This window comes from Taudactylus pleione, unplaced genomic scaffold, assembly GCF_031769625.1.
Source record: "Taudactylus pleione unplaced genomic scaffold, aTauple2 ptg000027l, whole genome shotgun sequence".
Taxonomy (NCBI): domain Eukaryota; kingdom Metazoa; phylum Chordata; class Amphibia; order Anura; family Myobatrachidae; genus Taudactylus; species Taudactylus pleione.
Genome location: NW_028284429.1, coordinates 1,691,585 through 1,835,763, shown reverse-complemented (window position 1 = coordinate 1,835,763; position 144,179 = coordinate 1,691,585). Strand labels below are relative to the sequence as shown.

The 144,179-nt window shown below is 47.4% G+C and overlaps 3 protein-coding genes across 5 annotated transcripts; 1 reads left to right on the top strand and 2 right to left on the bottom strand.

Moving 5' to 3' along the window:
* The first annotated feature begins 24,222 nt into the window (after window positions 1–24,222).
* On the top strand, window positions 24,223–37,509 carry LOC148539136 (L-lactate dehydrogenase A chain). 2 transcript variants are annotated; one of them, XM_088451788.1, is made up of 8 exons: window positions 24,223–24,329; window positions 27,864–27,995; window positions 31,273–31,390; window positions 32,129–32,302; window positions 33,553–33,726; window positions 34,617–34,734; window positions 35,539–35,662; window positions 36,616–37,509. In XM_088451788.1, exons 2-8 carry the CDS (start codon window positions 27,870–27,872, stop codon window positions 36,778–36,780), a joined length of 999 nt encoding a protein of 332 aa, XP_088307914.1. In that variant the 5' UTR covers window positions 24,223–24,329; window positions 27,864–27,869; the 3' UTR covers window positions 36,781–37,509. The 2 variants fall into 2 exon arrangements, with proteins under 2 accessions (XP_088307914.1, XP_088307915.1); XM_088451789.1 differs by having other exon boundaries at window positions 24,231–24,329; window positions 27,861–27,995.
* Window positions 37,510–44,621: 7,112 nt separating this feature from the next.
* On the bottom strand, window positions 44,622–86,910 carry TSG101 (tumor susceptibility 101). Its single transcript, XM_088451787.1, has 10 exons — window positions 86,765–86,910; window positions 85,002–85,086; window positions 75,331–75,396; window positions 74,694–74,857; window positions 71,672–71,795; window positions 56,087–56,147; window positions 55,383–55,486; window positions 49,729–49,931; window positions 48,519–48,758; window positions 44,622–45,359 (listed from the first exon to the last, which is right to left on the bottom strand). The coding sequence occupies exons 1-10, from the start codon at window positions 86,804–86,806 to the stop codon at window positions 45,270–45,272; spliced, it is 1,179 nt and encodes a 392-aa protein (XP_088307913.1). The 5' UTR covers window positions 86,807–86,910; the 3' UTR covers window positions 44,622–45,269.
* A 9,100-nt stretch (window positions 86,911–96,010) lies between these two features.
* UEVLD (UEV and lactate/malate dehyrogenase domains) lies at window positions 96,011–138,651 on the bottom strand. 2 transcript variants are annotated; one of them, XM_088451785.1, is made up of 13 exons: window positions 138,600–138,651; window positions 138,340–138,384; window positions 135,218–135,302; window positions 134,742–134,807; window positions 130,812–130,975; window positions 128,888–129,023; window positions 128,504–128,604; window positions 126,914–127,022; window positions 108,928–109,098; window positions 105,578–105,751; window positions 104,918–105,008; window positions 102,203–102,326; window positions 96,011–99,425 (listed from the first exon to the last, which is right to left on the bottom strand). In XM_088451785.1, exons 2-13 carry the CDS (start codon window positions 138,382–138,384, stop codon window positions 99,258–99,260), a joined length of 1,434 nt encoding a protein of 477 aa, XP_088307911.1. In that variant the 5' UTR covers window positions 138,600–138,651; the 3' UTR covers window positions 96,011–99,257. The 2 variants fall into 2 exon arrangements, with proteins under 2 accessions (XP_088307911.1, XP_088307912.1); XM_088451786.1 differs by lacking the exons at window positions 135,218–135,302; window positions 138,340–138,384; window positions 138,600–138,651 and adding an exon at window positions 134,908–134,986.
* Between the last annotated feature and the right edge of the window lie 5,528 nt (window positions 138,652–144,179).

Sequence of the window (144,179 nt, the reverse complement as noted above, 5' to 3'; positions counted from 1 at the left end):
AGGCACTAGGGGGGAGGTTATGGTTAGGCACTAGAGGGGGAGGTTAGGGTTAGGCACTAGATGGGGAGGTTAGAGTTAGGCACTAGAGGGGGAGGTTAGGGTTAGGCACTAGGGGGGAAGTTAGGGTTAGGCACCCCTAAGGGAGGGTTGGGGGGGGCAGGGTTAGCAGTACTTACCAAAAACCCCTGTCAGGATCTACACCCCTGCATAACTTCTCGCTGTGGGATTTGATCCGATTTACATAGCAGGGGTGCAATGCACTGATCTACCCGACTCCAACCTTCTGCCAGTGCGAAATCTGAGCGTCCCAAATTCTGCCATCTTGGTATTTGCATACTTTGGCTGCGTGCGAACGCATCTAGCGAGCGGGTCTGAATCAGGCCCTCAGTACTGCAGGTATGCGCAGCTCTGTGACTAAGGGGCTGTGCAATTAATCCATCTAAAATGCAGATGCAGCAGGAGGTGTCATTAGGAAACAGACCCTTCCTTGTTGCATCAGCAATCCCAGCGCTGCAACCGAGTTCACAGCATGTGACCACAATCGCGACCTTTGGCTAGGCTGAAGCTTACCGCAGCCTCACCCAGTCCTGGCAGCTTGCGAGGGCAGAACCTGGCCTGGTCCCTCCTGAAAAACATGGCTTTTAGTTGGACGGTAATGGTTCCCTGTGGCTATGCCATAGCATCCATCTCTGAATGAGGCCCAATGTACGATAATTATCTTGTTTACAGCACAACGCAGATTTCACCACAGGCCCAGAGCACTAAGAAATAGTTATTAATAGGATTACAATGGTCAGTGCTCAGTAGGGGATGAAAGCGCAGTAGTAATAATAATAGTAATAAGGAGACACTATGAATAGCCTGTGCTAAAGGTGCATTTCCCAGGGTAAGGGACTGTCACTTTAAAGGTTACATAAGTGATATCTTGGCAAAGTGTCTCCGTCCTCAGTCCAGCCGGGAAGGAATTCTGGGTATGTCAGTTGTATTTTTATAACTGACCTACAGTATAGTCTGTTTCACAGATGCATCCAGGTCCCAGAGTGACGGGCGGCTGCGTTACATGGGACATTGACCTGACAGCAATACTTACACTCAGACTGTGACTGTGGAATGAGCCCTGCAGTCAGGACAGGGGAAAAGCATTTACACCTTGTAGCAGTCGCCCGTACACTGCGGAAGCAGCCATTTTGTTGGCTAAACCATTGTTCATGGGGATGCAGCTTCTCAATTCAATAATATTAATCCCAACCTGTTGAAAAGGAAAATAAGCTCTAACCGCGATACGTCTACGACACCCACCTAGTAGTGGACTGATCCGCTGAACCCTCACGGACATTGGCTATATGCTCATGGTGTCCACATTCAAAAGCATGGTCTGAATGTTAACATGTAGAATTTCAACATAGATAGAATGTCGACATTCAACATGTCATCGATATTCACAATGCCGACACTGACAGAATGTTGAAAGAATAAGATTATTTGAAAAGTCAATGGAAAAAGACGCATAGTCAACATGCTGACATCCTGGGCTTGATTTTGAGTCGCACACTGAAGCGCACGTAACAGTGCCTATTGGCGGACGCTAGTCTGCGAGCTTATGCAAATGGCGTTACAGAGGCCGAATGTGCAAGGACTGAGATGCCTACTTTTAGCGCCAATGCGCGTTGTAATACTGATAGGTGCGTCCTTATACTCCACCATCAGTCGCATCATTAAAACTAGCACCACTCCTATGGCGGGGGCAGTGCGTCCATCTGGTAACGCAGCCGGTTGTACTGACATGCCCGCGACACTCCCATAACACTCTCGCTGAATGGACCATTTTGCGCCCACTAGTATCCACCTCCCAGTCACTGCCCAGGAACGCCCATCAATTTATCGAAACCTTTCTGATATCGCCTGACCCAATCACAGCAGCTACTTGCGCTGTAGGAGATGTGAGAATTGTGCACACATGCGCAATTGCAAACAATCGCTCATTTACGTGAACATCGTCATTGCCTATGAAATGCGTGCAGTTCTGAATCAAGCCCTATGTCAGGGTCGTTATTCTGAATGTCGACATATTGAGATACTGTCCATAAAAACATTCAGATTGTCAACATTTTATACCACAGCAGGATGTTGGGTAAGCACACATTTTATACTGGGTAAGCACACATTTTATACTGGGTAAGCACACATTTTATACTGGGTAAGCACACATTTTATACTGGGTAAGCACACATTTTATACTGGGTAAGCACACATTTTATACTGGGTAAGCACACATTTTATACTGGATAAGCACACATTTTATACTGGGTAAGCACACATTTTATACTGGGTAAGCACACATTTTATACTGGGTAAGCACACATTTTATACTGGATAAGCACACATTTTATACTGGGTAAGCACACATTTTATACTGGGTAAGCACACATTTTATACTGGGTAAGCACACATATTATACTGGATAAGCACACATTTTATACTGGATAAGCACACATTTTATACTGGGTAAGCACACATATTATACTGGATAAGCACACATTTTATACTGGGTAAGCACACATATTATACTGGATAAGCACACATTTTATACTGGATAAGCACACATTTTATACTGGGTAAGCACACATTTTATACTGGATAAGCACACATTTTATACTGGATAAGCACACATTTTATACTGGGTTACTGGGTAAGCACACATATTATACTGGATAAGCACACATTTTATACTGGATAAGCACACATTTTATACTGGGTAAGCACACATTTCATACAGGGTAAGCACACATATTATACTGGGTAAGCACACATATTATACTGGATAAGCACACATTTTATACTGGGTAAGCACACATATTATACTGGATAAGCACACATTTTATACTGGGTAAGCACACATTTCATTCTGGGTAAGCACACATATTATACTGGATAAGCACACATTTTATACTGGATAAGCACACATTTTATACTGGGTAAGCACACATATTATACTGGGTAAGCACACATTTTATACTGGGTAAGCACACATATTATACTGGATAAGCACACATTTTATACTGGATAAGCACACATTTTATACTGGGTAAGCACACATATTATACTGGATAAGCACACATTTTATACTGGGTAAGCACACATATTATACTGGATAAGCACACATTTTATACTGGGTAAGCACACATTTCATTCTGGGTAAGCACACATTTTATACTGGGTAAGCACACATTTCATTCTGGGTAAGCACACATTTTATACTGGGTAAGCACACATTTTATACTGGTTAAGCACACATTTTATACTGGGTAAGCACACATTTTATACTGGGTAAGCACACATGTTATACTGGGTAAGCACATAATGGATAAGCACACACTTTATACTGGGTAACCACACATTTTATACTGGATAAGCACACATTTTATACTGGTTAAGCACACATTTCATACTGGGTAAGCACACATTTCGTACTGGGTAAGCACACATTTCATACAGGGTAAGCACACATTTTATACTGGGTAAGCACACATTTTATACTGGTTAAGCACACATTTTATACTGGGTAAGCACACATTTCGTATTGGGTAAGCACACATTTTATACTGGGTAAGCACACATTTTATACTGGTTAAGCACACATTTTATACTGGGTAAGCACACATTTTATACTGGGTAAGCACACATTTCATACAGGGTAAGCACACATTTTATACTGGGTAAGCACACATTTTATACTGGGTAAGCACACATTTCGTACTGGGTAAGCACACATTTCATACAGGGTAAGCACACATTTCATACTGGGTAAGCACACATTTCGTACTGGGTAAGCACACATTTCGTACTGGGTAAGCACACATTTTATACTGGGCAAGCACACATTTTATACTGGGTAAGCACACATTTTATACTGGGTAAGCACACATTTTATACTGGATAAGCACACATTTTATACTGGGTAAGCACACATTTTATACTGTGTAAGCACACATGTTATACTGGGTAAACACACAATGGGTAAGCACACATTTTATACTGGGTAATCACACATTTTATACTGGGTAAGAACACATTTTATACTGGATAAGCACACATTATATATTGGGTAAGCACACATTATATACTGGTTAAGCACACATTTTATACTGGGTAAGCACACATTTCATACTGGGTAAGCACACATTTTATACTGGGTAAGCACACATTTTATACTGTATAAGCACACGTTATACTGGGTAAGCACACATTTTATACTGTACAAGCACACATGTTATACTGGGTAAGCACACAATGGGTAAGCACACATTTTATACTGGGTAATCACACATTTTATACTGGGTAAGCACACATTTTATACTGGATAAGCACACATTATATATTGGGTAAGCACACATTATATACTGGTTAAGCACACATATTATACTGGATAAGCACACATTTTATACTGGGTAAGCACACATTTCGTACTGGGTAAGCACACATTTCATACTGGGTAAGCACACATTTTATACTGGATAAGCACACTTTTTATACTGGGTAAGCACACATTTTATACTGTGTAAGCACACATGTTATACTGGGTAAGCACACAATGGGTAAGCACACATTTTATACTGGGTAATCACACATTTTATACTGGGTAAGCACACATTTTATACTGGGTAAGCACACAATGGGTAAGCACACATTTTATACTGGGTAATCACACATTATGTACTGGGCAAGCACACATTATGTACTGGGCAAGCACACATTTTATACTGGGTAAGCACATATTTTATACTGGGTAAGCACACACTTTATATTGGTTAAGCACACGCTTTATACTGGGTAAGCACACACTTTTTATTGGTTAAGCACACATTTTATACTGGGTAAGCACACATTTTATATTGGGTAAGCACACATTATATACTGGGTAAGCACACATTTTATACTGGGTAAGCACACATTTTATACTGGGTAAGCGCACACTTTATATTGGGTAAGCGCACATTTTAAACTGGGTAAGCACACACTTTATATTGGGTAAGCACATGTTTTATACTGGGTAAGCACACATTTTATACTGGGTAAGCGCACACTTTATATTGGGTAAGCACACATTTTATACTGGGTAAGCACACACTTTATATTGGGTAAGCACACATTTTATACTGGGTAAGCGCACACTTTATATTGGGTAAGCACACATTTTATACTGGGTAAGCACACATTTTATATTGGGTAAGCACACATTTTATTCTGGGTAAGCACACATTTTATACTGGGTAAGCACACATTTTATACTGGGTAAGCGCACACTTTATATTGGGTAAGCGCACATTTTAAACTGGGTAAGCACACATTTTATACTGGGTAAGCACACATTTTATATTGGGTAAGCACACATTATATACTAGGTAAGCACACATTTTATACTGGGTAAGCACACATTTTATATTGGGTAAGCGCACATTTTAAACTGGGTAAGCACACACTTTATATTGGGTAAGCACATGTTTTATACTGGGTAAGCACACATTTTATACTGGGTAAGCGCACACTTTATATTGGGTAAGCACACATATTATACTGGGTAAGCACACACTTTATATTGGGTAAGCACACATTTTATACTGGGTAAGCACACACTTTATATTGGGTAAGCACACATTTTATACTGGGTAAGCGCACACTTTATATTGGGTAAGCACACATTTTATACTGGGTAAGCACACACTTTATATTGGGTAAGCACACATTTTATACTGGGTAAGCGCACACTTTATATTGGGTAAGCACACATTTTATACTGGGTAAGCACACACTTTATACTGGGTAAGCACACAAATAGCTGCATTTACTGTGAGGATATTACAGGAAAACTAGAATAATGAGATGTGACACCAAGCACCTCAGGCTGAGTAGCACATACACCTATTTATCACTGCGAATGCTACGGAACCAAGCGGTGCAGCGTCATATACGTATCCATCACATCTCCACTTGCAAATGATGGGGCATAATTGGCCTCTGCAGGGGCATATTGATGTACTTGTGGCTATACAGAGTTGTATTAGCAGAATATTGCTACATCCTCCTGCAGAGCCGTAACTAGACTTTTTGGTGCCCTGTGCCAGAAAGAGCATTAGCGCCCCCCTCATTTTTCAAAGGGACATAATGCACCCAAAAAAGGGGAATGGCCTCATGGGGAAGGGCCAGGGAAGAGATAGGGGAGGCCAGGAGATGCTCGGGATGAAATAAGAGGAAGCTACAAGTGAGAATGATAATAAACAGACATTTGACAGGCCTGAACAGCGCCCCCTGAGCTGTGGTGCCCTGTGCGATAGCACTGGCCGCACTACCCTATCTACGGCCCTGTCCTCCTGCACGTGACGCTCCTGCACCCTATCTCTCCCGCAAACTATTAGCAGGGTGTGTTAGCAGAGTAGCGTTGTGATGTAATACGTAGCAGTGTGTGTGACCGATTGTTTGTCCCAGCTAGCTTGGTAACCAGGCTGGTGATACACTTGGCCAGTGTTTGTGATGGGGTCAGATGCTGGTGGCGATTGGTTCACACGTGATATAACTTAACCAATTCTTAGGTTTATTGAACCTGGTAGAAACAGCAGGAAGCAAATAACTCAGGGATACAGCTGTGATACAGTAGAAGCAGTTTCAAGCTCTTTGGATTATTGCTGGACCTTTTCGTGTGTCTCAGGCATCTAGGTGTACACCAGTGGGTTGTAGCGGTAATGCCCCTAATATACTGGTGGTAATATAGTGTATTTGCAACAGCCCAAAATGCTGATACTGCTAGGAACCACAGGGAGGCTCAGCCACTCAGAAAAGATGCCAGGGCAAAAGAAGCACAGGAACGTTGCACATTTCGGTGGTAGGGCCTCCTGACTGTGCTCTCGCAGGTCCTAGAGACAGCCGGATCAGCCTGTCTGCTTACCTATGGACTGAGGCAGTGCCAGAGTGCACCTCATCCAACAAGTTGGATATAAGCGCCAATATGTTTCCAGGTGTTTAATTTACATGAAGTATAGGCTGTTTCCCTGATGATGATGATTATTAAACTATACATACAGATGTTCAAACTCCAAGTTAAATCCTGTATCCAATCGATAATATGGCTGGGGGAGGGGCCACACCACAGGCAGTAAGCTGCACAGAAAGAGAGCTAATAGAGGCATGCCTCTGACTATGGGGGCATGCCTTGAGCACTGATGGACACCCTGGATGTGTGATGTGATCAGGAAGTGCACTGCAGTGATTAGAGATCAGAGTAGCAAGAGAAGACACAGGACACTGAAGCTTAGTGTAGTGAGGGGAGAGTTACAGTGAGTAAGGGGTGAGACAGGCTCTGAGCACACAGACCTATCTCCATGTGTGCCTCCCCATCCATTGACCTCACCACACATCACTGGCTCCCAGAGTGCTAAAAATGGGGGTTGCAAGGCCACACACCCTTTTCGAGCATGCGCAGGATCTTGTATTTCAGCTTCAAAATATGGGTAGGTATGGATATGTCAAACTCAAAATTGCCAATGTGGCGACACAGGTGTACAGATGCATCTTTACTCGTGCACAAACGGGTCATCTTTATGCTCAACTCAAAATCATACAGCTGCTCCAGCCGGGACAGGGCACCAATATTTCTATAGAGAAGCACATTGAATGGGTGGAGAAGTCTTTGCAAAACTGGAGTACGTAAGTTCAGATTCCAGGTCAAGGAAAGGATAAACTCCTTCAGCGAGAGCTAAAAGTGCTGCATGGAGGTACAGCAGCCAGTCAGTGACATTTCTCATTTGGCACCAGAGCCTCCCGTATAACCTTGAGTGTCTGACCTTCCTGAGGCCACCAGCCGTACAGCACCCTCATTCCAGTTTAGAGACATGAGCTGGAGTGAGCAGATTATAGTTTGTACCCAAAGCACAACCATTCATACTGACAATGTCTCCATAGCAGGACACTGTTCACATTAGTTCCGTGCTTTGCTCTGCGTTTAGTCATATTCCAGAACCACAAATAATGTTTGACTAAAGTTGGATTATTTCCCTTTATCTTACAGTACAGTATGAAATCAGGCGGTATACAGTAGTGTGATCTCAGGCAGTATACAGTAGTGTGATCTCAGGCAGTATACAGTAGTGTGATCTCAGGCAGTATACAGTAGTATGATCTCAGGCAGTATACAGTAGTGTGATCTCTGGCGGTACAGTAGTGTGATCTCAGGCGGTATACAGTAGTGTGATCTCTGGCGGTACAGTAGTGTGATCTCAGGCGGTATACAGTAGTGTGATCTCAGGCGGTATACAGTAGTATGATCTCAGGCGGTATACAGTAGTGTGAGCTCAGGCGGTATACAGTAGTGTGATCTCAGGCAGTACAGCAGTGTGATCTCATGCAGTATACAGTAGTATGATCTCAGGCAGTATACAGTAGTATGATCTCAGGCGGTATACAATAGTGTGATCTCAGGCGGTATACAGTAGTGTGACCTCAGGCGGCATACAGTAGTATGATCTCAGGCAGTATACAGTAGTATGATCTCAGGCGGTATACAGTAGTGTGATCTCAGGCGGTATACAGTAGTGTGACCTCAGGCGGTATACAGTAGTGTGATCTCTCAGGCCGTATACAGTAGTGTGACCTCAGGCGGTATACAGTAGTGTGATCTCAGGCGGTATACAGTAGTGTGACCTCAGGCGGTATACAGTAGTGTGATCTCTCAGGCGGTATACAGTAGTGTGATCTCTCAGGCGGTATACAGTAGTGTGACCTCAGGCGGTATACAGTAGTGTGACCTCAGCCGGTATACAGTAGTGTGACCTCAGGCAGTATACAGTAGTGTGATCTCAGGCAGTATACAGTAGTATGAGCTCAGGCAGTATACAATAGTGTGATCTCATGCAGTATACAGCAGTGTGATCTCAGGCAGTATACAGTAGTGTGATCTCAGGCAGTATACAGTAGTGTGATCTCAGGCGGTATATTATCTCAGGCAGTATATAGCAGTGCGGTATACAGTAGTATGAGCTCAGGCAGTATACAGTAGTGTGATCTCAGGCGGTATACAGTAGTGTGACCTCAGGCGGTATACAGTAGTGTGACCTCAGGCGGTATACAGTAGTGTGATCTCTCAGGCGGTATACAGTATTGTGACCTCAGGCGGTATACAGTAGTGTGACCTCAGCCGGTATACAGTAGTGTGACCTCAGGCAGTATACAGTAGTGTGATCTCAGGCAGTATACAGTAGTATGAGCTCAGGCAGTATACAGTAGTGTGATCTCAGGCAGTATACAGTAGTGTGATCTCAGGCAGTATACAGTAGTGTGATCTCAGGCGGTATACAGTAGTGTGACCTCAGGCGGTATACAGTAGTATGACCTCAGGCGGTATACAGTAGTGTGACCTCAGGCGGTATACAGTAGTGTGATCTCAGGCGGTATACAGTAGTGTGACCTCAGGCGGTATACAGTAGTGTGATCTCAGGCGGTATACAGTAGTGTGACCTCAGGCGGTATACAGTAGTGTGACCTCAGGCGGTATACAGTAGTATGACCTCAGGCGGTATACAGTAGTGTGACCTCAGGCGGTATACAGTAGTGTGATCTCAGGCGGTATACAGTAGTGTGACCTCAGGCGGTATACAGTAGTGTGACCTCAGGCGGTATACAGTAGTGTGACCTCAGGCAGTGTACAGTAGTGTGACCTCAGGCAGTGTTCAGTAGTGTGATCTCAGGCAGTATACAGTAGTGTGATCTCAGGCAGTATACAGTAGTGTGACCTCAGGCAGTATACAGCCGCGTGATCTCAGGCAGTATACAGTAGTGTGACCTCAGGCAGTATACAGTAGTGTGATCTCAGGCAGTATACAGTAGTGTGATCTCAGGCGGTATACAGTAGTGTGATCTCAGGCGGTATACAGTAGTGTGACCTCAGGCGGTATACAGCAGCGTGACCTCAGGCAGTGTACAGCAGTGTGATCTCAGGCAGTATACAGCAGCATAATCTCAGGCAGTATACAGTAGTGTGATCTCACTGCAGAACATTCACTGCCGCACACTCACTGCAGCACACTCACTGCCGCACACTCACTGCCGCACATTCACTACAGAACACTCACTGCAGCACACTCACTGCAGCACACTCACTGCTGCACACTCACTGCCGCACGCTCACTGCCGCACGCTCACTGCCGCATTCACTGCAGCACATTCACTGCAGCACACTCACTGCAGCACACTCACTGCCGCACACTCACTGCAGCACACTCACTGCCGCACACTCACTACAGAACATTTACTGCAGCACACTCACTGCCGCACACTCACTGCAGCACACTCACTGCCGCACATTCACTGCAGCACACTCACTGCAACACGCTCACTGCCGCACGCTCACTGCCGCACGCTCACTGCAGAACACTAAATGAATCATTAAGGCTGACGTCCTGTTGTGGGAACATAAAGAGGATCTGTCTGAATGTTACTTAGTGATATACAGGATTACAGCTAAGAGAATAGTGTAATAATCTCGCAGTGGGGGTGTGAACACTTATGTTATTATTCACCCGTACGGAATTTACAACAACCACATGAGTATAATGTATAGATTTATGACGACAGAACTTACTTTTCATTCATTTCCTTTCAAGTCAAAATAATAATGAAAGAAAATAATTTTTATTTTATTTATGGAATGAATAACATGTGACACTGAGATGCGGGCAGGTGTTAGTGTACTTCCTGTTATTATTTTACTTCCTATAGAAAATGTGTAGGATTAATGTATAGATAGTGACATTTGTGACTGTGATTTGGTAAATGAAAGAAGTGATTTCTGTGAAAGTGCTGAGGGGTTGGAGAGTGATACGATGGAGGTAATGTGCTTAATTATTTTCTAATTGGTATAACTGCTTGTGGACATTAAAGGAAGCCGTATGCGGATAAAGGTCGACTATGAATAGGTTGACAGTCAATTGGTCGACATCAGATGGTCAAAATGCTATGGGTCGGCAGGGACGTGAGGTCGACTGACAAAAAATCGACTGCAGAAGGTCGACAGGTTTAAATGGGCGACAGACAAATGATCAACACATTTCTTTTAATGTTTTTTTTTTTACATTTTAAGATTAAGGTTAAGGTGAGGGTTAGGCTGCCGGAGGGGACGATTAGGGTTGGGCACTTGGGGAGGGCTAGGGTTAGGCTAAGGCACTAGTGGGAGGGTTAATATTAGGGTTAAATAAAAAAAAATTTGTTGATCATTTGTGTATCGACCACTTAAACCAATCAACCTTTTGTCCTTGTCAATCTTTTATATCACCCTCCAAGGGGAACGGCGAGTACAGAGATCAGAGAGGTTGGAGGGGACCAGCGGTGAAGGAGACAGTGGGCAAAAAGAATAGTTTCATATATATATATATATATATATATATATATATATATAGATAGATGTATATATATATAGATATATTATAGTTATATACTGATTTCCACATCAGGATCCATAGGGTATCCACTTGGGGTATAGGTGATGACGTCAGGCATCGGGCACCATAGAGTTAAGTTTTCAGCCTCCCAGGATGCATCAGGGTCCCCCTCCTATACCCCGCCCCCGAGCCAAGGCATCTCAATTTCGTTGGTGCCCGGCTCAGAGTCGGAGCACATGTTTAGACAGGGGGCTAAAATTAGCCCCTGAAGTTTTCTTTCAAGGCAGCTGTGACTGCACATCTGGGAGTACAGCATGGACAGTCACTGCTGACGTCCATGCCGTCTCCCCTACACCCCGCCGGTACTAGAACGCCGGTACTGATCTGGGGATGCTGGTAAGCATCTGGGGTCACGGCTTAGCGGTGACCCCAGATGCTTCGGACCATGGCCGGATTCAAGGGGAGTAGGTAAGCAGCGGGGGTCCCGCGGTGGGTCCCCGCTGAGAACATGGTCCACAGTCCCCAGACAGGGGGCTCCCTGGGTACTGGCTGCAGCGTGGAGCCAGGTAACTAACCTGCGCTTCCACTATACCCCTGGGACAGCGGGCCGCAGCTGAGCGACAAGCGCTGCGGTGTCCCGGGGGTTAATTGCATGCCAGGGGAGCGCGCCTTCCCTGTATACAGCTGGCACCTCCCCTGCCGCACACAGCCCTCTCTGCACCTGCCGATTGGTCCTGTGGCAGCACTCCTCCCCCAGGCCGGCCTCCTCTCTGCTCCTCGGTGGCCATCTTTGTGAAGCATGGTGAACGCTGCTGACGGTGGCATCGCGGTCTAGGTCCCCCGGCATACCTCTCCTCCGTTTGGCTAAAGGTCAGTGTGTGCAGCGCTGTGTCCTACCAGGCTCTGTGTCTGTGTAGTTGAGAAACAGCGCTGATAGTGCAGGGATTAATTTCTTCTGCTTTGTATGTGACTTCTGCTAGCGCTGCTGCCTGTACTTTCACTTTCTACTGTCGGCCATTTTACTGTCCCTGCTATTACTCTGCTAACGTATCAGTGAGAGGGGTCACATACTTTCCATCAGTGATTTTCCTCTCCAGCTTATGTGTACTAAGTGCAGTGCACCAATAGCGGAGGGGGATGGTAACGCGGAGGGGCTATGTCGGCAGTGTTATTTATTGGCGCGACCAATTACTGTCACAGCTCCGGTACAGGAACCTCCCTGGGCTTGTTTCGCCAAGGTGCTCACAACCCTAGTGGGCCAGCTAGCTCCGCCACCTGCGTTTACCCAGATGGGATTGTCCCAGCAGTCAGTGGTGTCGTCACCCATGTAGGGGTTCCCGAGACAGCTGATGGTACCCCACAGTCTCCCTATTTCCCCTCCCCAGGTTTCACATGAGCCTGCGTGGGTTAATTCTCTGACAAATTCGGTACAGCATTTGTCGGATGTTTTACAGGGGGAGTCTGTGTTGCGGCCACATAAGCGGCCAGTTGCGTCTCTGTCTGCTCCTTATGAGGATGACGACGTGACGTCCGATGATGGGGAGATTCTGGATCTATCTGACCAAGAACCTCTCCGTACTAAAGAGTCGGAGGCTAAGTCCAAGGTATATATTCCTGGTCTTATTCGGGCAGTCCGCACGGCTTTAGTTATTGAGGATGATGATCCTCCGGTGGCCAAATCCAAATATGCCTTTTTCAAGGATATTAAGGGTGACACCACAGTGTTTCCTCTTCCTGGTCAGTTAGTAGATTATTTAGAGGAGGCGTGGAAACATCCCGGAAAACGGTATCAGCCTCAGAGGCGCTTAGCCGTAGCTTATCCGTTTGCAGACAATTATTTTTCTAAGTGGGAATCCCCTCCGCAGGTGGATTCTCATGTGACACGCCTAGTCAGAAGTGCCACTTTGCCCATGCCTTCCATGTCCTCCTTGAAGGATGCTATGGACTGCAAGGTGGAAATCTGCCTTAAGTGCATTTATTCCCTTGCGGGGGGGGGGGGGGGCGTCCAGACCGGCTATGGCCGTGTGTTGGGTAGCCAGAGCTATGGAGCGCTGGGCTGATAGTTTGGAGGCGTCTTTGGACTCTGACTGTTCGACAGAACAGGCCGAGTTGGTGGGCAATCTCCGGGACTCGGCCACTTACATCAATGAAGCGGCCTTGGATATCAGTATCCTCACCTCTAGGATATCTTCTGCAGTGGTTGCTGCTCGTCGCACCTTATGGTTACGATCTTGGAAAGCGGGTGCTGATTCCAAACAGGGCCTAGAATGTTTGCCTTTTAATGGAGAAGTCCTATTTGGTCCGGATCTGGACAAAATAGTAGCTATGCTGGCAGCAGCCAAATCTACATGTCTCCCGTCTGCTACGGTCCCTTCAGGTTCTGGTATGTCATCCTTTCGGCCTTACAGGGCTCAGGGTAGGCCTAAAGCACAGTCTTTTCCACAACAGGCTGGGCCCAAGAAATCGGCCAAGCCCAGGAAACAGGCCTGGAATACCAGACGTCCGGCCTCTAAGTCAGATGACAAACCTGCGGCCTGACGGTCCGGGCCTCCCTTTGGGGGATCCCAAAGTGGGAGGCCGCCTGCTTCAGATCGCCCAGTGTTGGTCGATAACTACGAAGGACACTTGGGTTCACAAGGTGGTTTCTCACGGGTATGCCCTCTCCTTTCGGCACAGGGCCCCATCCTGGTTCTTCATCACAGGCCTTCCATTAGACCGGAACAAAGCCTTAGATCTGCGGAAGGTTTTGCACACTATGCTCCAGGCTGGAGTTATAGTGCCTGTTCCATTCTCCCAGAGGGGCCAGGGTTTCTATTCCAATCTATTTTTGGTGCAGTAACCCAAATCGTCTTACCGTCCAATACTCAACCTCAAGGCCCTCAACAAGTCCTTGAGGGTGCCCCGGTTTCGAATGGAAACCCTACGGTCCATTATTCTGGCGCTGGAACTTGGGGATTACATGGTGTCATTGGACATCCAGGACACTTACCTGCATTTCCCTATTTTTTTGTGCCATCAGCAGTTCCTCAGGTTTGCAATCCGCAACGAACATTTCCAGTTCCGGGCGTTGCCTTTTGGCCTGGCGACAGCACCACGAGTGTTCACCAAGGTCATGGCGCCTCACCTGCAGACGCAGGGAGTCCGCCTGTTATAATATCTGGATGACATTCTGTTGTTGGCAGGGTCTCCAGAGCTCCTTCTAAGCCATCTGGAACTGACAATTGCAGTACTGCAGCATCATGGCTGGTTGATAAACTGGCAAAAGTCCACCCTGACCCCGTCTCAGAGGATCCTGCACCTCGGGGCCTTGTTGGACTCCCGGCAGCAGCGGATCTTTGTGACGGAGGAAAAGATCTCTGCTTTGCAGTTGAGAGTGCGCAGTTGTCTGCAGGGTCGCCGAGTGTCTGTGCACTCGGCAATGCGGTTACTGGGCTCCATGGTGTCAGTATTCGACATGGTGGAATATGCCCAGTTTCACTCCAGACCTCTGCAGCAATTGATCCTGTCCAAATGGAATGGACTGCCTCAGAGTCTAAAGTCCCAGACGATGGTGCTCACTCCGGAGGTTCGCCTGTCTCTAGGCTGGTGGTTGCAGACGACCCACCGCACCAAGGGTCGCCCATTTTGGGTGGCGAACTGGGTCCTGTTAACAAGACGCCAGTCTCCGGGGCTGGAGAGCTGTCATGGGTCCACACTTGTTCCAGGGCAGGTGGATTCAGCCAGAAACGGAGCTTCCAATAAACATTTTGGAACTCCGAGCGGTGTTCAATGCTCTCCAGCAGGCACATCAGGTTTTCCAAGGTCACCCTGTGCAGGTCCAGTCGGACAACGCCACCAACGTGGCCTACCTAAATCGACAAGGAGGAACCCGAAGTCGGGCAGCACTCGCAGAAGTGTCCCGCATCCTGGTCTGGGCGGAGCGCGATCTCCCGGCTATATCAGCGGTGTTCATCCTGGGAGTCCTCAACTGGAAAGCGGATTTTCTCAGCCGGCAGGACGTGCATCCTGGAGAGAATGGTCTTTGCACCAGGACGTCTTTGAACTTCTGGTGGACACGTGGGGTCTTCCAGAGATAGACCTCATGGCGTCCCGGCACAACAACAAGATGCCGGTGTACGAAAAGGCGTCTCTAGTAGATGCTCTGTCCGTCCAGTGGACGTTCCAGTTTGCCTACCTCTTCCCTCCGTTTTCCCTTCTTCCGCGGGTAATCTGGAAATTTAAACAGGAAGGAGGTACGCTCCTGTTGATAGCTCCCGAGTGGCCCAGATGGCACTGGTCCTCGAACCTCCAAAGTCTATCATTAGACATTCCTCTGAGGTTACCACTACGGCTGGACCTGCTGTCACAGGGTCCTTGTCTTCACCCGGACCTGACTCGGCCGTCTTTGACGGCGTGGCTGTTGAGACGGCCATGTTAAGGTCCAGGGGGTTTTCCGGCTCTGTGGTGCAAACCATGCTAAGAGCTCGGAAGCCATCCTCTGCAAGAATCTACCATCGCGTGTGGCATACATTCTTCCAGTGGTGTCGACCTAGAGGTTATGCTTCTCGGGATTTCCACTTGTCTAGAGTGTTGGCTTTCCTACAGGCTGGCCTAGACCATGGGCTTCGCTTTGCTTCCCTGAAGGTGCAGGTGTCTGCCCTGTCAGTCTGGTTTCATCGTAAAATTGCTGCGCTCCCTGATGTACGCACCTTTATGCAAGGTGTTCTGCGCATTCAGCCCCCTTTTGTTCCACCGGTGGCTCCTTGGGATTTGGCTGTGGTCCTGAGAGCTCTCCAGGGACCACCGTTTGAACCACTGGGCTCAGTGGACCTTAAATGGCTTACAGCTAAAACGATATTCCTTCTGGCCATTGCTTCGGCCTGACGTGTTTCTGACTTAGGGGCTCTCTCCTGTAGACCCCCTTTTCTGATTTTTCATAGGAACAGGGCGGTGCTTCGCACTCGTCCTGGATTCCTTCCTAAAGTGGTATCAAGTTTCCACATCAACAAGGAAATCGTTGTGCCGGCATTTAATTCACCTGATCTTTCTTAAGGATTTATGTTGACTGCACTTTTTCGTTTAGGAAGTCGGACGCCTTGTTTGTCCTCTATGGCTTCCGTAAAAAGGGTCGGCCTGCTTCAAAGCAAACTTTGGCAGGTTGGATTCGTATGGCAATTTCAGAAGCTTATCTTCATGAAGGCCTTCCGGTTCCATCCTCTGTGAGGGCTCATTCTACTAGGTCTGTGGGTCCTTCGTGGGCAGCTCGACGTGGTGCCTCTGCAGTCCAGATCTGCAAGGCGCCACGTGGTCCTCTGTCCATACCTTTGTGAGGTATTACGCTTTTGGCACCTTTGCCTCTCAGGATGCTTCTTTCGGGTGGCGGATTCTCCTTTCAGCACAGGAGTGTCCCCACCCTTAAAGGATGCTGCTTTGGGACATCCCCAAGGTATCCTGTGGATACCCTATGGACCCTGATGTAGAAAATATGACATATGGTAAGAACTTACCTTTGTTATTTCTATTTCTACGAAGTCCATAGGTTTCCACAGGTCTCCTGCCCTGTCGCACCTGTGCTGCAGATGGGCTTTACTCTGGTCACCGGTTTTTCCGTCTCCCTCTGGTGAGAATGTGATTCTTGTGTGTGTCCAGATCTTTCTTCTCTCTCTTCTTCTCCTCCTCCGACCTATGGCTTGGTACGTAACTGAGATGCCTTGGCTCAGGGGCGGGGTATAGTAGGGGGACCCTGATGCATCCTGGGAGGCTGAAAACTTAACTCTATGGTGCCCGATGCCTGACGTCATCACCTATACCCCAAGGTATCCTGTGGAACCCTATGGACTTTGTAGAAATAGAGATAACAAAGGTAAGTTCTTACCATATCTCATATTTTTTATGTCTTTATTATAACCTCATCTAGATAACACTCGTACATTCAGGATTGCACCTTGTATTCCCGGGCTCACTGTTACTGATCCTGCCCATAGCTTCATTACTGTATCACATAATCCTGGATGATGAAACAGGCTTTGCTGTGGCTGTAACTATAGGAAATGATGAAGCACATTGTTAGTTATGGAGTTTCTACACTGTCACTTCCTCACTTACAGTAATAACAGAATGAGCCTTACAGCGTCTTATATACACATGAGCTAGTATGAAACAAAAGAAACAGACTTCCATTTGTGCATGCAGTAAGTGACCTAGGGCTTGTCTTATATTGTATATACTGCATTGCATGGTATCCTGACCTGGAACCTCACCTCACACAGAGCCCGATTCAGCAAGGAACACAGATGCGAAAGCAATAGCAATTACGATCGCAATGCCGCCGCTGCAGTACATAAGGACGCCCACATTACCTTACACACATCCGTAATGTTTCGCAAGACTGCGAAAACATCGGTACAATCTAGCACCATCGCAGCCTCAAGCACAGTTGTACAAGCTCTGGAATTACTAACTTCATCGCACGCCATGAGGCCTCAGGCTGCGTATGGCACCGCAGTGGATAATTTATGCGCACCTCTGCAATGGCGTTCAAATGCACGGGCACGTCTGTGTTTCGCCGACAACACCCCGTCACCACCCACAAACGGCACTTCCTGTCAATCACTCTGCGATGGGTCTGCGTAGTCACTGCGATCACAGTGGCAGGTTAGCGCACTGTGATGCATACGGATGCGCAGTAATCGACAGATTGCGTGCATATTAGCAACTTCGTTCCTTGCTGAATCAGGCCCACACTCCTCTCTTCATTAGGGATGGACATTGGAATTCGATGGTTAGCAACCATCTATGTTCCTGCACCCATAGAAATACTTTTTCTAGCAAATTGTGGTTTCCGATGGTTACCAGCTATCAGGTGCAACTTTCCGATGCCCATGCGATGGCTGACAGGATAGTACAGTGCATCTGGAAAGTATTCACTACGCTTCACTTTTTCCACATTTTGTTATGTTACAGCCTTATTCCAAAATGGAATAAATTCATTTTTCTCCTCAAAATTCTACACACAATACCCCATAATGATAACGTGTAAAAAGTTTTTTGCAAATTTAATAAAAAATAAATAAATAAGAAATCACATGTACATAAGTATTCACAGCCTTTGCACAATACAACAAAGTATTGTGCAAAGGCTGTGAATACTTATGTACATGTGGATGCACCTTTGGCAGCAATTACAGCCTCAAGTCTTTTTGAATATGATGCCACAAGCTTGGCACACCTATCTTTGGGCAGTTTCGCCCATTCCGCTTTGCAGCACCTCTCAAACTCCATCAGTTTGGATGGGAAGCATTGGTGCACGGCCATTTTCAGATCTCTCCAGAGATGTTCAATCTGATTCAAGTCTGGGCTCTGGCTGGGCCACTCAAGGACATTCACAGAGTTGTCCTGAATCCACTCCTTTGATATCTTGGCTGTTTACGTAGGGTCATTGTCCTGCTGAAAGATGAACCATCGCCTCAGGTCAAGAGCGCTCTGGAGCAGGTTTTCATCCAGGATGTCTCTGTACATTGCTGCATTCATCTTTCCCTCTATCCTGACTAGTCTCCCAGTTCCTGCCACTGAAAAACATCCCCACAGCATGATGCTGCTAACACCATGCTTCACTGTAAGGATGTTATTGGCCTGGTGATGAGCGGTGCCTGGTTTCCTCCAAACATAACGCCTGGCATTCACGCCAAAGAGTTCAAGCTTTGTCTCATCATGGTCTGAGAGTCCTTCAGGTGCATTTTGCCAAACTCCAGGCGGGCTGCCATGTGCTTTTTACTAAGGAGTGGCTTCCGTCTGGCCACTCTACCATACAGGCCTGATTGGTGGATTGCTGCAGAGATGGTTGTCCTTCTGGAAGGTTCTCCTCTCTCCACAGAGGAATACTGTAGCTCTGACAGAGTGACTATTGGGTTCTTGGTCACCTCCCTGACTAGGGCCCTTCTCCACTGATCGCTCAGTTTACACGGCCAGCCAACTCTAGGAAGAGTCCTGGTGGTTCCGAACTTCTTCCATTTACGGATGATGGAGGCTACTGTGCTCATTGGGACCTTCAAAGCAGCAGATATTTTTCTGTACCCTTCCCCAGATTTGTGCCTCAAGACAATCCTGTCTCGGAGGTCTACAGACAGTTCCTTGGACTTCATGCTTGGTTTGTGCTCTGACATGCACTGTCAAGTGTGGGACCTTATATAGACAGGTGTATGCCTTTCAAAATCATGTCCAATTAACTGAATTTACCACAGGTGGACTCCAATTAAGCTGTAGGGACATCTCAAGGATGATCAGTGGAAACAGGATACACTTGAGCTCAATTTTGAGCTTCATGGCAAAGGCAGTGAATACTTATGTACATGTTATTTCTAAAGGTGCGTACACACACGATTTTTTGAAAAATTTAACTATAACGACGTCGTTATTGTTCAATCGTTCCAAAAATCATTCATTGTAAAACGATAACCGATGAATGATTATCGTTCATGCGCGTTCACGTTTGTCGATTGTAGTTTAGTCAGGCTGGCCAACTGAACGATTTTCATTAGAAGTTGCAACATTTTTCCTTCAACACACAGAAAATCGTTTATTATGTAAAGTAAAACCAACTACTTTGTAAAATGATTTTCATTCACTTTTTCAAGTGAAAAACTGAACAAAAATCGTTCATTACTTACATCGTTGTGTGTGTACGCACCTTTATGCTGCATACACACACGATGCGCACATCCATCGACTCACTTGCGAGTGGGTCTGAATGAGACCCTTTGTGCGTAGAGTTTTGAGGAGAAAAATGAATTTATTCCATTTTGGAATAAGGCTGTAACATAACAAAATGTGGAAAAAGTGAAGCGTAGTGAATACTTTCCCGGATGCACTGTATGCAGCTGCGGGAACCCAAAAGTGTGTCTGCAGCTCAGCTTATTTGTGAAGCTCCAGCTGCTTCTGCGCATGCGCACATAGTAACCATCGATGGCTATACTGCTAAATGGCTTTGATGTGACAGCTAATAGCCATCGCATCACTTGATTTGATGTCGGAGGCCAGGCAACCATTCGGTCCCGAGCCTCCCGTCCTACTTTTCATTCAGTGGGGGACTTTCACAATCGGCCTGATTCAGGGGTGCACTCTATTGCTGCCGTGATTGCGTCATTTGCTACAGCACGACTGCGCCTGTATGCTAATGCAGCAGCCGATGGTATTCGTACAGAGACGCCCGCTGCCCATACGAGTCGCACTGTGGCAGTGTCTCCAGATGGTTACCATCGGGAGACGTAAACTGAATATGGACGCCAGAGCTGGGGATTTCCGTGGGCGTTCCTGGGAGGTAATAAGGGGGTGGCTAGCCAAACACGGGCGTGTCGTGATCAGCGACAGCCTCTAAAGACGCAGTTGAACTGACACCGGCAGCCATGTCCTGCTGTATAATCTCCATAAGGCTTGTGCAATACTCAATGGGCGTCGGATGGAGCAACTGATGGTACATCTTAATATGCACAGCGGTGGATTAGCATAAAGTCGCATTCACTCTGCGGAAAAGGACGCAGTTGCAGTTGTATTATCTAAAATACTGATTGGTGCGTTTTTAGATGGGAATGTACACCGGCCTATGGCAGGAGCAGTTCTCCATCCGAGGAATGGCCTTCTTTCCCCGAAACGCCCGCAACACTCCCATAACATGCACTAAGATGGACTATCTTGGTGCGTGCGCTAATTCTGGGTACACATCGTATGATATATCGGACAGAGCATCTGTGGGTGCGTACACACCATGTATCTGTGAACAACGTTGTTGTGGCCAGACATACCTAGCGGCCGATTGTTAAGTGTCTATGCTCACCAAATGGGGCTCGGTCAGCGGGACAGTCGGCCAGCCAGTGCCTCGCTGCAGTGTGTACCCCGCATAAGACACCTCCCAGTAACCACCCAGGAACTCCGGTAGTTCTCCAAGACATCCCTGATATTGTCTGAATTTGAGGGATTTTCACCCTTGCGTACTACCAAATATTAGCTCAACTGTGACCGTCAGCATTGCGTGCAGCTCCAAATAAGGCCCTTCGAGGTAGCACTGTGCACCTTGTTATTAAACCTGTCCCACCACCCCGGCCAATAGTGAAGTGTTTCTCCCATAAATGGAACCCTAGATTTCTGCACCTGAGCCCCAATTTCTGAACCTGAGCCTGAGGACTGAAATCTGGGGACAGACCATCACTTTGGCCGCTGCCTGCTGGCTATGAAGATGGGCCAGTCCAGGTTGCACCATTTTACTGATGTCACTGTGTCTGAAAGATCCAGCATGAATGGATTTATGTGACGGTCTCCACCTTCAGCATTCGGTCCTGCAGATAGGTCCCATATAACTGCTATCAGTGGGAAGGACACCAGGGGGTATATTTACTATAGTTCGATTTTGTTTTCTGTTCAATTTTTTATGAAGGGATATACTAAAGGCCAAATCGAACAGAAAAAGGATCCCCGGCCTGGGCTGACTAGCGGTCAGGAGTAATGTTTCGGCTGGGGAACCCGGTGATAGGGTTTACCTGGCTGTGACATTACCACCCCGCTAGAAAGTGTCCTGTTCTGGTTGTGGAAATTACAGGGGAACCCTACGCATTTTTTCCCCTGTAATTCCAGAACCAGGACCGGATCAGAGCCTGGTGCTGGTTGTGCTAAGTACAGGGGAGCCATACGCAATTTTTTCCCTGTACTTACACAACCAGGACTAGCTATGAAAAGTCAGGGACTGGTTCTGTTTTAAGAGGGGACCCCATGTAATTTTTTTTTAAAACATTAACTCTTTACAAGCTTTTTACAGTACGATACATGCATGCATCTCACTGATGTATGCATGTATCTGTGTGAAATCAAACTGATCATGCTGAAAACTAATGCGTGAAGTACTTCTATTCATTTAGGGATTTGCAGTTCGCGTTTGAGTTAGTTTTTCATTCGATTTACAGTTAGTAAATGAAGGGATCCTAATGTCCTCTATGTGAAAACTTCAATGCTTTTCAGAAATTCGATTTTATTTCAAATTCCTATTTCTGTTCGATTTGACCTTTAGTAAATCCCTTCATAAAAAATCTAACCAAAATCATATGGAACACAAAATCGAACCATAGTAAATATACCCCCAGATTAGGATGACCATCAATGGTCAACCCTCCGGTGGCAAAACCTATGCCAGATACGGAATAGGAAGGTACAAGATATATAAGATACAGATATTGTTTAAAAATGAATTTGGTCTGCATAATGTGCCTGTAATACTGCAGCTGTATCTCCTACTGCCAGACATTACATAAAGCCTTTCGTATTTAGAGAAACAGGCTGATGCCACAACATGAAATATTCATAAAGGTTATTGCAATGTATGTAGAAGGTAGAACAGGTTTCATTGTGTGGCTGAGTCTCAATGCAGTGGGTTAGCTTCAAGTCGCCAGACAGTATATTAACAGCTCAATGCCCCCTGATATTATCAGCACAGAAGCCCCTCGTGTTGTCAGCTCAGAGACCCCTCGTGTTATCAGCTCAGAGACCCCTCGTGTTATCAGCTCAGAGACCCCCTTATATTGTCAGCTCAGAGACCCCCTCATATTGTCAGCTCAGAGACCCCCTCATGTTGTCAGCTCAGAGACCCCTCATGTTGTCAACACAGAGACCCCTCGTGTTATCAGCTCAGAGACCCCTCGTGTTATCAGCTCAGAGACCCCTCGTGTTATCAGCTCAGAGACCCCTCGTGTTATCAGCTCAGAGACCCCTCGTGTTATCAGCTCAAAGACTCCCTTGTGTTATCAGCTCAGAGACCCCCCCTAATATTATCAGCTCAGAGACCCCTCGTGTTATCAGCTCAAAAACCCCCTCGTGTTTTCAGCTCAGAGACCCCCTCGTGTTATCAGCTCAGAGACCCCCTCGTGTTATCAGCTCAGAGACCCCTCATATTATCAGCTCAGAGACCCCCTTATATTGTCAGCTCAGAGACCCCCTCATATTGTCAGCTCAGAGACCCCCTCATGTTGTCAGCTCAGAGACCCCTCATGTTATCAACACAGAGACCCCTCGTGTTATCAGCTCAGAGACCCCTCGTGTTATCAGCTCAGAGACCCCTTGTGTTATCAGCTCAGAGACCCCTCGTGTTATCAGCTCAGAGACCCCTCGTGTTATCAGCTCAAAGACTCCCTTGTGTTATCAGCTCAGAGACCCCCTCATATTATCAGCTCAGAGACCCCCCCTAATATTACCAGCTCAGAGACCCCTCGTGTTATCAGCTCAAAAACCCCCTCGTGTTTTCAGCTCAGAGACCCCCTCGTGTTATCAGCTCAGAGACCCCCTCGTGTTATCAGCTCAGAGACCCCTCATATTATCAGCTCAGAGACCCCTCATATTATCAGCTCAGAGACCCCTCATATGTTAAGCTCAGAGACCCCTCGTGTTATCAGCTCAGGGACCCCTCGTGTTATCAGCTCAGAGACCCCTCATGTTAAGCTCAGAGACCCCTCAGATTGTCAGCTCAGAGACCACCTCATATTATCAGCTCAGAGACCCCTCATATTATCAGCTCAGGGACCCCCTCATATTATCAGGTGAGACCACCTGACACTATCAGGTGACACATATTCTCTGTATCCAGTATTTATCTGCACCCCTGGATACTAGTGTCCCCATAAGAGACTCTCTTTGCCCCATATATGATGAGTGAGTGAGCAGCACAGTAACAGTCCCGTCCTCTCCCCAGAGAGTCCCCAGCCCGGCCGATTCCCTCATTATGAGATTCATCCGCCACCGCAGCGCCTGCTCCCGGGCACGTCCGCCGCTCTATGCTAATGAGGCAGTGACGTAGATGACAGGGTGATATATAAGTAGTCTCCCTCCCGGGGCTCCTGCGCGCACGGGTTATTATTGCAGCATCGGAGAACGGGCCGGGCACCAGAGATACAGGTAAAAGCAACGCTGCCACCCGGGGGCACCCTGTGCACACCCCATTCACCCCTCAGTGCTGAGCCCTGCACCTGTAGCGGCATTATACATTCATTACTTATGCATGTTACCATGTATTCTACAGCTGCAGTAACCTATTACTAGTAATTTAGGGGCAGCACTTCTATATATAATGGAGCTGGATAGTATATTGGAACAGTCCATCAATTAAACTCCATTCAGAAACTCATGTTTGCTCAGCCATATTACATGTGTGTGTGTGTACCCCTGGTATGTGCCATGTTACATGTGTGTGTGTGTACCCCTGGTATGTGCTATGTTACATGTGTGTGTGCCCCTGGTATGTGCCATGTTACATGTGTGTGTGCCCCTGGTATGTGCCATGTTATATGTGTGTGTGCCCCTGGTATGTGCCATGTTACATGTGTGTGTGCCCCTGGTATGTGCCATGTTACATGTGTGTGTGCCCCTGGTATGTGCCATGTTACATGTGTGTGTGCCCCTGGTATGTGCCATGTTACATGTGTGTGTGCCCCTGGTATGTGCCATGTTACATGTGTGTGTGCCCCTGGTATGTGCCATGATGCTGGTATGTGCCATGTGTGTGTCTGCCCCTGGTATGTGCCATGTGTGTGTCTGCCCCTGGTATGTGACATGCGTGTCTGCCCCTGGTATGTGACATGCTGGTATGTGCCATGTGTGTGTCTGCCCCTGGTATGTGCCATGCAGGGTGTGTCATTTGTGTATCTGTCCCAGGTATGTGCCCTGTGTGTAACTGCCCCTGGCATGTGCCTCGTGTGTGACCTGAGTGATTGTTTAATTATAACTTGGCTTTAATGTGTTGAAGTGTCAGTGATGGAAAGTAACATGTGAGAGCCCCTCACCCTGCTGCATCCTGAGCACCCCCAGCAGTGGGAGATGAGCCAGGGAGGGCAGGAGAGCCAGGGTGGGGCTGTAATCTAATGTGTAAACCAATGTATATTGATGGAACTACAAGTCTCAGCATGGCCTGAGCCATAGGTTGCCTAATCCGAGTTTGCTGAAAGGAGGATGGGGATGCAATGCCATATAAACCTATGTTTTGACAGAGGGCAGATTACACCATTTAATATCACCATTTGGTGAACTAAGGCCTAAGCCCCCCTGAGCTGATTATCAATTACTGATTGGCTTTAAATGGAGAAACCATAGGATGGAGAAATGCAAGTGTTGCTCTACAGCAGAAATATTCTAATGTCCTAATAATGTAGCCTGCGTCCTGCATCCGGCGCACACCAAGGTCATGCCGTCTGACCTCTGCGTGGTACAGACCATCGTTTGCAGCGTGAGATGTGACCTGTACTGAAGTGATTGATTTTGCTCCAGATTTGCCATAAACCTCATACAGATGACAGCTGGCTCCATTTTATAGTCCTGCTGGCTCATCTGTCACACTCAATATCCACAAACTGGAGGTGGAGAGATGCATTTTAGTGTCTCCATCACTTAGTCCTTCAGTGCAAACTGTACCAGCCCCCGTCCCCCCATCCTTCCTGCACACGGATTATGTCATCACTCAACACGGAAACGCAATCAGACTTTTAATGTATTAAGTGCCAGCGTCAGGTTATCATTGCTTACGTGAAATCACTTGTGCCCGGTCATTGCTTTTGGTATAATATATAAATACAAACATAGTATATTTAAAGTAACATTTATATGCACAATTTTGATTTATTTTTTTTTTATTTTTTTAAATTGTACATTGTTGGTTGTTGTAATTGCAGGAACAAACCATCCTCCATTCCCGGAGGTGATAATACTGTAATCCTCGGTGGTTATTTGGCTGAGATGGCCGCACGGTGTCATGACATGCAGAGTTATTTCTGAGATATTACGTTATTTAGCGATAGAAGTCTGTCGCTGCAAAGCCGCCCATTCATGAGGAACGGAAAGTGCTGGAAGCGAGCGTTCTTGTGTAGCTCGGTTATACAGGCCACGCATACGAAGCTTTATATGGAGAATTATGACTGTGTGGGTAGATCTAATCATCTAGAGATATATAAATAGAATTAAAATAGACTTCTGTATCAAAAAAGGAGTCTGCCCCATGAATCTATTATTTTATATTGCTTGGAATAATGTATCTCCTTGGGCTTTCCTGTCCCCCTCCCTGGTTACCAAAGCAACCGCAGCCAGGATTTGGCCTAGCGGATGTACTGATGCCTATTTTTGTATGCTGACTTGCTGGCGTCCCTCCCATTTCAAAATACACCGTCCCACAGAGTCCTAATGTGCTGGCATAAAGTATTATTTATCTCGCACTGGATGGTTTATGGCCTCGGTTCAGCCAGGACACAGATATAGAGCACTGCCTTGCCGTCTAGGCACTGTGCCATGTAAAGGCTTGTGTACATACGTGCTTATCTGCTGGCTGACCTGTGCTTCCTCCTGCCTCTTCTGTTGCATACATTAGTGTTTGGAGAGGTGCCACAGTGCCGGGTAATGGCTGCTGCAGGAAGCCCCAGGCCCGTATCTCGGGGTGCACGCTATGTGCAAATAGATCCACCAGCAGATAAGGTTGCTGTGCCCACAACAAAGCCGCCATATCGCTTTATGGCAGGATGTATACGTATGCATATATGTAGATTATATCCCCAACAGAACTATTATAACTTTCCTTTCTGACTCGTGGGATGTTGGCCTCAGAATGTCGGCACCAAAATGTCGACATGTTCTGGATGATATGGACATTAGGTCGACAGAGCAAAATGTTGACAGAATTTTTTTTGACATGTTCATAATGTCAACACCAATGTCGACAGCCTTTATACTTGTCTATTTTAGCCTGACCTAAAAATAACACCACTAGTACTGTCTCCTTTGTGACTGTATACCGTTCCAGGATGAGATTCAGTACAGCCACATATGTTCCTAAATGAAAATATCAACCAACTTAAAATACTTTAACGCCTGCAACCTTTAATTGGCATAACGAGAGGTTTATACCCATGCACCGAGCAGCACTCCCGTCCTATACCACTGTCTGGAGGCCTGTCCTGTCCTCTAAATGCAGTATTATCCAAAGGCCGCACACGAGTTTTATGTTGCAAAATCTCTGGCTTAATGTATAGGGGAATAATGATTTTGTGACTGACACTTGTATGCATCTGTGAAATGTTCATCTCCTAGTCAGTGACCAGTTGGGGTGTAGATCGTGTACATGATTTTGGAAGCTGTTGGGTGTTATGTATTCAGTAATATAGATAATAAAATACAGTGAAGGGACAATAGAGGAGGAACTATAAAATACTTTCTCTAAAAAGAAAACCATTTAACTGAAGACTCCTAGAGACGCTAATGTAGTACAGTACAGAGCTCATTATCTGCAGGGCACAAGTCACGTGATGAGGTCCAGTGTTAGATTGTGCCACAACTAAGGACGTTAAGCAGACCTGTACAGTGCTGGGTTACAGATACAGGACAGGGGGCTAATGTACACATTGCTGTACGCTTTAGCACAGCCATGCAGTCACTTTGTGCTTCTTCCAGCAGAGCAAGATGGCGAGCACGAAAGAGAAGCTGATCAAAAATGTGCTGGGCGAGGCGCCCGCTTCTCAGAACAAGGTCACCATAGTCGGCGTTGGGGCAGTTGGCATGGCATGTGCCATCAGCGTCCTGCAGAAGGTGAGGTTATCTATCTTTTTTTTAATTTTTTTTTTAGACAATGTTTCGAAATTTTACAGATTTTTTTTTTTTAATATTTTTTTTATTTCGTAAAATTAAAAAAGTGTCTTTTGTGCAAGACCACTATTATCATAGAAGGTTGTTTTACAGTTTGTGAATATTAGTCATTTCTTATCATATAATGGCCTTTAATATCGCCCCAGTTATTCTAATCCAGATTAAGAGCACATGGGACCCTACACAGGGTTAAGGTGGCCATACATCAGAGGCAGGTTTTTCCAATCCGGCGTTTCCGTGTGGAAACGGTGACCTTCCACCATCGATGTTCTGCGATCTGTCGCCGGATCGCAGACATTACCCATGTTAAATGTCGGCGATTTGACGATCGTGATCATTTTTTGATCGCGATCGTCAAATTGGCAAAATCCAACATGTTGGATTTCTGCTATGCCGGGTTGCAGCATTGCGTGATTGCGGCAATCCATTGCTGATGGATGAGCCCCATTAGATTTGGGGCCTCCAAGCGATACAATCCTAGCGTTCATTCTAGCACCATGCACCTGTCTCAGCCCGTGCAGTTCCTCTCTCCTGCCTGGGGTGTCACTCTGCTCTGGTGCTTCTAGCACACTCTGGTCTGTATCTCAGCTGTTTACATCAGCTGAGTGTGCTAGAAGCACCAGAGCAGAGTGACACCCCAGGCAGGAAAGAGGAACTGCACGGGCTGTGACAGGTGCAGGGTGCTAGAATGGAGTCTAAATCCTCTCCCATCTTATATCTGCCCTCGCATTGCCCTTGCGCTGAGTTGCACGCGCTGCCCATCTGCTGATATCTGACGCAGTGAAGCAACTTAAATAAATAAATATATATATAATATTCCAAACTACGTATGCGAGAGAACGCCAGAAGACCATTACCGTGTATGTGTTACCATGAGTGCGCGCACAAAGGTGCTCTTGCGATTGGGTCAGACGTAATCTGAAATGGAGCGGCCGACTGATGCGCCATCCTGGGACTGGGAGGTGGCTGGAAGTGAATGCAAAATATTGTCCATCTCATGGGCGTGTATTGCGGGACTGCCGGTGACAGCGGCTGCGTTCTCAGATGCACTGCTGCCGCCAGACAATGTTCAGACGGGGAAGCTGCAGTGATTTGCGCAATGGTGGCAAATCACCAATCATCGGCAGTGTTGATGGCGTATAGAGACGCTGAAAGTGGGCGTGTCAGCGCTTGCACATTCAGACGCAGGCTACTGTACCAGGGGAAAGCCTAAATGAACATTTGCGCATTATCGCTCCTGCGACGCAGCGGAACAGCCTTGCCTCCGAATCAGGCCCATTGGTTCCAACGCGTAAGGGATACAACTGAATTGTGTTATTTGCAATATAGAGATGAATACAGAGGGGAATAATTATACTGACAAAGCAGATTGTCTTAAGATCCAACTAGAGCATCTAAGGGTGGGTACACACTTGCACGGTATTGGTCCGATTGGGCAAACTCCATGTGTCACATGCAATATATTGTGATTGGCCAATTACACAATGTCTCATGCAGGGCTGCGTAGTTTAATAAAGAATGAAACGAGTGATTGTTCCGTCGCCCATTAAATCTTCCTAGTGTGTACCGGCAATCTTGCAAGGTCCAGGGCGAAGGGTAATTGCTCTGACCATCGTTCTAGTGTGTACCCACCCTAAGGGTCATCATTCAGCATGCAACAATGAGATCCATATGAAACTAATGTAGCTCTTATGTGGAGACTTATCAATTCTTTGCAACATAGTTGACAGTGCGTGAAACTCTCCAATTGTGTGACCATTTACTATTACTAATGGGAAATACAGACCATCTAATTACTAATCATTACTTCTGAAACGGTTGTCAGTACTTCCTAAGAATCCTGGGGCAGATGTATTAAGCTGTGGGAAGTGATAAATGACCAACAAATCAGCTCCTAACTGTCATTTTTCAAATACAGCCTGTGACATGAGTTAGGAGCTGAATGGCTGGTAGTTTATCACTCTCCAATTTATCACTTTCCAGAGCTTAATACATCTGCGCCCCTATTACATCACTATCTGCACCTCTAGGCGCCATATGTACCCTGATTAATTCATCTGTGACAATGGGCAGAAAAAATTAGTAATTCTTGTATAATGGTGGGTACACACTACAGATCTATCTGCAGATGATGGTGGTTCGTACACACTGAACTACTATCATCTGTGTCTGCCCGCAGGTCCCGGTGACCGGGGGCGTGTCCCACCCCTCTCCTTGCAGCTGCTGCTGTGTGCGTATGGGTGGTCTGCAGACATCTGTCCATTGGCTGTGCAGCACAGCCAATGCGATATGTCGTTGAACCCTGACGTTCACCGACATATCGTGGGTACACACTGCCTGACGGGCAGCAGATACATTGGCCAATCAATTGATCAGCCAATGTATCTCAGTGTGTACCCAGCTTAAGTTTCACATTGGCTGAGCATTTACCAGACCCCACTCAAAGGCACAATAACAATAATCAGGTTATATCACTCGGCGCATAAACATACTTATGGGAAAAGATCTATAGAATTGGGACTGACTGCCACCGAGAGGCCACTTGGCCAATGCACACCATTTGTGACAACTGGAAACTTTTTTTTAAATCTATATATTGTAGTGTAAATAACTTTGTGCTCATAGTTTAATTTATCACCGTCACATCTTTGCTATATTTTTTCGCTGTGTCGTACAGGAGTTTATTTTTTTTTGTTGCAGCTTCAGCAACAACGGGGTTTATTTATTAAATTCATGCCGTAGGCAAATTAAATTGGATGATGGCGTTCCTTTTTAACATGTCTAAAGCTGAGATATGCCACGGATTTGACAATTCCGGTAATGTGGTTTTGACATAATCTGAAACGTCCAATGATGTCAACCACCACACAAACGGGCGGTGTGGTGGTCCTCAGCTGCTGCGGGTTAGTGACATGCTGGGAAATGAGCCCCACCTTTGTTCTGATTGGCTGTTGCTAGGAGACAGGCACTAGGCCAAGCCACTGCTCTGTGTGAGAACTGGAGCCCGGTATAAGCCCAGCAGAGGGGAGGCCGCTGGGCTGCTGCACGTTGTGTATAACACTCTCAGGCTGGGGATTTAGTGTCTGGTAATGGGCTCCGCAGGGGGGGTGCGAGTCAGTTTGTTAGGAGCACATAAGTATGTCAGGATATAATTGCCCCAGATATATGGTGATGGCACCCATCAGTTTCTCCCATAGCCTTAGTCTCTCTTCCCCTCCAGGACCTGGCCGATGAGCTTGCTCTGGTTGATGTAATTGAAGACAAGTTGAAGGGAGAAATGATGGATCTTCAACATGGCAGCCTCTTCCTGCGTACCCCAAAGATTGTCTCTGGGAAAGGTGTGTGTGTGTGTACATTGTGTGTATTCTGAAACAAGGTTATTTTCTCTCTCCAGCCAGTCAGGAACTGTGGAAAATTGTATTTAAATTGGCACCAGATGGGGGACTTATTTTATCTACAGATTTTTTTTAAAGTCCATGCTTGGTCCATGTAGGAGCAGTGCCACCAACAAAGCAGATTCTTCTGCAGCTTGTAACACAGAATGGGTTATGGGACTGAGAGTCACTGACTTGGAGACCCGTAGACCATAGTATTGCTGTGTATAGTGTAATGGAGCGTGTCCAAGGATGTCCCTGCGAGTTTGGATGGGAATAATGGACATGCTTTGAAACGTGAGATCTATCCTATATCTGCATTAATTTCCTCCTGGTCTTAAGCTGGCCCCTCACACTGCACGATCACTGGAAAGTACAGGCCCAGTGTAGCAGTGTGCTCCTTCTAAAGATCCTATCAAATTGTAATCTTTTTATTGGGTGATAGGATCATTATTGGACATAGTGGAAAATGCGGAGGGAAGTTGTCTGGTTGCACTAACTGGCCGGCAGCGACCTAGCCCTCAGCCTAATGATCGTCCCAATCTCGTGTGACTTGTTGCCTCTATGTATGTGGCTGGCCCATGTCTGACCAAGGTGCCTGGACTATGTAAGGTTCTGGCGGTCATGTGAGTGGTGGGCAGTGACTGTATCTGTGTCTGATGAAGGGGTAAAAGTATATTTTTAGTCCTGTTTCTATTACAGATTACAGTGTCACAGCCAACTCCAAGCTGGTGGTTGTGACGGCCGGTGCCCGTCAGCAGGAGGGTGAGAGCCGCCTGAACCTGGTGCAACGCAATGTCAACATCTTCAAATTTATCATTCCCAATATTGTGAAGTACAGTCCTAACTGCATACTGCTGATCGTCTCCAACCCCGGTGAGTGCTGGTCCCAATAAAGCCGCAGCTACACTATTAGGATGGACCTCTATTAATGGAATGTCAGGGACTTGGTTACTACTGAGAAGAACGCAGCCGTTAATGAGAACCTGTTTCCCTAAAGGTTTTGCACTGTGTTCTGTGTTCAGTTCTAGGCCTTCCTGAACCTGTGGAATGGGAGACCTATTTCAGATTATAAATCACAGATAGAAAAGTAATCCTGTTTCCTGATTGGCTGTATAGATAAATATATTGTCATCAAAACAACTATTTCATATAAAGGATTCTGATCATTTTATGGGTTATTATTTTCTATTGGTGATATTTACACTCTTTGGACTGTGGTATATAGAGAGCGCCTGACTTTTGGTATAACATTATATTTAATTTGTGTCACTTGGGTATTTGGATATTTACCTTTTTTGCACTGATTGTGGTATTTTCTGCACATATTTGTCTATCAGTTTTATTGTTCCATGACTGAGATAGTGACACCTTTTTGCTTGTTCAATGGGCACAAAATGATTCAAAATAAAGTATATAATTACCTTCAGGCTTTGTGTATATAAAACCTAAATGCATTCTGTGATTAGATTTGGGTCCCATTCCCAAGATATCTCATTATGGTATGCACATAATCCAAAATACGGAATGTTCCGATATCCAAATTCCCCATGTCAAGTATTTTGGATATGGGGGACTCAACCTGTAATGAACATGAATGAGCATTAATGCCAGCTGCAACATCAGGCATTACCTTCACACAAAACTTACATGTGTTCTTTCTGCACTCACACATCCCACTAATAAAACGGGGGACAAATGCATTCATTGTACAGTGCTGGAAGTAATTAAACAGTAGCCTTTAGGGAAAATGTATTTGCTGTAGTAAAACCTTTCAGGGTGGTGATATAAGGCTATCACGTTGTTTGTAGGCCTAATGTGCTTTTTATATGTCTGACTTTAGAATTCAGTATTCTATTGCCAGCTCGGCTATTTAACTGGACTCAGATTAGTTACAGAAGCCCATCTGAATTATGTTATGTGCATTCTGAGCTGTATTCCAAAGCGCACCACAACAATACAGTATAAATTGTAACCGTGTGAGCTTGTGCCGCACATTTATCCTGCAAAACCTTTCCCCATTGCTTCATTCTGTGGATCTGATTACCTGACACGGTTCAGGCTGTCGCTAACGTAGATGTTTAGTTACAAGTTACTAATGCAGGTTTTTTTTTTTGTTCCTCCAGTTGATGTCTTGACGTACGTAGCCTGGAAAATCAGCGGCTTCCCCAAGCACCGCGTCATCGGCAGCGGCTGCAACCTTGACTCTGCTCGCTTCCGTTATCTCATGGGGGAGAAGCTGGGCATTCACGCCCTGAGCTGTCACGGCTGGGTCATCGGGGAACATGGAGACTCCAGTGGTGAGATTCTAGTAGTCAGCTGCAGCTGTGAAAAGGATCTGAAGACAGAACCTCTGTAACCTTAGATAGGATCTATATTTATCTGTTTGGAAAGGTCACCAATGTAACACAAGTAGGTCAGACATTGTGGCCTTCACCCCAAAAGGGCACAGAAAGGGCAGCGTGTGTGAGACGGCCAAGTTCTGCTCCGACAGAGCAACTAAGCTTTTGTACACCGCATTCTGTTAAAGCATCTATTTGGGGTATAAAATTGTTTTAAAAAAAAAAATTAAAAAATCAGGTTTTCTGTCATCAGACGGGAAAATTTCCGGCTTCCTTAATGTGGCGCATTATTCAGTAAAAAATAAACTGGGGAAAACTACTACATTATAGTTCAGCTAATAGCGATGTTTTACTGCATTGTGAAGTAAGCCCCTCCCACTTATTTTGCTCATTAACATACGTGGAAAAATAACGACTACATAACCTTGTATAATATGGCGCAGAGTGACTATTCTGAAAACTCATTACAGCAAAGTGCCCTCATTTTTAGGATAACTAACTACATGTTAGTAAATATATTGTTTTATTTATAGAAACATGGCAGCGGGGTATCCTTATTATTCCCAAACCACAAAGTAAAAAAAATAAAATAAAATAAAGGTTGTTACTCCCAGCGTCAGCTGTACCTATCGCTGTGGTCTGTTATAAGGTCACATGACCTATAGGATCCTTGTTGGGCTGCAATCTAGCACGTGAGGAATGATGGGATAGTTGATGGGTAACTTGCCCGATATCTATTACTGTACATCGGGCATCCTTCAGCTGTGGGCTGCAGTGTGACCTCTGACCTCGGAGTAGTCTACAGCCTGTCCCGTCTCCTGGTCACTAATCCTCTCGCCCTCTTTCAGTGCCGGTCTGGAGTGGGGTTAATGTAGCCGGAGTCTCTCTGAAGACCCTGAATCCTGACATGGGAACAGAAGCGGATAAAGAGAACTGGAAGGAGGTCCACAAGCAGGTAGTGGACAGGTATGTGCCCCATTGTCCACCCCCCTCCAGGGAAGCTTTTATCCAGTAAGGAGCACTGGCCCCATGTTCCTGTAATAATGGTTCCCTTCACTGCTGCCTGCGTAGCGGCACAGCACCGCCTTTCCCGTCACACCAGAGGTGCTCTGTCACCTATTAAAATTATTTTATGTAACTTTAACAAATAATGTAGAAATCCAACTTCACCTAGTGCAGTGACAGGAAAGTGCCCATCTATGCAGACATCATGGCGTATAAAGAGCCCGCACTGCGTACTTATACTATACATCTGCTTGTGAGAGTTGCCGCCATGTTTGTGCCAACCCTATCCTGGGTGCAAAGCTCCATCTGGTGTAGCAGGATCATTGCGTACAGTATGCTTACCTCTGCAGACTCTACGCCCACGGCAATGGGTCTGGCTCCTGAGGTGCACGCTATTGCAGCCGCGACTGCGTCTTTATGCGAATGCTGTGGCCGTGGCTCTAATTTACCTCCTGTGTATTTAAGACGCACCATTGTAGATTTCACCAGCCTTTTGGGGGTGCAAAATCTATGGCCGCTGTTGTCAGTGCAACTGTGGCAAAAGATGTTAGTCGCTGACTGTGACACGCCCGCATCCCACCCCCTTGCCACCCAGAAGCACCCACTGAAAATGCCTCACTCTGCAGTTTTTGCTGGTAATCATCGGGACGCATGCTGCATGAAAACAGCTGCTGGTTTCAGTTTGCGCATACACTTGTGAATGAGGCCCAATTTCTCCCCATACGTCCTGTTACTGATCATTAGTGTCTTTCCTATTCCTCGCAGCGCCTATGAAGTCATCAAGCTGAAGGGCTACACCTCCTGGGCTATCGGCCTCTCTGTGGCAGATCTGGCTGAGACTATCCTCAAGAACCTCAGACGTGTTCACCCAATCTCTACGATGGTCAAGGTAAACGCTCCTCAAGTGTCACAAGGTTTCCTCCCATAGCGATGGATGGTCTTCTTCCCTCATGAGCAACAGTGAAATGACAAATCCACTGTTGGTTAAGCCCTTGCCAACCACTTTCCGGTTGCTGGCTTCCGGTCATGTGACGCTTTGCCGTATATGTCCCAGCAGCCTCGGGGTACAACACTGCACCTTGGGAACCATTTAATGTGGGTAATGTGCTCCCAATGACTAACATACTTGAATTTGCACTGGAAAACATTGCTCAGATAACTATCTCCTACCCTTCATTAGCAACAGATGCTCTTGCCGGGAGTGCTCTAAGCTTGCGTGGAGCAGGGGAGATTGATGCCCGCAGAAATGGCCGCTAAACCGGGGTAAAAAAAAAAAAATCCGGCATTAAACACTCCACTGCTGCTTCAGTACAGTAATATACTGCATATCCATGTCTGATGCTGCTGTAAGGTCTCACTCCCTTCTCTCCCTGGTATTAGTCTATGGGCACTGTAATAGAACCACAATGGTGGGCAGTGCCTGCAGTCTGTGTTAGGCGGAGGGTTGGCTGTAGTTTGCCATCTTCATAGCTAGCTGCGGTTTCTTTAGTTTTGTTCTCCAATATATGAAAGTATAAATGTTCATAGACCGGTCCCCGATTCAATTTTGTGAGCGTACGCAGCATCAATCTGACCTGTTGTAATTAGGAACCCGTTTTCAAAACTGACACCACAATCTTCTGTGGATTGGCTACACACTGGCCAGGACCCTCCCACTCCAGACCTTTCTACACATATATGCAGGGGTTACGATGCTGAAAATGGCGACCAGCGGTTATAACCCTGCGCACCTCCCCTCCTGCGTGTTTGTCCCCTCTTCTGAAGCATAACTATGTCGCAACATAACTTTTAAAACGAGATTATCCATATACTACCACTCACGGATGTATTCCTGTCTTTCAGGGGCTGCACGGTGTGAAAGATGAAGTCTTCCTCAGTATCCCATCTGTTCTGGGGAACCAGGGCATCACGGATGTGGTACAGATGACCCTTAAGGCTGATGAAGAGGAGCGTTTGAGGAAGAGCGCAGACACCCTCTGGGCCATCCAAAAGGAACTACAGTTTTAGGCCTTTCTGTAACAGTCACGTGTCCATTGTCGTCTTAATGTGTTTTTACGTTGCACTTTTCAAGTAGGTCAAATACCTTGTATGTTAGCCCTCTGTATCCTTAGTACTGCGCTGGCAGCTGTCGTATGGCAGCTGCTTGGATGCAGAAAGGGTTAAATGGATAGTTATTGCAGAAATTCTTAGCATTTGTGATTCTCATATTTGTGTCCACCAAACACAAGGTCACAGCCTGACCGAACGAACTGACCTTCCAGTGTGTAATGACCTATACAGTAACGACCAAGCATGAGAATCTGTCCGATTGCTTTGCATCTGCGGCACAGCGGTCTCACTTTTCCATCCGCTCGACTGCATTTTTACAAATGTTGGTCCACAAATTTGAAGGCGTTAATTCTGTAATGGCCTCTGTCCATAGACCGATCTGGAACATGGCAAACGCAAGACATTAGTAGAACTAAATTGGAAAGGCTTGTGTTAGTCTGTGAATACAGCCGGAAAGCCGGAGAGGCTTCAAATTGTTCTAAAAGTGAAAAATGTAAGGGCAAAATAAGACCCACTTCCAAAGAGAGCATATCAGTCTATATGGAGAATAATCTATATTTCAGTGTCTTGTCCAATGTTGTCTATTCCATGGAGGAAAGGGGTTCATGTGATTACAGCTTACACTGCATCATGTGCTGTATACTGAGGCAACAAGACTGACGCTAATAAAAAAAAATATATATATTATCCTGACGTTTTGCCTGTCCAAGTTCCTGCTCTGTGAATTGCACTGTTGTATTAAGGGAACAAATTACATTCCAACATGAGTTTTTTTTTTTTTTTTTTTTTTTTTTTTTGTTTGGTTTTTTTACAAATTCTTTTTTTTTTTCTGTTTTTTTTTTTTTTTTTTACAGAAAAATTTAAGTTCATTGTAATTCAAATCAAATAGGTTTTAAGTCTAATATTCATGTACAAAACTGCTAATACTTCACTATCATATCTAACATAGGCTATTCAAATCAGATTTGACAGTGAAGAAACTATTACCAAATAAGTAAGTAACTGAGAAATAAAATATGGGTAGACAAAACAAGACAACACAAGGGGAATGAGGGAAGGGAAAACTGAGCATATGTTTTAGAATATTAAAATGAGTAAAGATTGGGCCAAGGTTAAAGCCCCTCTCAGAGACGGGATGAATCTTGTAGAGAGGTAGGATTGCTGATATGAAGATCTTATTGTATTGGGACCGATGCTTTATATTCAGGTGATGTTTTGAAATCTATCCAAACAGACCATGTGGTAGCAAAGTCTGAGTGTTACTCTATACTCTTAGGAAAAATATCCTCCATGGTCATGTAAAAATCAACTCTTACACCATTCCCAATTCGGTAGGGGGTTGCAGCTGAACGCCAGTGTACAGGTATCGCTGCCCTTGCAGTGTCAGCTAGATGTTTGAGGAGAGTATTTTTTTTATTTTTTTTGTATCTTGAAATCGGGACGGTAGAGTGAGAAGCCAAAAGTCCGGTCCTCTGGGAACCTGGTGCCCCAAAACTCGTGCTGACAAATCAACACTTTCCCCCCCCCCCCCCCCCCCCAGTAAGGTGTCATTAGGGGACAATCCCACCAAATGTGTATTATAGTGCCCATATCATTACCACATCGCCAGCACATAGGGGCTACTGAAGGGAAACTCTGTACCATCTAGTTAGCAACTTATACTGAGTCGCCAGAACACACTGACATAGTTTGACATGCCATATCCCAATTTATTTGGATATTATGATGTGCTAGGTCACTCTCACAAGCTGTACAGAAGGAGGGAGTATCTAAGAATCGCCCTTGTAGTAAAATTGTATAACTTGCCCACTATTCCCTGTATTCAATTCCAAAGTAGGCTAAATCGGGTACCGGTGAAACATTGATCTGGGAAAAATTACGTGAATTTTTTTAAATAATTGTAGGACCCCTCTAAAGATGTCCAGACCGGGGGATCACTATGGGTACCCCCGTCTCTGCCTGCAGAAGAAAGTCGGGTTTTTAAATGGCTGTGGCAGGTTTTTTTTTTAATCTTGACATTGAAGAAGTGATGCAGAAGAGCACTTAGCTTTTTTTTTCCGTTTTTAAAAGTGGTCCCATCAAATTTGGAGTACATGAAAATGGGGGTAAGCATATTTTTAAGTCCCTAAACTAGTTTTTTTTTTTAAAATGCTGCCAAAAAGCACCTGCCGCATACTTACAGAATACCCCTGAACCTATTCTGCTATTTTTAAACACTGTTCCCCTATTTTTTTTCATCCCAAATTTTTACTTTTTGTGGGGTGTCCCAATTTTTTTTTTCAACACCACTTATTTTTAGGGACCATTCCCATGGGTGCAGGCTTTTTTTTTTAAGCCTGCACCCCTAAACCCCATTCTGCACTTTTTTTGCCTGCTAAAGGCAAGCGAAAAATTATCCGTTTTTTTACATTCACTTTTTGCACAATCTACGGAAAAAAACCCTGACATTTTTCGGAAATGTGCCTGGGACCACCCTAAAGATGTCTAGACATGGGGATCACTATGGGTACCCCCATTTTTGCCTGCTGAAGGAAGTCAGGGTTTGTAATAGCTGTGGCAGGTGCATATTTGCGGATATGAAGAAGTGGTGAAGAATAGCACATAGGAATAGTTTAAATTTTTTTTTTTTTAAAAAAAATCGATCAAATTTGGGGTACATGAAAATGGGGGTAAGCATATTTTTAAGTCCCTAAAGTGCATTTTGAAAATTCTTCAAAAATGCAACTGCTGCTACCACCTGCATTCTTTTAAACCCCTGCTGCATACTTGGGAAACCCCCCTGAATTAATTTTGTAATTTAAAAATGTATTCCCCATATTTTAATTTTGGGGTTAAAAAAAAATTATTTTTTTGGGGTGTCTTTTTTATTTTTTACACACCAGTTTCAGGGGCTATTTTTTTTTTTTAAGCCTGCACCGCTAAACCCCAAGTCTGCACTTTTTTTTTTTTTTTTTTGGCCATGTAAAACATGGTGAAAAGTTATCTCTGGTTTTTTTTTTCTTCGCACCGGTGAAAAGTCTTTGAAATTGAATACGGTGATAATTGAAACAAATGTGAAAATGATGTCATCGGCGATAATTTATCGCTGATTCCAAGTTTTCACCGCCTAATTGAATACCCCACAATAGTATGTGTAGGGTCAGACGGGTGACAGCACATATGTTCAAATGTTATAAGGTCTCTATTTATCATGGGTATTTTGCTATACAATGTTTGCTATGTATAATTTTAATTAAAAGAATATAAAGGTTATATTTTATTTGGTCAGTGTGCCATCTATAGGCTCTGCCATGTATTTTGATTATATATATATATTTTTTTTCATATTCTAATCTATGTATCTTCAGGGTCCATAGGGCTCCACAGGGAGACAATGGGGTGTAGGTGGAGGACCAGACACCAACAGCAAAGCTTTTTTAAATCCCAGGATGCTACAGTCCTTCCCACCTATACCCTGCCCACAGCCTGAAGATAACTGTTTCGGTGGTGTCTGACAGGAGCTCTATCACCGTTAGAACAGTGGGGCTGCTATTAATCAGGCCAAGCTTTATTTTTTTTCAGAATAGAGCAAGCAGCGCTAGACAGTCCTCTGGACATCTGCACTGCTCTATCACCCTTCCGTGGCGCCGCGACTCCAGCCCTGGGCTAGGTACTCTCCGTGGGGCTCCTCGGATGCCAGACTGCAGCCGGGTCTCAATGGGACAGGTAAGGCGGGTCCCTGTGTCTATGCACAGTCTTACCTCCGGTCTCAGGAGACAGACCAGAGGTGCTGATGTGGACATAGGTTTGTCCTGGACTCAGACCACCAGGGTATAATATACTGGTGCAGGGGACAGCTAAGGCCAGGGACTGGGTGGTTGTCAGCATAGGGGAGAAGGGGCTCTCCCTGCAGCCCCTCCCCCAGCTCAGGGTGCCATTCCACTGCTGTCTTGCTGCTCTTCCACCCCCTCAGAGACCCACGGCAGCCATTTTCTGCATCAGCCTCAGGTCTCCCTGTAGACCTCACCCAGGAGCCAGGTTATACAGCGCTATTTCCTACCAGCCACTGCAGTCTGTGTAGTTGAATTTAGTGCCCACTGCAGTTATATTGTGTGCTCTGCATTGTATGTGACTTGTGCTAGCGCTACGGTCTGTTCATTTATTTTTCTACAACTGTCAGCTTATACCTTTCCCTTTCTTTCATTATAACACTGGTATCCTGAGGAATAGGGTGTTCATTATACCTCACATCTACCTATATTTGTGAGGGCTATCGCATACTGTATCTCTGGGTTGCTCACTTCACTGTGCCAGATTGTGTGCTACAATTATCTTTGCAGCTATGTCTAGCAACGGCAAGAATAACAAGGAGCCTGCTGCTCTCCCAATCTGGTGCCTCCAGCCCCAGCAGTTCTCCCCTCTCCCCCTCCTCTTGATGGCAGCCCGCAGAGGACATCCCGGCTCTGTGCTGGTGCGGCCCGCAGAGGACGTCCTGGCTCTGTGCTGGTGCGGCCCGCAGAGGACGTCCCGGCTCTGTGCTGGTGCGGCCCGCAGAGGACGTCCCGGCTCTGTGCTGGTCAGGCCCGCAGAGGACGTCCCGGCTCTGTGCTGGTCAGGAGCTGCAGTACACTATACGGCCACCTGAACATTGCACACACACGTGCTTGTGAAACATATCCCAAATGATTAATATGGTGTTGTTCCCCACCTGTGCTACCATAACAGCCATCACTCTCCCTGCTAGATTTGGAAGCAATCCTCATACAAGCGCATTAATGTGTTCAGGTCTGATGGTGGGGGCTCGCAGTTGGCGGTCCAATTCACTGTGTCAGGGAAATGTGTTTTTTTTTTTTTTATGACCTCTGTGCACCAATGATACCAAAAGGGTCCTCCTCCCCCCCCCCCCCCCCCTCCCCTCTCCTCCCACCCAAAGAAATAACAATTCTCTATAATGTCATTGTATGCTGCAGCATGAGATTTCCCTACACCGGAGCCCTGATAAAGACCGCTACTCCTCCTACACCACCAAACTTTACAGTTGGCATTCAGGCAGGAATCGTTCTGCTGGCATCTGCCAAACCCAGGTTTGTCCATTCTGGCAGATGGTGATGCGTGAATTGTCACTTCACAGCTCCAAGACCGCCGGTAATGCGCTCTACCCCGTTCACCGTTTCTCCTGAAGAATCTCACTAGCAACTAAGAACATAACTCTTACGCGCAGCAGCACTCGGTGGCCTTCACCCGTGAGCTCTGATAGGTTACTGCTCCCAGACGTTTCCACGTCACAATAACAGCACTTACGCTTGGACCCATTCTGCTCATCACTTATCTGGCTCCTGCATATGAAATGTTGATTTTTCTATTGCCAAATTTTATTTAATGAACTTGGGAGATAAAAGAAAAATAAGTAGACGGTGGCTACAAAGAACCAGATACAAATCATTTCACGTTTCTTTACTTGGCAAACCCTCTGCTGCGCCCTTATACTCACACCTGTATCAGATTAGTCTTTGTACCTGCTGAATATAAATGATAAATCGTTACAGAATTAAACATTTTGCAGTAATTGTCCTCTGGCACCATACACCGCTCCAACAGTGCCGCACATCTGATGGTGATAATGTCAGGAGTACAGGGTAAGAGGCCACAGGCCCAGGCATGTATCATACTATTACTCCACGCCAGGTGACCACAGCCAGACGATTCAGACAGAGGCTGCATATTTTCCTATATGATGTATCTCAGACTTTCCTATGGGATAGTCCCAGTTTCTTCTACACCAATGGTTCTGAGTCTGTGCTCTACACAATTCATAGGGGACACAGGCATAGACCATGGGTATAGGTGGTGCAGGAGGAGTCCGGGCACCAAATAGCCACGTTTCTTCTCCCAGCGGCCGCGGCTCTCCCCCCTCCCACATCCTATAGGAAGCCCAAAGTGTCACTCCACCGACCCCCTGCACTGGCGGTCACAGCACTAGCGAGCGGTTCAGTGACCTCGGACGGTACCCCAGCACAGTAAGAGGGCTCCGTTTCCAGCAGTTACCGCCAGTGTGGGAGACCACCGGCGGTGCTGACAGCGGTTGCCCAGGCCACCTGGCGCCTTTGCTAGACCACCAGGGCACAGGCAATGGGGCACTTCATTAGAAGTAGCCATTGCCCTGGGGTATCTAGTTCAACTAGAGTAGGGGTGGGCAATGAGCATCCCGCCAGCTGTTGAAAAACTACAAATCCCGCACCTCAGCTTAGTTTTCTATTGGAACGAGCTGCGTCAGGTGAGAACATCTAAGTGTGGCCTCTTATATAGAAGAGGCAACAATAACTACTGGTGTCCAGACTTCAGCATCCTTGGTGGCTGTTAAGGGAACTTTCTGGCTTAATTTCTGGCGTGCTGACTCAGACTTTAGGAAAGCCATAGGGGCTCTTCTGCTTATTATCCTGTTTTGGACAGGATGGTAACCACAATGACTGCGTCCAGGACGACCTTCCTCCCTTCTGTGACTTAGGCTGCGATCTTCTAATTTTCGCTCCTTACCAGGGCGGGAAGGACCAAGGGCCAACCTTTCTTAGGGCTCCGGATTACCCAGGTCTACCAGTTATCCTACCTCCAGGCCTACTGACAGGCTTGCGCTTCACTAGGCAGACCTCCACCTAGGGTAACATTTGCCGTTTCCATCACCTGGACGGCGACAGCATAGGATACCAGAGGGTGAGGTTTTCAGTCGTCGCCATTTGAGTCCTTGGGCTCTGCTGACATTTGTTGGCTTACATGGATGACCGCTTTCCTGCTCCTGGCGAGTGTTCTCTGGGGCGCGTTGTCCTGTCCCTCCCCAGGGTTTTTTTTTTTTTTCTCTGGGACCAGGCTGTCCTTCGAATTTGCTTTGCCTACCTTCCTTCGGTAGTCCCTCAGTTTCTCGTCACCAGGACTGTTTGGTTCCTGTGCTCAGGCACCTACTGTATTCTGCTACGAAGGAGGCCTCTTTGGATTGTGCCGACCCTCCGGATCTTTGTGGTTCAGACTTGGGTTCTCTGTGGAAGGACCCACTTTAATCCTATACGAATTTCGTAAATGGCACTGGCCAAATTCCACACGGGACTTAGCCAGTTGGCTCCGTTTAATTTTTCCGGCACGCTTCAGCGCGGAGGAGCCGGGGCCGCTGGGAGAAGCTTAATTATTTGGTGCCCGCACTCCTCCTGCTCCACCTGTATGGTCTAAGCCTGTGTTCCCCTATGGAGTTCGAAGAAAAGTTCTTATCCAGGTAAGACATAAGTCCTCTTTTTGTGTGTCTTTTGCACTATTGGCCAAATGAACAGCACAATTCCTGCTACTTTGTATACCGACCTCTACTCACTGACCCTTCTTATTCTTATTCCCTGGGCTTTACAGTTTCACACCTATGTGCATCAATGCTAGATGTACAAAACACTGTATTTACCAATCCCTCTGCAGAGGGCAGTAACCTCCAGACATCAGCTGTGGTGTACTGTTCTGCGCAGAGCGGACACCGCAGGACTGACCCGGCACTATACAGATATATATAGATTATAGTGGCGTATTATGAAGGATTGCATGTTACAATATACATGATGGGACTATATCCAGCCATTAGTGGAAGCTGCTCAGTACGGCCTGCAGTCTATAGATATGAGGCACTGTAAACACGTCTCTGTGCGCCAGTAACCAGTTACACAGCGATACTGGGAATAACACCATGGGTCATCATCGCGTCTGTACAAATAAGAGGACTCATGCTGTCCCGACCAGCCCAGAATTCGCCATCGCATATTTAGCGTCCTCAAATGATGAAAACAACAAACGAGAAAGAATTAGTATTTATTTAATACATATTATTAAAATTATTCACATACAGGTGGAGTTAATTGCTGTGGCGGCACAGCAGGAAGTCTCAGGTACACTGTACAGGTGTTACACATACAAATATAGACATGGGAAATGCTCAGAGTACAGGCAGATTAAAGTCAAAGTACAGCCTGAAAAGCCAGCGTTTAACAAAGAGAAAAGAAAGAGAATAAATCTGTACAAAGCGGGCCTTTCGCTTTATTTGGCCCTCTCGCTGGTTACTAGAAAATCTAGTGAACTATACAGAATAAACCAACATTATTGCACCCACTTCTGCCCCGCCGTGCAAGCTCCTCCCCTTTGTACAAGAGGCCGCACCAGCCGCAGCGCTAATCACAGCTTACCCCAAGGAGCAGGCTGCAAAATTCTCTGCTGCTGTCCTGGTTCCCCCTCTTTACAGGTATAATCCAAACCAAAGACAAAGTGCATCAAGCAGAAGCCTCTTAACCGGAAAACAAACGTAGATATTTTATTATTATTTTCATTTTTTTTTTTTTTTTTTTACAATAATAACTTAACTGAAATCTCTAGTGATCTGCAGGATTGAAAAAAAATAAAAAATAAAAATAGGTCATGTGTAAAAATGAAATAAATGAGGATGTTGGCCGTTAGTACAGGTCGCTCAGTCCTGCCGTCTTCCGGGCTTTCTGCATCAACGCTCGGAGCTGGAACTGCTTGCGGGACAAGAGGCGCACGTGCTGGAAAATAAAACGGGCTTTGGTAACCACAAGACCCAACAAAAATACACCATAAACGGCAAAACCATAAAACTCCACACCACAGACACACCAGAGACACACTGATGGATCCATCTGACAGGTCAAATATCATCCAGACAATAGAGGTTCACAAGATAGACCCTGGGCATCCTAGCTGACAGCGGCCACAGAACTGGGCACACTCTAGACCAGTGATTCCCAACCTCGGTCCTCAAGGCACACTAACAGTCCTAGTTTTAGTGATATCCATGATTGTGCATAGATGGTTTAATCAAAATAACTGAGGCACTAATTAAGTCACCTGTGCTCAAGTATGGCTATCCCTAAAACCTGGACTGTTAGTGGGCCTTGAGGACCATGGTTGGGAATCACTGCACTAGAGAATATGTCGTCCGATCCTGCAGATTGTATCCGATAATTCACTCCATAGTCTAATGATATGCGCGCTCCCGCGAGTGGCTAGAGAAATAGCCCGTCACTTGTGTAGTGTGTACCCAGCATTAGAGAGGGACTCGCCATTAGGACAAGGAAAGCTTTCGTGGCCTAGAAAACACAGCTGTCTCTATGTACTAGGCCAGTGTTGGCTAACCTTGACACTCCAGCTGTTATGGAACTACATAACCCAGCATGCACTGCTATAGTTTTGCTATTAGGGCATACTAAAACTGTGGCAGGGCATGCTGGGATATATAGTTCCACAACAGCTGGAGTGTCAAGGTTAGCCAACACTGTACTAGGCTGTGTGATGTTCTCTGTGTACTAGGCTGCGTGATGTTCTCTGTGTACTAGGCTGCGTGATGTTCTCTGTGTACTAGGCTGCGTGATGTTCTCTAGGTACTAGGCTGCGTGATGTTCTCTAGGTACTAGGCTGCGTGATGTTCTCTAGGTACTAGGCTGCGTGATGTTCTCCGTGTACTAGGCTGCGTGATGTTCTCCGTGTACTAGGCTGCGTGATGTTCTCCGTGTACTAGGCTGCGTGATGTTCTCCGTGTACTAGGCTGCGTGATGTTCTCCGTGTACTAGGCTGCGTGATGTTCTCCGTGTACTTGGCTGCGTGATGCTCTCCGTGTACTAGGCTGCGTGATGCTCTCCGTGTACTAGGCTGCGTGATGCTCTCCGTGTACTAGGCTGCGTGATGCTCTCCGTGTACTAGGCTGCGTGATGCTCTCCGTGTACTAGGCTGCGTGATGCTCTCCGTGTACTAGGCTGCGTGATGCTCTCCGTGTACTAGGCTGCGTGATGCTCTCCGTGTACTAGGCTGCGTGATGCTCTCCGTGTACTAGGCTGCGTGATGCTCTCCGTGTACTAGGCTGCGTGATGCTCTCCGTGTACTAGGCTGCGTGATGCTCTCCGTGTACTAGGCTGCGTGATGCTCTCCGTGTACTAGGCTGCGTGATGCTCTCCGTGTACTAGGCTGCGTGATGCTCTCCGTGTACTAGGCTGCGTGATGCTCTCCGTGTACTAGGCTGCGTGATGCTCTCCGTGTACTAGGCTGCGTGATGCTCTCCGTGTACTAGGCTGCGTGATGCTCTCCGTGTACTAGGCTGCGTGATGCTCTCCGTGTACTAGGCTGCGTGATGCTCCCTGTGTACTAGGCTGTGTGATGTTCTCTGTGTACTAGGCTGCGTGATGTTCTCCGTGTACTCGCCTGTGTGATGTTCTCCGTGTACTAGGCTGCGTGATGTTCTCGGTGTACTTGGCTGTGTGATGTTCTCTGTGTGATGTTCTCCGTGTGATGTTCTCTGTGTACTAGGCTGTGTGATGTTCTGTGTAGTAGGCTGTTTGATGTTCTCTGTGTACTTGGCTGTGCGCAGAAATTCAGTGCGAGTACACACATCATTGTGACAGCCTATTAGTCTTCAGTTTGTAGCTGGTTTGACCTAACGCAGAGTGTATTATGGGAATATAGTGCAGACTGAGGGCCGCATTCAGAGATGGATAGAATTGCAGAGCAGCACACAAGCAGCTGTGCAAATCCATCTAACTTAGATGAAAATGCAGAAGATGTTAGACACCTCCTTGCAGCATTTGCAATTCCAGCGATTCCACTGACACTGCAGGCTGGGATCGCCATCGCGACCGATGGGTGCTCCTTTGGGCAGGGTGTGGGAGCTGAAGCCCAATCCCAGGAACGGTTACCAGGCACGCCCTCAATCCCGGGAACAGTTACCAGGCACGCCCCCAATCCCAGGAACAGTTACCAGGCACGCCCCCAATCCCAGGAACAGTTACCAGGCACGCCCCCAATCCCGGGAACAATTACCAGGCACGCCCCCAATACCAGATCCCAGGAACGGTTACCAGGCACGCCCCCAATCCCGGGAACAGTTACCAGGCACGCCCCCAATCCCAGGAACAGTTACCAGGCACGCCCCCCAATCCCAGGAACGGTTACCAGGCACGCCCCCCAATCCCAGGAACGGTTACCAGGCACGCCCTCCAATCCCAGGAACAGTTACCAGGCACGCCCCCAATCCCAGGAACAGTTGCCAGGCACGCCCCCAATCCCAGGAACAGTTGCCAGGCACGCCCCCAATCCCAGGAACGGTTACCAGGCACGCCCCCCAATCCCAGGAACAGTTACCAGGCACACCCCCCAATCCCAGGAAGTTACCAGGCACGCCCCCCAATCCCAGGAACAGTTACCAGGCACGCCCCCCAATCCCAGGAACAGTTACCAGGCACGCCCCCCAATCCCAGGAACAGTTACCAGGCACGTCCCCAATCCCAGGAACAGATACCAGGCACGCACCCCAATCCCAGGAACAGTTACCAGGCACGTCCCCAATCCCAGGAACAGATACCAGGCACGCCCCCAATCCCGGGAACAATTACCAGGCACGCCCCCCAATCCCAGGAACAGATACCAGGCACGCCCCCGCTCCACCCCCTCTAAGACACTGGCCAACTGGTCAAGCAGAGGGAATTGGGAGAGCAGGACAATAATCTGGCAATCCAGTAAATGGTGAGCTCGGCAAAGTAGCCTAAGTAATAGCGCAATAGAAATTGAATACATGGGACTAGGATATTATTATACATATGGAGGAGGACACGTATGTGAATTAGGATGCGAGTGTCTGTTCCCTGCAGCACCGGTTATCTATCCTGCCGGCCACAGCCTGTTAATGAGTCGCGCACCTTTAGAAAGACGTCCAAGTCTATAACGCCACGCCTGAGGGCTTCTCCCAGATAAAAGATGGTGTCCTCGATAGCGTTCTCTTCGGCGTACAGGTTCAGGATCTGCTTGTACAGAGGGGCGGTTGGCACGATGACCTCATCAATGTCTCTGTATTCTGATTGGCTCTCCATTTTCTCCACCACTGCTCCCAATTCCTCATCTTTGTTCCTCAGGGTCTCTATGTTTTTGTCCACCTCCGTCTAAGAGGAATCACAAGAACAAACGTATTAATCCAATAGGGATATGGGAATTACCACCTGGAAATGCTGGGAACGTGGAGCCGCTAATTACACTGATAAATAACCATTCGCTCTCATCTTCATTACATCGTTTAGCTCCTCACAGTGACAGGTCAGGTCTGTGCGTCTGACCAAACAGCTGCAATCACTTACTTTCTGGTTAAGGGGTTTCCAGATACGGCAACTGTAAGGATGGGTACACGCTAGACGGAAAATTGGACAAATTGTCGTTTTGAGCCCAATTGGAGAAACAAATCATCCACATTGCCTAATGTGTGCGCAGTATTGCGCTCCCGTGCGTCGTTCCTCGCGTCTTCAGATTTGCTGTACACGTACGGCAGATGAGATTTTGTGCAAATCATTTATTGTGTACGCCCAACCGAACGACCAGGCGGTATGTTAACGTTAGATCTTAACTGTCTAACAACCAAACTATGCAATTTCCTTTGTTTGAAGGATTGCACAGTGTGTACGCACCGTACCGTTTGTTCTGGGCATGAAGGAAAATTGGGCCGATCATTGCGCCGTTTATAATAGATGTTTAATGGAGGGTACACGCGGTCAGATTTTCTGGACGATATGAACGATAACTATTGTAAAAAGCGTTACATCGTTCATATCGTTGACATGTTTGACATGCATCGACGACTTATGCGCGTTCCCGCATGTCAGATAGCCACCAGCCTGGTCAGGCCTCAGTGACGTCACTGGTCCCTAGTACGTTAAGTCTACAGTCTGACCAACATGGCTGCTTCCACTGTGTACAGCAGGCCTGGCCAATCGATGGCTCTCCAGCTGTTGTACAACTAATAGTCCCAGCATGCTTTGCCAGCTGATCGGTGGGAGGGTCTCCTGGGACTTGTAGTTTCACAACGGCTGGAGAGCCACAGGTTGGCCAGGCCTGGTGTATAGCTTGAACAAGGTGCATTACCACTTCCTGATCTAGCCGAGTGACCATCTCCTCCAGCTTCTGGTGACCTTTCTTTAGGTCCTCTTCCGTGCGCTTCAAGGCGTTCAGCTCCGCCTGCGCACGGTCCATTTCTTCCTTCATCCTCCATCTTAACTTGTCGCTCACAGCGGAAATAAGAGAGGCCCGAATCGTGTCCTCGCCGATGGTGCCATCTCTGGCTGGACCTGCAGGATCACATCATGGGAAATGTGCCATAAAGATTTATTATAATAATTTGTGTATAACACAATACACACACAGCATAACAGTGACCCACGATAGTATGACCACATATATAGGTTATGAAGCCCGGGGAGAAACGTACAGTTAGGGCCGATGAGCTTTTGGGGTCACTGCACTAAAGATACAAGTTGTCTCATGTACAAAACCTACTAATAATAGCCAGAAGTATACATGGGAGAGAGGCAGCAGATTATCACAACCAATGAGATCACAGATTACTTGTGATCTAGGACAGTGGTTCCCAAACTGTGCGCCGTGGCACCCTGGGGTGCCTTCAGACACTTGCAGGCGTGCCTCAGGTTGGTGGTCTAGCATCAAATCAAACTATTTAGTCAATGTAATATAAATATATGGACAAACAGAAGGGCAAACCTGTCCCCAACACATAACTGACCCTAAGGATGACAGATCAGCACATCCCTGTCCCCAACACATAACTGACCCTAAGGATGACAGGTCAGCACATCCCTGTCCTCACCACATAACTGACCCTAAGGATGACAGATCAGCACATCCCTGTCCTCACCACATAACTGACCCTAAGGATGACAGGTCAGCACATCCCTGTCCTCACCACATAACTGACCCTAAGGATGACAGGTCAGCACATCCCTGTCCTCACCACATAACTGACCCTAAGGGTGACAGATCAGCACATCCCTGTCCCCAACACATAACTGACCCTAAGGGTGACAGGTCAGCACATCCCTGTCCTCACCACATAACTGACCCTAAGGATGACAGGTCAGCACATCCCTGTCCCCACCACATAACTGACCCTAAGGATGACAGGTCAGCACATCCCTGTCCTCACCACATAACTGACCCTAAGGATGACAGGTCAGCACATCCCTGTCCCCACCACATAACTGAGCCTAAGGATGACAGGTCAGCACATCCCTGTCCCCACCACATAACTGACCCTAAGGATGACAGGTAAGCACATCCCTGTCCTCACCACATAACTGACCCTAAGGGTGACAGCTCAGCACATCCCTGTCCCCACCACATAACTGACCCTAAGGATGACAGGTCAGCACATCCCTGTCCTCACCACATAACTGACCCTAAGGATGACAGGTCAGCACATCCCTGTCCTCACCACATAACAGAACCTAAGGATGACAGGTCAGCACATCCCTGTCCTCACCACATAACAGAACCTAAGGATGACAGGTCAGCACATCCCTGTCCTCACCACATAACTGACCCTAAGGATGACAGGTCAGCACATCCCTGTCCTCACCACATAACTGACCCTAAGGATGACAGGTCAGCACATCCCTGTCCTCACCACATAACTGACCCTAAGGATGACAGGTCAGCACATCCCTGTCCCCACCACATAACTGACCCTAAGGATGACAGGTCAGCACATCCCTGTCCCCAACACATAACTGACCCTAAGGGTGACAGATCAGCACATCCCTGTCCCCAACACATAACTGACCCTAAGGGTGACAGGTCAGCACATCCCTGTCCTCACCACATAACTGACCCTAAGGATGACAGGTCAGCACATCCCTGTCCTCACCACATAACTGACCCTGAGGATGACAGGTAGCACATCCCTGTCCTCACCACATAACTGACCCTAAGGATGACAGGTCAGCACATCCCTGTCCCCACCACATAACTGAGCCTAAGGATGACAGGTCAGCACATCCCTGTCCCCACCACATAACTGACCCTAAGGATGACAGGTAAGCACATCCCTGTCCTCACCACATAACTGACCCTAAGGGTGACAGCTCAGCACATCCCTGTCCCCACCACATAACTGACCCTAAGGATGACAGGTCAGCACATCCCTGTCCTCACCACATAACTGACCCTAAGGATGACAGGTCAGCACATCCCTGTCCTCACCACATAACAGAACCTAAGGATGACAGGTCAGCACATCCCTGTCCTCACCACATAACAGAACCTAAGGATGACAGGTCAGCACATCCCTGTCCTCACCACATAACTGACCCTAAGGATGACAGGTCAGCACATCCCTGTCCTCACCACATAACTGACCCTAAGGATGACAGGTCAGCACATCCCTGTCCTCACCACATAACTGACCCTAAGGATGACAGGTCAGCACATCCCTGTCCCCACCACATAACTGACCCTAAGGATGACAGGTCAGCACATCCCTGTCCCCACCACATAACTGACCCTAAGGATGACAGGTCAGCACATCCCTATCCTCACCACATAACTGACCCTAAGGATGACAGGTCAGCACATCCCTGTCCTCACCACATAACTGACCCTAAGGGTGACAGGTCAGCACATCCCTGTCCTCACCACATAACTGACCCTAAGGATGACAGGTCAGCACATCCCTGTCCTCACCACATAACTGACCGTAAGGATGACAGGTCAGCACATCCCTGTCCCCACCACATAACTGACCCTAAGGATGACAGGTCAGCACATCCCTGTCCCCACCACATAACTGACCCTAAGGATGACAGGTCAGCACATCCCTGTCCTCACCACATAACTGACCCTAAGGATGACAGATCAGCACATCCCTGTCCCCACCACATAACTGACCGTAAGGATGACAGGTCAGCACATCCCTGTCCTCACCACATAACTGACCCTAAGGATGACAGGACAGCACATCCCTGTCCCCCACCACATAACTGACCCTAAGGATGACAGGTCAGCACATCCCTGTCCTCACCACATAACTGACCCTAAGGATGACAGGTCAGCACATCCCTGTCCCCACCACATAACTGACCCTAAGGGTGGCAGGTCAGCACATCCCTGTCCCCACCACATAACTGACCCTAAGGGTGACAGGTCAGCACATCCCTGTCCCCACCACATAACTGACCCTAAGGATGACAGGTCAGCACATCCCTGTCCCCACCACATAACTGACCCTAAGGATGACAGGTCAGCACATCCCTGTCCCCCACCACATAACTGACCCTAAGGATGACAGGTCAGCACATCCCTGTCCTCACCACATAATTGACCCTAAGGATGACAGGTCAGCACATCCCTGTCCTCACCACATAACTGACCCTAAGGATGACAGGTCAGCACATCCCTGTCCCCACCACATAACTGATCCTAAGGGTGACAGGTCAGCACATCCCTGTCCCCACCACATAACTGACCCTAAGGATGACAGGTCAGCACATCCCTGTCCCCACCACATAACTGACCCTAAGGATGACAGGTCAGCACATCCCTGTCCCCACCACATAACTGACCCTAAGGATGACAGGTCAGCACATCCCTGTCCCCACCACATAACTGACCCTAAGGATGACAGGTCAGCACATCCCTGTCCTCACCACATAACTGACCCTAAGGATGACAGGTCAGCACATCCCTGTCCTCACCACATAACTGACCCTAAGGGTGACAGGTCAGCACATCCCTGTCCCCACCACATAACTGACCCTAAGGATGACAGGTCAGCACAATTTACTTAATCATTTTTTTTTTTCTGAATTTCTCAACAACAAACTTTTAGGGGTGCCATGAATACAATGCTGGTACACTAGGGCGCCGTGATTCAAAAAAAGTTTGGGAACCACTGATCTAGGGGGAGAATTTCCTGGACACACTTAGCATAGAGGGACACAGCTATCAGGCTCTCCTAAATCTAAACAGGCTGATAACAGAGAACAGCAGCTGGGACTTGGTTCCGTTGCAAATAAAACATGAAGCAAATTCTGATCCTCCATAAAATGATACTTAGGAGGATTTCTGATAAGCCGCCTGAGGTGTCCATCAGATAAGACAGAGCCAGTGGTCACTATGACCATATATGTAGGAGGTCTGACTGGGCAGATTTGCGTATCCAGCAACTGGGCCAACAACATTTAGGGGTAAATTTACTAAAGTGAGAGATTTTAGAAGTGGAGATGTTGCCCATAGCAACCAGATTCTACTTATCATTTAACTAGCACCTTCTAGAAGATAATAGCTAGAACCTGATTGGTTGCTATGGGCAACATCACTTTTAAAACTCACTTCTTAGAAACTCTCACTTTAGTAAATTTACCCCTTAGACACCATTTTTGTTGGCTACTTTATCAGCAATATGGTGCTAATTTTGACTACTTGGATATATAATCGTATTTTACTCAGCTTTTCGGTAATAACCCCCCTAAAGAACCTGCCAAGCTGAAATGGGCATACGGTACTGAGGTAGGATTCATTTGATTGGACGAATACTATTTTGGGGGTAGGTGGGACGTTAAGGTCTTGCCATTCCCTCGTAGTCACTCGGCGCTGCGTGTAGCTGCTGTGGGCAGGACGAGGCTGCCCACGTCTGACCTGGCATAAGTCTTATTACAGGACTTTCTCTGGTCGGACTGGAGCGATATACTCTGTAATCTCATTGATGTTTGTTATGTTTCCCTTTTACAAGCTGTAAAAGTGAATGATTACACCGGCTATAAAGCCATAAAGATGACTGTCTGGGAGCGTTACACGGCGTAAGCATGAGCACATCACACATACAGCACGTGGCCGGCTAATGGGACTCTCCAGCCACATCCTCTGGGACTACTTTATTAGTTCTCGCTGTCATATGTTAAATAAATAAAAGCCAATGTAACCAGTAATATGCCGGGAACGAGTTACATTACAGGAAAAAAATGTTTCGTTAAATGAAAGTGAAGTATTATTAGCGCTGATCTGTAAGGCACCACGGTGCTGCGCAGTGTCGCGGGGAAACGGGGCACAGCGCCACCCAGTAACTCTGCCAATTTTTAACTGTTGGCATTACGCCACAGTAAATGCTTTCAGCTTTATAGCAAGCAGCGTCCGGTCCATCTGGATGCAGAGCACAGTACGGAGACACTGATCCGGGCTGGTCTGCAGAGCCTACAGTCCTTTACCGTGCTCCGCAAATCTACAGATCTCAAACGCACAACCCCGGCCATTACACTACCCCCCTATGACCCTTATCTGTAGCGTTGGTGCTGAGCTTACCAGATAAAAATGACTGATATATGGAAATCTATAAAGAGCCAGTGCAATAAATAGAGTACAAAGAGCCAGTAGATTACAGTTTGTATGCACAATTCCCAGTACAGAAATCTAATTATTTACCTACAAAAAACCAGTAACACAGATTACGGATAAGTGTTGTTAATAACCACATTATTGTGCTGGGGCACGGACGGGCCTGCAGCCAAGCCCTGTGAGTAATATTCCTGCAGCTAGAAGCACATTACAGTATAAAGGCCTCTATACAGGGCATCCTGTAGTGGTAAGCAGTGCCATCTAGTGGCTGTAACACACAAAGTCTTAGTTATTATTACATTCGCTCACTGGGACAATAATTCCAGCCCCTCGTTAGACGAACAGGATTCCACAGTGCATCCACGTCAGTCACGGTAAATGTTCACTAAAGCACTCACCAGAGCTGGTGATCTGAGGGTGAGGTACAGGTGGCTGAGAAGACATCTGGGGACCCGCTATTGGTGGGTACGGTCCCCCTTGTGGGTAGTAGCCAGGATAGCCGCTGTAAATACAGAACAGAAGTGATGCTTAGCATGTTATAGCCGGACATCTGGAGAGGCTCTGGAGGGTTACAGGCAGGAAGTCTTGCGTGCTTGGGAAAATATGTATCCCCCCCCTCTTATCTAACCTGTTGGACACGAGGCATGTACCCTACTGTGGGGCGTTCTCCTAAACGAAAACAGTCTCTACTTTACATTTTCTAAACATTTTATTGCATACAGCTTTATCCAATAGTATGAAAAGTAGCAGCATCAAGCTAGAGGGTCCCGGGGGGGCACAGATCTCAAGCTGCAAACCACTGGCATTATATATACCAAGGGTAGGCAATCCGATACACCCCAGCTGCTGTGGAACTACACATGCCAGCATACCCTGCTGCAGTGTTGCTATTAGGGCATGCTGGGATTTGTAGTTCCACTGCAGATGGAGAGGCATGTGTTGTCTACCAGGATATATACAATAATGCGCGACTCTGTAGGGTCAAATAGGTGACATTGTCGGCAGAAAAAAAAGTGACAATTTGTACCCTAAAATATATTAAATGTAATAACCATTGGCCCCATCAGATTACTATGCACAGAACAAAGAACATTCACTGTACCTGGAGTTAGGGGGATGATTTGCGGCAGGATAGGGGGGGATTGCAGCTGGTATGTATGAGGCTGAAAGAGAGGTACAGAGACATTTGTATATATTTTATTCTTATTACTGGACATTAGAACACGCACATGATAATATGGGCATCTTACATGAAGGAATGAGTAACACAGAGCAGGAATATAAGAACGCAGACAAGCACATGGCAGAAACACATACAGGCTGAGTAACCCTCTTACAGTTGGGGGGGTTTCACACTATATATCATTATAGAGGGGTCTCCGGTGTCAGATATGGGGTCTCTGGGCCTCCCCAACACAGCACATTATGTACAGAGAGAACCTGTGATTGATCCAGCTGCCCCCTTGTGAGTCCATAGATCCACACAACAAGGGGCCTCATTCAGAGATAGAGTGCGCGCACGTTAGTAGCTAAAACCAGCAAACTGTACACGCGCAGTCCCAAAGAAAGCCCTACTGCACACGTGTGTAATTAAAATGTTCACATAATACAGTGATTTCTACACATACAACGTTGACACTCAGATCATATGTAGCAGCATGTGTCCAAAGTATGGCAACATGTCAAGGAATGTGTTTATTAGCTGCTAGACCCACATTGGGGCAGTCTGCTAGACCCACATTGGGACAGGCTGCTAGACCCACATTGGGGCAGGCTGATAGACCCACATTGGGACAGGCTGATAGACCCACATTGGGGCAGTCTGCTAGACCCACATTGGGACAGGCTGCTAGACCCACATTGGGACAGGCTGCTAGACCCACATTGGGGCAGGCTGATAGACCCACATTGGGGCAGGCTGATAGACCCACATTGGGGCACGCTGCTAGACCCACATTGGGGCAGGCTGCTAGACCCACATTGGGGCACGCTGCTAGACCCACATTGGGGCACGCTGCTAGACCCACATTGGGGCACGCTGCTAGACCCACATTGGGGCACCTGATTGTAATTACAGGAAAATACAATTCAACCCTGTAGGGAACTAATCAGATATTTTTACTGATAGGCTTCTCTATAATCAGCGAGTAATCAAACATTCCTTGCTGCTTGCTCACAATTAGGCCCGTATTCAATTGCCGGCGAAAAGTATCGCGGATGATGTCATTTCGCTAGGCTGAAAAGTATCGCCGTATTCAATTGCAAAGACTTTTCGCGTACGCGGAGTCAATGCAATGTAATAGGCGAAAAAGAGTCGCCTATGAATAGCAGGCGGAAAAAAGTGCAGAATTGCGGTTTTGGGGTGCAAAGTTGCGTAACAGCTTGGAACAGCCCCCAAAGGATAACTGCGTCAAGAAAAAAAAAAAAGGAACACCCCAAAAAATGTATTTGAAAATGGGGACAAAAAAATTAAAAGTGGGGGTACACACATAAAATGTAGCAAAATAGACTTTTGTGGGGTCTGCAAGTATGGGGGAGGTGTTTTTTTGATTGCAGGTGCTTGCTGAAGGGCGCACACGAAAACTTTGCATCCAAAACACGTAATGTAGGCAAAAAGTGCGGCAGGTGGAATAGTATCGCGGGTGCAAAACTAATTGAATGCGGGCCTGCCGGCTATGCATTTGTGCAATTTTACTATATGCAGATTACGGTCATACATAGCTTTTTTTTCCCTAAACTAACATACTTGGAGGCAACCTTTGTGTATATGTGCACTTGTCCCATTTTCTAAGGCCTTAGAATAACGAGTACCCGTATACGCTCACTGCAATATGGCACTTGGGACACACGGTATAACATGCCACGTACATCTCTGCCACAGAAAACGTCACTTTCATAAATAGTGTATAATAAATAAATATATATATTATATATATAATGGTCAAAATAACGTATTGCTCAGGAGCAAAGAGTAGCATGTGTTACTATGCATCATAATCGTGCAAACCCAACGCCAATAACAGCAGCAAATAGTAACACACATACAACAATTTGCATAAACTAAACAAAAACTTTATTTTTATTGGTATGTAATTAAGTGTTTGAGAAACAAAGGTTCTTCCAGTGCTTGGCCAGCACCCACTCCAAAGGACACAAATCCCGGATCCACCACTACGGCTACTATAAAGGGCGCTACATTACAGGACTATGATGGGGGAGGGGCAGATGTACTAAACTCTGTAGTGATAAAGTGTAGAGTGATAAACTACTAAACAATCAGGTCCTAACTGCTATTTTTCAAATACAGCCTGTAACATGACAGTTAGGAGCTGAGTGGCTGGTAGTTTGTCACTTTCTAATTTAACACTTTCCAGAGCTTAGTACATCTCCCCCAAAATTTTATAAATTTGGCCAAAATCACAACGCGATCACAAAACATACCCCGACAGTGTGACTACGCATTCGCTGCCTGCATGTGAAAACAACACGTATGGCCACCAAAATAGACGGCCACATCTTTGTGACACAGGAGAAATGGCCACTTTGAATTTGGTGGCTTCAGCTACTGCAGAGATCACTGATGCAGTCATGTTTTGCGGCCACGCTTCCGTGCAGGCCGAGCAACACGAGGGTCAGTTCCACCGACAAGATCTTTAAGGCCCCCAGCCATGGGTGGAATGTTCATAGCCGGGGCTGGGAGATGGTACGCCTGAGGTGGAGGGCTCTCCGTCAGGTGGTCATGCCATTGGAGGGCCAGGCTCAGGCTTCCGCACGCCGCCGATTATGGCCTGATCATGGGTCTCCAGGAGCTCATTCCGACACACCACTGACGCCGCAATTTCCGACAGGATCCTCTCGTTATGCTGGGACTCTGTCTGGATCCACTGGAATAAAAAGAGTTTACTGGTGCGGAGGCCGGGAACAGACGGTGTTTGGGGTGTAGGCAGTGCTGGTGCTGCCACATCCTCAGAATGAGCCCCCGGCGCCTTGGCAACCACATCTGTAATTTAAATACCCCCCCCCCCCTCGATGGGAGAGAGAGGGAGAATGAATCAGGATATTCTCTTGTTTGTCCTTTGCAGGATTTGTTTACATTTATTTGTGTGGTGGGTGTTTACGGGGGTGTGCGTGTATCTCTATGGGTGTGTGTGTGTCTGTGTGTCTTTCTTTATGGGTGACTGTGTGTCTCTATGGGTGTGTGTCTGTGTGTCTCTATGGGTATGTGTGTGTCTGTGTCTTTATGGGTGACTGTCTCTCTATGGGTGTGTGTGTGTCTCTATGGGTGTGTGTCTATGGGTGGTGTGTGTGTGTGTCTCTATGGGTGGGGGGTGTGTGTCTATGGGTGGGGGGTGTGTGTGCGTGTATCTCTATGGGTGTGTGTGTGTGTCTCTATGGGTATGTGTGTGTCTGTGTCTTTATGGGTGACTGTCTCTCTATGGGTGTGTGTGTGTGTGTGTGTGTCTATGGGTGGGGGGTGTGTGTGTGTGTGTGTGTCTCTATGGGTGGGGGGTGTGTGTCTATGGGTGTGTGTGTGTGTGTCTATGGGTGGGGGGTGTGTGTGTGTCTATGGGTGGGGGGTGTGTGTGTGTGTGTCTCTATGGGTGTGTGTGTGTGTGTGTCTCTATGGGTATGTGTGTGTCTGTGTCTTTATGGGTGACTGTCTCTCTATGGGTGTGTGTGTGTCTTTATGGGTGACTGTGTGTCTCTATGGGTGTGTGTCTATGGGTGGGGGGTGTGTGTGTGTGTGTCTCTATGGGTGGGGTGTGTGTGTGTCTCTATGGGTGTGTGTCTCTCTATGGGTGTGTGTGTGTGTGTGTGTGTGTCTCTCTATGGGTGTGTGTGTCTATGGGTGTGTGTGTCTCTATGGGGGTGTGTGTGTGTGTGTGTGTGTCTCTCTCTATGGGTGTGTGTGTGTGTGTGTGTCTCTCTATGGGTGTGTGTGTGTGTGTGTGTCTCTATGGGTGGGTGTGTGTGTGTGTGTGTAGCCATTCAACAAATTTAAAATATTTTTTTGGAATGGTTTTTTAAAGATGTAGATTTAATTTTTTGTTTTCAGCCATTCAGAGGGTTTTTGCTGGCATCTGTTCATGTACTTGATATCCCATCTACGGTGTGGGTTTATTAAAGAAAACAATACAATAGAATTTCGCGCTCCCCTGAGGGGATATCGGATAGAATACAAAATGTGTGTAATATTACCCTCCTGTTCTGTTTCAGGCCTTTGTTCAGGTTCACAGTATTTCCAAAGGGTTTTTCTCCCAAGAATATCAAAAACAATAAACAAAAAAGATCCTTGTAGTGTAGTAAGTACAAATGTTAGTTTATATAGAGGATAGATCCGCGATTCCGATAGATTAAGCAAGTGCTGCATGTGTACTAATCCAGATGACAAATCAGCCAGGAAGCCAAGATGCTCACATGAAATACTTACATCTGTAAAGATGTCCCGTATATATAGAGGTATCTTTAGACCTTGTGTCTTCTTAGATCTACCATTATTACACCTTGTACTCCTGTTGTAAGATATTATCACACTCACTTATAAGCTTACGTTTATCAAATGTTGTAGGTTCCATAAAGGTTTCTTTATATGTCCTCCTGGGACTCAGGGTCTCATTCAGACCCGATCGCGAGCGCAGGACGCTCGCAAGCGGGTCGACGGTACCCAAATGCGCATAACGGAGGCTGCTCCGTCGTGTGCATGCGCGAGACCCGGCGATGGTGAGTGACAGCACGCCCCCTTTGGTGGGCGTGGCTGCCCAGACGGAGGCGTTCCCATGGGAACGCCTACCGTCTGGGTCCGGCCCCACTGACATCACTATTGATGTCAGTGGGTGTGATTTTGGCTCTGATCACAAAATCACTCCAGGGCTTGCGGTCACCGAGATCCTACTGCAGGGTCTCGTCGCAAGCCCGATGGTCGCGATGGTCTTGACCATCATCATGGACGCTCGCATAAGCTGTGGGTGGTAACCCACAGCTATGCGAGCGTCCAAGGGGCCTCTACAATTTTAGGTAGCCGGGCCCTGATTCAGAGCGAGCGCTCTGGTCAGAGCGTCCGGCTCTGAATCAGGCCCTCAGTTTACTAAATGCACTTCAAACTATAAAGACCATATCATTTGTATAGATATTTATTTCAGTTAACAACACAAAAAGGAAACGTGTAGGTAATACCAAGACAGATATGACACAATCTGCCTTTCTTCACATAAAGCAAACAACAAAAAAATTATTAGTAAACATTGTATAAAAAAACGGTTTTGACGGTGTTCTGTCAGTACAGATCTTAAAACAGCGTATGGGCTAAAGCAAAAATTATATACAGGGGCCCCAATGGGGTCACCTTGCAACACCACTCGCTCGTACTTGGCTAGTACTGTCCCCCCAAAAAAGAGAAACGCCTCACTACCAACGCGTTTCGACTATCCCTAGTCTTTGTCAAGGTGGAGGTGTCTTGTTTCTAGTGTTCCTTTTATTCTACGTTGTGTCCAGCCCCTTTAATTGGGGTTTGGACTATAAAAATACCTTTGAACGTCCCGACAGTTTCTCATTCTGCGGGAAGCAAAGATCGCAATAAAACATTTAATTTCACCTTAAAATGACTAAAAATAATCTTAAATCCATTGTTAAAAGACCTAATATATTACCACTTCCGGTGTCTGTGTGTGCTCGCGGTTACCTAGGTAACCCACATAGGTGGCCAATCATACAATCCGCTGTTTCCGTTACCAGAGTCCAATATGTTTGGGCTCTAGTGTAAGGAGCTGATTGACATAAGGTACTTCCGGCAGCATCGTGGAACGCATGCCTGTAACCAAACTTCTTCTCAAACAATCGGCCTCTAGTATTAGGATTCTTTAACATCCCTGTTACTATGGAGAACCGGGTAAGCCGCGGACTCCTTACCTTACGCAGAGAGGTCCCTAGTGTTATTTTGACTTGCAAATATTGCATTCATCACCTTGAAGTCCGAAAATAGCTTAAATTACATTAAAAATGTTTAAATTAAGTCCCAAATAATAAAAAGTTAAAACATATAAATCATTCATAAAAAAAATGCAAGTTTGTATTAACTCACAGCAAATAAAAGACATTGTATCTTTCATACTTATCAAATATACAATAAAAATGTTAAACAATTATTTTTAAAGCCACAAATAAAAAAATTCCACATTTTTAGTCCTCATGGTCTTACTTCAGACATATTCATTAAAACCACTTGATTTCAAGTGCGGGTTTATTGTTTTTCCATAAGTATAGTTTTATTTATCAACAAACTGATGTTATGTTTTGTGTTTTTTTTTTTTTTTTTGTCGTATGTAAACGTTTTTGTAGCTTGTATATTTTTGTGTAAGTTTGTGTGAACCATTATGGTGCATACACACGGTCAGATAATCAGGACGATATAAACTATAACTATATCGTTTGATCGCTTATATCGTCCTGTTTATTAGCCCCTTTCAACGACCAAACGATGGTCGATGCGCAGGCACGGATGGTCGATATCGATAATTGCCCATGCATGCAGGCAAACCTGGTCGATACCGAACAGCTTCGATATCGACCAGGTTAGCCTGGTTACTATAGGGACCCTCGATCGTATTACTGTTGTTATAGTAGTTGGGGAGTTGGTGCATGTGCTGGATGTTCGATAACGATCATCCAGTATACGTAGGACGATCAGACAATGATATCTGGTCATTATCTGATCTGACCATGTGTATGCACGATTACTCTTCTTTTTGCTTTGGTCTCTGAACCAGCTGGTTCTACAGTATGATAATGTGCCCATATCTGTGGTCACTAATGTGTATTAGCCATTTTATGCCCCATATGCAGTTTTTGTGGTCCGTGAGCTATTTAAGGCGGCTGCAACAGTAACCCTACTGTTCTCCATACCAGCATGGCTGATGGCGGCTGGCCATGGAACCTATCTTCCGCACCCCGCTTTCCCTATTTGGAATGCCTGATGAGGGGGTGCACGGATTTAGGCTCCCACCTCATGCCATCCTGGAAACTCTCCACATAATGGAGAGTGACCTGGAAACACAACCTGACAGTCCTACGGCACCTTCGCCACTTGCACAGTTACTGCCTGTCTTACACTTCTGCGCTTCAGGATCCTGCCAAACCACCGTGGCTGTGGCGGGTGGGATTTCCTAGCAGACCCTTAGCCGGTCCCTAAAGTGCATTACCTCCGCCTTCATGGCGCGCCTCAGCCAGTTTATACACATGCCTTGGGATGAGGAGTCCTTGGCTATGCAGAAGCAGCAGTCTAGGGTTATTACTGGCTTCACACACATTATAGGGGCTGTGGATGGCCCCGATATTGCACTTATACCACCAGGAGCTACAGTGCCCAAGGTGTGGATCCAGCGGGACTCCCTTTGCAGCAACAATCGACCTCGGTCTCCACCTCTCTTCAACGGAGCGACCCAATCAATTATCATATATTTCAGAGAGGAGACTTGATGCCCCAATTGCAAAAAATGCGCTGCAACAGGTTTATCGGTCGCATTCTAAAGTTATGTTTCCAGGGTTGGCCTCTAGTGTGTGGCACTTCCGGTTGTTGGAACGCAAACCGGAAGTTAGGTAGGGCCGTACCTCCGGTATTTGGAACGCACATCGGCGTCCTCAGATTGGCACCAGTTTCAGTGCTGCTTACAGTGTTCCTTTGCTCGTGAGGAGTTAGCACACAGCAGATGCCGTTGAGCTATGAGCTGAATAAGGTACCAAAGTGGTTTAGTTGGTTTGGGCACTTCCGGTCGCGGAAGGCGCTGAGGGGCGGAGCTTAAACTATTGGTAATTGGCAGTGGTATATGAAGGGGACGCTGGTAGGAGGCCAGGTAGGGTTTTTGTCTGTGTCTTTCACTTTGGTGGTGGCCTGAAGACCGCGTTTCAGCGGTCGAAACGTCGACTCATTATGCACCTGACTGTTGTCATGATGGAATAAAACGTGAACTTTTTTTTTTTTTTTTTACAAAGTATTGAAAAGCCCCTGGTGAGTGAATCCTTTTTACTGAAGTTATATTAGTGGGTTCCCATGTGGACCTATGGACTTTCACCCTAGGCATGAACAACTATTTCTACAGTGTGTGCAGGCTTTACATGTGCTATTTATTTATAGCACATGTAGTATATACATATACACATATACCCCAAAAAATGCCTTTATCTTGCCCTATAATGTTTTATCTCAAAGATAGATTCCTTGTTAGTAGGAACCGAATAAATACACAAATATACAAATTACTCAGAGGGCGCAAGAATTCACATAGGACACGTTACTTCACTCGTTGGAGCCAGTTCATATAAGAAACAGGAGAATGTTCATGAGGAATTTGAAGAAGTTGGACTTTGAAGGGGCTGTAATTCCTCCTTTTATGTCCTTCAAATGACTATGCTGGAAATTTCAATATTTTCCAAAAGATTCTACAAAAGACCCTCTCACCGACAAACACCCAAAAAACACAATGGCCCACCATTAGATTCAAATAGAAAATTAGGTTTTATTAAAACATTATAAAAAATTGCTTACATAATTAATTGATTCTCCATTGTCAGAGATAGAGGGAAACAGTAATTACAACTGTTGCCTGTCCCTCTGGTTTTATTGATATTCGTCAGTTTCCTCACTGTAGACGTATGGATTCTAATCAAGAAATCGTTACCCTACGCGTTTCGTCTACAAAGACTTCATCAGGGGTATAGAATTCTTAAAAGCAAACAAAAATACTCTTGACCAGATTGGGTGAACATATAACTAATTCATATAGTCATCGGTTGAGGGTTACACATTATATAAAGTAGAATGAAAACATCATCATAATACATACCCAAATGGTAGATGTAATAGGTCCAAAGTAAGCAGAATAAAATCCTTAAGCTAGATGGATCCTACATGTTATAAAATAGCCATTATATAATAGCATATTTAGACACAAAAGCAATTTACATACAAAATAAACTCCAAAAGGGTAACAAAGTACATATATCCCAATTACGTGGATATTTATACCACATAATTCCCATGAGTACAAATATCCAAAATGTACAATTAGATCATCTAACAATTAACAGAAAATATGTTCAAAGATTCCATAGTACTTACTGAATATAAGAGCAATGTGCACCTCCAGTGGTGAGCTGTGATCAGTGTCCCAGACTAAGCTGTAATGAGGAGCTCACAACTTCTCCTCTCTTATACCCAATGTCTTGTGACATCACTTCCTCCCTACTTTTATTAACTTGCTCCAAAAACACCTCTCAGTTAATAAAGACCTTACTGGTGGTCCCTTAAATGGTGGGCACATTAATAACAGGTGCCTCTGTGTTGTTGTTGAAGCTTAAAATATAATATTATCCATAATATCAACTAATTCACGGGGGGTGAAAAGACCCCGTTAACGCATAGGTACGTCAACTTTTCACGGATCCTATGTGTTAACGCCCATTAACATGTTTTAACATTTTAATTTAACAGGTGTTAAAAAGGGTCTTGAGTGACAAAGGGGTTCTAATTGAATAGCTCCGGGCGATATAAGTTTTCTATAAATTAACAACAACATTTTAGGAAAATTTTGTAATTTTGATTTTATATTCAAAATTTAAATTTTAAGAACCAAAAAATGGTACAACTTAATAAAATTTTTTAAGTCAAACAGAAATGTTTTGCATGGCTTTTTGGGCAATGTCCAAACCTTCCACCACACGATCCACATCCCTGGCCAGGAGCTGGATGTCAGCCGCAGATTGTGTAGCTGTGATGGTTGGGGTGAGGCTGGGTGTAGTACTTGTGGTAAGGTGTGGGGAAGGGACCTGCGAAAAATCTGAGGTAGCCTCTTCAGATTTAATGTCCTCCGCGGCTGCCTCCTTCTCCTCATCAGGCTCTTCCTCCTCCTTAGATAGCTCCTCCTCAGATGGCGGCTCCTCCTCCTCAGATGGCGGCTCCTCCTCCTCAGATGGCGGCTCCTCCTCCTCAGATGGCGGCTCCTCCTCCTCAGATGGCGGCTCCTCCTCCTCAGATGGCGGCTCCTCCTCCTCAGATGGCGGCTCCTCCTCCTCAGATGGCGGCTCCTCCTCCTCAGATGGCGGCTCCTCCTCCTCAGATGGCGGCTCCTCCTCCTCAGATGGCGGCTCCTCCTCCTCAGATGGCGGCTCCTCCTCCTCAGATGGCGGCTCCTCCTCCTCAGATGGCGGCTCCTCCTCCTCAGATGGCGGCTCCTCCTCCTCAGATGGCGGCTCCTCCTCCTCAGATGGCGGCTCCTCCTCCTCAGATGGCGGCTCCTCCTCCTCAGATGGCGGCTCCTCCTCCTCAGATGGCGGCTCCTCCTCCTCAGATGGCGGCTCCTCCTCCTCAGATGGCGGCTCCTCCTCCTCAGATGGCGGCTCCTCCTGGCCAGGAATCGGAGGGCTGACTCCTGCAAGCACAACAGCAATAAGATATGCATTAATTTATGTGAAGCATGCGTACTCTTTAGTCATGAACAGTACATGCATTTGCCTAAATTGACTGACATATAATTCTTAAATACACTAACATAGGTGTGGGGGTTTGGGGGAGTGTGCTAAGAAATAAACTAACACCCCCAAAAAATAAATAATTAACATGCATACTTATTGCCAAACATAAGCAAAGCATACTTACTTCCTCCACGGCACCTGCCAAATTGTCTGCGCAGTCTGGCTGTCTATGGCGGAGGTCGCTCCATCAGCGTTGAAGTTGCACAATGGTTCTTCATCTTCTGTCTGTCCGCCGGATGCATCTCTTTGCCGCCATGTAGGCAGCCAACTTCACCCGGTTACTCACATAGGGCAGACCCTGACCCAGATGGTCATCCATTGTCTGGGTCCGGATTAAGAGCTCCTTCCAGGTGAAGCTAGCTGCCCTCGTGATGGAAGAAGTGTGAGGTGTTTTAGTAAGATCGCCTTTTATTGGTCCGTGGTCCTGGATGTATCTTGAGGGTCGTGGCTACTCTGCTGTGGTTCACATAGCGGACTTCCCCAAAATGGCTGACAGACTATAAAATACAGTGACACATACCCTGTCTTGGGAATGATATGAAGCACTATAATAGGGACGATACCGCTTTCCACTGCCCAAATAATCCATGTTATTTCCGACCCTGGTAGCTACCCGTAAAGACATGGGTAACGGTGCAGTGTAAACGGCATGACCCAGGTCATCCCTCAAACGAGCGGCTTGGCTGGCTTCAGTAGCGCTTGAAGATGACATCATCTCTAAAGCGGCCCATACACGGTGCGGTTTTTTGCACAATGTGGACGATTTTGCTCAATCGTAACGATCAATCGTGCACAATGCGTGTTGATTCTGTATGTTTACGACGCTGATGCGCGTCCCCGCCATCGTATAGCTAGATCGTAGACCATACGGCAAAACTGCAAGATTGTGATCTATTGTGATACAATCATACGATACGGATGCTAATGTGTAACGATCAATCGTACACCATTTGAACACATCGCATGGAGAATTTCAAGGGAAATCGTACAACGCATCGTGACGTTTCAATAATCGCACCGTGTATGGCTGGCATAAGTGTCCGCTATAACACCAGAAGATCCGGGTCACAGAAGACCCAGATTCGGTGTGAACGGTTGGACCCGGGAAATAACCCGGGTTCAGCTGCCGGTGTGCAAAGGGGTAAAACCCGGCTCGGACTTATGCTCAGTGTCCCGTATTGGAGTCGGGTTTTTGGATGTTATTAGGCTATCACTGTAGCATACGTACTTCTGCAGTCATTTCCAGCGATTGTTTGCTATTTATAAATGAAGGCTTACTTGATTACTATTTAGCAGATGCAATGTAAAGGATACATAGAACCCAAACTAATGGATGTTTTTGCTAGTTCTATATTGAAATTATTGGTCTCATAATGAACACCATGTTCTTTCATTAACTAATACCCCTTTCTATTCTGTTTTATTTTTTCAGTTTTCAAAAAAAAAAAATAATGTGAGTTCTATCTTTCTTAATTACACTAATACCCCTTTCAGACTTAAGCCTAAAACCCTGGTTTTTGCATGTGAACGCGTATCAACCCGGCTCGGCCGTAAGTCTGAAAGTTGCAACCCGGGTTTGCGACCCTGCTCGCTAGCAGGGTTTTTTCCCAGACATGCAAATCGGATCGACGACCTGGTTCGAGTGTGAAAGGTGCGACCTGGGTTGGCCGGGGACAGTGGCGCTTGGCGATGAGATCATCTCCAAGCGCCCACTGAATGCTGGAAGACCCAGGTCCGGTGTGAAGGGTGACAACCTGAGAATAACCTGAGTTATCTGCCTTAGTGTGAAAGGGGTAGCCTGGTATCAACCCGTGCTTGGTGTCCTGGGTCCGAGCTGGGACTTTGAGTCTGAAGGTGGTATTAATCACTATTTTGGCGTTTCAGCAGAAGAAACACTGTATAAGGGGTTATGGAAAACGATCTGTACGCAATAAATGGCGTCTTTCATGCATTAAGCCCATCAATTGTGGCTCCAAATTGGAGATTTGATGTAAACGAAATGAAATGACATCAGAGGACCATTCTGGGGAGATTAATGGCAGAAGGAAGAATGCGGATGTCAGACGATTCCTGTCCAGATCACGTGGTTGTATACAGCTGCGAAAGTGGACGCGTCTGAGCATGTACGCTGCTGCATATACTGTGCATGTCATGTGTGCAGCATATACTGTGCATGTCATGTGTGCTGCATATACTGTGCATGTCATGTGTGCTGCATATACTGTGCATGTCATGTGTGCTGCATATACTGTGCATGTCATGTGTGCTGCATATACTGTGCATGTCATGTGTGCTGCATATACTGTGCATGTCATGTGTGCTGCATATACTGTGCATGTCATGTGTGCAGCATATACTGTGCATGTCATGTGTGCAGCATATACTGTGCATGTCATGTGTGCAGCATATACTGTGTATGTCATGTGTGCAGCATATACTGTGTATGTCATGTGTGCAGCATATACTGTGTATGTCATGTGTGCAGCATATACTGTGTATGTCATGTGTGCAGCATATACTGTGTATGTCATGTGTGCAGCATATACTGTGTATGTCATGTGTGCAGCATATACTGTGTATGTCATGTGTGCAGCATATACTGTGTATGTCATGTGTGCAGCATATACTGTGTATGTCATGTGTGCAGCATATACTGTGTATGTCATGTGTGCAGCATATACTGTGTATGTCATGTGTGCAGCATATACTGTGTATGTCATGTGTGCAGCATATACTGTGTATGTCATGTGTGCAGCGTTTGAGTACTTTTTTGTACCAGAAGAGCGTGGGCACAATACATTTGAATATGCTTTTCGGATTGCGGTCGCTATTGCATAGCAGACGATCGCAATTGTGTACATCTCTGAATCAGGCCAAAAGGTACGGTAATAACTGCGGTTTCTTGTCAGAACAGATGTGAATGTAAAAGTGAATATTTAACTCATGGCTGCGGTGTTTATGAGATATACTGTACAAAATGCCTTCTAATAAGCCAGAGGTAACACACACTGGCAGTCACACCTTGCTAAGTGTGTGTGTGTTAGTGTTGTGTGTGTGTGTGTGAGTGTTGTGTGTGTGTTAGTGTTGTGTGTGTGTGTTGTGTGGGCGGAGACTGATCACAATGACTTTCTGCTTTAATAATCAATATTACTAAACCCCCCCCCCCCCAGTAGCACTGCAGGTGAGGGAGTTTTCTACAGTCGGCAGAGAGCCGGCATCTACGTACAGACAGGGACTTTTGTCGTTCACCTTCAGCGCTGTTCTGCTCTCTATAGTAGGGACTTTTCACACATAGCTCCAAGGATTCAGTAAGCAGGGTACTGGCTCTCTCTAATTCACTGGACCATGCTAAATACTGAGAATGGTGGGAGTTACACAGGAGGGCCAGATATCGGGAAGGGATTTATAAAAATTGACATTTAAAGGTTGAAAATAATTGAAGCAATCTCACATCCTGTTACTGCCCTGGCACATCACTCATCTCCTGATGTACTCTGTGCTGCTGGGACCCTGCTCCTCCCACTATATAACTGTCAGTCTGAGACTTCCTGCTGCCTCCATTCCCCTCCTCAGATCATGTCACTGCCCCTGTCACATGCATCCCTGTCCTCACTGACACATCACTCATCTCCTGATATACTCTGTGCTGCTGGAATCCTGCTCCTCCCACTATATAACTCAGTCTGTGGCTTCCTGCTGCCTCCATTATCCTCCACACATCATGTCACTGCCCCTGTCACATGCATCCCTGTCCTCACCGACACATCACTCATCTCCTGATATACTCTGTGCTGCTGGTAACCCTGCTCCTCCCACTATATAACTCTCAGTCTGTGGCTTCCTGCTGCCCCCATTACCCCCCCTCACATCATGTCACTGCCCCTGTCACATGCAGCCCTGTCCTCACTGACACATCACTCATCTCCTGATATACTCTGTGCTGCTGGGGACCCTGCTCCTCCCACTATATAACTCTCAGTCTGTGGCTTCCTGCTGCCCCCATTACCCCCCCTCACATCATGTCACTGCCCCTGTCACATGCAGCCCTGTCCTCACTAACACATCACCCATCTCCTGATATACTCTGTGCTGCTGGGGACCCTGCTCCTCCCACTATATAACTCTCAGTCTGTGGCTTTCTGCTGCCCCCATTCCTCTCCTCACATCCTGTCACTGCCCCTTGTCACATGCAGCCCTGTCCTCACTAACACATCACCCATCTCCTGATATACTCTGGTCTGCTGGGACCCTGCTCCTCCCACTATATAACTCTCAGTCTGTGGCTTCCTGCTGCCTCCATTCCCCTCCACACATCAGGTCACTGCTTTGATCTTCATCAACATAAGCAGACAATGCCTTCCAAAAGATCAGCACAAATCTCCTCAAACACTCTGTACTGCTATAAACCATTTAATGAGCCGATTGGCTAGAAGTTGTTATATTCAAATACATTCAAACTTTCGGACTAAACAAGTAGATTAAAAATGGTAACTAATGTCTGCTGTGCCCCCAGCCATGTACACCATGAATGTGCAGGAACAGCATATGTACGACGTGTGACTTACAGGGGTGGTACTGCAGAAGTCTGCGCCCGGTGACATTAGCTGTATACAGGGGTGGTACTGCAGAAGTCTGCGCCCGGTGACATTAACTGTATACAGGGGTAGTACTGCAGAAGTCTGCGCCCGGTGACATTAGCTGTATACAGGGGTGGTACTGCAGACGTCTGCGCCCGGTGACATTAGCTGTATACAGGGGTGGTACTGCAGACGTCTGCGCCCGGTGACATTAGCTGTATACAGGGGTGGTACTGCAGACGTCTGCGCCCGGTGACATTAGCTGTATACAGGGGTAGTACTGCAGACGTCTGCGCCCGGTGACATTAGCTGTATACAGGGGTGGTACTGCAGAAGTCTGCGCCCGGTGACATTAGCTGTATACAGGGGTGGTACTGCAGACGTCTGCGCCCGGTGACATTAGCTGTATACAGGGGTGGTACTGCAGACGTCTGCGCCCGGTGACATTAGCTGTATACAGGGGTAGTACTGCAGAAGTCTGCGCCCGGTGACATTAGCTGTATACAGGGGTGGTACTGCAGACGTCTGCGCCCGGTGACATTAGCTGTATACAGGGAATAGAAGCAGAGTAAGGCAGCCGGACTTACTGGTTGGGGGACCCGTTGCTGGGTACATGTATGTAGCTGGTGCAGACGATCGGGAGAAAACCGGAGGCTCCTCGCCAAAAACAACAACCAGGATCTGGATTAACCCCAACAAGTCTGACGGAGGCTGCGGAGAGGAAGAGAGTCAGTGAGGGCAGGGTGGCAGCTTTCTATGCTTATCTGCATCTATCCCACTGCCTCCAGCACATTCTCATTCCGTCCCGCTGGTCACACGTGCGCTGGTCCTCAGCCAAAACACACAGAACCCTGCAGTGCTGCACACCACTCTCTGGTCATAGGGTGGGGGGGGGGGGGGGGGGGGTAATCCAATAATCACCTGGACCCACTGACAGCCCTGAGTAAGCAGTGCAGTATACCCACAGTCAGTCCATTTGAAGGCAAGAGCGAAAGCCCCCACTGAAGGCAAGAGCGATAAGCCCCACCCCCCACTGAAGGCAAGAGTGATAGCCCCCACTGAAGCCAAGAGTGATAGCATAGCCCCCCCCCACTGAAGGCAATTGTGATAGCCCCCCCACTGTAGGCAAGAGCGATAGACCCCCTCCCCAACTGAAGGCAAGAGCGATGGCCCACCCCCCACTGAAGGCAAGAGCGATGGCCCCCCCCCTCTGAAGGCAAGAGCGATACCCCCCCACTGAAGGCAAGAGCGATGGCCCACCCCCCACTGAAGGCAAGAGCGATGGCCCCCCCCCTCTGAAGGCAAGAGCGATACCCCCCCACTGAAGGCAAGAGCGATACCCCCCCCACTGAAGGCAAGAGCGATACCCCCCCCACTGAAGGCAAGAGCGATACCCCCCCCACTGAAGGCAAGAGCGATACCCCCCCCACTGAAGGCAAGAGCGATACACCCCCTCTGAAGGCAAGAGCGATACACCCCCACTGAAGGCAAGAGCGATACCCCCCCCCCCCCACTGAAGGCAAGAGCGATACCCCCCCCCACTGAAGGCAAGAGCGATACCCCCCCCACTGAAGGCAAGAGCGATACCCCCCCCCTGAAGGCAAGAGCGATACCCCCCCCACTGAAGGCAAGAGCGATGGCCCCCCCACTGAAGGCAAGAGCGATGGCCCCCCCACTGAAGGCAAGAGCGATGGCCCCCCCACTGAAGGCAAGAGCGATGGCCCCCCCCACTGCAGGCAAGAGCGATGGCCCACCCCCACTGCAGGCAAGAGCGATGGCCCACCCCCACTGCAGGCAAGAGCGATGGCCCACCCCCACTGCAGGCAAGAGCGATGGCCCACCCCCCCTGCAGGCAAGAGCGATGGCCCACCCCCCCTGAAGGCAAGAGCGATGGCCCACCCCCCCTGAAGGCAAGAGCGATACCCCCCCCCTCTGAAGGGAAGAGCGATTACCCCCCCCCACTGGAGGCAAGAGCGATTACCCCCCCCCCCCACTGGAGGCAAGAGCGATTACCCCCCCCCCACTGGAGGCAAGAGCGATTATCCCCCCCCCACTGGAGGCAAGAGCGATAGCCCCCCCACTGGAGGCAAGAGCGATAGACCCCCTCCCCCACTGGAGGCAAGAGCGACACCCCCTCCCCTCTGAAGGCAAGAGCGATACCCCCCGACTGAAGGCAAGAGCGATAGCCCCCCCCCACACTGGAAGCAAAAGTGATAGCCTCAGCCCCCCACTGAAGGCAAGAAAGATGGCCCCCATCCCACTGAAGGGAAACACTGGAAATGTCATGGTCATATAAGACCTAATATTTCACAAATTGGGCTGAAAACTCCTCCCATTCCCAGTCACCATCTGAGGTTGTTTATGTTTGTGCTCATACACATAAGCAATGTGCCTCGGAATCAGGCCCTGTGTTCCCAATTTAGTGGGGATATAGATCCTCTCCCCCCTGCACAATGACCAGGCCTATTCCTATACGTTCAATGAGCTGTTTATTGGACAGACAAGGTGCACTATATATACAGGAAGGTGCATTTATAGTCCCACAAATACCAATGTAATAAATACAGATACGGGTGACGCCTGGCGCGAGTGAGTTGCGCTGAGCGGTGTAGCGTCTATTTTGCTCGAATGTCCATCTCCGTCACAATGTGATGCAACAAAACCGCTTCCCAAGACTGCGCTGATTTATTGGATATGTGACACATGTATCAGCGTGTGTCTGTCTGAATCGGGCGCGGGAAAAATCCGCGGCCGCTGCATCGTGTCACATCGTATACAGATTAAGACTCAGATATACAAGTGTCACATATTACATTAACCAGGGCAGTCTTGGGAAGTTGTTTTGTCCTATCACGTTGCGACTAAAATGCACATTCGATTGAAAAAAACACTTGGTGCGAGCCAAGTCGTACGGGACCTGGCGCCCGCCGAGAAGGGCTGTTTGGCGCGGCTGCGGAAATAGTGTATGAGGACACATCTGTACAATGAAATGCCCAGATGTGACTTATGACTATTCTGTGTCCGCTCGTGATTTAAAGGCCTAAATAAGACAATAAACATCCCTATAACAGCGCTGACATGTGCCGCACAGAGCGCTGCGTTATTACCAGGTGAGGATAGCGACACACACACTCTCGCATGTGCACGGTTGGTAAAGCTGGATACACACTGGACGATATATTAGACAATTTGTCGTTTTGGGACTAATCGGAACAACAAATTGTGTAGTGTGTACGCACTGTTGCGTGCTCCCATGTGTCGTTCAGGCCAATCTGAAGATATGATGGCCGATGCCATGGTTCTGGATGCGGCGGGGGAACGACATACCGGGCGCTCGTACACCAGATTGTGCAGGGTGTACGGACCCCCCTATATATATTGTGCCATTGCATTTGCCGTTGCTATGTACACACATCGTCTAGTGTGTGCCCAGCGTGAGATGTAAGTGACTTGCATCAGGATTTCCCTGGATTGGAAATTACCCTTATAGAGCAGCGCATCCTAGGGGCCAAATTGGCATGACAAGTGAGAAAGCGCTTAGGTGGCATTATCAAGCAGCAGCCTCTACATAACGCAATAAGCATAAGAACATCGGACTCTTCTACTCACGTGCTTCCATTCATGCAGATACGGAAGGTAGATCTTGCCATTAGCATCAACATGTTTTCCGGTTTTAATAGTCATTGTACTGGTGGGTTTAACAAAGCAGATTGGGGGGTTGTACGGGTAAGTGTCCAGAAGCCAAAGGCAGATGGGAATATTGTACGTGTTACCTACATGGAAGAAAACACAGTTACACATGTCACATAGCCTCAGAAACTGGCATCGCTGGCACCGGTGGGCGGCGGCACGGCACTGGACGCAAGCCAATCACCCCACACTTCCCCAGATCACACCCAGATACATGGTGATACTATGGCTACATTGTCGGCTGTGGTCAATCCCGCGTGTGTCTTCTGACCAGACAGCTGTTTATCCCCCCCGTATTAATACAGCGCATAATGGGAGTTACAGGTACTGGTGTGGAACCCTGGCCAGTCTGTCCATCCCACTCTCTGCCTATTGGTGAATTTCCTCTACTATAACATTGCCCCACAAGTGTCTTTAGAGCTGTTTCTACTGTATTAAATAACCATAACTATTAATGCCAAGCAGTAAGAATACTGGGCAAACATGTATACATCATTACGTCATTGCTGAAGCCTCAGACTCTTAAATAGAGATATAACATATGGAAGAGACTCACCCTTATAGGGTACAGGGATGGTGCCCGTAAGGCTGAGCAGCTCCCTGGAAGTGCCATCATTGAAAACTGAAACACAAAAGACAATTAGTAGCACACAGAACATAATCGGCATTTCCATACATACTGTACAGGAGGATTCCCCTATAGCGTGTGGTCACTGACTGCTGTCATACATTCTGCAGGACTCCATGCTGTACAGACGTTGGTGTGTAACACACGTGTGCATGACGTGTATTGTCTATACATCCAGGAGAGCAGTTCTTATTCCCGCCTGCACTGAGCGGATGATCTGTACATAGATGTGAGTAGTATATAAAGCTGGCACAGGAGTAGACCATATATACTGTACACAGTTCCCGCGCTGATAATGAACCAATAGCTGAGTGATCAGGAAGACTAACTAAAGGTAAGTACACAGAGTGCATGCACTGGGGGGGGGTTTGGGGGGAATTGTTTATGCCAATAAAGTGGACGCTAATTAGATTACATCTCCTCTCTGGTCTTATTGTCATTACAGCTGAAGGTAGGAGAGCGCCTCACACGGACCAATGCTGGAGCGTCTCTTCAAGGTCCATGTCGGAGAAGGAAACGTGCTCCATTTTCTCTGTCATTTGATATGGCTGCGTGAAGACAATATGGCGGCTGAACGAAACCATTGCTAATTGTTTTTTTTTATAAAACTATGCCTTTAATGAATTTGCTTATATGTGCATTTTATTCTTAATGTAACCTATGCAAGGCTATAAAGGAAGTATACCCAGCTGCAGGCTTTGGTATACCAGGTTGTGGTCGGCCATTTTTTCTCGGAATCATGACGAACCGAAAAGTATGTATAAAGCTTAGACGTCCTTTTTGGAGGTCTGACTCAAACACATCATTAGTGCCACATGACTAGAATGATGAGATTGGATTTCTTCCAATTAGGGAGTAAAATAATTATTTGATTGGCCTTGGGTCTCAGGGGAGTGGGATAATGACTATTGTTTGAATCATTTGATTGGTTTATGTGTAAAATCTTTTTTGGTATATCATTTCTGTACAATCAATGTATGGGCAGCTTGCAATTATATTTCTGCCAGCTCTGTACGGACGTACATAATAAAAATCTTCAAGTAGACTTCATTGTTTTTCTGATCATTTCTGTATCATATGGAGGGCGCCATCCCCATCGTGATCAACCCGGCATTGACACACGAAGAAGGAAGGCGGGCACGGGACTAGGAGACTTGGACCAACGCGGCCACAGGTGAGAACTTTCTTACTTTCTGCTCCGGGTTTTCTGTCTCTGGTCAGCTGCCTGTGTGTGTCATTGCTGGCTTGTTCTTATTGAAGTCTCCTTGTAGATTGTAAGTATGGAACCAGTTTTATGCAATTTTTAGATGTGATAAGATAAGTAGATGAGTGCAGCAAGAAAAGTTTCTTTTGTTTTAAAAGTACATGATTGTATTTTATCTGCCATACCCTGCTAAATGAGGAAGGGAACTGCTGTGAGCTTGTGAGTGTGGCTGAGGCTTTACCCCCCCGCTGGCAGAGTCTAGACAGGGGCCAGCGTGAGGAGAGAAGCTATGGTTACCCTCCAACACGCTGGATAGATAAGGGACTTTCCCTATATACAAGCAGAGTTTACTAGGGTGTGTAACACGTGTGCCTGTACAGAGCCGTTTTATCTGACGGGATAATGAGAGATATGGTAGGAACTTACCCTTGTTATATCTTTCTTCGAAGTTAATAGGGTCCACAGTGAGACCTTGGGGGTGTAGGTGACGGCTTGGACATCCGGGCACCACACAATTAATTTTTCTCTCCCAGGATGCATCGGGCCACTGTACCTATACCCCGAGCCACCTCAATTCGTAATAAGCCAAAGGCCTGAGGAGGATAAAATAGAGAAGGAAGTCTGGAACACACAGAAATCACATTCTCACATAGAAGGGGACGGAAAAACCGGCGACCAGAGCGAATCCCATCTGAAGTTATGACCGTCAGGGCGGGTGCCCTGTGGACCCTATGGACTTCGAAGAAAGAGATAACAAAGGTAAATTCTTACCATCTCTCTCATTGTCTTCTTCAGGGTCCATAGACCCCACAGGGAGACCTTGGGGATGTCCCAAAGCAGTCCTTTAAAAGGTGGGGACGCTCCTGAGCTGACAGGAGAACCCGGCGCCCAAAGGAAGCATCCTGAGAGGCAAAGGTATCAAATGCATAGAACCATAAAAAGGTCTGGACAAAAGACCACGTGGCCGCCTTACAAAGCTGAACAGCCGAGGCGCTAAGGCGAGCTGCCCACGATGGACCCACAGATCGAGTAGAATGAGCAGTAACAGAAGGCGGAACAGGGAGGCCCTCCTGAGTGTAAGTCTCAGGTATCGTTATACGAATCCACCTAGCCAATGTCTGTTTATTGGCTGGCCATCCCTTCTTGTGAAAACCGTATAGGACAAACAAAGAGTCTGATTTCCGAAGGGAACTGGTATGGTCCACATAAATCCTGACAGCACGTACCACATCCAATGAGGCCTCACCTGCTGAGAGGTCTGGGGATTGAAAGGCCAGAACAATAATTTCCTCATTAATGTGGAAAGTAGAGACCACCTTAGAAAGGAACCCAGGGAGAGTCCGAAGAACCGCCCTGCCCTGGTGAAAAATTAGAAATGGGTAGCGACAGGAGAGCACCCCTAAGTCTGACACCCTTCTGGCCGAAGCTATGGCCAGAAGAAAAACAGTCTTAGCTGTCAACCATTTGAGATCCACTGAGGCCAGCGGTTCAAATGGAGGACTTCTGGCCCAGAAGTTGAGTGACAGCATGCCAGGGCGAATTACAGAGGTGTTGAAAAAAGGTCAACACTGCAAATAATGACTCTTTGCATTAACGTAATGTAATTGTCAATAAAAGCCTCTGACGTTAATGAAATGCTGTAATGTTACTTCAGTATACCATAGCAACATCTGATGAAAAGGTCTAAAAACACTGAAGCAGCAAACTTTGTGAAAACCAATACTTGTGTCATTCTCAGAACTTTTGGCCACGACTGTATGTATAAAGGTTAGACGTCCTTTTTGATGCCTGGCTAATAAACACATGATTAGTGCCACATGACTATAATGAGGAGATTGGATTTCTTCCAATTAGGGAGTAAAATTATTATTTGATTGGCCTTGGGTCTTAGGGGGAGTGGGATAATGACTATTGTTTGAATCATTTGATTGGTTTATGTGTAAAATCACTGTTGGTATATCATTTCTATACAATCAATGTATGGGCAGCTTGCAATGATATTTCTGCCAGCTCTGTACGGACGTACATAATAAAAATCTTCAAGGAGACTTCATCGTTTTTCTGATCATTTCTGTATCACGTTTGCTCCAGGAAGCCGTATTCACAGGCCCTTACTAAACGCCATCATAGGGAGGAGTGTCAGGGGCTCATTTATATTACATATAACAATTAGAAAAGCTGGTGACTGGAGGTAGGTGTGTGTGTCTGTGTGTGGGTGGGTGCGAGGTGATGGGAGAGTTATACCCCTAAGGACACCAGTCTCCTGGGATGAAGAACAACTCTTTTCAAATCAAACCTATGGAATGAAACCAGACGGCCCACCAGAAATTTCTATGGAAGAAAGCAAGGGCGGAATGTAATGCTAACAAACAAAATCATAGCCGCTTTATAAATGACTGGCACAAATATATCTGTAGAAGTCTCTGAAGCTCATCGGGTCCTGCACACAGCTGACTTCCTACCAGTGAACCCATAAATGACCCATCCGTCAGCCTTTATGTGTCACAACTGGCCAATGAGGGAGAACGTCAGCCTGCACTCGGATGCAGACCAAGGTTACAGGTGCCTAACCATGGCGCTAATCATTGCCGGGATTGCCCAAGCGGCACATGCGGGCACAGCTGCGGGAATGCAAAGGTCGCCAGAGCCCTTCTCATATTAGATCATCCAATACTACAGGGACAATGACTCCAAGATGGTTTTCATCTGTAATTAATAACATATGTTCATGAAGTACAAGCTCGCTCCGCAGAACTTAATAACTAATATTAATAGACAGCTATAATAAGTGACGGATGTAATTACAGGCAGGGAATAAACACGATTTGAGAAGCTGCTTCATTAATGAGACCTTCACGAGAGACTTTACCACCAAGTAAATATAATTGAAAAGCATTAAACATGAGAAAATATAACAAAATACATATTTGTGATTCTTTCCTCTGCTAACAATGAAAACAGATTCTTAAAGCATCCATACACTAGCGACAGATTACCGCAATTCCCGTATCCCCAGACACCAGGGTATCGGTGAAATCCAATATGTTGGATTTCACCGATTTGCCGATAACAATAAAAATATGATCATGATCAGCAAATCTGTGTTCACCGATTCCCCGACGGATTGGCGACCGGCTGTGGCTACAGGTCGGCATTACCGACAGGCGGTTCTGGACCGAACGGGGGATCGGTGACTCAGCCGCCAGAAGTATGGGACCCTTTACTTTATTCTGTCGCTTCAGTCCCTTATTAGTTGTGTGTATATTAATGGGGGGTTTTGCATGAGTTTCAGGCCAGGGAAGCAATTAACAGAAACATTGTAAACATCTAGTTTTAATTTGCAGGTCGCAATTAACAAGATAAAATAAAACATAAAATCCTACGCCTCTCCAGATCTAACTAAACATTAGACTTTCGCACTGTATAATTGGGGGAGGGGTGCTATCGCCCACATGCACACGACAAAAACAAGCACCAGAAAAGTCAGCAGCCTCATATGAAGGTGTACACTCACCAGTGAGAGATACTGATGTGTCCTCACACATTATCCAGCCTCACAATATACCATGCGGCGTTAGACGCCAGGTCCAGTGCCACTCTCTTTGTACCGAGCGTCTTTTTCAGTCTAAAAAGTGTCTAAATCACAATGTGACACGATTGATATGCACCAGGAGACTACGCTGATTAATGGGATACGCAACACTTGCAACCGAATCTGTAAATAAAGCCCAACGGAACTCGGCGGGGAAAAAAGCTGCTGCATTGTAGCACTCCGTATACAGACCATGACCTGGCGGCGCTGAGGGGGACTATTTGCCGCACCTTGAGCTGCACGGTATGAGGATACATCTGTATGACAGCTAGCTGCTCCACACCATCAGCGGGAGGCAGGGAAAGGAAGACTGGAATGAAGGACACATCTGTATGACAGCTAGCTGCTCCACACCATCAGCAGGGGGGGGCAGGGAAAGGAAGACTGGAATGAAGGACACATCTGTATGACAGCTAGCTGCTCCACACCATCAGCGGGGGGGGGCAGGGAAAGGAAGACTGGAATGAAGGACACATCTGTATGACAGCTAGCTGCTCCACACCATCAGCGGGGGGGGGCAGGGAAAGGAAGACTGGAATGAAGGACACATCTGTATGACAGCTAGCTGCTCCACACCATCAGCGGGGGGCAGGGAAAGGAAGACTGGAATGAAGGACACATCTGTATGACAGCTAGCTGCTCCACACCATCAGCGGGGGGGGGCAGGGAAAGGAAGACTGGAATGAAGGACACATCTGTATGACAGCTAGCTGCTCCACACCATCAGCAGGGGGGGGGGGGGCAGGGAAAGGAAGACTGGACTGAAGGACACATCTGTATGACAGCTAGCTGCTCCACACCATCAGCGGGGGGGGGCAGGGAAAGGAAGACTGGACTGAAGGACACATCTGTATGACAGCTAGCTGCTCCACACCATCAGCAGGGGGGGGCAGGGAAAGGAAGACTGGAATGAAGGACACATCTGTATGACAGCTAGCTGCTCCACACCATCAGCGGGAGGCAGGGAAAGGAAGACTGGAATGAAGGACACATCTGTATGACAGCTAGCTGCTCCACACCATCAGCGGGGGGCAGGGAAAGGAAGACTGGAATGAAGGACACATCTGTATGACAGCTAGCTGCTCCACACCATCAGCGGGGGGCAGGGAAAGGAAGACTGGAATGAAGGACACATCTGTATGACAGCTAGCTGCTCCACACCATCAGCGGGGGGCAGGGAAAGGAAGACTGGAACAAAGGACACATCTGTATGACAGCTAGCTGCTCCACACCATCAGCGGGGGGCAGGGAAAGGAAGACTGGAATGAAGGACACATCTGTATGACAGCTAGCTGCTCCACACCATCAGCGGGGGGGGGCAGGGAAAGGAAGACTGGAATGAAGGACACATCTGTATGACAGCTAGCTGCTCCACACCATCAGCAGGGGGGGGGGCAGGGAAAGGAAGACTGGAATGAAGGACACATCTGTATGACAGCTAGCTGCTCCACACCATCAGCAGGGGGGGGGGCAGGGAAAGGAAGACTGGAATGAAGGACACATCTGTATGACAGCTAGCTGCTCCACACCATCAGCAGGGGGCAGGGAAAGGAAGACTGGAATGAAGGACACATCTGTATGACAGCTAGCTGCCCCACACCATCAGCAGGGGGGGGGCAGGGAAAGGAAGACTGGACTGAAGGACACATCCGCTCGCCTCTATAAATACCCGGCAATCTGTACATTAAGCCAAGAAGTGCACATACTAAGCCCCAGAGTCTATTCTATGGGGCTAATTTAATTCAGTGCGCTATTGATAACGCCGGGAGGGAGTTCACGGAGCTACTAATTTCAGCAAGTTGTTACGGCGACTAAAGGATGAAATCCGACTAAGGTGCCGGCAGTGCGGCTGTTTTCCAGTTTAGCGCGGCGCTGACAGCCACGTGGCCGGCACTTTAGTCAGAGAACGCCAGTTCTCGCTACTAAACACACCGCTTAAGTCGCGAGAACCGGCATTCGCGGTGAATTGAATATGTCTGGGACCAAAATCCGGGCGCTATTCACATCTCAATGAATTGTATCGTCCTCTATGTGCTAGAAACATGGAAGAAGTGTAAACTCCATTAAACTACTGTATTTCCCAGGCTTTTTCACATAACCTATACATCTATTTCTATACATATTGTATGTGTGTATGTGACCACGGTATGGGGTATGGGGGGTGTGCAGACCACATAGTTACAGGTGCTAGCAGCGAGTGTCACTAGAGGTCGCTGTTGGTGAGCGCATTGTTGCGCAGCGTGACATGAGCGCTGAGTCACCGACTCCTGTGCAGTAATGGCCCCTCCGCTGGCAGCAGACAGTGATCGCTTTGTGCTTTACGGGAACCCACAGAACAGGTTTTCATAGGATACACTTCCCCCATCACGGGTCACTGTATGAATGCCAGGATTGTACACAGAAGCTTTTTATGTGGATAACATTTCCCACAAAAACAATGTTCTATTGTAACTATAATATATATATAATTGTATTTATGTTGCAGTTCCTATACATACAAACCCCTTACCTGTTCATTCACTGCAAGATGCACCCTACGCAATCTCACTATTTTATTATTAGTCCCAACAAGTATATTCCATCCTCCCAGATTATTTACAGGACCTTGCCCTGCTTTACATCCTTTTTGGACAGAAGTATTTACCCTTAGAAAAGAAGTTCTAGGTCTCAACCTGCCTCTAGACGCTTCTCTCGCCCTTTTGAACTGGTACCCCATCACTGTTCCCAAATCTGCCCGTTATGTCCTCAGTCACATTTTAATATCGGCTAGGGCTACTCTAGATCAATATTGGAGATCTCCATTTGCCAAAGTTATAACAAAAACGCATTTCCATCTTGAAATGGAAACGAGAGGAGCTGCTTATTCTACGGCTCTCTCTTCTCCCATTGTGAAGTGGTCTATATGGCACTTATATGTCACAGAAGGAAAGGGTGCACCCCCTGTTTCATTTACAGGTCGAGTCTCCCATATCCAAATATTCCGAAATACGGAATTATTTTGGCATGACTGAGATAATGAAACCTATGATTTTTGATGGTTCAATGTGCACAAACTTTGTCTGAGGCACAAATTATTAAAAATATTGTATAGAATAACCTTCAGGTTGTATGTATAAGGTGTATATGAATCATAACTGAATTTCATTTATGTACACAAACTTTGCTTGAACCACAAAATTATTGAAAATATTGTATAAAATGACCTGCAGGCTGTGTGTATATATCTATCTCGTTATCTATCTCTCTCTTATATAACACATGAATGCATTCTGTGTGTATATTTGGGCCCCATTCCCAAGATATCTCATTATGGTAAGCATATATACGGAATATTCCAATATCCAAAATACTCCTGGTCCCGAGCATTCTGGATATGGGAGACTCAATCTGTACTAATTTCTTATGTATTTATAGATGTACTATTTGTTTGATAGCTATAGACATCCTGTTATTCTACTCTTATTTGTTTTTTATCCTAACCCCTCTATGTTGTTCCCCTTTTCTTTTTTCTGTATCTTTATTTTATTTTTATTTTTTTCATATATTCAATACAAATTTATTGATGGAAAAAAAAAGCAAAACAATGTGACAGTGCCCTTGGGAAAGACATCATTCACAAACAAGGTATATTTCTGCCAGGAATGCTTCGGTTCTGGATTTCTGGATAAGAGGCTTTTCTGGAATTCGCAGCCCTGAGTATCCCCTCATCAATAATACAGTTTAGCAGTGAGCATGGTGAAAGCATTCAGCAATGGCGTCAGTACGCAGCACGCGATCACCGAGAAGCGACAATTTACTGTTTTTATCTTCCTGGTGTCTAGATCCCTCTAGATATAGCTCTCAGTATAAGAGATCCTGTACCTGTACTAATGTTCAGGGATGGACCTGATTCACGGATCGCAATATTGCGTATGCAAGCCGTTCAACTGCAATACTCCATTGCGATCATAATGCAAATTCAGCACAACATAAGGACGCCCATTTTACCTTACACACATCTGTAATGCTTAGCAGAATAGCGAAACCATCGGTACCATCGCAGCCTCAGAATAGCGAAACCATCGGTACCATCGCAGCCTCAGAATAGCAAAACCATCGGTACCATCGCAGCCTCACGCACACTTGCACAAGCTCTGACCTTACTCAGGAATTGCTAACAACCACGCAACGCTATGAGGCCTCAGGCTGCGTATGGCATCGCAGTGGTTAATTTAGGCACAGTGCATCCATTTTGTATCAATAGAAACAATTCTCCCAATGTAAACGTCAACAGCAATATATTACCCCTGTGCTGTGTCCGTCTCTGCTAAAGCTGTTCAGGTGCCTACACACTAGGCGATCTGCACACGATCCCACGATGTGTACGATTTCCCTTGACACTCCTCCCCGGCAGCTCTGAACACGATACCAGGATGTGTACGATGTGCGACCAGCGGGGACGCGCATCGCATCGTGATCGTGAGTGGGGACTCACGATTTGGGCATATTTTAAACGATCTGTCATTCCGATGCGTCGGAATCGGCCAGATCGGGTAAAATATCGCCAAGTGTGTAGGCACTTTTATTTGCATCTTATTCTAATGACTAACGCGGGGCCAAACTCCTACCAGGTTATCCACTGGACAATCAATGTGAAATACAAAAGGTTCCAACTTACAGGGGTCACATCTAGCGCAATGACCAAAGGGGTACCTTGCCTACTCTAGTGAACAGGTGCCCTTTAGTGCCCAGATGGCCATACAAGCAGTTACCTTCTCAGTATTCTCATCTCACATCAGAACAACGTACAGATCAGACACGTACCGTAGAAGTCGAGCATTGGCTTCAGGTCTCTGTACAGGGAGGTGACATTTACGATTTCCCGGACTGACAAGTCCCTGTATTTGTACTGAAAACAAAGATAATTTAAATGAAGAAATACGATATTACAGGGCAGCACCGAGTACTTAGAGAACCCTTAAAAATAAATAATTGAGAAAGGAAAATTTTTAAAATGACCCCCAACTGATATCAGATTTCAGGGTACAATATTCATAGATATGTATCTCAAAGTGTATTGACTCGCTTACCTACTGAAACCCTAACGCAGTGGTTCTCAAACTCGGTCCTCGGGACCCCACACAGTTCACTTTTTCCAGGTCACCCAGCAGGTGCACAGGTGTATTTATTACTCAGACACATTTTAAAAGATCCACAGGTGCAGCTAACTATTTCACTAGTAATTATGTGAGGAGACCTGCAAAACATGCACTGTTTGGGGTCCTGAGGACCAAGTTTGAGAACCTGTGCCCTAACACATGGAAAGGATCCTGGCCTTTGCGTAACAGTATACCCGCTCACAATACACGTACAGAACATATATTATATCTATACTGGCTGCACCATATTTGTCAGAGCGACATTTGAATCGTCCACAATGACATTGGTATTACAGGTAGTGCTGCCTTCCAGTGACTCAGTTGTAGGAGGACATCCCAGGTCATCGTCACATGACTGCATCAGGTCTTAAAGTGACAGTCAGACATCATTAATATAATGTAGACGATCACAAACAACAATGCTACAATATAAACCCCTCATCTGAATATCAATATACACCTCGTCTAAACTGCCACTCCCAAGATAACTGCCCACTTATTAACCACCCCCCAGACAAAGGGGGTGGGGAGAGGGGGTTCAGCGAGGACAGGCGGGGAGCGGGGGGCTCAGGCGGGGCAGGAGAGCAGCGGGAGCTCAGTGGGAGATGGGTAGGCTCAGTTGGTAACAGGTGGGGACGGGAAGCTCATGGGGTGACAGTATGGGAGGGTGGCCTCAGGGAGAGAGGGGGCCTCATGGGTGCCACAGGGGAGGAGAGGAGGGGCCTCATGGAGAGACATAAGGGGAGGTGTAGAAGGGTGACAGGCACAGATGGGAGTCAGTGAGTGACAGCCCGGGGCGGGGACAGAGGGGTGGCACAGGGGCTGGTTCGGGTCAGTGAGTGACAGCCTGGGGCAGAGGGGAGACACAGGGGCACATGGGATCAGTAGTGAGTGACGGGGCAGAGGGGTGACACAGGGGCAGGTAGGAGTCAGTAGTGTGTGACAGACTAGGGGGCGGGGGCAGAGGGGAGACAGAGGGGCAGGTGGGGTCATGGTGTGACAGCTCGGGGGCGGGGACAGACGATAAACAGAGGGGCAGGTGGGGTCAGTGAGTGACAGCCCGGGGGGCAGAGGGGAGACACAGGGGCAGGTGGGGTCAGTGAGTGACAGCCCGGGGGGCAGAGGGGAGACACAGGGGCAGGTGGGGTCAGTGAGTGACAGCCCGGGGGTGGGGGCACAGGAGCAGGTGGGGTCAGTGAGTGACGGGGCGGAATGGGGGCACAGGGGCAGGTGGTGTCAGTGAGTGACAGCCCGGGGCAGAGTGGTGGCACAGGGGCAGGTGGTATCAGTGAGTGATAGCCCGGGGGGCAGAGGGAAGACACAGGGGCAGGTGGGGTCAGTGAGTGACGGGGCGGGGGCGGAGTAGGGGCACAGGAGCAGGTGGGGTCGGTGAGTGACGGGGCGGGGGCAGACACGGACGGGCCTCACCTTGCTGAGCATCTTCTTGAGCTGGGCCTCTGACACCGCCATGGTGAGGAGTGTCAGTGCCGCTCTCCGCTCTCCCCGCTGCTGCCAGAACCAAACCCAGATTACCGGAAATCCAGCTGTCTGTACTGCAACTTCCGCTCCTGGCTCTGACGTCACTTCCCTGGATACTGGATTGCGTTGCCATGGCAACTGTGGGAAGTGCCGCAGCCGCCATATTTGAGAAGGGCAAGTCTGTGTGCTCTGTATCTCTGGTCATTCCCGCCATAGTACATGAAACAGTGTAAACTGGAGACTGTTACACAACACACATTATATTACAGAGCCCCATCACCTGATGGCCAGTATAACATGCAGCGCCCCATCAGCTGGTATACAGTACAGAGCCCCATCACCTGATGGCCAGTATAACATGCAGCGCCCCATCAGCTGGTATACAGTACAGAGCCCCATAACCTGGTGACCAGTATATCATGCAGCGCCCCATCAGCTGATTACTGGTATATAGTACAGAGCCCCACCACCTGATGGCCAGTATAACATGCAGTGCCCCATCAGCTGGTATACAGTACAGAGCCCCATAACCTGATGACCGGTATAACATGCAGCGCCCCATCAGCTGGTATACAGTACAGAGCCCCATCACCTGGTCACCAGTATAACATGCAGCACCCCATCATCTGGTATACAGTACAGAGCCCCATAACCTGGTGACCAGTATATCATGCAGCGCCCCATCAGCTGATTACTGGTATATAGTACAGAGCCCCACCACCTGTTGACCAGTATAACATGCAGCGCCCCATCATCTGGTATACAGTACAGAGGCCCATCACCTGATGGCCAGTATAACATGCAGCGCCCCATCAGCTGGTATACAGTACAGAGCCCCATCACCTGATGGCCAGTATAATATGCAGCGCCCCATCAGCTGGTATACAGTACAGAGCCCCATAACCTGATGGCCAATATAACATGCAGTGCCCCATCAGCTGGTATACAGTACAGAGCCCCATAACCTGATGACCGGTATAACATGCAGCGCCCCATCAGCTGGTATACAGTACAGAGCCCCATAACCTGATGACCGGTATAACATGCAGCGCCCCATCAGCTGGTATACAGTACAGAGCCCCATAACCTGGTGACCAGTATATCATGCAGCGCCCCATCAGCTGATTACTGGTATATAGTACAGAGCCCCACCACCTGTTGACCAGTATAACATGCAGCGCCCCATCATCTGGTATACAGTACAGAGCCCCATCACCTGATGGCCAGTATAACATGCAGCGCCCAATCATCTGGTATACAGTACAGAGCCCCATCACCTGATGGCCAGTATAACATGCAGCGCCCAATCATCTGGTATACAGTACAGAGCCCCATCACCTGATGGCCATTATAACATGCAGCGCCCCATCATCTGGTATACAGTACAGAGCCCTATAACCTGATGGCCAGTATATCATGCAGCGCCCCATCATCTGGTATACAGTACAGAGCCCCATAACCTGATGGCCAGTATATCATGCAGCACCCCATCATCTTGTATACAGTACAGAGCCCCAAAACCTGATGGCCAGTATAATATGCAGCACCCCATCATCTGGTATACAGTACAGAGCCCCATAACCTGATGGCCAATATATCATGCAGTGCCCCATCAACTGGTATACAGTACAGAGCCCCATCACCTGATGGCCAGTATAATATACAGCGCCCCATCATCTGATTACTGGTATACAATACAGAGCCCCATCACCTGATGGCCAGTATAACATGCAGCACCCCATCATCTGGTATACAGTACAGAGCCCCATCACCTGATGGCCAGTATAACATGCAGCGCCCCATCAGCTGGTATACAGTACAGAGCCCCATCACCTGATGGCCAGTATAACATGCAGCACCCCATCAGCTGGTATACAGTACAGAGCCCCATCACCTGATGGCCAGTATAACATGCAGCGCCCCATCAGCTGGTATACAGTACAGAGCCCCATAACCTGGTGACCAGTATATCATGCAGCGCCCCATCAGCTGATTACTGGTATATAGTACAGAGCCCCACCACCTGATGGCCAGTATAACATGCAGTGCCCCATCAGCTGGTATACAGTACAGAGCCCCATAACCTGATGACCGGTATAACATGCAGCGCCCCATCAGCTGGTATACAGTACAGAGCCCCATCACCTGGTCACCAGTATAACATGCAGCACCCCATCATCTGGTATACAGTACAGAGCCCCATAACCTGGTGACCAGTATATCATGCAGCGCCCCATCAGCTGATTACTGGTATATAGTACAGAGCCCCACCACCTGTTGACCAGTATAACATGCAGCGCCCCATCATCTGGTATACAGTACAGAGGCCCATCACCTGATGGCCAGTATAACATGCAGCGCCCCATCAGCTGGTATACAGTACAGAGCCCCATCACCTGATGGCCAGTATAATATGCAGCGCCCCATCAGCTGGTATACAGTACAGAGCCCCATAACCTGATGGCCAATATAACATGCAGTGCCCCATCATCTGGTATACAGTACAGAGCCCCATAACCTGGTGACCAGTATATCATGCAGCGCCCCATCAGCTGATTACTGGTATATAGTACAGAGCCCCACCACCTGTTGACCAGTATAACATGCAGCGCCCCATCATCTGGTATACAGTACAGAGGCCCATCACCTGATGGCCAGTATAACATGCAGCGCCCCATCAGCTGGTATACAGTACAGAGCCCCATCACCTGATGGCCAGTATAATATGCAGCGCCCCATCAGCTGGTATACAGTACAGAGCCCCATAACCTGATGGCCAATATAACATGCAGTGCCCCATCAGCTGGTATACAGTACAGAGCCCCATAACCTGATGACCGGTATAACATGCAGCGCCCCATCAGCTGGTATACAGTACAGAGCCCCATAACCTGATGACCGGTATAACATGCAGCGCCCCATCAGCTGGTATACAGTACAGAGCCCCATAACCTGGTGACCAGTATATCATGCAGCGCCCCATCAGCTGATTACTGGTATATAGTACAGAGCCCCACCACCTGTTGACCAGTATAACATGCAGCGCCCCATCATCTGGTATACAGTACAGAGCCCCATCACCTGATGGCCAGTATAACATGCAGCGCCCAATCATCTGGTATACAGTACAGAGCCCCATCACCTGATGGCCAGTATAACATGCAGCGCCCAATCATCTGGTATACAGTACAGAGCCCCATCACCTGATGGCCATTATAACATGCAGCGCCCCATCATCTGGTATACAGTACAGAGCCCTATAACCTGATGGCCAGTATATCATGCAGCGCCCCATCATCTGGTATACAGTACAGAGCCCCATAACCTGATGGCCAGTATATCATGCAGCACCCCATCATCTTGTATACAGTACAGAGCCCCATAACCTGATGGCCAGTATAATATGCAGCACCCCATCATCTGGTATACAGTACAGAGCCCCATAACCTGATGGCCAATATATCATGCAGTGCCCCATCAACTGGTATACAGTACAGAGCCCCATCACCTGATGGCCAGTATAATATACAGCGCCCCATCATCTGATTACTGGTATACAATACAGAGCCCCATCACCTGATGGCCAGTATAACATGCAGCACCCCATCATCTGGTATACAGTACAGAGCCCCATCACCTGATGGCCAGTATAACATGCAGCGCCCCATCAGCTGGTATACAGTACAGAGCCCCATCACCTGATGGCCAGTATAACATGCAGCACCCCATCAGCTGGTATACAGTACAGAGCCCCATCACCTGATGGCCAGTATAACATGCAGCGCCCCATCAGCTGGTATACAGTACAGAGCCCCATAACCTGGTGACCAGTATATCATGCAGCGCCCCATCAGCTGATTACTGGTATATAGTACAGAGCCCCACCACCTGATGGCCAGTATAACATGCAGTGCCCCATCAGCTGGTATACAGTACAGAGCCCCATAACCTGATGACCGGTATAACATGCAGCGCCCCATCAGCTGGTATACAGTACAGAGCCCCATCACCTGGTCACCAGTATAACATGCAGCACCCCATCATCTGGTATACAGTACAGAGCCCCATAACCTGGTGACCAGTATATCATGCAGCGCCCCATCAGCTGATTACTGGTATATAGTACAGAGCCCCACCACCTGTTGACCAGTATAACATGCAGCGCCCCATCATCTGGTATACAGTACAGAGGCCCATCACCTGATGGCCAGTATAACATGCAGCGCCCCATCAGCTGGTATACAGTACAGAGCCCCATCACCTGATGGCCAGTATAATATGCAGCGCCCCATCAGCTGGTATACAGTACAGAGCCCCATAACCTGATGGCCAATATAACATGCAGTGCCCCATCAGCTGGTATACAGTACAGAGCCCCATAACCTGATGACCGGTATAACATGCAGCGCCCCATCAGCTGGTATACAGTACAGAGCCCCATAACCTGATGACCGGTATAACATGCAGCGCCCCATCAGCTGGTATACAGTACAGAGCCCCATAACCTGGTGACCAGTATATCATGCAGCGCCCCATCAGCTGATTACTGGTATATAGTACAGAGCCCCACCACCTGTTGACCAGTATAACATGCAGCGCCCCATCATCTGGTATACAGTACAGAGCCCCATCACCTGATGGCCAGTATAACATGCAGCGCCCAATCATCTGGTATACAGTACAGAGCCCCATCACCTGATGGCCAGTATAACATGCAGCGCCCAATCATCTGGTATACAGTACAGAGCCCCATCACCTGATGGCCATTATAACATGCAGCGCCCCATCATCTGGTATACAGTACAGAGCCCTATAACCTGATGGCCAGTATATCATGCAGCGCCCCATCATCTGGTATACAGTACAGAGCCCCATAACCTGATGGCCAGTATATCATGCAGCACCCCATCATCTTGTATACAGTACAGAGCCCCATAACCTGATGGCCAGTATAATATGCAGCACCCCATCATCTGGTATACAGTACAGAGCCCCATAACCTGATGGCCAATATATCATGCAGTGCCCCATCAACTGGTATACAGTACAGAGCCCCATCACCTGATGGCCAGTATAATATACAGCGCCCCATCATCTGATTACTGGTATACAATACAGAGCCCCATCACCTGATGGCCAGTATAACATGCAGCACCCCATCATCTGCTATACAGTACAGAGCCCCATAACCTTATGGCCAGTATAACATGCAGCACCCCATCATCTGCTATACAGTACAGAGCCCCATAACCTGATGGCCAATATATCATGCAGCACCCCATCATGTGGTATACAGTAGAGCCCCATAACCTGATGGCCAGTATATCATGCATACCTCCCAACTGTCCCTCATTCAACGGGGTGGTGAAGCAGACGCAGGCGTGTCCACAGAGGCTTCGTCCAAATGACGTACAGGAGGCCATGATGGTCAGGCAGTGACACTGCACCTGCCAAAGGACTGGTGCAAGTTTAAATGGTACGACTGGTGGCACATCTGAAGACGTTCAGAGAGGGATACGCACTGTCGCAAGACGTAGCAAGTGGCTGTCCCCGTATGAAGAAAACAGTCCGTGGCCTTAGCATAAGACGCAGCTGCGTCTGACTCCGGCCCACTGACTCAGCATTTTCTTCCCCCACTAGGTCTACACCGTCTTCATACACCTGCCGTACATATTTCACATACGTTTTGTGCGAAACAATAATGTAAAGGAATAAAATAAGAGAACACGATCTACTTAACGTCCCCATATAACAAATAGCACAGACCCTTTCCATAATAGGATCGGTTTCCCTTTAATATGTGACACAGCAGGGAACGAGGGGAACGGCTGCAGCTGTGAGTATCACTATGGGCGATAAGAAGGAACACGGGATACGAGTCACGGTTATTGGGGTAAATAAGCTTGGAAAGAGGACGTTGTACTGTTACTGAGCCAACTACAAGGAAATGCAATAAGATTCCTATTACTCTCTGCGATGACCACACATGAACGTAACACAATGATCTGCAGATATCTGTAGCTGTATCAGGCCAGACAATGGCACAACAGAGGGCCTGATGCTGAGCGCTCGCAAGCGGGTCGATGTTGGCCAAGTGCGCATGCGCACGAGAGAGCAGGCTCCGTTGTGCGCATGCGCGAGACCCGCACAGCGACGGGCAAGCCGTCGCTATGGGTCTCGCTACAAAGAGGGCGTGCTGTCGATGTTGAGTGACAGCACGCCCCCTTTGGTGGGCGTGCCGGGGGCGTTGCTGCCCAGATGGAGGCGTTCCCATGGGAACGCCTACCGTCTGGGGCCGGCCCCACTGACATCACAAGTGATGTCAGTGGGTGTGCTTTTGGCTCTGATAGAGCCAAAAGCACTCCAGGGCTTGCGGCAGCGAGACCCTACCACAGGGTCTCTTCGCAAGCCCGATGGTCGCGATGGTCTTGACCATCGCGACCAACATTTTGGCCGCTCGCTATAGCTGTGGGTGGTCACCCAGGGGGCCGCTCTAAAAAACCAGAGGGCCGGCCCTAATTCAGAGCGAGCGCTCTGTCAGAGCGTCCGGCTCTGAATCAGGGCCAGGCTGCACTATCCCTTCCTATACCCCGGGGCCATTCCAATACACAATAGGGCCTGATCGAGAGGTAGAAGAGACACAGAAACGCAAGCAGCAGCGTCTATTTGCGGTCGCCCTACTGCGAGTTTATGTAAATGGGGCAACAAACGTCTTCCCTTGTGTACATCCATGTTACTGAATGTACAAAGACTGAGGCGCCCACTGTCAGTGTCTGTACATCCTGTAATACCGATTGCTGCATGCTTAGACGCCATCGGCCGAACCATCGAAGCTTGTACCTGCCACATACTTGCCTACTCTCCCAAAACAGCAGGAAGGTTCCCGAAGAGAGGACAGCACTCCCGGCCGCCTGGAAAAGTGGGAAAGTCTCCTGGCCGCCTGCCTACTGCCCACACCCCCTCCACAGCCGTATTCTTTTGGGCGATCGTGGGGCAGGGCCATGGTGAATCATGTCATCGTGGCCCCACCTCCTGCTTCCCTTGCCGGTAATGTTAGCATTGTGTAATGGGGCCACGATGACGCGGTCTATCCCCTAACTCTGCCCCCAGTGCCACATCACATCCCCTCCTATGCCGCGCCAAACCCCCCATTGCACCGACTTGGCTGCCAACTATGCACCTGGCCTATGGTCTGCGGCTATGTATGCAACCACTCTGGCACGCCCTCGACGCTCCCATAACACGCCCACTAAATGGACTATTTTATCCACCTCCCAGTCACCCCCCCCCATCACTTTCCCACAACATTTCGGATGCCATGTGTATTGATGGCAGCATCACCTTTGTGCGAGTGCTCTGGGTAACACATGCGCTGTACAAGTTTATAGGGACCATCTGCTTATGCCCAATTGAAAATAAATAGCTCCATTACACAACCATCAGCATCGCGTACGGCCATGACTGAGGCCCCACAACCATCATCATCGCGTGCGGCCATGACTGAGGCCCCACAATCTTCAGCATCGCGTGCGGCCATGACTGAGGCCCCACAACCATCGCCAGCAGCCATGACTGAGGCCCCACAACCATCAGCATCGCGTGCGGCCATAACTGAGGCCCCACCACCATCAGCATCGTGTACGGCCATGACTGAGGCCCCACAACACTCAGCATCGTGCGCGGCCATGACTGAGGCCCCACAACCATCGCCAGCAGCCATGACTGAGGCCCCACGACCATCGCCAGCAGCCATGACTGAGGCCCCACAACCATCAGCATCGCGTGCGGCCATAATTGAGGCCCCACAACCATCAGCATCGCGTACAGCCATGACTGAGGCCCCACAACCATCGCCAGCAGCCATGACTGAGGCCCCACAATCTTCAGCATCGCGTACGGCCATGACTGAGGCACCACAACACTCAGCATCGCGTGCGGCCATGACTGAGGCCCCACAACCATTGCCAGCAGCCATGACTGAGGCCCCACAACCATCGCCAGCAGCCATGACTGAGGCCCCACAACCATCGCCAGCAGCCATGACTGAGGCCCCACAACCATCAGCATCGCGTGCGGCCATAACTGAGGCCCCACAACCATCAGCATCGTGTGCGGCCATGACTGAGGCCCCACAACCATCGGCATCGCGTGCGGCCATGACTGAGGCCCCACAACCATCAGCATCGCGTGCGGCCATGACTGAGGCCCCACAACCATCAGCATCGCGTGCGGCCATGACTGAGGCCCCACAACCATCAGCATCGCGTGCGGCCATGACTGAGGCCCCACAACCATCAGCATCGCGTGCAGCCATGACTGAGGCCCCACAACCATCGCCAGCAGCCATGACTGAGGCCCCACAACCATCACCAGCAGCCATGACTGAGGCCCCACAACCATCGGCATCGTTTGCGGCCATAACTGAGGCCCCACAACCATCGGCATCGCGTGCGGCCATGACTGAGGCCCCACAACCATCAGCGTCGCGTGCGGCCATGACTGAGGCCCCACAACCATCGCCAGCAGCCATGACTGAGGCCCCTCAACCATCGCCAGCAGCCATGACTGAGGCCCCTCAACCATCAGCGTCGCGTGCGGCCATGACTGAGGCCCCACAAGCATCGCCAGCAGCCATGACTGACGCCCCACAACCAGCGGCATCACGTGCGGCCATAACTGAGGCCCCACAACCATCGGCATCGCGTGCGGCCATGACCGAGGCCCCACAACCAGCGGCATCGCGTGCGGCCATAACTGAGGCCCCACAACCATCGGCATCGCGTGCGGAAATGACTGAGGCCCCACAACCATCGGCATCGCGTGCGGCCATGACTGAGGAACCACAACCATCGGCATCGCGTGCGGCCATGACTGAGGCCCCACAACCATCGGCATCGCGTGCGGAAATGACTGAGGCCCCACCACCAGCGGCATTACGTGCAGCCATGAGTGAGGCCCCACCACCAGCGGCATCACGTGCAGCCATGACCGAGGCCCAACCACCATCAGCATTGCGTGCAGCCATGACTGAGGCCCAACCACCACCGGCATCGCGTGCAGCCATGACTGAGGCCCCACAACCAGCGGCATTGCGTGCGGCCATGACTGAGGAACCAGAACCAGCGGGATCGCCTGCGGCCATGACTGAGGCCCATACTTGTGATAAATAAGACACAGACAGGGATGGCGGTAGACACTCTTCTTTATTCCACAATGCCTTACCAGAACCCCGGCCATTTTCTATGTAACCAGGAGCTCCATTGTGCTGTTGTAACAAGTAGAATTAAGTGGTTGATTTCTCTTGTACAAATACTAATAATCACCGTACAGTACATTATATACATCATTGTTCTAATCAAAGGCCCAAACTGCGATTACAAGGACGCCAAACCATTTTATTCAGCGACCAGAGATTATGTATTATTATAACGTCACAAGGCTGAAAGATTATAAAATAATGTAGAAAATTACATTCTTGCTGCATTAAATAGTAGAAAGTAGAGTAAAAAAGGATCAATAGAATAGACATGTAATATTTGGAGTTGTTAATGTTGTAATAGTGCAGTAACAATGCTCCATCATACTCCTACATATAACGCAGCTCTATGCACAGGCAATAAGGCAATATCCAAACAGTTACATCTAAACACACAGACGTATGTTTGGGGCATCTCTGTAACTGACAAATAACGCAGGAAAATTATCTTTTCCTCTAACACACTCCAGGCAATTCATTTATTATTATTTATTTGTAAGGCGCCACAAGCGTTCTGTAGCGCTGCACAGCGGGATGATAAATACATCAAATTGCAGCAATGTATTACTTTATACCTTGTACTGCTCTAGGTACAGACTCTGCTGGTGTTCGGGGCCTCTCAACGTCACTGGGCTCATGAAATCTCAGTATTAATCTGCTCACAGTTTCCCATTATATTTCCCTTTTACTGGCTCCTGTAATGTGTCTGTTACTTTACTGCTGGTCCTATATTATACAATATCATAGGCGACATTGGGCGGGTAGCTCTATATTACAGCGCGCGGCCTGACAGCAACGCCCAATAGCAATCCGGTAATAACTGATTCTATCATTGTTGGGCATGATGGTAACTGTCAGTATGTATGTGTGTAACACAAGATTATTTATATTCTGGTTGTAGTACTATAGGGTCAGTAAAGTATGGCCCCCTACACTTAAGCTAAATTTTTCTTCAATGATGCATTTAACACAAATGATAGAATTAATTTCACCTAATGTATTGCTATCAGCACATACGTCCCTATTATTCATTAATAAACTGTGACAATTTGTAAATCCCAAGTTCGCAGCCGTGATTCTGTATTTTGAGAGATTTTCCATGATTTGAGAGGTAAAATCAGTCACTTGTAGAATAGATAACTTGCATTTCACTACTCATTTACTGTAATTCCCTCAGGAACACCTGCTCCCACCCCAACTAGCAGAATTAAGGAGTTTTCATTCACTGAATTAGATATAAACTGTGCTGTGTATCAGTGCGGAGAGACAAGGGCCGTATTCAATTCAGTGCGATGATGAATAGCCGCGGCAGGGAGCTCCCGAAGCTATTCAATTCACTGCGCTATTTGGGCGACTAAAGGATTTCTTCTTGCACCTCCTTGGGGATGCGAGGAGAAAGCCGACAAAAGTGCCGGGCGCACAGCTGTTTGCCGCCTTAGCACGGCGCTAACAGCCGTGCGCCCGGAACTTTAGTCAAGAGAATGCTGGTTACTGCGCCTTAACACCCAAGTTAACTCGCGAGACTCGGCATTCTCTGACCAATTCCCGACCAGGCAAACAGTGCGTTGTATTGAATAGCTGTGAGAGAGCGCCCTCCTGTGGCTATTCATCATCACACTGAATTGAATTCGGACCAAAGAGAGCTGGATGCGATGTGAGTATTTAGGACACTGAGGGGTATAGTTTTTTTTAAAACTAGAAATGTTGTCCACAGCAACCAATCAGATTCTACTTAACATTTCTCTAGCATCTTATAGAAGATAATAGGTAGAATCTGATTGGTTGCTATGGGCAACATCAACACTTCTAAAAACTCTCACTTTAGTAATATACCCCTATAGGGGAAGGAGATAATATTCTGGGAGTATTTCTATAGGTGATGTTCTTCATTCATGTATAACTCCATTCTGTGAGAACTCAAAGGATACCTCCTTCTCACCCGCTCTGTATTATGTTTGGATAAAACAGTAAATGTACATGGTTTATAAAAATAAGTCTTACTTTCGTCTCCTTGTGAAACCACAATATAATATTTTAGTGTATATGTAGAAAAGCCATTGCAGAGTACCAGCGTCCTGTACACAGTGGAAGCGGCCATTTTGTGGGCTGCGCCAACGTTTCTCTAGAATGCAGCCTTAATAAGTCAGGGACTACCAGTGCCTCAGCAGGGCCGAAACTAGGATATCTGTCACCCGGTGCAAGGCAGCAATTTTGCGCCCCCCTCCCTTCCTGTACCTGGAGTTTGTCCTTGCTCCTCCATAATGCAGTGCACTACTCAGACGTCCCTGATATAGTGACTTACATTATTCCACACACCATAAAGCCCATTACATATTATGCCACACACTAATGCCTATTACCAAAGTGTTACTTACATATTTTCCCGACACCATTTTTCTACCCCACAGTAAGGCTTCTAATTACTTTAAAATTACCTGCTCGTTGTCAGGGGTTACATGCTCGTTGCCAGGGGGTTTCATGCTCGTTGCCAGGGGGTTTCATGCTCGTTGCCAGGGGGTTTCATGCTCGTTGCCAGGGGGGTTTATGCTCGTTGCCAGGGGATTTCATGGGAGAAGATGCAGCTTTCAGTGTCTTCTCCCATGAGCGCTGTGTGCATTGCGCTGGCCTAACAGACATTAGAGGTCCAGTAGGACCTCTAGCATCTGTCTCCTCCTAGGAGGCAGCCATTTTTGGATGGCCGTTTTCAGCAGAGTCCATGCAAACGGCTAGTCCGCATGGAATCTGCTGAAAACGGCCATCCAAAATTGGCAAGCGCCAAGGAGGAGACAGACACTATAGGGCCAGTAAGGACTTCTAGCATTTGTCTCCTCTTTGGAGGCGGCCATTTTTGGATGGCCGTTTTCTGAATCTGCAGCCCCCAAGCCACCTCGAGTCAGCTTTTTTCACCCCCTGCAATCCGTCACCCGGTGCACATGCACCTCTAGCCCCCCCCCTAGTTGCGGCCCTGGCCTCAGCGATGTCCCCGCTTTCCAGTGAAGTCATAAGACTGCATTCTCATGAGCACTGCCTCAGCCACACAAAATGGCCGATTCCGCCTTGTGCAGGCGACCATCGCTCTCTAGAAGAAGTCAAAGGGTGAAGGAGGAACCGAGCGACGCTCTGCCCTGCAGAGCTCATCGACCTACATGGTCACTGCACAGTGACAGAGTCCTTGTTCTGGGTATTTTACAGTTTCAGCTGCTGCTGCAGACTGTGCATAGAGAATGCACTTTTCTGGAGCGCGTTGGATACACAATCGTCCAGTTGTAGGATTTCGGGGTTCCCAAACACCCCACTGCTTCCTAGTAGACACGGCATGCTTAAAAAGACTTCATCCTGTATGTTGAAGAAACCCTAGGGTCCAAGAGAGAGAGACACAATCAGATGGAGCAGGATAAAGCCTCACACAGCTTTGCTTCTATGCATAACGTCTTTGTGTGTGCGAACATTTCATAGGAACCATGTGGCAGTGGGAGCGGAAGGTTTATCCTGACAAATGGATCTTCTGGGTCCAAAGTCTAAATGTAAAAGGACTGCTAAAGATGCAGGGGAGTTCTGTACCTTAAAGGCCAGACGCAGCTCAGGCAGGCGACACCGGGCCACTTCATAGGCAGTTACTTTTTAAAGGTGCATACACACACAACGATTTTTTTGAACGATTATCGATATCATTCAATCGCTGAAAAATCGTTCACTTTCTGAGTTAAAACGATGAACGATTATCGTTCATGCGCGGTCACGTTTGTAGTTCAGTCAGACTGACCAACTCAACGATTTTCAGTAAGGGAATATGCAAAAATCGTTTGTAGTTCAAAAAAATCGTTCATTACATTAAGGGGCCTATCCATTAGCAGATAAATTGAACGACTGAACGATATAGCGTTCAGTCGTTCAATTTATCTGCTAATGGATAGGCCCTGAACGATGACAGATGCGCACTCCCGCGGCCGATAACTTGTGTCTTTCGTCTCTCCAACATGTTGGTCAATTATAGCTTATCGCTGACAGATATATCTGGCAGTTTATAAGCGGTAAACGACGAACGATATTTTGAATGAAAATTCATAGAAACATAAAAAAAATCCACTCCCTGAATGAGGTCATGCAATATCGTTCGTCGTTTGCAAAAATCTGTCATGTACATAACAGATATCGGTCACCGCAGCCACCGGAATTTTCAAGGGATAATCTTTTGTCTTTCATCGTTAGAGAAAGATCTGCTAATGGATAGGCCCCTTATGTAAATGAACCATTTTAGTAAACAATTTTCGTTCATTTTTCCCTTGAAAAAATGAACGAAAATCGTTTACTAAAATTGTTCATTTACTAAATCGATCGTTGTGTGTGTATGCAGCTCTTGCATAGCAGATTTTATAGTGTCTTTTTTTTGGCAGATATTAATATGAATTTAATAAAGTATATTTTATGTATTGTTATATTCAAGGAAAAAGGAACAAACTTAAGGGACAAACAACATCCACTTTTTCTTTTAAATTCGGCCAGCGAGTAGGACGACACCAAATAGTTTTTTTTAGATATCTTGTTTAACCAAGTGGATCCTACAATTAAGAGCAATGGGCTTCAGTAGGTCTCCCCCACTGACACAACTTATAGTTTCAATACTTTAATTAAATCATAGGATTTGGTTTTCATGTACAGTCCCTGAAGCCAACGGTCCCACACCAGATAAGTAATATACAAACCCAACTCCAAACTCTACCCCAATACCATACTGCCCAAAAGGGGTTATTTGCAATTTGGGACTTAGGGCCTGATTCAGACCCGCTCGCGAGCGCTGAGCGCTCGCAGGCGGGTCGACGGTGGCCCAGTGCGCATGTGCACAACGGAGTCGGCTCCGTCGTGCACATGCGTGAGACCCGGTTAGCGACGGGCAAACCGTCGCTCCGGGTCTCGTACCAAAGGGGGCGTGCTGTTGATGTTGAGTGACAGCACGCCCCCTTAGGTGGGCGGGCCGGCGGCGTGGCTGCTCAGATGGAGGCGTTCCCATGGGAACGCCTACCATCTGGGGCCAGCCACACTGACATCACAAGTGATGTCAGTGGGAGTGCTTTCGGCTCTGTTAGAGCCGAAAGCACTCTTGGGCTTGCGGTAACGAGACCCTACCACAAGGGTCTCGTCGCAAGCCCGATGGTCGCGATGGTCTTGACCATCATCATGGCCGCTCGATATAGCTGTGGGTGGTCACCCACAGCTATACGAGCGGCCAGGAGGCCGTTCTGAAAAACCAGAGGGCCGGCCCTGATTCAGAGCGAGCGCTCTGTCAGAGCGTCCGGCTCTGAATCAGGCCCAGAGCGTGCAGTGCCGCAGGAAGGTGACTTGTTGCAATGTCGCATAAGGGGCTCAGAAGTCATTATTTCACCTTTCTGTAACTATAAAGGAAACAGGAAACAAACATTGCTCTGCATCAATAAACTAAGAAAGTCAGGTGTAGATGTATGGCCGGCTCCGGGGGTTATCTGACGGGACACGCTTCACCGCCGGATTGCGGTAAAGCGTGTCCAGCTACCGGCCGCATGTACTAGCTGTATGTTTGCGGCTGTAGTGACAGGCGCTTTCATCCATTCTGCGCATGCACCGTTCATTTTCTCCCAGTGGCACCCGGGACTTTGTTTAAAAAAATAAATAAAAAGTTAGTATGCACAATCCCCGGCTGTCGGAAGAGACCGCTAGGGACAGTGCTGTGTGGTGCGGAAATGACAGCAGCTGTCGGGAGTGGTCAGTGTTACTATCTTGGGATAGCGCCCGTCATTCTGCATTACTTCATGCAGGAAAGCCGTAACTGCAGCACTTAATGTGCGAGTTACCGTTTTCCTCCCTATAGCCCCTTCATAAATCTCCCCCACCATTTCCTAATAGAGGAGCTGGATTCCTGTGAGGATACGCTTTCTGCGCAGAATCCCCGCAGCAGGCGATATACAGGGGGAATTACTGTCTCTCGGCTCACAGGAGAACCGGCAATCTCAATCCAGCACTTCTGATTGGAGAGAGGAAATTATATCATTAATAATACTGCATAATGATAGGATTGCATATTGCTGGGGGAATGTATAGCACACAAGAGATCAGTCTGCCGGTGAGGATCCAGGGGCCCTGACACACGTTACCGTTACCTTGGCAAAGGAAGAGACAGAATGAATCTTTTTCTTGTTTTGCACAATGGTGTCCGTGAGGTCAGCGACAGACAGGCCGATAGACCATGACCTCTGACCTTTACCTTTCATCACCTCCATGGCTCTGGAAATGTAAAAAAAATAATTATATATATAATTTATTTATATATTTTCCTTAATTTTCTATATTTTAAAGGAGGTATACAATGGAACTAACATGTAAGGGTAAATGTATTAAACCTGCGAATTACAGGCAGCTACGAGAGTTCTGTCATTTATCCTGTGAGTTCGGTTATTTGGTATCAAAGTGTCCATAATATAAAAGGTAAAAGTAATCTGACTTTGCCTTGTAAATGATTGCTTTCTTTAATTCTAGAGGCTACGGGCAAAATTTACTAAGCGGTGGTTTGACGGCGGTTTCTACTCTATTCTAAACCCCGGGGGTTTGGTGGCAGTTTTGCAGCGGTTTCTAAATGGCAGGCTTGTTCTATTCTGTACTAAAATGTGTTTTGACGGCAATTTTGCAGCGGTTTTGGCCTTAGTAAATCTGCAGATAGCAAAACTGCCGCCATACCACAGTCAAAACACATTTTAGAATAGAATAGAACAGGGCTGTCATTCAAAACCACTTCAAAACCGCCACCAAACCACCGGTGTTTAGAATAGAAACCGCCACCAAACCGCCAGGGTTTAGAATAGAATAGAAACTGCTGTCAAACCACCGCTTAGTAAATTTTGCCGTCTCCAAAATCTAGCAGCTGCCTGCAATTCGCAGTAAATTATTATTAACCTTTATTTAAATGACGCCAGAAGGGGTCCGCAGCACCTTAAAAAGTACATAAACAGAGACAGCAAGAACAAGAAGTGACTTATAGTACATACCATTGCAGGACATGGACAAGGTATATAAGCCGCTTATTACGTATGATGGAGTGTGTTTATGTGATTTGTAAGCCACCTATAGATTCCCTTCATCATTACCTCTTCATACCTAATAAATTAAAGACGCTACACGCCATAGCTGGCAGGAAATTGTATCGATCACGTCCATAAAGTTGGTGGCCTCGGCAAAGCAACTGCAAACTGTACTACTCAAATATGGTCAACTGAGTGGATAATCCTACCCACGGATTGGGAGCTTCCGATCCCACTGATCGCGAAGTCAGCAAACCTCCCTCACTACGCAGTGTAAAGTCCATATCTAGACTTATGCACCGCCATCGTTCATTATGGGAGGAGCCTTCACGATTGGCATCCCTACTGTCTAATCCCGGCAAGGGTCTAATGACAGGGGTCGAGATTCCGACGCCTGTCATTTTAACTACGCCGGGAGCCCGACATCCCGATCGAAGGTAAGCCGGGCGCAGACAGCCGCGGGAAGGGGGAGAGGCTTATGTTTTAGGGTTAGTCACCCACCGGAAGGGTTAGGCTAGGGGAAGGGGTGGGGTTAGGTACCCCCGGGGGGAGGTTAGGGTTAGGCACCCCCCGGGAGACTTAGGTTTAGGCTGCGGGGAAGGGGGTTAGGTTTAGGCACTTACAGGGGGGTTGGGGTTAGGCACTTTTGGGGGGGATAGGTTAGCTAGTACTTACCTTAGCTGCTGCCGGGATCGTCACTGGTGCCGGTCTTCCGGTGTCGGGCGGTATTTCATACCGATCCCGTGACAATCACCGCAGCACTGCTGCATACACCGGCATAGGTGCCCGCTGCCCGTCGTTAGGCAGACAAGTCAAATAACTTGCAAAATCACTACACAGCCCCCCGAGGGCATATTATACTCGCACCACATGATTATCATTGTACCTGTATTATGATTTAGTTTGCAATTGCGTTTCCTGAACCACCAACCGCCAACAGCGCAGACTTATTGTCTTAGTAGGGGACGGAGGGAAAGATTTCATGTAAAAGAGGAGGATGGTACCGTGCATCACCTTTTGTCCTTCCAAGCCGCCTCCCCTTCTACGCCCCTTGGACCTTCCTTGTCTTGTAATTCCACCTTTAATCCTGCATTTTCCTGCAGTAACTGTCCCCTGACACACTGATCATTACTTCTCTCCTCTGTGCACTACAGATATCCGAACAGCACTATCCCCATAATCCTACATTTTCCTGCAGTAACTGTCCCCTGACACACTGATCATTACTTCCCTCTTCTGTGCACTACAGATAGCCGAACAGCTGTTATGCACTATCCCCACAATCCTACAGCGCTTATCTGCATCGGGATCATTCGCAGACACCTGCTTACGTATAAACATTGCTACAGCAGCGGCCATAGTACCCAAATCTGCAGCGGGGCGGCCGATCCCCAAGGTCTGGTGCCGTTGTTGGCAGTGGGGAGCAGATGATTGTATAAGTGAGGAAAGGAAATGTATCTGAAGGCAGAGGGCCCTGCTCGGGAGAGCTTACAATTTAAAGGATATTACATATACCCCATAATAGTAATTCATTAAACGGCCATGTTAGAAATCCGCAAACATCAGCCCTATAGCATGCGCAGGTGACCGGAGCACGTTGCGCTCTTGTGTCCGTGCGTTCTGTCCATTAATATGAAGGAGTTAAAAAAAAAGTAATTTGGAAAAAGCTATTTTTTGAATCATGTTTTTTTTTACTGACGAACACTTTATTGTCAATAAAATAATATATATATTTCTAACTAGCACAGAATGGAGGTAACCAGCAGATGAGCCTCGCCGACCTCGTGCCCGGACACTCACCTGCCCGTCAGCTGTTCCTGGAAGATCTTTGGGTAGAGATTTCCTGGCGATTTGTGGTTATTTGCGGAATCAGTATCGCTCCAGGCAGCCACTGGGAACAAATAACATGTTATCCCTTTTCCTCAGCACAACTATTTATACACAGAGGAATATATTGTATCTCATATATACGCATTTTTATTTTCTCTAACCAAAAAAAATATGTTTCTTTTTTCTCTCTCCGGGAAAGGTGCAGTTTTCTCTTATACCTTATTACAGGTAACTCACAAACGTACATGGGGGAGAAATCAGGAAAAGGTTTTCGAATAAACAAAATTGACTAATCCATGATTTTTTCCATAGCGTCTGACAAAATCACTACAAATCCAAAACTTTTCTTACTCTGTAAATTGTAACATTTATAGGGGTACCACATATTTGTATGTTAGGGGTGTGGTCTATGTATGGGGGTCACATGTGCATCAAATATCTACAGCGACTGACATGTAACCTGCAGGCAAACGTCAGCCTGTGCGGTATCTGCAGCGGGGGCACCCTTAGAGAGTGGGACAGAATGCGCGCTACATCCTACAGCGGCAGAACTCAAAGGGTTACGTGTGACACTTTGGCGCATAGTTACGGGGAGGCATTAATGATCAATTTGCGCAGCAATATCCTCACCTTTATTTTCACCTTGCTCGCCAACGATCCAGGCCGACTGCGCCTCCTCCTGGGAATTGGTCACAGTGTGAATGATGTGCTGGAACCGAGCGGAGCACAAGTTACATCCAATCCCCACAACCTGTCTGTGAGGCAAGCCGCTCAGCTTCCACGCCACGTAGCTCATTATCTCCACTGCAATTAAAGTTTTTGAAAAACTTTTTATCAAAAATAAACAAGTTGGTATTTAACTAACAAGAGGCCTTTCGGCCATTTTTCGGGTGATTTTTTTGGTGAGAGGGTCGAGTTCCAGGAAGTTTCATTTAATCCATTGATGGAGTATTCCTGGAACTAACACAAGACTCCACCCTCATTGGTTCCAGGAACCAGAATCAATTAAAGACGTTTTCACCACAACAAGGAAATAATTGACTAATCATACACTTAAGAAACTGGGTCTATAATAATATATCTGCACCTTCCTAGCGCCCTCAGATCTTATTGATTGTATGTTATTTTTTGGGGCCTACTAAGGGGTCCCAATTTGAGGTGTTGCTTATTCTTCAGCGCAAGATAAAGGTATTGTGTTTTGAGATATATATATATATATATATATACAGTCAGGTGCATAAATATTGGGACATTGACAGAATTTTCAGATTTTGGCCTCTGTTCACCACCACAATGGTTTTGAAATGAAACAAACAAGATGTGCTTTACCTGCAGACTTTCAGATTTCATTTGAGGGTAATTACATCCAAATCAGGTGAACGGTGTAGGAATTACAACAGTTTCTATATGTGCCTCCCACTTTTTAAGGGGCCAAAAGTAATGGGACTATCAACTCAAAAGCTATGTCATGGACAGGTGTGGGCTATTCCCTCGTTATTTCATTATCAATTAATCAGGTAAAAGGTCTGGAGTTGATTCTAGGTCTGACATTTGCATTTGGAATCAGTTGCTGTCAACTCTCAATATGAGATCCAAAGAGCTGTCACTATCAGTGAAGCAAGCCATCATTAGGCTGAGAAATCAAAACAAACCCATCAGAGAGATAGCAAAAACATTAGGTGTGGCCAAATCAACTGTTTGGAACATTCTTAAAAAGAAATAATGCACCGTAGAGCTCAGCAACACCAAAAGACCCGGAAGACCACGGAAAACAACTGTGGTGGATGACAGAAGAATTATTTCCCTGGTGAAGAAAAACCCCTTCACAACAGTTGGCCAAATCAAGAACACTCTCCAGGAGGTAGGTGTATATGTGTCAAAGTCAACAATCAAGAGAAAACTTCACAAGAGTGAATATAGAGGGTTCACCACAAGATGCAAACCATTGGTGAGCCACAAAAACAGGAAGACCAGATTACAGTTTGCCAAACAACATCTAAAAAAGCCATTACAGTTCTGGAACAACATCCTATTGACAGATGAGACAAAGATCAACTTGTACCAGAGTGATGGGAAGAGAAGAGTATGGAGAAGGAAAGGAACTGCTCATGATGTAAAACATACCACCTCATCAGTGAAGCATGGTGGTGGTAGTATCATGGCGTGGGCATGTATGGCTGCCAATGGAACTGGTTCCCTTGTATTTATTGATGATGTGACTGCTGACAAAAGCAGCAGCATGAATTCTGAAGTGTTTCGGGCAATATTATATGCTCATATTCAGTCAAATGCTTCAGAACTCATTGGACGGCGCTTCACAGTGCAGATGGACAATGACCCGAAGCATACTGCAAAAGCAACCAAAGAGTTTTTTAAGGCTAAAAAGTGGAATGTTATGCAATGGCCAAGACAATCCCCTGACCTGAATCCGATTGAGCATGCATTTCACTTGATGAAGACAAAACTGAAGGGAAAATGCCCCAAGAACAAGCAGGAACTGAAGACATTTGCAGTAGAGGCCTGGCAGAGCATCACCAGAGATGAAACCCAGCGTCTGGTGATGTCTATGCGTTCCAGACTTCAGGCTGTAATTGCCTGCAAAGGATTTGCAACAAAGTATTAAAAAGTGAAAGTTAGATTTAGGATTGTTTAGTTTGTCCCATTATTTTTGGCCCCTTAAAATGTGGGAGGCACAGGGGCGTATCTACCCATTGGCCAGGATGGCACTCGCCAGGGGCGCCGACCAAACAGGGGGCGCCATCCGGCAGTCCCACCAGCAGCCAATGGGTGGACTAGTCCCCCGGCCCCACAAGTGTAGGGCAGACCGCATAGAGAGCAGTCTGCCCTACACAGTTTACAAACACACAGCCGTCAGCGGTGGCTGTGTGTTTGTAACAGCAGCCAGCCAATGTCAGACAGACTCTCATTTGCTGCTGTACCGTCCACGGAGGGAGCCGACTGGAGCTCACTCATGAGCTCAGTCTTCTGGCTCCCCCCGCAGCATGTAATGGGAGAGACGTCATACGTCATGACGTCTCTCCCATGTAGGAGAAGAGCGGGGCAGGAGTGACTCGGTCGCATCAGGAGCGGGGATCAGGTAAGTTGTATTTTTTCTTTGTGTGTGTGGAAGCCTGGCACAGCAGGGGGGGGCACTGAAATAGGGGGTGGCCGCTACTGGGGGCACTGTATAGGGGTGGCCGCTACTGGGAGCAATTTAGGGGGGTCTGGCCACTACTGGGGACACTGAATAGGGGGGACTACCACTGGGGGCACTGTATAAGGTGAGACTACTACTGGGGGCACTGTATGGGGGGTACTACTACTGGGGCACTGTATAGGGGGACTATTACTGGGGGCACTGTATAGGGGGGACTACTACTGGGGGCAATGCAGCATTGGGGGCACTGTATAGGGGGGAGTACTACTGGGGGCAATGTTGCATAGGGGGGATTACTACTGGGGGCACTGCCAGGGGCGCTTGGATCTCTAGATACACCCCTGGGGAGGCACATATAGAAGCCGTTGTAATTCCTACACCGTTCACCTGATTTGGATGTAATAACCCTCAAATTAAATCTGAAAGTCTGCAGGTAAAGCACATCTTGTTTGTTTCATTTCAAAATATATGTGTGTATATATATATATATATATATATATATATATATATACACACACACACACATACATACACACATATATACATGGGCACCGATGGGGGGGGGGGCGGGTATAAATTACCTGGGCATGCTGGTGGGGCCCTGGGTCCGGCACCGCTCCACCCCCCCCTCTTACATCGCAGCAGCCCAGCACTCGCTGCTGTGTGCTGGGCTGCACTGGGAGACTGCTCGCAGCTACTAAGAAGCAGCCACAACAGTCTCCTATGCCTGTGGGGGGAGCGATCAAGCTGAAATCAATTCCAAGCGCCTCCTATGCGTGCGCCAGTTCCACATGGAATAATCCACATCACGTTCTGCCCCTACCAGGCTGAGAGGCCACGAGAAGTACGCTCTCTGGACAGTGATAGGCCACGGCCGGGACAATCCCACGGAGCAGCTCCACATTGCTCTGCACCACCTCCAGGTAAGACTGCGCGTTACTCCAGGCAGTCACTGTGAGGACTATTACTTTTGAGCCACTGGTAGAAGACAAGTCTGAAAATAAAGTAAAACAAGTGCTCAATTTTTTTTCAAAAGTCAAGGAATTAAAATTTTGCTTTAATTTGTATGTAGAACGTTCTCTGTGTACGGCGTCCTCTATAGTGTTATTATTATTCCTCACTTCTACTTCATTGTTTGCAAAAGAGTGAAAAGTAGAAGCGGGTTTCGGTAACGGACCATAAAATAACACTTTTATACAAAACACATTGGGCCGTATTCAGCACGCATTGCTATTGCATCGCCGCTGCGTAATCGCACACAGGTCTGCTGTGAAAATATGCTAATGTTTGCAACCGCACAACCAGCATAGCGATGCCCACTACCACTATCTCACATCTGTAATACCTCACAGTCCTGTGTATACATCAGTAACATCAGCCACAGCTCATCCAGCATAGAGACACCCTCTACTGCTATCTCACATCTGTAATACCTCACAGTCCTGTGTATACATCTGTAACATCAGCCACAGCACAGCCAGCATAGAGACACCCACTACTGCTTTCTCACATCTGTAATACCTCACAGTCCTGTGTATACATCTGTAACATCAGCCACAGCACAGCCAGCATAGAGACGCCCACTACTGCTATCTCACATCTGTAATACCTCACAGTCCTGTGTATACATCTGTAACATCAGCCACAGCACAGCCAGCATAGAGACGCCCACTACTGCTATCTCACATCTGTAATACCTCACAGTCCTGTGTATACATCTGTAACATCAGCCACATCACAGCCAGCATAGACGCCCACTACCACTATCTCACATCTGTAATACCTCACAGTCCTGTGTATACATCTGTAACATCAGCCACAGCTCAGCCAGCATAGAGACACCCACTACTGCTATCTCACATCTGTAATACCTCACAGTCCTGTGTATACATCTGTAACATCAGCCACAGCACAGCCAGCATAGAGACACCACTACTACTATCTCACATCTGTAATACCTCACAGTCCTGTGTATACATCTGTAACATCAGTCACAGCTCAGCCAGCATAGAGACACCCACTACTGCTAACTCACATCTGTAATACCTCACAGTCCTATGTATACATCTGTAACATCAGCCACAGCACAGCCAGCATAGAGACACCCACTACTGCTATCTCACATCTGTAATACCTCACAGTCCTGTGTATATATCTGTAACATCAGCCACAGTTCAGCCAGCATAGAGACACCCACTACTGCTAACTCACATCTGTAATACCTCACAGGCCTATGTATACATCTGTAACATCAGCCACAGCACAGCCAGCATAGAGACACCCACTACTGCTATCTCACATCTGTAATACCTCACAGTCCTGTGTATATATCTGTAACATCAGCCACAGTTCAGCCAGCATAGATACACCCACTACTGCTATCTCACATCTGTAATACCTCACAGTCCTGTGTATACATCTGTAACATCAGCCACAGCTCAGCCAGCATAGAGACACCCACTACTGCTATATCACATCTGTAATACCTCACAGTCCTATGTATACATCTGTAACATCAGCCACAGCACAGCCAGCATAGAGACACCCACTACTGCTATCTCACATCTGTAATACCTCACAGTCCTGTGTATACATCTGTAACATCAGCCACAGCTCAGCCAGCATAGAGACACTCACTACTGCTATCTCACATCTGTAATACCTCACAGTCCTGTGTATACATAAGTAACATCAGCCACAGCACAGCCAGCATAGAGACACCCATTACTGCTATCTCACATCTGTAATACCTCACAGTCCTGTGTATACATCTGTAACATCAGCCACAGCTCAGCCAGCATAGAGACACCACTACTGCATTCTCCTATCTGTAATATCTCACAGTCCTGTGTATACATCTGTAACATCAGCCACAGCTCAGCCAGCATAGAGACACCCTCTACTGCTATCTCACATCTGTAATACCTCACAGTCCTGTGTATACATCTGTAACATCAGCCACAGCCCAGACAGCATAGAGACACCCACTACTGCTATCTCACATCTGTAATACCTCACAGTCCTGTGTATACATCTGTAACATCAGCCACAGCACATCCAGCATAGAGACGCCCACTACCACTATCTCACATCTGTGATACCTCACAGTCCTGTGTATACATCTGTAACATCAGTCACAGCTCAGCCAGCATAGAGACACCCACTACTGCTATCTCTCATCTGTAATACCTCACAGTCCTGTGTATACATCTCTAACATCAGCCACAGCACAGCCAGCATAGAGACAACCACTACCACTATCTCACATCTGTAATACCTCAGTCCTGTGTATACATCTGTAACATCAGCCACAGCTCAGCCAGCATAGAGACACCCACTACTGCTATCTCACATCTGTAATACCTCACACTCCAGTGTATACATCTGTAACATCAGCCACAGTTCAGACAGCATAGAGACACCCTCTACAGCTATCTCACATCTGTAAAACCTCACAGTCCTGTGTATACATCTGTAACATCAGTCACAGCTCAGCCAGCATAGAGACACCCACTACTGCTTTCTCACATATGTAATACCTCACAGTCATGTGTATACATCTGTAACATCAGCCAGAGCTCAGCCAGCATAGAAATGCCCACTACTGCTATCTCACATCTGTAATACCTCACAGTCCTGTGTATACATCTGTAATATCAGCCACAGCACAGCCAGCATAGAGACAACCACTACTGCTATCTCACATCGGTAATACCTCACAGTCCTGTGTATACATCTGTAACATCAGCCACATCACAGCCAGCATAGAGACACCCACTACTGCTATCTCATATCTGTAATACCTCACAGTCCTGTGTATACATCAGTCACAGCTCAGCCAGCATAGAGAAACCCACTACTGCTATCTCACATCTGTAATACCTCACAGTCCTGTGTATACATCTGTAACATCAGCCACAGCACAGCCAGCATAGAGACACCCACTACTGCTATCTCACATCTGTAATACCTCACAGTCCTGTGTATACATCTGTAACATCAGCCACAGCTCAGCCAGCATACAGACACCCACTACTGCTATCTCACAACTGTAATACCTCACAGTCCTGTGTATACATCTGTAACATCAGCCACAGCTCAGCCAGCAAAGAGACACCCACTACTGCTATCTCACATCTGTAATACCTCACACTCCTGTGTATACATCTGTAACATCAGCCACAGCTCAGCCAGCATAGAGACACCCACTACTACTATCTCACATCTGTAATACCTCACAGTCCTGTGTATACATCTGTAACATCAGCCACAGCTCAGCCAGCATAGAGACGCCCACTACTATCTCACATCTGTAATACCTCACAGTCCTGTGTATACATCTGTAACATCAGCAACAGCTCAGCAAGCATAGAGACACCCACTACTGCTATCTCACATCTGTAATATCTCACAGTCCTGTGTATACATCAGTAACATCAGCCACAGCACATCCAGCATAGAGACACCACTACTGCTATCTCACATCTGTAATACCTCACAGTCCTGTGTATACATCTGTAACATCAGCCACAGCTCAGCCAGCATAGAGGCACCCACTACTGCTATCTCACATCTGTAATACCTCACAGTCCTGTGTATACATCTGTAACATCAGCCACAGCTCAGCCAGCATAGAGGCACCCACTACTGCTATCTCACATCTGTAATACCTCACAGTCCTGTGAATACATCTGTAACATCAGCCACAGCTCAGCCAGCATAGAGGCACCCACTACTGCTATCTCACATCTGTAATACCTCACAGTCCTGTGTATGCACCTGTAACATCAGCCACAGCTCAGCCAGCATAGAGACACCCACTACTGACTTCTCACATCTGTAATACCTCACAGTCCTGTGTATACATCTGTAAAATCAGCCACAGTACAGCCAGCATAGAGACACCCACTACTGCTATCTCACATCTGTAATACCTCAGTCCTGTGTATACATCTGTAACATAAGACACAGCTCAGCCAGTATAGAGACGCTCACTACTGCTATCTCACATCTGTAATACCTCACAGTCCTGTGTATACATCTGTAACATCAGTCACAGCTCAGCCAGCATAGAGACACCCACTACTGCTATCTCATATCTGTAATACCTCACAGTCCTGTGTATACATCAGTAACATCAGCCACAGCTCAGCCAGCATAGAGACGCCCACTACTGCTTTCTCACATCTGTAATACCTCACAGTCCTGGGTATACATCTGTAACATCAGCCACAGCTCAGCCAGCATAGACACCCTCTACTGCTATCTCACATCTGTAATACCTCACAGTCCTGTGTATACATCTGTAACATCAGTCACAGCTCAGCCAGCATAGAGACACCCACTACTGCTATCTCATATCTGTAATACCTCACAGTCCTGTGTATACATCAGTAACATCAGCCACAGCTCAGCCAGCATAGAGACGCCCACTACTGCTTTCTCACATCTGTAATACCTCACAGTCCTGTGTATACATCTGTAACATCAGCCACAGCTCAGCCAGCATAGAGACACCCACTACTGCTATCTCACATCTGTAATACCTCACAGTCCTGTGTATACATCTGTAACATCAGCCAGAGCTCAGCCAGCATTGAGACTCCCACTACTGCTATCTCACATCTGTAATAGCTCACAGTCCTGTGTATACATCTGTAACATCAGCCACAGCTCAGCTAGCATAGAGACGCCCACTACTGCTATCTCACATCTGTAATAGCTCACAGTCCTGTGTATACATCTGTAACATCAGCCAGAGCTCAGCCAGCATAGAGACGCCCACTACTGCTATCTCACATCTGTAATAGCTCACAGTCCTGTGTATACATCTGTAACAACAGCCACAGCTCAGCCAGCATAGAGACGCCCACTACTGCTATCTCACGTCTGTAATACCTCCCAGTCCTGTGTATACATCTGTAACATCAGCCACAGCACAGCCAGCATAGACACCCACTACTCCTATCTCACATCTGTAATACCTCACAGTCCTGTGTATACATCTGTAACATCAGCCACAGCACAGCCAGCATAGAGATACCCACTACTGCTATCTCACATCTGTAATACCTCACAGTCCTGTGTATACATCTGTAACATCAGCCACAGCACTGCCAGCATAGAGACACCCACTACTGCTATCTCACATCTGTAATACCTCACAGTCATGTGTATACATCTGTAACATCAGCCACAGCACAGCCAGCATAGAGACACCCACTACTGCTATCTCACATCTGTAATACCTCACAGTCCTGTGTATACATCTGTAACATCAGCCACAGCACAGCCAGCATAGAGCCACCCACTACTGCTCTCTCACATCTGTAATACCTCACAGTCCTGTGAATACATCTGTAACATCAGCCACAGCACAGCCAGCATAGAGACACCCACTACTGCTATCTCACATCTGTAATACCTCACAGTCCAGTGTATACATCTGTAACATCAGCCACAGCTCAGCCAGCATAGAGACGCCCACTACTGCTATCTCACATCTGTAATACGTCACAGTCCTGTGTATACATCTGTAACATCAGCCACAGCTCAGCCAGCAGACACCCACTACTGCTAACTCACATCTGTAATACGTCACAGTCCTGTGCATACATCTGTAACATCACCCACAGCTCAGCCAGCATAGAGACACCCACTACTGCTATCTCACATCTGTAATACCTCACACTCCTGTGTATACATCTGTAACATCAGCCACAGCACAACCAGCATAGAGACACTCACTACTGCTATCTCACATCCGTAATACCTCACAGTACTGTGTATACATCTGTAACATCAGCCACAGTACAGCCAGCATAGAGACACCCACTACTGCTTTCTCACATCTGTAATACCTCACAGTCCTGTGTATACATCTGTAACATCAGCCACAGCACAGCCAGCATAGAGGCACCCACTACTGCTATCTCACATCTGTAATACCTCACAGTCCTGTGTATACATCTGTAACATCAGCCACAGCACAGCCAGCATAGAGACACCCACTACTGCTATCTCACGTCTGTAATACCTCACAGTCCTGTGTATACATCTGTAACATCAGCCACAGCTCAGCCAGAATAGAGACACCCACTACTGCTACCTCACATCTGTAATACCTCAGTCCTGTGTATACATCTGTAACATCAGCCACAGCACAGCCAGCATAGAGACACCCACTACTGCTTTCTCACATCTGTAATACCTCACAGTCCTGTGTATACATCTGTAACATCAGCCACAGCACAGCCAGCATAGAGGCACCCACTACTGCTATCTCACATCTGTAATACCTCACAGTCCTGTGTATACATCAGTAACATCAGCCACAGCTCAGCCAGCATAGAGACGCCCACTACTGCTTTCTCACATCTGTAATACCTCACAGTCCTGTGTATACATCTGTAACATCAGCCACAGCTCAGCCAGCATAGAGACACCCACTACTGCTATCTCACATCTGTAATACCTCACAGTCCTGTGTATACATCTGTAACATCAGCCAGAGCTCAGCCAGCATTGAGACTCCCACTACTGCTATCTCACATCTGTAATAGCTCACAGTCCTGTGTATACATCTGTAACATCAGCCACAGCTCAGCTAGCATAGAGACGCCCACTACTGCTATCTCACATCTGTAATAGCTCACAGTCCTGTGTATACATCTGTAACATCAGCCAGAGCTCAGCCAGCATAGAGACGCCCACTACTGCTATCTCACATCTGTAATAGCTCACAGTCCTGTGTATACATCTGTAACAACAGCCACAGCTCAGCCAGCATAGAGACGCCCACTACTGCTATCTCACGTCTGTAATACCTCCCAGTCCTGTGTATACATCTGTAACATCAGCCACAGCACAGCCAGCATAGACACACACTACTCCTATCTCACATCTGTAATACCTCACAGTCCTGTGTATACATCTGTAACATCAGCCACAGCACAGCCAGCATAGAGATACCCACTACTGCTATCTCACATCTGTAATACCTCACAGTCCTGTGTATACATCTGTAACATCAGCCACAGCTAAGCCAGCATAGAGACACTCACTACTGCTATCTCACATCTGTAATACCTCACAGTCCTATGTATACATCTGTAACATCAGCCACAGCACTGCCAGCATAGAGACACCCACTACTGCTATCTCACATCTGTAATACCTCACAGTCATGTGTATACATCTGTAACATCAGCCACAGCACAGCCAGCATAGAGACACCCACTACTGCTATCTCACATCTGTAATACCTCACAGTCCTGTGTATACATCTGTAACATCAGCCACAGCACAGCCAGCATAGAGCCACCCACTACTGCTCTCTCACATCTGTAATACCTCACAGTCCTGTGAATACATCTGTAACATCAGCCACAGCACAGCCAGCATAGAGACGCCCACTACTGCTATCTCACATCTGTAATAGCTCACAGTCCTGTGTATACATCTGTAACATCAGCCAGAGCTCAGCCAGCATAGAGACGCCCACTACTGCTATCTCACATCTGTAATACCTCACAGTCCTGTGAATACATCTGTAACATCAGCCACAGCTCAGCTAGCATAGAGACGCCCACTACTGCTATCTCACATCTGTAATAGCTCACAGTCCTGTGTATACATCTGTAACATCAGCCAGAGCTCAGCCAGCATAGAGACGCCCACTACTGCTATCTCACATCTGTAATAGCTCACAGTCCTGTGTATACATCTGTAACAACAGCCACAGCTCAGCCAGCATAGAGACGCCCACTACTGCCATCTCACGTCTGTAATACCTCCCAGTCCTGTGTATACATCTGTAACATCAGCCACAGCACAGCCAGCATAGACACCCACTACTCCTATCTCACATCTGTAATACCTCACAGTCCTGTGTATACATCTGTAACATCAGCCACAGCACAGCCAGCATAGAGATACCCACTACTGCTATCTCACATCTGTAATACCTCACAGTCCTGTGTATACATCTGTAACATCAGCCACAGCTAAGCCAGCATAGAGACACTCACTACTGCTATCTCACATCTGTAATACCTCACAGTCCTATGTATACATCTGTAACATCAGCCACAGCACTGCCAGCATAGAGACACCCACTACTGCTATCTCACATCTGTAATACCTCACAGTCATGTGTATACATCTGTAACATCAGCCACAGCAAAGCCAGCATAGAGACACCAACTACTGCTATCTCACATCTGTAATACCTCACAGTCCTGTGTATACATCTGTAACATCAGCCACAGCACAGCCAGCATAGAGCCACCCACTACTGCTCTCTCACATCTGTAATACCTCACAGTCCTGTGTATACATCTGTAACATCAGCCACAGCTCAGCCAGCATAGAGACGCCCACTACTGCTATCTCACATCTGTAATACCTCACAGTCCTGTGTATACATCTGTAACATCAGCCACAGCTCAGCCAGCATAGAGACACCCACTACTGCTATCTCACATCTGTAATACCTCACAGTCCTGTATATACATCTGTAACATTAGCCACCGCTCAGCCAGCATAGAGACGCCCACTACTGCTATCTCACATCTGTAATACGTCACAGTCCTGTGTATACATCTGTAACATCAGCCACAGCTCAGCCAGCAGACACCCACTACTGCTAACTCACATCTGTAATACGTCACAGTCCTGTGTATACATCTGTAACATCACCCACAGCTCAGCCAGCATAGAGACACCCACTACTGCTATCTCACATCTGTAATACCTCACACTCCTGTGTATACATCTGTAACATCAGCCACAGCACAACCAGCATAGAGACACTCACTACTGCTATCTCACATCCGTAATACCTCACAGTACTGTGTATACATCTGTAACATCAGCCACAGTACAGCCAGCATAGAGACACCCACTACTGCTTTCTCACATCTGTAATACCTCACAGTCCTGTGTATACATCTGTAACATCAGCCACAGCACAGCCAGCATAGAGGCACCCACTACTGCTATCTCACATCTGTAATACCTCACAGTCCTGTGTATACATCTGTAACATCAGCCACAGCACAGCCAGCATAGAGACACCCACTACTGCTATCTCACGTCTGTAATACCTCACAGTCCTGTGTATACATCTGTAACATCAGCCACAGCTCAGCCAGAATAGAGACACCCACTACTGCTACCTCACATCTGTAATACCTCAGTCCTGTGTATACATCTGTAACATCAGCCACAGCACAGCCAGCATAGAGACACCCACTACTGCTTTCTCACATCTGTAATACCTCACAGTCCTGTGTATACATCTGTAACATCAGCCACAGCACAGCCAGCATAGAGGCACCCACTACTGCTATCTCACATCTGTAATACCTCACAGTCCTGTGTATACATCTGTAACATCAGCCACAGCACAACCAGCATAGAGACACTCACTACTGCTATCTCACATCCGTAATACCTCACAGTACTGTGTATACATCTGTAACATCAGCCACAGTACAGCCAGCATAGAGACACCCACTACTGCTTTCTCACATCTGTAATACCTCACAGTCCTGTGTATACATCTGTAACATCAGCCACAGCACAACCAGCATAGAGACACTCACTACTGCTATCTCACATCTGTAATACCTCACAGTCCTGTGTATACATCTGTAACATCAGCCACAGCACAGCCAGCATAGAGGCACCCACTACTGCTATCTCACATCTGTAATACCTCACAGTCCTGTGTATACATCTGTAACATCAGCCACAGCACAGCCAGCATAGAGGCACCCACTACTGCTATCTCACATCTGTAATACCTCACAGTCCTGTGTATACATCTGTAACATCAGCCACAGCACAGCCAGCATAGAGACACCCACTACTGCTATCTCACATCTGTAATACATCACAGTCCTGTGTATACATCTGTAACATCAGCCACAGCACAGCCAGCATAGAGACACCCACTACTGCTATCTCACATCTGTAATACCTCACAGTCCTGTGTATACATCTGTAACATCAGCCACAGCACAGCCAGCATAGAGACGCCCACTACTGCTATCTCACATCTGTAATAGCTCACAGTCCTGTGTATACATCAGTAACATCAGCCACAGCACAGCCAGCATAGAGACACCCACTACTGCTATCTCACATCTGTAATACCTCACAGTCCTGTGTATACATCTGTAAAATCAGCCACAGCCAGCATAGAGACACCCACTACTGCTATCTCACATCTGTAATACCTCACAGTCCTGTGTATACATCTGTAACATCAGCCACCGCTCAACCAGCATAGAGACACCCACTACTGCTATCTCACATCTGTAATACCTCACAGTCCTGTGTATACATCTGTAACATCAGCCACAGCCAGCATAGAGACGCCCACTACTGCTATCTCACATCTGTAATACCTCACAGTCCTGTGTATACATCAGTAACATCAGCCACAGCTCAGCCAGCATAGAGACCCCACTACTGCTATCTCACATCTGTAATATCTCACAGTCCTGTGTATACATCTGTAACATCAGCCACAGCTCAGCCAGCATAGAGACACCCACTGCTGCTTTCTCACATCTGTAATACCTCACAGTCCTGTGTATATATCTGTAACATCAGCCACAGCCCAGCCAGCATAGAGACACCCACTACTGCTATCTCACATCTGTAATACCTCACAGTCCTGTGTATACATCTGTAACATCAGCCACCGCTCAACCAGCATAGAGACACCCACTACTGCTATCTCACATCTGTAATACCTCACAGTCCTGTGTATACATCTGTAACATCAGCCACAGCCAGCATAGAGACGCCCACTACTGCTATCTCACATCTGTAATACCTCACAGTCCTGTGTATACATCAGTAACATCAGCCACAGCTCAGCCAGCATAGAGACCCCACTACTGCTATCTCACCTCTGTAATACCTCACAGTCCTGTGTATACATCAGTAACATCAGCCACAGCTCAGCCAGCATAGAGACGCCCACTACTGCTATCTCACATCTGTAATATCTCACAGTCCTGTGTATACATCTGTAACATCAGCCACAGCTCAGCCAGCATAGAGACACCCACTGCTGCTTTCTCACATCTGTAATACCTCACAGTCCTGTGTATACATCTGTAACATCAGCCACAGTTCAGCCAGCATAGAGACGCCCACTACTGCTATATCACATCTGTAATACCTCACAGTCCTGTATATACATCTGTAACATCAGCCACCGCTCAGCCAGCATAGAGACACCCACTGCTGCTTTCTCACATCTATAATACCTCACAGTCCTGTGTATACATCTGTAACATCAGCCACCGCTCAGCCAGCATAGAGACACCCACTACTGCTATCTCACATCTGTAATACCTCACAGTCCTGTGTATACATCAGTAACATCAGCTACAGCTCAGCCAGCATAGAGACACCCACTACTGTTATATCACATCTGTAATACCTCACAGTCCTGTATATACATCTGTAACATCAGCCACCGCTCAGCCAGCATAGAGACACCCACTACTGCTATCTCACATCTGTAATACCTCACAGTCCTGTGTATACATCAGTAACATCAGCCACAGCTCAGCCAGCATAGAGACACCCACTACTGCTATCTCACATCTGTAATACCTCACACTTCTGTGTATACATCTGTAACATCAGCCACAGCACAGCCAGCATAGACACCCACTACTGCTATCTCACATCTGTAATACCTCACAGTCCTGTGTATACATCTGTAACATCAGCCACAGCTCAGCCAGCATAGAGACACCCTCTACTGCTATCTCACATCTGTAATACCTCACAGTCCTGTGTATACATCTGTAACATCAGCCACAGCTCAGCCAGCATAGAGACACCCACTACTGCTTTCTCACATCTGTAAAACCTCACAGTCCTGTGTATACATCTGTAACATCAGCCACAGCACAGCCAGCATAGAGACACCCACTACTGCTATCTCACATCTGTAATACCTCACAGTCCTATGTATACATCTGTAACATCAGCCACAGCTCAGCCAGCATAGAGACGCCCACTACTGCTATCTCACATCTGTAATACCTCACAGTCCTGTGTATGCACCTGTAACATCAGCCACAGCTCAGCCAGCATAGAGGCACCCACTACTGCTATCTCACATCTGTAATACCTCACACTCCAGTGTATACATCTGTAACATCAGCCACAGCACAGCCAGCATAGACACCCACTACTATCTCACATCTGTAATACCTCACAGTCCTGTGTATACATCTGTAACATCAGCCACAGCTCAGCCAGCATAGAGACACCCTCTACTGCTATCTCACATCTGTAATACCTCACAGTCCTGTGTATACATCTGTAACATCAGTCACAGCTCAGCCAGCATAGAGACACCCACTACTGCTTTCTCACATCTGTAATACCTCACAGTCCTGTGTATACATCTGTAACATCAGCCACAGCTCAGCCAGCATAGAGACGCCCACTACTGCTATCTCACATCTGTAATACCTCACAGTCCTGTGTATACATCTGTAACATCAGCCACAGCACAGCCAGCATAGAGACACCACTACTACTATCTCACATCTGTAATACCTCACAGTCCTGTGTATACATCGGTTACATCAACCACAGCTCAGCCAGCATAGAGACACCCACTACTGCTATCTCACATCCGTAATACCTCACAGTCCTGTGTATACATCGGTTACATCAACCACAGCTCAGCCAGCATAGAGACACCCACTACAGCTATCTCACATCTGTAATACCTCACAGTCCTGTGTATACATCTGTAACATCAGCCACAGCACAGCCAGCATAGAGACACCCACTACTGCTATCTCACATCTGTAATACCTCACAGTCCTGTGTATACATCAGTAACATCAGCCACAGCTCAGCCAGCATAGAGACACCCACTACTGCTATCTCACATCTGTAATACCTCACACTCCTGTGTATACATCTGTAACATCAGCCACAGCTCAGCCAGCATAGAGACACCCTCTACTGCTATCTCACATCTGTAATACCTCACAGTCCTGTGTATACATCTGTAACATCAGCCACAGCTCAGCCAGCATAGAGACACCCACTACTGCTTTCTCACATCTGTAATACCTCACAGTCCTGTGTATACATCTGTAACATCAGCCACAGCACAGCCAGCATAGAGACACCCACTACTGCTATCTCACATCTGTAATACCTCACAGTCCTATGTATACATCTGTAACATCAGCCACAGCTCAGCCAGCATAGAGACGCCCACTACTGCTATCTCACATCTGTAATACCTCACAGTCCTGTGTATGCACCTGTAACATCAGCCACAGCTCAGCCAGCATAGAGGCACCCACTACTGCTATCTCACATCTGTAATACCTCACACTCCAGTGTATACATCTGTAACATCAGCCACAGCACAGCCAGCATAGACACCCACTACTGCTATCTCACATCTGTAATACCTCACAGTCCTGTGTATACATCTGTAACATCAGCCACAGCTCAGCCAGTATAGAGACACCCTCTACTGCTATCTCACATCTGTAATACCTCACAGTCCTGTGTATACATCTGTAACATCAGTCACGGCTCAGCCAGCATAGAGACACCCACTACTGCTTTCTCACATCTGTAATACCTCACAGTCCTGTGTATACATCTGTAACATCAGCCACAGCTCAGCCAGCATAGAGACGCCCACTACTGCTATCTCACATCTGTAATACCTCACAGTCCTGTGTATACATCTGTAACATCAGCCACAGCACAGCCAGCATAGAGACACCACTACTACTATCTCACATCTGTAATACCTCACAGTCCTGTGTATACATCGGTTACATCAACCACAGCTCAGCCAGCATAGAGACACCCACTACTGCTATCTCACATCCGTAATACCTCACAGTCCTGTGTATACATCGGTTACATCAACCACAGCTCAGCCAGCATAGAGACACCCACTACAGCTATCTCACATCTGTAATACCTCACAGTCCTGTGTATACATCTGTAACATCAGCCACAGCACAGCCAGCATAGAGACACCCACTACTGCTATCTCACATCTGTAATACCTCACAGTCCTGTGTATACATCTGTAACATCAGCGACAGCTCAGCCAGCATAGAGACACCCACTACTGCTATCTCACATCTGTAATACATCACAGTCCTGTGTATACATCTGTAACATCAGCCACAGCACAGCCAGCATAGAGACACCCACTACTGCTATCTCACATCTGTAATACTTCACAGTCCTGTGTATACATCTGTAACATCAGCCACAGCTCAGCCAGCATAGAGACACCCACTACTGCTATCTCACATCTGTATTACCTCACAGTCCTGTGTATACATCAGTAACATCAGCCACAGCTCAGCCACCATAGAGACACCCACTACTGCTATCTCACATCTGTAATACCTCACAGTCCTGTGTATACATCTATAACATCAGCCACAGCACAGCCAGCATAGAAACACCCACTACTGCTATCTCACATCTGTAATACCTCACAGTCCTGTGTATATATCTGTAATATCAGCCACAACTCAGCCAGCATAGAGACACCCACTACTGCTATCTCACATCTATAATACCTCACAGTCCTGTGTATACATCTGTAACATCAGCCACAGCTCAGCCAGCATAGAGACACCCACTACTGCTATCTCACATCTGTAATACATCACAGTCCTGTGTATACATCTGTAACATCAGCCACAGCACAGCCAGCATAGAGACACCCACTACTGCTATCTCACATCTGTAATACCTCACAGTCCTGTGTATACATCTGTAACATCAGCCACAGCTCAGCCAGCATAGAGACACCCACTACTGCTATCTCACATCTGTAATACCTCACAGTCCTGTGTATACATCTGTAACATCAGCCACAGCTCAGCCAGCATAGAGACACCCACTACTGCTATCTCACATCTGTAATACCTCACAGTCCTGTGTATACATCTATAACATCAGCCACAGCTCAGCCAGCATAGAGACGCCCACTACTGCTATCTCACATCTGTAATACCTCACAGTCCTGTGTATATATCTGTAATATCAGCCACAACTCAGCCAGCATAGAGACACCCACTACTGCTATCTCACATCTATAATACCTCACAGTCCTGTGTATACATCTGTAACATCAGCCACAGCTCAGCCAGCATAGAGACACCCACTACTGCTATCTCATATCTGTAATACCTCACAGTCCTGTGTATACATCTATAACATCAGCCACAGCACAGCCAGCATAGAAACACCCACTACTGCTATCTCACATCTGTAATACCTCACAGTCCTGTGTATACATCAGTAACATCAGCCACAGCACAGCCAGCATAGAGACGCCCACTACTGCTATCTCACATCTGTAATACCTCACAGTCCTGTGTATACATCTGTAACATCAGCCACAGCTCAGCCAGCATAGTGACACCCACTACTGCTATCTCACATCTGTAATACCTCACAGTCCTGTGTATACATCAGTAACATCAGCCACAGCTCAGCCAGCATAGAGACCCCCACCACTGCTATCTCACATCTGTAATACCTCACAGTCCTGTGTATACATCTGTAACATCAGCCACAGCTCAGCCAGCATAGAGACACCCACTACTGCTATCTCACATCTGTAATACCTCAAGGTCCTGTGTATACATCTGTAACATCAGCCACAGCACAGCCAGCACAGAGACACCCACTACTGCTATCTCACATATGTAATACCTCACAGTCCTGTGTATACATCTGTAACATCAGCCACAGCTCAGCCAGCATAGACACCCACTACTGCTATCTCAAATCTGTAATACCTCACAGTCCTGTGTATACATCTGTAACATCAGCCACAGCACAGCCAGCAGAGACTCCCACTACTGCTATCTCACATCTGTAATACCTCACAGTCCTTTGTATACATCTGTAACATCAGCCACAGCTCAGCCAGCATAGACACCCACTACTGCTATCTCACATCTGTAATACCTCACAGTCCTGTGTATACATCTGTAACATCAGCCACAGCACAGGCAGCATAGAGACACCCACTACTGCTATCTCACATCTGTAATACCTCACAGTCCTGTGTATACATCTGTAACATCAGCCACAGCTCAGCCAGCATAGAAACGCCCACTACTGCTATCTCACATCTGTAATACCTCACAGTCCTTTGTATACATCTGTAACATCAGCCACAGCTCAGCCAGCATAGACACCCACTACTGCTATCTCACATCTGTAATACCTCACAGTCCTGTGTATACATCTGTAACATCAGCCACAGCTCAGCCAGCATAGAGACACCACTACTGCTATCTCACATCTGTAATACATCACAGTCCTGTGTATACATCTGTAACATCAGCCACAGCTCAGCCAGCATAGAAACGCCCACTACTGCTATCTCACATCTGTAATACCTCACAGTCCTGTGTATACATCTGTAACATCAGCCACAGCTCAGCCAGCATAGAGACACCCACTACTGCTATCTCACATCTGTAATACCTCACAATCCTGTGTATACATCTGTAACATCAGCCACAGCTCAGCCAGCATAGAGACACCCACTACTGCTATCTCACATCTGTAATACCTCACAGTCCTGTGTATACATCTGTAACATCAGCCACAGCTCAGCCAGCATAGAGACACCACTACTGCTATCTCACATCTGTAATACATCACAGTCCTGTGTATACATCTGTAACATCAGCCACAGCTCAGCCAGCATAGAAACGCCCACTACTGCTATCTCACATCTGTAATACCTCACAGTCCTGTGTATACATCTGTAACATCAGCCACAGCTCAGCCAGCATAGAGACACCCACTACTGCTATCTCACATCTGTAATACCTCACAGTCCTGTGTATACATCAGTAACATCAGCCACAGCTCAGCCAGCATAGAGATGCCCACTGCTGCTTTATCACATCTGTAATACCTCACAGTTCTGTGTACACACCGGTAACATCAGACCCTCACACACAATTACAGCAGCTCTGACCTGTCATAGAAATTAAATGTCTCGTCGCACGCAGAGAGTACTCAAGCTGAGTATACTGTTGCAGTGGCTAATTTATGCATGCCCATGTAACGGCTTTCAAATGGACCACCGTCACCACCCCCAAACACTGACGGCCTGCGACTCTGCAATGGCTTTCTATGTGCGTGCTTGATTGCAGTGCTATCCTGCGCACTGCAATGCAAACGCAAGCGCAGTACGCACCATCGGCCGATCTGCGTACACGGTTGCAATTGCGATCCATGCCGAATCAGGCCCATTGTTGTTTAGAGCAGAGGTTCCCAAACCCTGTCATTACAGTCCATGTTTTAGCGTGGATATCCTTAAAACCTGGACTGTACTAGCGGAGTTTGGGAACCTCTTGTTTAGAGGTTATTTATGTACTATTCTCAGGACTGAATCAGCATACAGGACTAAACGAAGGAAAATAAAAAGACCTGGAAAAGTATTTTGTCTGAAGGGAACAGACAGCGACAGGTTCTCTCATGTTTTACATTTGGTGACACGGAAAGGTGGGTTGTTCCACAGCAGATCATGGAACCGGACAATGCAGACAAAGCCAGGAGAGCGCCTTACCCTAAAGCTGGGGCCTGCAGACCCGTAGAAGGAGTTTTGCACAAGTTGGTGACTGTGTGCATTGGAGATCAGTCACTAATTTATATTGTTACATGTGAACGTATTTTGCTTTGTCTTTTTCTAGGATGAGTGAGCGCACAGGGCAGAGCAAGTGAACGTCCGGTACCTTTACTGACTTCCACGTTCGGAATGCCGAAAGCCTCCAAGTCCATCGCGCCTCCTCCTTTGGATCCTCCATCACTGATGTCAAGAAGAACCAGTTTGTCCGCAGCCCTCTAGAAAAAACACAACTGATGTCGTGACCCAATGACTTTACCGAAAACAGCTACAGCCAATCACAGAGGGGCTTCCTGTATTGCACAGACTTTTCTCCCCTACCCCTATGGTGAATGTACGGATATACACATGGATGTTAGGGGCAATGCACAGAGCCTGTAGGGCATGCAGCATGAGTTTTACCTGTGTCGTATAATTGGTAATGGCGTGCATATTCACAGCCACAACCCTTAATGAGGATACGCAGATCTGCATTTCATGGCCATTTATCATACAACTTAGTTTCAGCCAGAGGTGCGGCTGACATCACAGCCTCCATTACACAGCGTAACAGCAGCCTCACGTCACTACTCTGTGCTCCTCCCACTATATAACGCCAGGGGCGTATTTGTAATGGGTACACCCATAGTTAGTTATACTTACCTTTCTGCAGATTCCGGTGTCCTGCTCTGCATCATCAGACCGGCGCTGCAGAGCAGTAAAGAAAAAATCGCAGGGAAAATGGCGGCAGCCATTTTTCCGGTGACTTGTGCATGTGCAGAAAAGATGTCCACGGAAAAAAGTGTGGGTGTCATTTTCCCGAGACTGGCGCATGTGCAGTAGATTCTGGCATGAAGCCAGAATCTACTGCGCTGACAGAGAGGAGGGGGCCCAAATGGAGGCTACAAACGGGTCCCCTCCTCTCTTAAAACGCCCCTGTATAACTGTCAGTCTGTGGCTTCCTGCTGCCTCCATTCCCCTCCTCACATCATGTCACTGCCCCTGTCACATGCAGTCCTGTCCTCACTAACACATCACTCATCTCCTGATATACTCTGTGCTGCTGGGGACCTTGCTCCTCACCGTGCAGCCCAGCATTTGCACGCCGGTAGCCCCCATGCAGCCCAGCATTTACACCCCGGTAGCCCCCATGCAGCCCAGCATTTGCACCCCGGTAGCCCCCATGCAGCCCAGCATCTGCACCCCGGTAGCCCCCATGCAGCCCAGCATCTGCACCCCGGTAGCCCCCATGCAGCCCAGCATTTGCACCCCGGTAGCCCCCATGCAGCCCAGCATTTGCACCCCGGTAGCCCCCATGCAGCCCAGCATCTGCACCCCGGTAGCCCCCATGCAGCCCGGCACCTGCACCCCGGTAGCCCCCATGCAGCCCAGCATTTGCACCCCGGTAGCCCCCATGCAGCCCAGCATTTGCACCCCGGTAGCCCCCATGCAGCCCAGCATTTGCACCCCGGTAGCCCCCATGCAGCCCAGCATTTGCACCCCGGTAGACCCCATGCAGCCCAGCATTTGCACCAAGGTAGACCCCATGCAGCCCAGCATTTGCACCCCGGTAGCCCCCATGCAGCCCAGCATTTGCACCTGTCATGTCCCTTTAGCTGGTTCCTAACCATATCCTGGGGAGGAGTGATCGCCCCCTCTAAATTCCTGTGCTCCCCGGTTGGGATGATGGGGACATATACATTAGCATTACTGTGCGTACCTTAGCAGATATGGCCAATAAACAAGCCATGGCCAGGTCTCCGGCTCCCACCACTGTGACTTTGCCCCTGCTCGGGGAGCTGACATCTATGCTGGACACACCTGGGAATGTAATAAAACACACAGAGCATATTATGTGCCGCAGCTAAACCGCTAAGAACCGTTGTCTCCTGCCTCCCTGGAATCCCGTGCAACCGATGACAGCGCCAGACCTGCTGACATACCCAGGCTAGCCCAAACGCCACGTCGCGCAGCCATAAATACACAGCAGCTAAGATCAGATCATAGGGCCACCATTTTTATCATTATAACAGGTTAATGGGAGCAGCAGCAGCACACTTATCTAAGGGGGGGGGGGATCCCTTATTTCACATGTCGCTCTTACCGTCAGTGACCTGCGAGATGAACGAGAGCAGCTCCCTCTGTCTGGCTGCGTCCGTGGCTGATAGAGAATACAGGGGGAGTTCCTCTTCAAACTTTGCCCCCATTTCCTTCATCAGGCCGATGACTGTAGACTTGGGCTGAAAGAGGCTGTATGTTACATTCTAACACATCAATGACACGGCTGACTAACAAGATGACATATACATATATATATATATATATATATATATACACACACACACACACACACATTTTCATATATATAATATACACACATACATACACACATATATACATACATCTATATATATATATATATATATATATATATATATATTTAGATAGATAGATAGATAGAACCTTTCACGTACAGCCATTTCACTTTTAACAAAGGATTCTTCATATCTTTTGTTTTGAGTGAAATGAAGACGAAAAAAAAAAATGTACCCAGACCCCAGTCTTCCCCTGGCCCAGCAGGTGCACAGAAGGTTTGGTTGGTCCAGCGCCTCTGTCCTGTCTCCTGAATTTAGCAGGCGATGATGTTGTCGATACCCTGTATGACCTTCCCATTCATGCCTGTGGGCAGTGCAGGTGGGAGGGGCACTGACAACACTACTGCAAGTTTTAAAAAATAAATCCTAGGAGGAGGGAGGATCGCAGGGCTGGAAAGCGAGTTTGGGTAGCGTGGAATATGGTAATGATGGATCTTTATATTTGATTTTATTTAAATGAAGCTCATCCAAAACAACATTTTTGGAGGGGGGATTTTTATTTTTAAAAATAAATAGTGTGTATTTATCATTTACACTATGTGGAATTAACCAGTTTTCAACTAGGATCAGTGAAATCAACATCTTGTATGCTAAATTACTATTCTTGAGACTAAAGCCAATCAATTCACTAACTACCAGCTACATCATGTATCAGTGATGTCACTGGTTCCTTAGTGTATGGATAGGCTGAATTCTCAGTGATGTCACTGGTTCCTAGTGAATGGATAGTCTGCATTCTCAGTGATGTCACTGGTTCCTAGTGTATGGATAGGCTGAATTCTCAGTGATGTCACTGGCTCCTAGTGAATGGATAGGCTGCATTCTCAGTGATGTCACTGGTTCCTAGTGAATGGATGGGCTGCACTCTCAGTGATGTCACTGGTTCCTAGTGAAGGGATAGGCTGCATGCTCAGTGATGTCACTGGTTCCTAGTGAAGGGATAGGCTGCATGCTCAGTGATGTCACTGGTTCCTAGTGAGTGGATAGGCTGCATTCTCAGTGATGTCACTGGTTCCTAGTATATGAATAGGCTGCATTATCAGTGATGTCACTGGTTCCTAGTGAATGGATAGGCTGAATTCTCAGTGATGTCACTGGTTCCTAGGCTGAATTATCAGTGACATCACTGGCTGCATTATCATAAATCTTGGTTCGGGTCATTAACGCTGCCTCTATTTTAAGTAGGTGACAGATGCAATTTATCGTCTAATCTGTTTTCAGATTCATCAGATTAAATAGTAAATATGGCACAAGATGCTGGTGTGACTTTCATAGTGCTGTGGACGTTTACCATGGTACGCCTGTGCCTTTACACTGCCATTGTACATTCTGAAAATGAATTTCTGAGGTCAAAAGCGGCTGAAATGATTGCAATTAAAGTTTATTGTATTTACAGTTGAATGTGCAATTGCCATTTACTACCATGTTTGCTTTTTAATAACAAAGCTACAACTGGAAACACCAGTCTTGTTAGTTATAATTACAAGGTGAAACGCATCACAGCACGAGGCAGTGTCATGTGACAGACCTGCAGTACACAGAATAATATATAAAGTGGCATAATGTGTAATACACAGGGCAATAGGTTTCGTTTTCCCAGCAGTCAGACATTACACAGACTATGGATAGGGCTCTGTGAGGTATAGTACTTACATGGCTCCAATTCTGAAGGTACGGCAAATATATCCTTCCCTGCGCATCTATGTGTTTCCCAAACCGGATTCCCATACTCTCTGTTGGCTTCAGAAAACATAGCGGGGGAGCAAAGGGGTGCGAGTCCAACAGCCACAGGCAGATGGGGATATTGTAAGAGTTTCCTTCAAAGCAGAATGTTACTTTATTAGACATAGGCAGACTGGCATTCTCTTGAAAAATGGCGTTCAGTCCTTGTTAGTGAGAACCCCCAAGCGTCAGCGAGCCATTGCCCTGGCACTCAACTAAGCGTCAGCTAGCCATTGCCCTGGCACCCAACCAAGCATCAGCTAGCCATTGCCCTGTCTACCAACCAAGCGTCAGCTAGCCATTGCTCTGGCACCCACCCAAGCGACAGCGAACCATTGTCCTGTCACCCACCCAAGCGACAGCGAACCATTGCCCTGTCACCCACCCAAGCATCAGCGAGACATTGCTCTGGCACCCACTCAAGGGACAGCGAGCCATTGCCCTGTCATCCACCCAAGCATCAGCGAGCCATTGCCCTGTCACCCACCCAAGCATCAGAAAGCCATTGCCCTGGCACCCACCCAAGCGTCAGCGAGACATTGCCCTGGCACTCACCCAAGCATCAGCGAGACATTGCCCTGGCACCAACCCAAGCATCAGCGAGACATTGCCCTGGCACTCACCCAAGCATCAGCAAGACATTGCCCTGGCACTCACCCAAGCTTCAGCGAGACATTGCTCTGGCACTCACCCAAGCGTCAGCTAGCCATTGCCCTGTCACCCAAAAAAAAGCGTCAGCGAGCCATTCAGGTGTCACCCACCCAAGCGTCAGCGAGTCATTGCCCTGGCACCCACCCAAGCGTCAGCTAGCCATTGCTCTGGCACCCACCCAAGCGACAGCGAACCATTGCCCTGTCACCCACCCAAGCGACAGCGAACCATTGTCCTGTCACCCACCCAAGCGACAGCGAGATATTGCCCTGGCACTCACTCAAGCATCAGCGTGACTTTGCCCTGGCACTCACCCAAGCATCAGCGAGACATTGCTCTGGCACCCACTCAGGGGACAGCGAGCCATTGCCCTGTCATCCACCCAAGCGTCAGAGAGCCATTGCCCTGGCACCCACCCAAGCATCAGCGAGACATTGCCCTGTCATGCACCCAAGCGTCAGCGAGACATTGCCCTGGCACTCACCCAAGCATCAGCGAGACATTGCCCTGGCACTCACCCAAGCATCAGCGAGACATTGGCCTGTCACCCACCCAAGCGTCAGCAAGCCATTGCCCTGGCACCCAACCAAGCATCAGCTAGCCATTGCGCTGGCACCCACCAAGCGTCAGCGAGCCATTGCTCTGGCACCCACCCGACAGCTAGCCATTGCCCTGTCACCCAACCGTCAGCGAGCCATTGCCCTATCACCCACCCAAGCGTCAACGAGCCATCGCCCTGTCATCCACCCAAGCATCAGCGAGCCATTGCCCTGGCACCCACCCAAACGACAGCAAGCCATTGCTCTGGCACCCACCCACGTGACAGCAAGCCATTGCCCTGGCACCCAACCAAGCGTCAGCGAGCCATTGCCCTGTCACCCAACCAAGCGTCAGCGAGCCATTGCCCTGGCACCCAACCAAGCATCAGCGAGCCATTGCCCTGGCACCCAACCAAGTGTCAGCGAGCCATTACCCTGTCACTCACCCAAGAGTCAGCTAGCCATTGCTCTGGCACCCACCCAAGCAACAGCAAGCCATTGCCCTGTCACCCAACCAAGCGTCAGCGAGCCTTTGCCCTGGCACCCAACCAAGCGTCATTGAGCCATAGCTGTGTCAACCACCCAAGCGTCAGCGAACCATTGCCCAGGCACCCACCCAAGCGTCATTGAGCCATAGCTGTGTCAACCACCCAAGCGTCAGCGAACCATTGCCCAGGCACCCACCCAAGTGTCAGCCATTGCTCTGACCTCAGCATGTCATACTTCCGAAACCCTCGTTACAGCGTCAGAGATGTGGGCAGCTGGCGTTCAGCCCATGTCACATGAAAATTTTAGGAATACACAGCAGGAAAGCTATAAAGTGTCAATTAGGGAGAATGCTTATAAATACAATACTGTTTATATGGCAGATCCGTAATAAAACACTGTAAGTGTGGTACTGACAGGTTATGTTCATTCATGATACTATATAGGCATTTGCTGGCGAGAAAGAACTCTGAGGACACGTCTTATACCCATGGTAATTCAATAATTCCAGCACATCACCCACAGGCACATAGAGACACTGCATACATCCCTACTGCCCTGTATTTAGGTGGGATACCCATGATTTGAGGGGACTGTCCTGACACTCCAAAGACCATGACATTTGTCCAGATTCCAGGACAGTTGGGAGGTGGACACAGCTTTTTAGACGCGCTGGACCCATAGGATGTGGCATGTCCCAACTTGACATGTAGCGTATCCATGTCCCAATCTCACACGTACCGACTCCAGAAATATAAAAAGATGGCTGGTGCGCCCTATATTTACTAATTTGAGTAGGATTGTAAAAGCATCAAATCACCACATTGATGTAGTCAGTGCCACCATCTTGTGCTGTGTGTGTATCCCTGCCCAGCATACAGACACCCTTCATCATACACACAGGGTCACTGGGAGATATAATCACCACATTTATGTAGTCAGTGCCACCATCTTGTGCTGTGTGAATATCCCTGCCCAGCATACAGACACCCTTCATCATACACACAGGGTCACTGGGAGATATAATCACCACATTTATGTAGTCAGTGCCACCATCTTGTGCTGTGTGAATATCCCTGCCCAGCATACAGACACCCTTCATCATACACACAGGGTCACTGGGAGATATAATCACCACATTTATGTAGTCAGTGCCACCATCTTGTGCTGTGTGAATATCCCTGCCCAGCATACAGACACCCTTCATCATACACACAGGGTCACTGGGAGATATAATCACCACATTTATGTAGTCAGTGCCACCATCTTGTGCTGTGTGTGTATCCCTGCCCAGCATACAGACACCCTTCATCATACACACAGGGTCACTGGGAGATATAATCACCACATTCATGTAGTCAGTGCCACCATCTTGTGCTGTGTGTGTATCCCTGCCCAGCATACAGACACTCTTCATCATACACACAGGGTCACTGGGAGATATAATCACCACATTTATGTAGTCAGTGCCACCATCTTGTGCTGTGTGTGTATCCCTGCCCAGCATACAGACACCCTTCATCATACACACAGGGTCACTGGGAGATATAATCACCACATTTATGTAGTCAGTGCCACCATCTTGTGCTGTGTGTGTATCCCTGCCCAGCATACAGACACCCTTCATCATACACACAGGGTCACTGGGAGATATAATCACCACATTTATGTAGTCAGTGCCACCATCTTGTGCTGTGTGTGTATCCCTGCCCAGCATACAGACACTCTTCATCATACACACAGGGTCACTGGGAGATATAATCACCACATTGATGTAGTCAGTGCCACCATCTTGTGCTGTGTGAGTATCCCTGCCCAGCATACAGACACCCTTCATCATACACACAGGGTCACTGGGAGATATAATCACCACATTGATGTAGTCAGTGCCACCATCTTGTGCTGTGTGAATATCCCTGCCCAGCATACAGACACCCTTCATCATACACACAGGGTCACTGGGAGATATAATCACCACATTGATGTAGTCGGTGCTACCATCTTGTGCTGTGTGAGTATCCCTGCCCAGCATACAGACACCCTTCATCATACACACAGGGTCACTGGGAGATATAATCACCACATTGATGTAGTCAGTGCCACCATCTTGTGCTGTGTGAGTATCCCTGCCCAGCATACAGACACCCTTCATCATACACACAGGGTCACTGAGAGATATAATCACCTTGGAATTTGGTTGGGACGGTCCCTGTGAGGTTCAGCAGGTCCTTCTGAGAACCGTCTTTAAAAGCTGAAAACAAACAATAAAAATAAAACGTTTACCATCAAATATTGATTCCATGGCACCGGGCAGCGCGTTACACAGGCCAAGACACGCAGGCGATTCTTACTAGTGACATAAAGGGGTTTTCCGCCTTCAGACGGCTCTTGGGCATCCTCTGTTACCGAACGCAACCAGCAGTCCGGGCAGTGGTGGCAGCAGGGTCAGGAGGCAGCGGTTAGCGCAGTCGGTTACCCACTAAGGGTGCGTAGTAAATTCAGCGTCAGAACTGGCTTTGGCTTCAGCTCTATTAGGGCACAGACTAGGCCTACGTTTTGGTAAAATGTAGCTAATAAGCCCATGTGTGCCTTGTCCCAGAACTTATCTGCAACGAGAGGGTTCCGGGTGCCTACTCTACTTCCTATTACGGTGAAACTTACTGTACGTGTCCATGGAATAAGTGAAGTTTGGATACATTTTGTGAACATCTTTTAACTCCTCAGTGGTCAGGTCTCGAAATTTATACTGTGAAAAGAAAAGGAAACCGGTTCTCATTACCAACAGCAAACTACAAGCGACATACTGCGGACGCGGTTATAGTAAAAGATAAGGGTCTTATTCTAAGTCGCATGTACGCGGCTGCATTCAGCCATTTTCCACTTACTGCGCACGCGCCCTCCGGGCTGAATACGCAGCTTGGCAGAGGTATACAAGGACCACAGCTGTTTCTCTGGAGATGCTATATGGGCATTTGTGGTTGGTAGCTGGGCAGCACCAATGCAAACGCGCACACAAGAGGAAGGTCTCGTGGCTGTGACGCCGGCATTTAGCCGACACTATTCTGAGCGGCCGCATTTGGACTGAATTTGAATAGCTGACACATTCCATAGCTAGGGAATAGTGATTCACTTTAGTTATTCTTATTACGTTACTAACATCACCATTGGCCACATCTATGTATAATCATAGACGTGTAGGGAGAGCACCTGTCCCCACCTGCGCGGTTGGATTAATGTTGCATTACCCATGTACTGCGCACGTCTATAAACGTCAAAGTGGACACAGCTCCCAAACTTGTGGGAGAGAGAACTGGACCAACAATTGCAACAAAACAGGAAAAGCCGGAGCTGTATGTCATCTACTAACTACAGGGACATCGTCAGGACTAAATGTAACTGGTGTCACCTGTACAGCGTCTTTCTACAGCGGTAATTACTGATTAACGCTGTACTGTATAACTAGCAAACGTCATAATACTAGCGCTATTACTAACAGCCCAGTGACCCATACTAGCGCTATTACTAACAGCCCAGTGACCCATACTAGCGCTATTACTAACAGCCAAGTGACCCATACTATCTCTATTACTGACAGCCCAGTGACCCATACTAGCGCTATTACTGACAGCCCAGTGACCCATACTAGCGCTATTACTGACAGCCCAGTGACCCATACTAGCGCTATTACTGACAGCCAAGTGACCCATACTAGCGCTATTACTAACAGCCAAGTGACCCATACTAGCGCTATTACTAACAGCCAAGTGACCCATACTATCTCTATTACTGACAGCCCAGTGACCCATACTAGCGCTATTACTGACAGCCCAGTGACCCATACTAGCGCTATTACTGACAGCCCAGTGACCCATACTAGTGCTATTACTGACAGCCCAGTGACCCATACTAGCGCTATTACTGACAGCCCAGTGACCCATACTAGCGTTATTACTAACAGCCCAGTGACCCATACTAGTGCTATTACTGACAGCCAAGTGACCCATACTAGCGTTATTACTACCAGCCCAGTGACCCATACTAGTGCTATTACTGACAGCCAAGTGACCCATACTAGTGCTATTACTAACAGCCAAGTGACCCATACTATCTCTATTACTGACAGCCCAGTGACCCATACTAGCGCTATTACTGACAGCCCAGTGACCCATACTAGCTCTATTACTGACAGCCCAGTGACCCATACTAGCGCTATTACTGACAGCCCAGTGACCCATACTAGCGCTATTACTAACAGCCAAGTGACCCATACTATCTCTATTACTGACAGCCCAGTGACCCATACTAGCGCTATTACTGACAGCCCAGTGACCCATACTAGCGCTATTACTGACAGCCCAGTGACCCATACTAGCGCTATTACTGACAGCCCAGTGACCCATACTAGCGCTATTACTAACAGCCAAGTGACCCATACTAGCGCTATTACTAACAGCCAAGTGACCCATACTATCTCTATTACTGACAGCCCAGTGACCCATACTAGCGCTATTACTGACAGCCCAGTGACCCATACTAGCGCTATTACTGACAGCCCAGTGACCCATACTAGCGCTATTACTGACAGCCAAGTGACCCATACTAGCGCTATTACTGACAGCCCAGTGACCCATACTAGCGCTATTACTGACAGCCCAGTGACCCATACTAGCGCTATTACTGACAGCCAAGTGACCCATACTAGCGCTATTACTGACAGCCCAGTGACCCATACTAGTGCTATTACTGACAGCCCAGTGACCCATACTAGCGCTATTACTGACAGCCCAGTGACCCATACTAGCGTTATTACTAACAGCCAAGTGACCCATACTAGTGCTATTACTGACAGCCAAGTGACCCATACTAGCGCTATTACTGACAGCCAAGTGACCCATACTATCTCTATTACTGACAGCCCAGTGACCCATACTAGCGCTATTACTGACAGCCCAGTGACCCATACTAGCGCTATTACTGACAGCCCAGTGACCCATACTAGCGCTATTACTGACAGCCAAGTGACCCATACTAGCGCTATTACTAACAGCCAAGTGACCCATACTAGCGCTATTACTAACAGCCAAGTGACCCATACTAGCGCTATTACTGACAGCCCAGTGACCCATACTAGCGCTATTACTGACAGCCCAGTGACCCATACTAGCGCTATTACTGACAGCCAAGTGACCCATACTAGCGCTATTACTAACAGCCAAGTGACCCATACTAGCGCTATTACTGACAGCCAAGTGACCCATACTAGCGCTATTACTGACAGCCAAGTGACCCATACTAGCGCTATTACTAACAGCCAAGTGACCCATACTAGCGCTATTACTGACAGCCAAGTGACCCATACTATCTCTATTACTGACAGCCCAGTGACCCATACTATCTCTATTACTGACAGCCCAGTGACCCATACTAGCGCTATTACTGACAGCCAAGTGACCCATACTAGCGCTATTACTAACAGCCAAGTGACCCATACTAGCGCTATTACTGACAGCCAAGTGACCCATACTAGCGTTATTACTGACAGCCCAGTGACCCATACTATCTCTATTACTGACAGCCCAGTGACCCATACTAGCGCTATTACTGACAGCCCAGTGACCCATACTATCTCTATTACTGACAGCCCAGTGATGAGTACTAGAGCTTATTACTAACAGCCCGGTGATGAGTACTAGTAGTAATGGTGCTAATATAAACAAACCAGTAATAGTGACACTAGTAGTAATAGTGATGATAGTAATAATAATCCAGTGATCAGTACTCACCTTTCCCAGCCTCTGCCTCACCAGCTCCACATTAAACTCCATCATCTGTGGAATAGGTAATATACACTCACTGTACTAATATATACACTCACTGTACTAATATATACACTCACTGTACTGATATATACACTCACTGTACTAATATATACACTCACTGTACTGATATATACACTCACTGTACTAATATATACACTCACTGTACTAATATATACACTCACTGTACTAATATATACACTCACTGTACTGATATATACACTCACTGTACTGATGTATGTACTGTACACACTGACTGAGCGTCTCTTCCTGCTTCCTCCCCACAGCCCGGGACCAAGTTCCAGCTGGGAGGAGCCGTCTCACCCCCCAGCCCCGGCCATACTGCATCCAGGGCAGGCTCTCAGTCAGCCAGCAGCCGGAGTGTTGTGTATGTGTAATAGTGTGACAGCAACATACTGTACACCTCAGTGTGCGTGCCTATCTGTAATACAGGGAGATGAGTGTGTGCCTATCTGTAATACAGGGAGATGAGTGTGCCTATCTGTAATACAGGGAGATGAGTGCGTGCCTATCTGTAATACAGGGAGATGAGTGCGTGCCTATCTGTAATACAGGGAGATGAGTGCGTGCCTATCTGTAATACAGGGAGATGAGTGTGTGCCTATCTGTAATACAGGGAGATGAGTGCGTGCCTATCTGTAATACTGGTAGATGAGTGTGCCTATCTGTAATACAGGGAGATGAGTGCGTGCCTATCAGTAATACAGGGAGAGGAGTGCGTGCCTATCTGTAACACTGGGAGATGAGTGTGTGCCTATCTGTAATACAGGGAGATGAGTGTGCCTATCTGTAATACAGGGAGATGAGTGCGTGCCTATCTGTAATACAGGGAGATGAGTGTGTGCCTATCTGTAATACAGGGAGATGAGTGTGCCTATCTGTAATACAGGGAGATGAGTGCGTGCCTATCTGTAATACAGGGAGATGAGTGCGTGCCTATCTGTAATACAGGGAGATGAGTGCGTGCCTATCTGTAATACAGGGAGATGAGTGCGTGCCTATCTGTAATACTGGGAGATGAGTGTGCCTATCTGTAATACAGGGAGATGAGTGCGTGCCTATCAGTAATACAGGGAGAGGAGTGCGTGCCTATCTGTAACACTGGGAGAGGAGTGCGTGCCTATCTGTAACACTGGGAGATGAGTGTGTGCCTATCTGTAATACAGGGAGATGAGTGTGCCTATCTGTAATACAGGGAGATGAGTGCGTGCCTATCTGTAATACAGGGAGATGAGTGTGTGCCTATCTGTAATACAGGGAGATGAGTGTGCCTATCTGTAATACAGGGAGATGAGTGCGTGCCTATCTGTAATACAGGGAGATGAGTGCGTGCCTATCTGTAATACAGGGAGATGAGTGCGTGCCTATCAGTAATACAGGGAGAGGAGTGCGTGCCTATCTGTAATACAGGGAGATGAGTGCGTGCCTATCTGTAATACAGGGAGATGAGTGTGTGCCTATCTGTAATACAGGGAGATGAGTGTGTGCCTATCTGTAATACAGGGAGATGAGTGCGTGCCTATCTGTAATACTGGTAGATGAGTGTGCCTATCTGTAATACAGGGAGATGAGTGCGTGCCTATCTGTAATACAGGGAGATGAGTGTGCCTATCTGTAATACAGGGAGATGAGTGCGTGCCTATCTGTAATACAGGGAGATGAGTGCGTGCCTATCTGTAATACAGGGAGATGAGTGTGCCTATCTGTAATACAGGGAGATGAGTGCGTGCCTATCTGTAATACAGGGAGATGAGTGCGTGCCTATCAGTAATACAGGGAGAGGAGTGCGCCTATCTGTAATACAGGGAGATGAGTGTGCCTATCTGTAACACAGGGAGATGAGTGTGCCTATCTGTAACACAGGGAGATGAGTGCGTGCCTATCTGTAATACAGGGAGATGAGTGCGTGCCTATCTGTAATACAGGGAGATGAGTGCGTGCCTATCTGTAATACAGGGAGATGAGTGCGTGCCTATCTGTAATACAGGGAGATGAGTGCGTGCCTATCTGTAATACAGGGAGATGAGTGCGTGCCTATCTGTAATACAGGGAGATGAGTGCGTGCCTATCTGTAATACAGGGAGAGGAGTGCGTGCCTATCAGTAATACAGGGAGAGGAGTGCGTGCCTATCTGTAATACAGGGAGAGGAGTGCGTGCCTATCTGTAATACAGGGAGATGAGTGCGTGCCTATCTGTAATACAGGGAGATGAGTGCGTGCCTATCTGTAATACAGGGAGATGAGTGCGTGCCTATCTGTAATACAGGGAGATGAGTGCGTGCCTATCAGTAATACAGGGAGAGGAGTGCGTGCCTATCTGTAATACAGGGAGAGGAGTGCGTGCCTATCTGTAATACTGGTAGATGAGTGTGCCTATCTGTAATACAGGGAGATGAGTGCGTGCCTATCTGTAATACAGGGAGATGAGTGTGCCTATCTGTAATACAGGGAGATGAGTGCGTGCCTATCTGTAATACAGGGAGATGAGTGCGTGCCTATCTGTAATACAGGGAGATGAGTGTGCCTATCTGTAATACAGGGAGATGAGTGCGTGCCTATCTGTAATACAGGGAGATGAGTGCGTGCCTATCAGTAATACAGGGAGAGGAGTGCGCCTATCTGTAATACAGGGAGAGGAGTGTGCCTATCTGTAATACAGGGAGATGAGTGTGCCTATCTGTAACACAGGGAGATGAGTGCGTGCCTATCTGTAACACAGGGAGGTGAGTGCGTGCCTATCTGTAATACAGGGAGGTGAGTGTGTGCCTATCTGTAATACAGGGAGATGAGTGTGTGCCTATCTGTAATACAGGGAGATGAGTGTGCCTATCTGTAATACAGGGAGATGAGTGCGTGCCTATCTGTAATACAGGGAGATGAGTGTGTGCCTATCTGTAATACAGGGAGATGAGTGTGCCTATCTGTAATACAGGGAGATGAGTGCGTGCCTATCTGTAATACAGGGAGATGAGTGTGTGCCTATCTGTAATACAGGGAGATGAGTGTGCCTATCTGTAATACAGGGAGATGAGTGCGTGCCTATCTGTAATACAGGGAGATGAGTGTGTGCCTATCTGTAATACAGGGAGATGAGTGTGTGCCTATCTGTAATACAGGGAGATGAGTGTGCCTATCTGTAATACAGGGAGATGAGTGCGTGCCTATCTGTAATACAGGGAGATGAGTGTGTGCCTATCTGTAATACAGGGAGATGAGTGTGCCTATCTGTAATACAGGGAGATGAGTGCGTGCCTATCTGTAATACAGGGAGATGAGTGTGTGCCTATCTGTAATACAGGGAGATGAGTGTGCCTATCTGTAATACAGGGAGATGAGTGCGTGCCTATCTGTAATACAGGGAGATGAGTGTGTGCCTATCTGTAATACAGGGAGATGAGTGTGTGCCTATCTGTAATACAGGGAGATGAGTGTGCCTATCTGTAATACAGGGAGATGAGTGCGTGCCTATCTGTAATACAGGGAGATGAGTGTGTGCCTATCTGTAATACAGGGAGATGAGTGTGCCTATCTGTAATACAGGGAGATGAGTGCGTGCCTATCTGTAATACAGGGAGATGAGTGTGTGCCTATCTGTAATACAGGGAGATGAGTGTGCCTATCTGTAATACAGGGAGATGAGTGCGTGCCTATCTGTAATACAGGGAGATGAGTGCGTGCCTATCTGTAACACAGGGAGATGAGTGTGCCTATCTGTAACACAGGGAGATGAGTGCGTGCCTATCTGTAACACAGGGAGGTGAGTGCGTGCCTATCTGTAATACAGGGAGATGAGTGCGTGCCTATCTGTAATACAGGGAGATGAGTGCGTGCCTATCTGTAATACAGGGAGATGAGTGCGTGCCTATCTGTAATACAGGGAGATGAGTGCGTGCCTATCTGTAATACAGGGAGATGAGTGTGCCTATCTGTAATACAGGGAGATGAGTGCGTGCCTATCTGTAATACAGGGAGATGAGTGTGTGCCTATCTGTAATACAGGGAGATGAGTGTGCCTATCTGTAATACAGGGAGATGAGTGCGTGCCTATCTGTAATACAGGGAGATGAGTGTGTGCCTATCTGTAATACAGGGAGATGAGTGTGTGCCTATCTGTAATACAGGGAGATGAGTGTGTGCCTATCTGTAATACAGGGAGATGAGTGTGCCTATCTGTAATACAGGGAGATGAGTGCGTGCCTATCTGTAATACAGGGAGATGAGTGTGTGCCTATCTGTAATACAGGGAGATGAGTGTGCCTATCTGTAATACAGGGAGATGAGTGCGTGCCTATCTGTAATACAGGGAGATGAGTGTGTGCCTATCTGTAATACAGGGAGATGAGTGTGCCTATCTGTAATACAGGGAGATGAGTGCGTGCCTATCTGTAATACAGGGAGATGAGTGTGTGCCTATCTGTAATACAGGGAGATGAGTGTGTGCCTATCTGTAATACAGGGAGATGAGTGTGCCTATCTGTAATACAGGGAGATGAGTGCGTGCCTATCTGTAATACAGGGAGATGAGTGCGTGCCTATCTGTAATACAGGGAGATGAGTGCGCCTATCTGTAATACAGGGAGATGAGTGCGTGCCTATCTGTAATACAGGGAGATGAGTGCGTGCCTATCTGTAATACAGGGAGATGAGTGTGTGCCTATCTGTAATACAGGGAGATGAGTGTGCCTATCTGTAATACAGGGAGATGAGTGTGTGCCTATCTGTAATACAGGGAGATGAGTGTGCCTATCTGTAATACAGGGAGATGAGTGTGCCTATCTGTAATACAGGGAGATGAGTGTGCCTATCTGTAACACAGGGAGATGAGTGTGCCTATCTGTAACACAGGGAGATGAGTGCGTGCCTATCTGTAACACAGGGAGGTGAGTGCGTGCCTATCTGTAATACAGGGAGGTGAGTGCGTGCCTATCTGTAATACAGGGAGATGAGTGCGTGCCTATCTGTAATACAGGGAGATGAGTGTGCCTATCTGTAATACAGGGAGATGAGTGTGCCTATCTGTAATACAGGGAGATGAGTGTGCCTATCTGTAATACAGGGAGATGAGTGTGCCTATCTGTAATACAGGGAGATGAGTGTGCCTATCTGTAATACAGGGAGATGAGTGTGCCTATCTGTAATACAGGGAGATGAGTGTGCCTATCTGTAATACAGGGAGATGAGTGCGTGCCTATCTGTAATACAGGGAGATGAGTGTGCCTATCTGTAATACAGGGAGATGAGTGTGCCTATCTGTAACACAGGGAGATGAGTGTGCCTATCTGTAACACAGGGAGATGAGTGTGCCTATCTGTAACACAGGGAGATGAGTGTGTGCCTATCTGTAACACAGGGAGATGAGTGTGCCTATCTGTAACACAGGGAGATGAGTGCGTGCCTATCTGTAACACAGGGAGATGAGTGCGTGCCTATCTGTAACACAGGGAGATGAGTGTGCCTATCTGTAATACAGGGAGATGAGTGCGTGCCTATCTGTAATACAGGGAGATGAGTGTGTGCCTATCTGTAATACAGGGAGATGAGTGTGTGCCTATCTGTAATACAGGGAGATGAGTGTGTGCCTATCTGTAATACAGGGAGATGAGTGTGCCTATCTGTAATACAGGGAGATGAGTGTGCCTATCTGTAACACAGGGAGATGAGTGTGTGCCTATCTGTAACACAGGGAGATGAGTGTGCCTATCTGTAATACAGGGAGATGAGTGTGCCTATCTGTGATACAGGGAGATGAGTGCTTGCCTATCTGTAATACAGGGAGATGAGTGCGT

Excerpts from the sequence above, each read along its gene's own strand:
- TSG101 (XM_088451787.1), bottom strand. The coding sequence starts at position 86,806 with ATGGCGGTGTCAGAGGCCCAGCTCAAGAAGATGCTCAGCAAG. Across the intron at positions 75,397-85,001 it reads GCCAATGCTCGACTTCTACG|TTTTCAATGATGGCACTTCC; the intron begins GTACGTGTCTGA and ends TTTGTGTTTCAG. Across the intron at positions 45,360-48,518 it reads ACTTGGACGTCTTTCTAAAG|CACGTGCGCCTCTTGTCCCG; the intron begins GTGCGCGACTCA and ends TTTATTTTCCAG.
- LOC148539136 (XM_088451788.1), top strand. The coding sequence starts at position 27,870 with ATGGCGAGCACGAAAGAGAAGCTGATCAAAAATGTGCTGGGCGAGGCG. Across the intron at positions 27,996-31,272 it reads CCATCAGCGTCCTGCAGAAG|GACCTGGCCGATGAGCTTGC; the intron begins GTGAGGTTATCT and ends CTTCCCCTCCAG. Across the intron at positions 34,735-35,538 it reads CACAAGCAGGTAGTGGACAG|CGCCTATGAAGTCATCAAGC; the intron begins GTATGTGCCCCA and ends TATTCCTCGCAG.
- UEVLD (XM_088451785.1), bottom strand. The coding sequence starts at position 138,384 with ATGATGGAGTTTAATGTGGAGCTGGTGAGGCAGAGGCTGGGAAAG. Across the intron at positions 128,605-128,887 it reads CATCTCGCAGGTCACTGACG|GTGTGTCCAGCATAGATGTC; the intron begins GTAAGAGCGACA and ends TTACATTCCCAG. Across the intron at positions 105,752-108,927 it reads TCTCGTGGCCTCTCAGCCTG|TGGAGATAATGAGCTACGTG; the intron begins GTAGGGGCAGAA and ends CTTTAATTGCAG.